The 115,631-nt window shown below is 37.5% G+C and overlaps 6 protein-coding genes, 3 long non-coding RNA genes and 3 pseudogenes across 22 annotated transcripts in view; 9 read left to right on the forward strand and 3 right to left on the reverse strand.

The window, feature by feature from the left end:
- Positions 1–290: 290 nt before the first annotated feature.
- Positions 291–18,397, forward strand: LOC148842106 (auxin response factor 19-like). 3 transcript variants are annotated; one of them, XR_016103824.1, is made up of 15 exons: positions 291–1,862; positions 2,769–2,881; positions 2,970–3,065; positions 3,448–3,504; positions 3,619–3,774; positions 3,881–3,965; positions 4,821–4,911; positions 4,996–5,160; positions 5,261–5,456; positions 5,734–5,872; positions 6,320–7,995; positions 17,099–17,289; positions 17,390–17,697; positions 17,880–17,994; positions 18,099–18,397. XR_016103824.1 is itself a non-coding variant. In XM_088959930.1 (14 exons), exons 2-14 carry the CDS (start codon positions 1,820–1,822, stop codon positions 17,523–17,525), a joined length of 3,144 nt encoding a protein of 1,047 aa, XP_088816056.1. In that variant the 5' UTR covers positions 593–723; positions 882–1,819; the 3' UTR covers positions 17,526–18,086. The 3 variants fall into 3 exon arrangements, 2 of the variants coding, with proteins under 2 accessions (XP_088816054.1, XP_088816056.1); XM_088959930.1 differs by lacking the exon at positions 18,099–18,397 and having other exon boundaries at positions 593–723; positions 882–1,862; positions 17,390–18,086; XM_088959928.1 differs by lacking the exon at positions 18,099–18,397 and having other exon boundaries at positions 17,390–18,086.
- A 1,199-nt stretch (positions 18,398–19,596) lies between these two features.
- Positions 19,597–25,584, reverse strand: LOC148842107 (20 kDa chaperonin, chloroplastic-like). Of its 3 annotated transcripts, none has more exons than XM_088958173.1 (7): positions 25,449–25,584; positions 22,345–22,759; positions 21,994–22,176; positions 20,624–20,803; positions 20,383–20,538; positions 20,131–20,208; positions 19,597–19,930 (listed from the first exon to the last, which is right to left on the reverse strand). In XM_088958173.1, the coding sequence occupies exons 3-7, from the start codon at positions 22,168–22,170 to the stop codon at positions 19,757–19,759; spliced, it is 765 nt and encodes a 254-aa protein (XP_088814299.1). In that variant the 5' UTR covers positions 22,171–22,176; positions 22,345–22,759; positions 25,449–25,584; the 3' UTR covers positions 19,597–19,756. The 3 variants fall into 3 exon arrangements, with proteins under 3 accessions (XP_088814299.1, XP_088814300.1, XP_088814302.1); XM_088958174.1 differs by lacking the exon at positions 25,449–25,584 and adding an exon at positions 23,647–23,785; XM_088958176.1 differs by lacking the exon at positions 25,449–25,584 and having other exon boundaries at positions 21,994–22,234; positions 22,345–22,485.
- Positions 23,888–31,585, forward strand: LOC148842108 (uncharacterized). Of its 2 annotated transcripts, none has more exons than XR_016103347.1 (5): positions 23,888–24,025; positions 27,767–27,841; positions 27,952–28,850; positions 30,646–30,726; positions 30,818–31,585. It is a non-coding gene; the product is annotated as an uncharacterized LOC148842108 (long non-coding RNA). The 2 variants fall into 2 exon arrangements; XR_016103346.1 differs by lacking the exon at positions 23,888–24,025 and adding an exon at positions 26,674–27,390.
- Positions 26,146–42,751, reverse strand: LOC148842109 (protein WHAT'S THIS FACTOR 1, chloroplastic-like; annotated as a pseudogene). The gene is made up of 6 exons (XR_016103345.1): positions 42,074–42,751; positions 34,072–34,208; positions 33,347–33,403; positions 30,031–30,364; positions 28,873–29,942; positions 26,146–28,784 (listed from the first exon to the last, which is right to left on the reverse strand). The product of XR_016103345.1 is annotated as a protein WHAT'S THIS FACTOR 1, chloroplastic-like (transcript).
- Positions 42,752–43,797: 1,046 nt separating this feature from the next.
- On the forward strand, positions 43,798–45,095 carry LOC148842110 (protein EIN4 pseudogene; annotated as a pseudogene).
- A 12,276-nt stretch (positions 45,096–57,371) lies between these two features.
- LOC148842111 (ethylene-responsive transcription factor ERF017 pseudogene) lies at positions 57,372–58,421 on the forward strand (annotated as a pseudogene). The gene has a single exon (XR_016102803.1). The product of XR_016102803.1 is annotated as an ethylene-responsive transcription factor ERF017 pseudogene (transcript).
- A 3,866-nt stretch (positions 58,422–62,287) lies between these two features.
- On the forward strand, positions 62,288–74,557 carry LOC148842112 (U-box domain-containing protein 35-like). 3 transcript variants are annotated; one of them, XM_088956722.1, is made up of 10 exons: positions 62,288–62,921; positions 63,739–63,860; positions 66,189–66,310; positions 66,397–66,581; positions 66,701–66,740; positions 68,780–69,356; positions 72,089–72,190; positions 72,310–72,693; positions 73,092–73,832; positions 73,904–74,557. In XM_088956722.1, the coding sequence occupies exons 1-9, from the start codon at positions 62,738–62,740 to the stop codon at positions 73,827–73,829; spliced, it is 2,454 nt and encodes an 817-aa protein (XP_088812848.1). In that variant the 5' UTR covers positions 62,288–62,737; the 3' UTR covers positions 73,830–73,832; positions 73,904–74,557. The 3 variants fall into 3 exon arrangements, with proteins under 3 accessions (XP_088812848.1, XP_088812849.1, XP_088812850.1); XM_088956723.1 differs by having other exon boundaries at positions 73,911–74,557; XM_088956724.1 differs by having other exon boundaries at positions 73,919–74,557.
- Positions 74,558–76,501: 1,944 nt separating this feature from the next.
- Positions 76,502–77,606, forward strand: LOC148842113 (uncharacterized). Its single transcript, XR_016102874.1, has 2 exons — positions 76,502–76,894; positions 77,011–77,606. It is a non-coding gene; the product is annotated as an uncharacterized LOC148842113 (long non-coding RNA).
- Positions 77,607–78,656: 1,050 nt separating this feature from the next.
- Positions 78,657–82,212, forward strand: LOC148842114 (uncharacterized). The gene is made up of 3 exons (XR_016102873.1): positions 78,657–78,821; positions 81,058–81,212; positions 81,530–82,212. It is a non-coding gene; the product is annotated as an uncharacterized LOC148842114 (long non-coding RNA).
- A 3,194-nt stretch (positions 82,213–85,406) lies between these two features.
- On the forward strand, positions 85,407–92,934 carry LOC148842115 (protein FLUORESCENT IN BLUE LIGHT, chloroplastic-like). Of its 2 annotated transcripts, none has more exons than XM_088957405.1 (5): positions 85,407–85,717; positions 87,173–87,486; positions 87,969–88,128; positions 89,382–89,702; positions 92,484–92,934. In XM_088957405.1, exons 1-5 carry the CDS (start codon positions 85,606–85,608, stop codon positions 92,684–92,686), a joined length of 1,110 nt encoding a protein of 369 aa, XP_088813531.1. In that variant the 5' UTR covers positions 85,407–85,605; the 3' UTR covers positions 92,687–92,934. The 2 variants fall into 2 exon arrangements, with proteins under 2 accessions (XP_088813531.1, XP_088813532.1); XM_088957406.1 differs by having other exon boundaries at positions 85,517–85,717; positions 87,173–87,494.
- Positions 92,935–103,308: 10,374 nt separating this feature from the next.
- LOC148842116 (FCS-Like Zinc finger 13-like) lies at positions 103,309–105,530 on the forward strand. The gene is made up of 2 exons (XM_088957407.1): positions 103,309–104,844; positions 105,012–105,530. The coding sequence occupies exons 1-2, from the start codon at positions 104,204–104,206 to the stop codon at positions 105,175–105,177; spliced, it is 807 nt and encodes a 268-aa protein (XP_088813533.1). The 5' UTR covers positions 103,309–104,203; the 3' UTR covers positions 105,178–105,530.
- Positions 105,531–107,981: 2,451 nt separating this feature from the next.
- UBP1B (oligouridylate binding protein 1B) overlaps positions 107,982–115,631 on the reverse strand; it is a 9,202-nt gene continuing 1,552 nt past the window's right edge. The window contains exons 2-12 of one of the 4 annotated variants that reach the window (XM_088957412.1): positions 115,313–115,374; positions 114,955–115,057; positions 114,628–114,704; positions 114,490–114,551; positions 114,304–114,391; positions 114,063–114,138; positions 113,907–113,937; positions 111,465–111,584; positions 110,961–111,043; positions 108,591–108,764; positions 107,982–108,450 (exon numbers count right to left, since the gene is read on the reverse strand). In XM_088957412.1, the coding sequence (XP_088813538.1) occupies positions 108,160–108,450; positions 108,591–108,764; positions 110,961–111,043; positions 111,465–111,584; positions 113,907–113,937; positions 114,063–114,138; positions 114,304–114,391; positions 114,490–114,551; positions 114,628–114,704; positions 114,955–115,057; positions 115,313–115,374 (1,167 nt within the window). In that variant the 3' untranslated portion in view covers positions 107,982–108,159. Of the gene's footprint in view, positions 108,451–108,590; positions 108,765–110,960; positions 111,047–111,464; positions 111,585–113,906; positions 113,938–114,062; positions 114,139–114,303; positions 114,392–114,471; positions 114,552–114,627; positions 114,705–114,954; positions 115,058–115,312; positions 115,375–115,631 lie in introns of all 4 variants that reach the window. The other 3 variants (XM_088957411.1, XM_088957410.1, XM_088957408.1) reach the window with 3 other exon arrangements.

Here is a 115,631-nt window from a genome sequence, read left to right on the forward strand (position 1 = left end):
GGTTTAAGGCATGTGGAAACTGGAAGTCTCCGGTTTTTCTGGCAGAATAATGGCAGTCTTCCTGTGATTTTTAATAATTATCACCGGAGGCGGAAGGATTAAGGAAGAGTGCAATAAAATAAAAAGAAATTAAAGAAAACAATTAAAAGAAAGGAAATATTAAATGTGAATTTGGGAAGAATTTTAAGGGAAATTTTTTTATCGATACTTACTGTTAGAATTTGTAGGTTAAAAGTACATGTTAGAGAATTGATGTCAATTTAAGGGCGGGTATGAGTGTATTAGATTGTGATTTTTGGACGTTTTGAATGTTTATGGCGGTGCAGTGTGAATAAAAAATCGACAGAAGCACGGCTTCTTTTTTTTTTTAAACCTGCTCTGGTCTCTTTCATGTTGATTTCTAACATAAAGACCTGGCTTGCTTAGCGTCAGATTTCCCGGCCGGGGTCATCAGCTTCCGGCTTGCTCCCGTGGCTTTGCCGTTACACACTTGCATGCTTTTATACGATTTTTTTTTATAATTTCCTAGTACGTAGTACGAACACATAATTCCAGCAAGCGTCGACTGTAATAACCGCGGGAACTGGCCGAGAAGCTGTCACTGTCAACCAGATGCTGGATCTCAGTAGCTCTGGTAATATATCCCGGGGAAGGATTTCAGTGTTTTTTCTTCAAAGAACGAGAAGCGTCAGAAGTTGAATGTGTTTTTACTCGTCTGAAATGGTACATGATTTTTATCGCAACCGACTTTCACTACTATCGCTTTTTTATTTTTTTTTAAATCTATTTTCTCGGGTTTTTCGTCTTCATTTTTTCAGATTGCAACAATCGTCTTTCGTTTTTGTCTATTCTCTCGGTTTCTAAAGCCTTCGTATGCGTAGTTTTATCGGCGAATTTCCAGCTGGGTGGAATCTATTGTTTCCCCGTGTTTGGAGAGAGTTTCAGACATCCCATTCGTCTTGAGAGCTTGCTTGTCTCGAGAATTTTCTTTTGCAGAACTCGTGGATCCCATTTATACTTGTTGAAGTTTCATTGAGTGGGGATATTCGGCGAGAATTGATTATTTTCGGCAGTGACGACCACCGTAATTCTGAATGCTGGTGCTCAGTAGTTGATACCTTGACGCTATGTTTTTCTATTTCCTAAGAAATTTGGTCGTGGAATTGGACAAGGAAAGTTCTCTGATTCGGATAAGCTGCAATTGCCGCTTGAGCAGTCTAAATTCTCTAGGTGTTCAAAATTCTAGGTGTAATTCTTGGAAAAACTCCAGAAGAGAAGAGATTGGAGATAGAAGTGGTTCATATTATAATTTCGTTAGTTAAGCTTTGTTTATCCGAATGGAATGGCTCCTAAGTTTCTAAGTTAAAAAATTAGGGCTTCATAAAAGAACTGCAATTCGTTGCATTTGGCGGAAACAGATATCGAGAACTTTGGGATTCAGTATCTGGATCCAATAAGGATGTGCACGTTACTTGCAGAACAGAGATTGTCTCCGCTATTCCATCTTGTTTTTGTTTGGCCCGGTGTAGCTCCAAGAAAATCAGGGTTTCGTTTATCAAGAAAGTGTCCCGGGAGTTGATGTGGGGGAATGCATCAGGACTTTTTCTGGTAATAGAAGATTCAAGTAGTTGTTATAATGCGTAAACTAATGGTAATGGGTTTGGAGCTTTTCTTCTGGTTAAGGACTTAAGCAGTTTGTAGACAGTAGTGGTTTCTGAAGCGGAAAGTAATCCAGTTTTACTCAGATTCCTCATACTGGCAAAAGGAAGGAAAAGTGCTGGTAGTTGATTTTAATTGTGGTTTTAAGCAGCACTACGCCATGAAGGCGCCATCTAATGAGTTTGCCGCAACTTCTGGAGAAGGTATATTTATCTTTGTTCTTTCCTGTTATCCTTCATTCGTCTTATTAATTTTTTTTTGTTGTTTTATTCTTTTAGGCCATCCTTTTAATTGAGTATTTCCCCCTCTATTTCAGTTAAAGACAGACGGGATTTAATGGGTAATTCATATATTTAGAAAAGATGTATACAGTTTTTCATCTTTGCCATGCCCTTTTTTGCCGATCTGTTTAAATTTGTATGGTTTCTTACCAGTTCTACTTGCCATCTTACATGAGAAGTACGTTTTACTTTTAAATGTTTCTGAATTTGGAGTTTTCTAAGTTCTTGCTACTCTAAACCTTATGCACTTATTTTTCATATTTTATTATGAATTCATGGTGGAACATTTAAATCAATCCCATCAGGAGCATAGCGGCCACTATTGTTAGTTCCTTAGTTAATTTAAATGCTTAGTGTCAAGAAATAGAACTTTACACTCTAGTTGTTTTATTTTGAGTGCACAGCGTTTATTGCACTAAGAAAATACTGTGTAATTATAATCTTCTAGAATAACATATAGCTATTTAATTGTTGTTAGAAGTTAGGCTCTGTTGGATGATGACCTTTATGGTGTTCTGACCCATTTTAGAAACTAATGTGACTTTTAATCGAATTATCAACATGGAATTTAGCTACTTCACTTGCTTTGGAAGCATGTATGGAGAAAAAAAAGAATTCAACGTCATTCCACCTTCTATGTTAATGTTTAAATCTAATTGAAGTTGTACCTATAATACAGATTCTAAAGGCATGGAAATGCTCCTTTCCCTTGTCAGAAGGGAGAGACCGAAGATTCTAAACCTATAATGTTTTGTACATTCAAAGATTTTATTATGTATTCTTTTGTCTTTGGATTATCTTGACATCTTCTATTTGGTATTGAAATAGGTGAAAGAAAGAGTATAAATTCGGAGTTGTGGCATGCTTGTGCAGGACCACTGGTGTCTTTGCCTCCAGTTGGTAGTCTTGTGGTTTACTTCCCACAAGGCCACAGCGAGCAGGTACACTATTTTGTTCAGTAAAATCAACTATTGCAGAAATACATGTTTTGTACACGATTAAACAATTCTCTTGTCATTACAATCTCAGGTTGCAGCTTCGATGCAAAAAGAGACTGACAGCATTCCAAGCTATCCCAACCTTCCCTCAAAGTTGATTTGTGTGCTACACAATGTCACCTTACATGTATGAGAGCTTTAATGAAGCATATTTAGAAATTTCATTTCATGAGCATTTTGTGTTTGAAGGAAAATGACTGCACTCAAGATTTTAACATAGCCCATCCATGGAGAAACCTGAATTGGCAACACACCTCTTTGATCGACTATAGTCCAGAAATTTATGCTCACTGAACAATTCTAAGATTCCCATGCTTCATTTTATTTATGTCTTCAATCTGTTTCAAAGTTAGACAAGGTTGGTGATAAGTATGACTTTTGGGCTACAGCTCACCATGAGTGGGAAGTGCAGCATTCTAGGTTGATGCATAGTGGCCACACATGCAGCATAACATTAGAAATAAGTATACCAATTTCTAGAGTACTAAAATTGTAATTTTTTGAATCAGGCTGATCCTGAAACTGATGAGGTTTATGCGCAGATGGCTCTTCAACCTGTAAATAAAGTAGGTCAGAAGCACCAAGTGATATGCCTCCAATGTTCTCTGTTATGTATGTTAGTCCTGATTTTATTTTCTATATTTTATTATTTTAAAGAGACTTACTCATCATGTCTATAGTATGACAAGGAAGCATTATTGGCATCGGACATGGGGCTCAAGCAAAGCAAGCAACCCACTGAGTTCTTTTGCAAAACACTTACAGCTAGTGATACGAGCACTCATGGTGGATTTTCTGTACCTCGCCGGGCAGCAGAGAAGATCTTCCCACCTCTAGTGTGTACAGTTCTTGAAATCTATTTTAATAATCTTAAAGTTTAAGCATGACAATATACATTTAATACCTATAGATTCAAGTGCTTACCTAGAATATGTTTGCTAGGATTTTTCAATGCAACCCCCAGCCCAGGAACTAGTAGCGAGAGATTTGCATGATGTTGCATGGACATTCAGACATATCTATCGTGGTATATGCCTTTCTTGAGTTTCATAGAAAATAAATCATTTTCCCTTCATTTTGTTGATTCTTCCTAGATGTCCTATGGTACCAGACTGGAGTACTTTGTTTCTCCATGATGGCAATGTTTTTCTTGGCTGAGGCATCTTTGATGAAATCAGTTTTTTTTCCTAATCTTAGTTTATACTGCTTGCTCTAGTCATTAGCTGAACTGCTGACTTTTCTTTTATGAAGACAATAATTCCTAGACTCTTTGTTTCTTTCCTGATTTCTTTTATCAAAACCTAAAGAGGGTGACTGCTTAAGTAGATGTGATGGCATTTTTAATTATTTTATCTGTCCAGTTGGTTGAAGAATTCAGAATGCGGACTATTGTATAAGAGACTGGATTGAGATGTGTGGAGGATTTGCTGTCTGGCAGGCATGGAAAAACTGAAATGTGAAAAATAATGAATAGAAAGTTTTAAGTCATCAATTTGATTGACATGATTGACGATTTGATATTTTTTTTTCCATTTTCTGATTTTCCTTGGCCTCCAGTTCCTTTATTGAAAAAAATAAATAAATACTGATAATTGTCATATCCACTGTCTATAAATATTGCTAATTTATGTGTATCCAGTATACCCCTCCCAAGAGCCCAGATTGCTGGGTCCAACATTGGATAATGACCTTTAATGTTTATAATTAAAGCAACAAAGTTTCTGCTTATCTACTGTAGCAAAATCATGCTGTAGGGGCACAACAGCAATCATCATTCCATTAGGAACTGCATGTTCCAGGAAAACCATTATCTTACCGGCGATGTTATTTGAGTTGGGAATAGCTGAGGGAAAATAGTAATAACTACTTTTCTCTGTCGTAGGTCAACCAAAAAGACACTTGCTGACTACAGGTTGGAGTGTGTTTGTTAGCACAAAAAGACTCTTTGCTGGTGATTCTATTCTTTTTATAAGGTAAATAAAAGAGAACTGAAGGGTATGATCCTTAGACATTTATTTTTGTTGTTATCCAACTCTTTTAAGAAAATTTTCTTGTAGAGATGAAAAGTTACAGCTTCTCCTGGGTACAAGGCATGCAAGCAGACAGCAACCAGCCCTTTCGTCATCAGTCATATCTAGTGATAGCATGCATATTGGAATTCTTGCTGCTGCCGCCCATGCTGCTGCAAATAACAGTCCATTTACAATATTTTATAACCCAAGGTACCAATGGATGATTATTTACTGTTGTATTGTTATGTAATAAAGTTGGGCTATAGAAATCCAGTTCACATGGTTTAATGCATTCCATTTGCTTCAATAGGGCCAGTCCTTCAGAGTTTGTAATTCCGTTATCAAAATATAATAAAGCAATGTACACCCAAGTTTCTCTTGGGATGAGATTTAGGATGATGTTTGAGACTGAGGAATCAGGGGTACGCAGATACATGGGGACAATAACAGGTACCAGTGATTTGGATCCTGTGAGATGGAAAAATTCACAATGGCGCAACCTTCAGGTTTGGTCTTATCTTAGACTGATATTTATGAAATATGTAAATCCAGACTTTCAATTCCTTTCTTTGTCAGTTATATTCTGGATGTAATTTATTGTACTCCATTTGTTGAAGTTGAGGACTTCTAGATTCTATCCACTCTTGACCATGTTATTCTGGATCTGTGTTGATGGCTAATTGTCATGCTTAAATAGTTTTATTTAAACCTGTGCAAGTTCCCCAATTATACTAGTTCTCATTTTATCTCATCCAGTTATTATCATTTTCTTGTATTCAACAGGTTGGATGGGATGAATCAACAGTTGGTGAACGTCCAAGCCGAGTTTCAATTTGGGATATTGAGCCTGTTGCAACTCCATTCTACATTTGCCCACCTCCATTTTTCAGGCCAAAATTCCCTAGACAATCAGGGATGCCAGGTACTCCATGTTAGTAACATGCAGAGAATTATGTTAGTCTATCAATTAGATGTGTCTATATAGCTGAAAACTACCTTTCATGCATAGGTTCAGGTTAACAACTAATATGCATGTTCTGCTGATAAAAAAAAAAAAAACAAAGCAAACTGGCAAGTACGGAAAGACAAGCTGGAAATTCAAGGCCCACTAACCATCTGACTTTTTCTACCCCTTTGCTAGAGCACTGTCTTCTTATATATGTCCATGTCCCCCCCTCCCCCCTTTTTTCTTTTCTTCACATAATCTCAAGAATAGGCCCATCCAATGGCTATTAATTGAAAAATTATAGCAAAAGAAGCTAATGACTTTTTTGTGGGGCAACGGAAGTGCTACATTTTAAATTCAAATTTTCCTGGCTCTGTGGTACCTTAAAAGTGGTCCATGTAAGGATATATGTGTTTTTTGCAGATAGTGAATCTGACGTAGAGAATGTTTTCAAGAGGGCAATGCCTTGGCTTGCAGATGATTTTGGCATGAAGGATACTCAGAGCCCAATCTTTCCTGGCTTGAGTCTGATCCAGTGGATGAATATGCAGCAGAATCCTCAGTTTTCAGTTGCTCAGTCAGGATTCTTCCCATCCATGGTTTCCTCTTCTGCACTCCATAATAATCTTAGCACCGATAACCCCTCTAAAATGCTAAACTTTCAAGCCCACAGCTTGTCTGCACCAAATTTCCAGTTCAATATTCCAAAACTAAATCAATATAACTCACAAGTTCATCAGTTACAGCCACAACCCCTGTCATGGCCTCAACAGCAGCAGCAGACTCTTATTGGTCCACAGCAGCAGCAACACCCTCAGCCACAGCAGCCAAACAACCAACAACAGCAACAACTGCAGCAGCAGAAGCAACAACATGATCAACAACAGCAACAACAGCTTCTTCGAGCAGCTATTACTAGTCCCAGTATAGTTGCCCCAAACCAGATTCCACATCAAACCCTGCAGCCACCAATTCTTTCCTCTCAAGTTCAACAACGTGCATCACCCACACCCAACAACCAATCACAACCGAACATCCAAGCCACTAACCAGGGTTCCCTTCAACCAGCATCTTTACCGCAAGAGTTGCAGATCCAACAGCAAGTTGAACAGCAACAGAACCTCTTGCAGAGGCAGACGCAGCAGCAACCACAGCTGCAACAATCATCATTATCTCAGCGGCAGCTTCAGCTACAATTGCTGCAAAAATTACAACAGCAGCAACAGTTACTTTCCCATGTTAGCCCACTATTACAGCCTCAGCTGCAACAGCAACATCAAGCCCATCAACAAAACCAGCAATTCCAACAACAGCAGTCATTGCCATTGCAACAGCAGCAACTAAGTAACACCACTGACTTGTGTCGACATCCCCCAGATCAACCAAAACAGTTCCCATCAAATCTAGGCCAGCATAAACAACCTATCACAATCAGAGGTCATTCTGGTCTTACTGATGGGGATGCACTCTCTTGTTTGGCATCACCATCTACTAATAACTGTCATGTTTCTTCATCAAGCTTCTTGAACAGAACACATCAAGTCACAGATGTTATGGGAGAGGGCATGATGGTTCATTCTACAGCTAATCCTCTTCAGGAGCTTCAGAGCAAGTCTGATATCCAAGTCAAACATGAACTGGCAAATCTGAAAGAACCAGAGCAGCTTGCACATAAAGGTATCACTACAGATCAGTTGGATGCATCCTCATCTGCAACTTCATATTGTTTGGATGGCAGCAGTAGCCTCCTGCAAAATTTCTTGCTACCCAACTTCTGTTTGGAAGGGGAGTCTCAAGCAGACCCTCCAAACAATCTTCTCTTTGGAGTTAACATTGATGGTTTGACACCAGACACTTTGCTATCAAGGGGGTTTGGCTCTGGGAAGGATCTTCAAAACTTGATATCTAGCTATGGTGGCACTCAAAGAGATATTGACACGGAGTTATCTACTGCTGCAATTAGTTCTCAGTCATTTGGGGTGCCAGACATGTCATTCAAGCCTAGCTGTTCCAATGATGCTGCTGTCAATGAGACTGGAGCTTTTAATAGGGGATTGTGGACTAGCCAGACATCTCAGCGATTGCGAACATTCGCAAAGGTTTTTTGTTTCATTTTCGCTCTTTACTCTCTTTTTGCCCATTAGACTCTGTTTGTTTACAGTGCAAATATATTTGCACTAGTACAAATGCATAGGAATACAAACAGCAAGAATGCAAATTTTATTTCATTTTTACCTTGGTTTTACTTTACATTACTTCAGGATATATATATTGTTTTTTCATTTTCAATGCAAAACCTGAAACAAAGGTAAATCAGAAAGTGCTCTCAACTCATTTGCACCCACATACTTTTGTGCCACTGTAAATAAAATTGCAATATAAACAAACTAAGCCTTAGTGTCAAACTTAGATACCACATGCCAGGGACACTGACCTGGAAAAACTAAATCCATAAATGATTAATTTACCAGTATTAGAATCTAAACTATACTAATCTTAGGTCTGGATGAAGACCTGGCTTCCATCCTCCCTGAACTGCATGGTTTACATTTCTGAACATTTGAGTTCTGCAATTCTTCTAAAAGTGGAAGCAATAAACTGATTCCTGATTCATCATCAGCCATGCCTTATCCCAATTGTAAGGGGCAGACTACATGAATCTTGTTTCGCTAACCCATTCTATTTAAAGTCATATCCACTGTTAAATTATTAGTGCTTACATAATTTCTTACTTCTTTTACCCATGTCCTTTTTTGGTCTACCCCTAGTTCTTCTAGCCCCTTCCACTTGTAACAATCACTTCTTCTAATTGTTGTTGTTGGTGGTCTTCTATTCACGTGACCAAACCATCTTAGTCTACTCTCTCTCATTTTATCACCTATTGGAGCAATTCCTAGGTTTCTACAGATGATTTCATTATTGATCCTATCCTTTCTAGTTTTTCCACTCATCCGTCTTAGATTTCGTATTTCTACCACACTCATTTTTTGAACATGTTGTTTCTTGACTGCCCAACACTCTGCACAATAGAACATGGTGTAGAGAACATTGATGTGGGCTCCACAGCTGTGGTCCCACTCTGTCCGTAGGGTAGAATGTATCTAGTCACAGCTGTGGTCAATTTGTTATTCTGTTATTCCTAGTTGTTATTTAATTTTTCAGTTTTATGTTGTTGTGTGTTAGCAGTTATGATGTAAACACCAAGGGCAGATATGTCCTTTCATGTAACTAGCATAACATATAAATATTAAATTAAAGTGGCAGCGGCAGATTATTGAGATTCTGTTATTCTCCTCAAAACCTGTGTTCTACTGCTCTTTCACCACTTTTTCTTCTACTTCATTTTCTCTTCTCGTCGAACCTAAAGTTTCTTAGTGATCAAGACTGATAGCAGTCTTGAACACCTACATGGTATCAGAGCCAAGTTAGGGTTTCTCATGTGAGCCTAATACCAGCCGACCACATGAGAATCTCCTAGGACTGGAAGCTGAAAAGGAGTTCGCAGACTGATTCTTGGAGATCGCCAGAAGTGCTAGCAGCTATTGGAGACTTGCTAGGGTTGTAGAGTGTTGGTGGTCAGGAAGGATCAAGAAGCTAGGGTTCGGGTAAACCCTAAAAGGCAGTGAACCATTTTTCCTTGTAAGTTTACTTTCTAAGAGAAGTTCTATCAGAGAAGATAGGTTTGACCTATCTGGAGGGGAAGGCCGAACCATTCTAGGGTTTTCTCTCTTCGATTCACTAGGGCTTTACAGCAAACCCTAGGCCGAACTGTCTCAACTGTGTTTCTCTCTACTCTAGGGTTTGAAAGTAGTCTTGCAGCAAGCCCTAGGGTTTGACTGAATCTTGTGATCTACCTAGAGTTGCCCTTAAGTTTACGGGTAGGTTTGATAATATTCTAGGGTTTCTTATTAACCCTACTATACAATACTGTTTGGATTGTGCAACTGAATTGTTCACTTTAAGGACTGATTAAAACCCTAACTTTTCCAAGCATATCAGTTTTTTTTTTTAAGTTGTTTTCAGAGTCCTAAGGGGTTAGAGCTCTACGGATAGCTACTGTTGTGTTGGCTAGTTGGTTTCAGATCGAATTATCCCAGTTTTGTGCACATACACTGTGAATACAGATCAGACCCATACTGTTTTTGATTGTGATTGGTAGTTCAAGTGCTGTTTTTGAGACTTGGCAGAAATGGAGTTTAAAAATCAAGCAGAAGGCAGCCTTGGGAACATCAATTATGGTAGTGTTTTTGAGATGGGTGGTCAGATTACGATCGTAAAGTTTAATAGATCAAACTATTTGGAATGGGCCCAATCAGCCATAATGGCTATTGGTGGAAGAGGGAAATTAGGGTACCTCTTGGGAGATATGAAAGAACCTCCCAAGGGAGACCCGACATATACCAAGTGGATTCAAGAAAACTACTTGGTTATGACATGGCAGTGTAATTCTATGCAGCCTCATATTAGCCGGAATTATTTGTGGGCAAAGACAACTAAGGAGATATGGGATGTTATGGAAGAAATTTATTCCCAACCCTTTAATGTTGCTAGAGCATATGAATTGAAATGTGAAGTGAAAAATCTTAAACAAGGAGAGACCGGTTTCATTATATTTCTCTACCGTGCAATCCCTGTGGCGTGAGATTGATCACTTAGAGACTCTTGAGTGGGAGAGTCCCAGAGATGCATAGATATATAGAAAGCAGTTTGAGACAAACCGGGTATTTGAGTTTCTGGCAGGCCTAAATTCAGAGTATGATATTGTCCGGCAACAGATTTTGACTGGAGACAGTGTGACTCTCTCTCAGGCATACTCATTTGTACACAGTGAAGAGACAAGAAGGAAGGTTATGATGCAACCTCAGCCCCCCACACCAGCCTTTGTAGCGGTCACACCCAAATCAGGGGGTGATTCAGAGAAGGACAGGAGGAAGGAAGACGAGAAGGATGTGGTATGTGAACATTGTAAGAAGCCCAAACATACAAAAGAAACATGTTGGAAACTGCACCCTCACTTGGTTCCTGCGAAGTTGAGAAACAAGAAGGGCACTGCTCATGTAGCCGTGAACACTGATTCAGCATCCTCATCTGGCACAAAAGGAACATTTTGAGACCTTAGCTGCAGTTCGGGCTGCCCTAATACAACTAGAAAAGGAAGTTGGAAATTCAGCTCAACCACCACAGTCTTCATCAGCCCCTGCTACATCGGCCTTTGCACATTTAGGTACTCGAGCTTCAGCCTATCATGCCTCAGCTCAAGGTACTACTTAACCTTGTTGGGTAATCGACTCAGGTGCATCTGATCACATGACTAGCTTGTCTCCATTGTTTACTACTTACCATTTGTCTTCTGGTAGGAATAAAGTATCTATTGCTGATGGCTCCCTGGTTCCTATTTCTGGGAAGGGTGACATCAAGTTATCAGATACTATCTCCCTGTCATCTGTCTTGCATGTTCCTAAGCTTGATACTAACATTCTTTCAGTCAGTAGTATTACCAAGCATATGAACTGTTTAGTAACCTTCTTCCCTGACCGATGTGTTTTTCAGGACTTGGAGATGAAGAAAGTGATTGGGACTGGCCGTGAGACGAATGGGATCTATCTGTTCGGGGAGCGGTTCCGTCAGGGAGAGTCAGTTGAGAAGATGTATTTTGTTTCTCAGAGTGTGAGTCCGGTTATGCCAAAGCATAACCGATTAGGTCATTTGTCTTTTCGGTCTTTACAGAGTCTGTTTCCTGCTTTATTTGAGTCTATTGAGTTGTCTTAGTTACAGTGTGAAAGTTGTGAGTTTGCTAAGCATTGTAGAAAGCCTTATTCATTGAGTAATAAAAGGAGTGATAATTCTTTTGATATTGTGCATACTGACATTTGGGGGCCTTATCATATCCCTTCCATGGGTGGGTACAGGTATTTCTTGTTATTTGTTGATGACCATACCCGTTTCTCTTGGGTTTATCTCATGCGTTCACGAGATGAGGTACCTTTCCTGACCCAAAATTTTCACAAATGATCCTAACCCAGTTTGATGCCAAGATCAAAGTTCTCAGATCTGATAACGCAAATGAATACTTTGCTAAATCATTGGCATCTTATCTTCTTCATCATGGGGTTATCCATTAGAGCTCTTGCCCTTATACACCTCAACAGAATGGAGTTTCCGAAAGGAAGAATAGGCACATTTTGGAAGTGGCTAGAAGTCTCATGTTTATTTCCAATGTTCCTATTCGCTTATGGGGTGATGCTATCCTCATGGCTGTATACCTTATTAATCGGGTTCCTTCCAGGGTCCTTGATATGCGATCTCCTTTTTCCCTTCTACACCCATGTGAGGACTTGTTTTCCATTCCCCTTAAGACATTCGGTTCTACTTGCTTTGTTCAACTTCTTGGTCCCCATCACTCCCAAGTTCGAACCCAAAGCCTCCAAATGCATCTTCCTTGGTTATGCACACACTTAAAAGGGTTATTGCTGCTATGATCCTATCTCAGGGAGGAAGTTTGTCTCCATGGATGCCACTTTCTTTGAGGGGACCCCCTATTATCCTCGGGTTTCCCCTCAGGGAGAGAGCAGTGAGAGTGGGGGTTTGAGTCCTTGTCTTCAGGGGGAGAGTAGTGAGAGTGGGGCAGTTCCTTTACCTATTCCATTGGGTGATGAGAGCTGCAATCAGGAGTTGAGGTAGAGCTGCAATGGTGAGGGTGGTCAGAGGGATTAGGAGTTGAGGGTCTATCGCAGGCGGTGCAGGCAGGTTGATCCTGATCATCAGCAGTCCATGCCAGCTCCAATCTCATCTACAGCTCCAGGTCCAAGTACTACAGTCCCAGGGCCCACGGAGACTTCCCCTATCGTTGCCATTTCACCTCCTACAGATGATCTTGACCTTTCGATTGCAGTCCGTAAAGGGAAACGACATTGTACCACGTCTACAACCCACTGTATTTCCCATTTTTTATCCTATGATCGCCTATCTCCTACCTATAGGTCCTACCTTAGTTCCATTTCCAATGTCCCTATTCCAAGCACAGTGCAAGAAGCCCTACCTGTTCCGGAATGGAAAGATGCAATGCAGGTTGAGATGGATGCCCTGTTGAAAAACAACACCTGGGAGGTAGTTGATCTGCCCAAAGGAAAGAAACCAGTTGGATGAAGATGGGTATTTACGGTGAAGCATAATGCAAATGGATCTATTGAGAGGTATAAGGCTCGGTTAGTTGCAAGAGGGTTTACACAGACTTATGGCATAGATTACTTGGAGACCTTTGCACCGGTAGCCAAGATGACCACTATTCGAGTCCTATTGTCCCTTGCAGCGAGTCACACTTGGCCTTTATACCAAATGGACGTGAAAAATGCCTTTCTGAATGGAGATTTGCAGGAAGAAGTTTACATGCATTTGCCTCCTGGATTCTATGATGCAGAAATAGGTAAGAAGGTCTGCCGGCTCAACAAGGCTTTGTATGGTTTGAAACAGTCACCTAGGGCTTGGTTCGATAGATTCAGACTAGCCCTTGTGAAGTTTGGTTATGTACAGGCCCAGTCAGATCATACCCTATTCATCAAGAGGGTGGAGTCCTCCTTGACACTACTGGCAGTATATGTTGATGACATTGTGGTCACAGGGAATGATAGCCATGAGATTGAGTCCCTTAAATAACTTATTCATCAAGAATTTGAGGTGAAGGACCTTGGTGTACTTTGGTATTTTTTGGGTATTGAGGTTGCTAGGTCCAAACAGGGGATCTTTATCTCTCAGAGGAAATATGTCCTAGACCTGTTGGCAGAAACTGGAAAGTTCGGTGTCAAGTTTGCGGATACACCAATTGAACAGAACCACATGATTAGTGCCGAGAGTGGGGAGCTTCTTGAAGACAAAGTTATGTTCCAGCAATTGGTAGGAAAGCTCCTATATCTCTGCCTCACTCGGCCGGATATTACTTATGTTGTTAGTGTTGTCAGTCAGTACATGCATTCCCCTAGAACCACACATCTTCTTGCGGCAGAAAGAATCTTAGCCTACTTGAAGAGATGCCCAGGTAGGGGTATACTATTTAAGAACAACAATCACATGAAGGTGGAGGTCTATACGAATGCTGATTGGGCTGGGAGTGTTGATGACAGGTCTACCTCAGGATACTGTGCCCTTGTGGGAGGAAACCTTGTCTCCTGGAGAAGTAAGAAACAAAGTGTTGTCTCCCGGTCAAGTGCTGAAGCAGAATACAGGTCCATGGCCAATGGAGTGGCTGAAATCCTATGGCTAAGATCTCTACTTGAGGAGTTGGGTATTGAGTATGAGAAGCCCCTGATGCTGTATTGTGATAATCAAGTTGCCATTAATATAGCACATAATCCAGTACAGCATGACAGAACCAAACACATTGAAGTTGACCGCCACTTTGTACGAGAGAGGGCCTCATCTCAAGAAGTATGCCTCCCTTACATCACATCCAGTTTGCAACTAGCAGACATCCTCACTAAAGCTGTATTAAGAAAGAAGCTAGAAGCAGATCTATCCAAGTTGGGAATGATGAACATATACTCCCAACTTGAGGGGGAGTGTAGAGAACATTGATGTGGGCCCCATAGCTGTGGTCCCACTCTGTCCGTAGGGTAGAATGTATCTAGTCACAGCTGTGGTCAATTTGTTATTCTGTTATTCCTAGTTGTTATTTAATTTTTCAGTTTTATGTTATGTGTTAGCAGTTATGATGTAAACACCAAGGGCAGATATGTCCTTTCGTGTAACTAGCATAACATATAAATATTAAATTAAAGTGGCGGCGGCAGATTATTGAGATTTTGTTCTTTTCCTCAAAACCTGTGTTCTACTGCTCTCTCACCACTTTTTCTTCTACTTCTTCACTTTCTCTTCTCATCGAACCTAAAGTTTCTTAGTGATCAAGACTGATAGCAGTCTTGAACACCTACACATGGCTCGCCTTACAATTGTTTTATAATATTTTCCTTTTAATCTACTATCACATATAAGTATAGAAGCACCCCTCCATTTTTATAGTTGGCCTTACGATCTTTTTATAGTATTTTCCTTTTCTTCTAAGTGGTATTCTCCTATCACACAACAGTCTAGATGCACCCCTCCGTTTTGCCCAACATGCTCTAATTCGTTGGGTGGCATCCTCCTCCTCAATCTCTCCCTTGTTATGAATTATTGAACCAAGGTACCGGAAATGGTCATATCAAGTTATTTCTTGGTCTCCAATCCTAAGTGTATCTTGATTTACACTCCTATTATTACTAAATTTACATGTCGTATACTTTGTTTTAGTCCTTTAAAAAAAACTCTTGTTTCTAGGGCATTTGCCCATAGGCTTAATTTTGCATTTAACCATTCAGTAGTTTCATCAATTAAACTAATGTCATCTGCAAACAACATGCACCAAGGAACCTCTTCTTTAATATGTTTAGTCAATTCATCTATGATCAGTGCAAATAGATAAGGGCTAAGTGTTGAACCTTAGTGAGGACCCAACGTAATTGTAAAATTTGAAGTCTCTCCCACTAGTGTTCTAACATTGGGTGTTGTCCCCTCAGACATATCCTTAATTAGGTTTTTGTACCTATTTTAAGCCCTTTTTTTTTCAAGACCCAACATATTACCTCTCTAGGAACTCTATCATAAACACCATATTAAGTCTTTCTTTTTTTCTAAGAACTTTTCTATTAATCGTCTTAAAAGAAATATAGCTTCCATGGTTGATCTCCCCGACATAAAGCCAAGTTGGTTCTTTGATACACTTGTTTCAAGTCGTAATCTTTGTTCAATTATTCTCTCCCAAAGTTTCATAGTGTGGCTTATGAGTTTAATCCCTCAATAACTATTACAACTTTGCATATCATCTTTGTTCTTAAATATAGGCACCATTACTACAATTTCTCTAATCATCAGACATCTTCTTTTCTTTTATTATCTTATTTAATAGCTTATTTAGCCATTATAAGCCTACCTCTCCCATACCTTTCCACACTTCTATTGGAATCCCATCAAGTCCTAATGCCTTTCCCTTCTTCATTTTATTTAGTGTCTCTCTTACTTCTAGGTCTAACTCTACAAAGGTACATATTATTTTTAACACTTTTAGTATTGCTAGCTTCTCCTCCATTAGCACTCTCTCCCTTTTGTTCATTTAATAATTTTTCATAATAGTTTTCTCATCTTTGTTTGATTTCGTCATCTTTTACCAAGACTCTTTGATCTTCATATTTAATGCACTTAACATGGTTTAAATCTCTGCATTTCTTTCTTTTAGTTTTGCTAGTTTATATATATTCTTTTTTCCCCCTCATTAGTGCTTAATTTATGGTAAACCTTGTCATAAGCCCTGCATTTAGCTTCATTCACTTTCTTTTAAACTTCCTTTCTTATGGTTTTATATTGTTTCAAATTTTCTGCATTTTTAGCATCTTGCCATGGTTTAAAGCTCCGCCTTTCCTTTCTCCTGATTAGATGATTAAAATCATCAAATCAGTGTTATATTTGGCTCATGGAAATCTCATAGGCAATCAAGTAGAGTACTAGAGTATAGATGACTCTAAATGCTCAGATTTAGGATTAGAGCATTTGGCCAAAGACTTGGACATAAGCCCTACTGGACCCAGTGGGAAGATAGGATCCCATAGACCAAACATAAATTATGATGAAAGGAAGAGGCAAAAAAAGAACATGGTGACAACAGTGATCAATGAACATGGTGACAACCAAAACGGAACTGGTGACTTGACTGCTTCTCGGCTCGATTTGGTCCGATTTTTAAAATAGTGACTAAAATACTCATTTTTGAATTTAGTCCGTAAATTGAACTACTACTTTTCGCCTCATTCCCTCTATTTAAATCTAACATGTTTTTTTGATAAATGAACAAAAGAAAAGGATACAACAAAATGATAAAACACTACAAAAAGAAAAGTTTAGCGAAGTAGGTAGGCATGTCAATGATACTTGAAACTTCACAATTCAATCCGATTATCACATATTTGGATGAGGTGTTTATGTAGTTAGATTTGAATTTTGCAATCTGCATCTGATTAATAATAAAAACAAAAAATAAAAATACATAAAGTTTATAAAAAAATTTGGATATATTATTACTATAATTATCATCATCTAGATTAGCATAAATTTAGGTATCTTTCCCTTGATTTGCTTGTTTCTAGTATTGACTACCTACTTATTTTTTGAATACTGAAGGTCCAAAAGCGTGGCTCTGTGGGAAGATCCATTGATGTTACACGATACAGTGGGTATAATGAGCTCAGGCGTGACCTGGCACACATGTTTGGGATTGAAGGGCAGTTGGAAGATCCACACAGAACTGAGTGGAAATTGGTCTATGTGGATCATGAAAATGACATTCTTCTTGTTGGAGATGATCCGTGGGAGTAAGTCAGAGACCATAATAACTAAATACCCTAATAATTACATCACTTCCCATCTGTAGCTGTGTACTTCATTTTCACCCCTTAATTTTTCAAATTGCAGGGAATTTGTAAGTTGTGTTCAGAGCATAAAGATACTGTCATCTACTGAGGTCCAGCAGATCAGTCTGGATGGTGATCTGGGCAACATGCGAGATCAGGCTTGTAGCGGGTCTGATAGCGGGAATGCATGGAAGTGACAATTTGATGACAATTCTTCTACGTCTTTTGATCAGTAAGGATGGTCAGGGTGTAAAAAGGAATGGCGGACCTTCTGGCCTTGTCAATTTACATTGGTGAGGATAGTCGCATTCAAAACTGGAAGGCTGAATTGCATTGCTTATACGCTTGGTTGGAAACCGTCTATAAAAGGTTGGATTAGCTATAATATTAGTACAAGGAATCGTTCTGACGCCACATACAGGGATGTGGATAGCATACTATATATTGTTTTTTTTGTCTCCTCTTTCTGTGCATCTTCATGTGAGAGAGAGAGAGAACCTTGCTTTCTTCAATTCTAACATCTGTTTGTCACATACATTTAAATACAACAGGGAACTATGGAGATAGAACGTGGTTCCTGGCTTTCAAATGTATTCAGATATACATGGCAATTTCTTCTTTTCTGTAAAAAATTGGATAATGCATGTTACCCAGAAAGTTTTAACTGTAAGTACAATTTTTTTTTGGGCTGGGATAACGTACGTGTTATCTTGAAATAAGAAAGCCAGAAAATTAGCATACCTTCTCTCATTCTTGAAGGATATGTGCAGATTATTAATTGTTGGTATTTCTCAAGATACATCTCCCCGGGTGGCTCAACAATGACTCCGGTCCAGGTGATGGGACAGCTCATGTTGTTAATGTTACAGACTTAGTTAAGCTTGTTCAATCTCTGTACCTTCTCCCCGATTTTATTGTCTGTACTGTTCGATGATTTGAAGGCTTGAAGCAACGAAATTGCTTGAGGCTGAGGCCTGAGGGCTTTATAGAAAAAGAAAATGAAAGTATTATCGATATGCAAAAAAATGACGTTTTAATGAAGATGCTAGTATTTCAATTTTTTTTTTAATATTTATGCATTTCCGCATTCCTGTCATCACTCATCAGCTTAATATAGCATTACTCTGTACGTGTTCCGGCGAAGCTTGTCAATTGTCATCTAGGCAAGTATTGACAATATACATCTAAGAGACCCGCAACACTGCTATTACATTCGATACACTTGATATTTAGGGATGGTGACCCTTTAAAATTCCAAACGAAGTAATTTATTGGAAGTTTAAATATTTATTACATTTTTAATTTTAAATATCTATGTTAATATTGGGAGTTGACTTTTTGGTCTTTAATTAGTTGTGTCATTTTAGGATATCTTACCACATGGGAAAGATACCATTTTAACTGTTTTATTAAAATCTTCATCTAGATTTATGATTATACCCTTGGTCTCTTTTATCCAACTTAGTTGAGAACCCACGGGCCACACCACAATACCTAGAAAACACTTATTTAGGATTAATAAATTAAGCTTGTCTATTAGCCAAAACAAATGAAGCTAGAATCTAGATAATAAGCTCTGGAACTGAAAATTATCCAAAAGGGAGAAACTAGGTTCAACGCCAGCCAGTATTATTGCTCTATCCCTTGACCATCACCCCTTAAAATTTAACAAATACAGTAGATATTCCCAATTATTGGCCAACGTGAACTAGACCATGAGTAGAATCTCAGCTCAAGGCCACTGTGCTAGCTTCCTCATCGCTTATTGCTGAAGTTGCTCTTTGAGTGAAAACAGCTACTTCTTTAAACTTGGAGGCCGTTATTTTTGAATCAGACTGTAAATTCTGATTGATGGGTTCCCAATCCCAGACCAGCAAAGAATGTTTTTAGATAGGTTCCCGAACAATTCTCTTCGCAGAATTTGTTGGTTGACTCAATGCCGAGATGGTTACAGACGCTGTTTGTTTTGATTACTGTTGGTTTCCTTGTTTCATTTTTTCCCCTTTTTTGTAGTTCTCTTTTTGTCTTCATTTCTTTGTTCTGAATGAATTGCCTTTTCAGTTTTCACCCAAAAGATATCATCTGACGGTTACTGAATAGAATAATGTTTATTTCTTTAAACTGGAATAAATCTAGGCCTCGTCTTGATTCAATTAGGTAAACCGTTAATTACGACAAATGAATTAAAATGAAAGCTGCATATCGGCATATAACTCAACTGCACAACCACTTGTACCCAAAACACACACACACACTACACATTACACGTGGGACTGCAATTGGAATTAAACATTTAAACTACAACCAAAAAGCCGAGATGAATATTGTTTGATAAAGCAAGTGTGGTCGATTGCACTTGAACACTACTGCCTCAGAACAAGTCACCAGAAAATATAGGCTAAAAATAACGAGTACAAATACATTAGTACTACGAGAGTACAGCCATGATATCAGATGCTCTTAGAGCAATATAGTCAGATCCATCGCTGCCCTTGAAGTCGTTCCCTGCATACTTTGAGTACAAAACTGTATTTCCGGGGGTAACAGTCAACGGCTTCCTGTTACCCTGTTCGTCCAGAGGCCCTGGTCCAACGGCAATTACCTGTTTCAAGGCAACATAAATTAGGACCAGTCATCGGTACGAGGGTGCCACCTCGCAAACTGAATTACTTAAAGAATTATATAGATAGAAATATCATTTCGCAGCTTTGAAAATTTTCGCTAGCAACCTACATGCTTAACATCATTAACACAAGGGGTGATCAAATTGTTTATTTAAGATTTTATGAAAAACCCACTCACCGTGCCAATGGAAGGTTTCTCCTTGGCTGCCTCTGTTAGCAGCAAGCCACCGGCAGTCTTTCCCTCGGCTTCAGCAACCTGGTACGAAAAGTACACGAACAATGAACAATATTCACTTGCAGTTGTAAAGCCAACAGATACACTATGATATTGATGCTGGCTTATTCTTTGTTCACCGGGTGCCATTCAAGCTTTTTCATTACTTAACCTGACCATATGATGGATGGAAGTGGTTGTAAAGAGGGAGCAAACCTTGATTAATACCCGATCATTTAGAGGCTTGAGATCCTTGATGTCATCAGACTCGAGGATACCTACAATATCATCCTCCTTCAATAAAAGATGGTTTGATCCATTGAACTCAAGCTCTGTCCCCGCATACTTGGAGTACACGATCTGAGTACCAGTCTAGAAAAACACAGTATAAAAAGCGTCAGTTGAACTAAATCAACAACAGAGACAATGACATGGTATATCGAAACTGGCCAATCACCTTGACACTAATTTCCACTTTGTTCTGGCCAATTGTCCTGCCCTCCCCAACTTCTACTACTTCACCTCCTTGTGGTTTTGTCTGGGCTGTTGAAGGGAGCAGAATACCACCTACAGTCTTCTCCTCTGCAGTTTTTATCTTCGCCAGCACTCTATCGCCCAAGGGTTTGATGGAAGTGTACTGACAAGTTATAAAAGCTAATTGGTGACGTTGTAGAAATGGAGGTAGTAAACAGAAAGAACCATGCACGTATGACAACGTATTGGTTTAGAAATAACAAACAGGGAGGACTACAATTTAAACCACATTTGGGTAAAATTGTTAATCAAATCATCCTTGTTGACGCAAATGGAAATCATATAGTTATTTCACTTTTCTGTATGCATAAAAGAAACAATAACAATCTATTTGCTCACAGATGACAGAACAGGCCAAGGCATAAAAAAAAATCAACCATTAAGACTGATGGTCATAACAGCCACACCGTAAAAGTTGATATTAACCCAACTTTCTCGATTTGACAGTAAGAATACTCTTGCCCTGTATGAATACACAAACAATAAGCATCATTTAAAGAACACTACACCATGCATTTTGATATGTTGCGGACAAGTGAGTGGGGATTAGACCCAAGAAGAAAGGAAAAGAACACTTGTACACCAGGCAGAGCATTTAGAAGCTGGAACAGAGATTCAGTTTCTAAATAGATCTCTATTTCCAATTGTATGAATCTATTAAGAACGCTTCACTACATGTAAAGTACCAAAACGGACATACAACATCCGGAAGCAATACCAACTTCCTATCCTAGCTTGGTACAATACTTCTGCTTGTATAGACTGGCCGTAGAAACAATGACTAGTTAAAATGGAACCCACCATAAACAAGACCATTTCAATCCACTTCCAATTTATATTCTTTACCAATTGAAGTAGTTAAAGTTGTTCAAAACTGAAAGCCAAATGCATCATCACAAAAAAAAAAAAAAATTCATTCTTACAAAGCAATCTACACTCTTATGATATAAAATTACTAATCTACTTCCCACACTTCCAGAGTAGAATCTTAAAACAAATTTGCTTCACGGTTGCACTAGACCAAAAATAATAATTGCTGCTTTACCAAAAAATATAATAATAATTGCTTCACCAGTGCATATCGATAACATAATTGAATCTACGCTGAGTTATTGATTGCAAGTAAAAATACAGATTTAATATGCAAAAGAAAAAATTAACAGGCTTCATTTTTTTCAAACTTGTTAATGCCACAGAACCAAGCAACAAATATAGTTACCACAACATTGTTTCGTAATTCTTTATCGAGGGGAAATTGGTGTCCGGGGAGGGGTTGAAGAAGAGAGACAATACCTTTGGCGCAACGACGGTGGCAGCTCTTACCACGAGCCCCCGGAAGGACCTCTGATTAAGTCCAATACTGGAAATCCCGGCTAAAGAAACACCACTAGTCCTGGATGGACTGAGTCCTTGAAAAGAAGGAAATCTACGGGTTGAAATAGAAGAACCAGTAAACTGAATTGACGCCATGAATTCCTAAGGAAGAAAATAACCTCGAACGTATAAGAAAAAAATCATCTCAGACAAGTAATATCTGCATTTTATCAAAGCAAACGCCGAATTTCCATACAATCCTTAGAATACGTCCAGATGAATAAGCAAAGGTGAGATACACAAAAAAGGGGGGAGGGGAAGAGACCAAACCTGAAACAAGAGTGAAAAATGAGCGTGAAGATTTGTTTCCACTGAAATTTTCTATCTTTCCACTGCAAAGAGGAAGAGGAGAAGAAGATAAACCCTAGAAGCTCTCAGGGATATATGGGGAAGTTTTATTGAAGATAAGAGACTTCTAGAAACTAGAAATTTGTATGGAACCACGGGGAGGAAAGTTCCGGAACTATTGGCGTCGTTAAGGTGTCAAAGTGGATGAATTGGTTTAATCCTTTTGACGCCTTTGATTCTGGATATGAATTTGATGGACGGCATATGCTGTGTGAGCCTGTACGATGATATCACCTACTGTATACTTTGATCACCGTGGCCCACGGCCCATGTATGAGGATGTCGAGGCTGAGGCATATTTCGAATGGCCCATTTCAAAACGCAAGAGTCCCGTTATCTGATCCATCGTGTGTATAGATAATCAAACAAATTGGCCCATTTCGAAACCCTAGAAGAAAGCAAGCATACAAATTGTGTTTCTTGTATTCCTTAACAAATGCACCAGATATCACTCATATGGAATATGATTTGTGGGGCCATCTCTGTGACAGTTGGAGATCCGTTAGAAATGCCATAATGTACTGATTGCGGGTTCATGGTGAATTTGTGAAGTATAAAATAAAACAAAGGTTAAAATACAAAAACCTCCCTTGAGATTTTTGACAATTATAAAAATCTCCCCTTAAGTTTTATTTTAACAAGTCTCCCCTGAATTTTTAAAAAACTCAACACATATCTCCCTTCCGTTACTAAGCCATACGAAAAACGTTTGATTGATACGTCATTTTTTAAAATACCTATTTTACCTTTTTATATAATTTCATAAATAATTTTACTAAAGACAGGATAGCTTCGGGTTCTATCTCGACCTCGACGACATGAAACCAATAGAAACTAACGGCTTTGGTGGCCGAAAAGAGAGTATTCATTCTCTTGTTCAAGGTTCCGGACGAAGACACTCAGTGCCACTAAGACACTCATCTCATGGTTAATACGGATGAGATGACGTGTTCGCATCTCATTCGAGGGTGCACTCATCCAATGCACCCATGGTGCACAGAACGCGACCACCCACGCTTCATTGTTTCTAAAATTTTTCTGTGCATCTCAATGTGGCAGCCTCGGGAAGGGTGAGGTCCAAGACATCTGCTTAGAAAACCAAAATGGTTGTTTGTTTCGAGTTCCGCCTAGAGGTGACTACCTCCGCCCCAACTCTACATCTATGCTCAGATTAGACTGGAAATGCCACAATCTATTCAACAGACTTAAATTGGTCATTCCTACCTCAGACATGAGAAACCTGATTCTGATTCGTCGTTCTCTGTTTATTCTTTTTCTTTTCTTCCTTGTTTTCCTCCTCCTTATGCCTCGGATGTCCTTACGTCTCCAGACAAATGGTTCACCTATGGATTTTACCCTATCGGCACAAATGCCTTCAGTTTCTCAATTTGGTTCACCAATGTAACGGACAAAATTGTTGTCTGGATGGCCAATCGAGACCAACCTATCAACGGCCGATGCTCCAGATTTTTTTTTTGATCAAGGATACGACACCATGGTTCTCATGGCTCTATTGTCTAGTCCACCAACAACACTGGAAACGGATTCAAAGCCGAGCTCCTCAACTCGGGGAATCTTGTTCTTGTCTTGAGAGACCGTCACGGTAACGTATCCTCGCGAAGCTTTGATTCTCCTTGATACTCTTCTCCCCTTACATTCCCTTTACGGGAAGAGGAGACATGTCTCTGCAAAGGCCAAAGGTCAATATTCGTCAGGCTATTACATTCTTTACAATGGCCAGACGTTCATTAGGAAGTTTTGGCTGCTCAGTGATTCCAACATGTCTCGGCCTCTTTGATTTGACTCATCCACCGATCGATACCGCCGGTCTACGACATCTTTAATGTCGGTTGCTTCACGGTGGTAAGGAGCATCGATGGGGACAGTTTTGGTGGCGTCGGGTTTCTTCATCCGAAACCTTGACCAGGAGAGCCAGTTCTTTCATCTCCAGCCACCAGAGCTGTTGTTACTTTTTGCTGGTTTCATGTTGTCGGGGTCGAGGACTCGACCTTAGAACCCAAAGCGACACAAGTTCTTGTGTCTTGTCTAACCAGTAATGAGTTTTTAGTAAAATTATATATAAAATCATATACAGGAGAGTAAAATAGGTATTTTGGAAAAATAACGTATTAATCAAAGGCTTTTTTGTATAGCTTAGTAACGAAAGGGAGGTTTGTGTTGAATTTTCCAAAAATTTAGGGGAGATCTGTGCATGCTTCTTCAAATGGACAAGGAGATCAGCTTATGGTTTAGTTGACACGTTGGCTAAACAAGGGGCTGTGAGGGAGAAAATGTTCTGGGCAGTTTTGTATGAACGATTACTGAGGTTCAACACCTGTTTAGGGGTTGACAGCTGTACTTAACTTTGGAAAGTTACAGGAGCAAGCCAGTCACGGCATAACCATCAGATTGTCTTGCTCCTATTTAGAAAACTTTGGGTCTTTTGATTTAGGCTTGATTTCCTTTCCGGTGATAATTCCAGCTTACCTCTTCCTCCAATGGTGAGCTTAGCAGATTGGGACCATTCTAGGAAGTTGGTTCCATCAAGTTTCAGAGTGGTTATCATGCCATTGGAGGTATCCATGTTTCCTGGAAGCACTTAGGGAACCAAATGAACATCCTTATAAGCTTGCATTCCTCAATTGGGAATAATTTTAAGAGTCACAAAGAGTTTTAATGCACCATCGGCACACAATAAGGCAAAGGGAAGAGCGAATATGACTAAGAAGCAAAAACAGCCCCAAGAATAGTTTGGGCGACAAATATTGAAAGAAAAAAACCCTGAAAATTTTCTAGGGTTCAGAAAATTACGGGATCACTTCTTGTCTTCCTAGAAATATAAAACGAGCCAAATAAAATTGGCTTGAAGGAGAAACACTCCATTAAAGGTGTTAAAACAGCTTCAAAAGCAAATCTGAATTTTCTGTGGATTTCCTTTTGGAAAAATCATAACAAACACAGAAGTTTCACATAGAGGTGAAACCTATATAAAAACATCCCTAAATTCAGGGCGATTTGAATCGTACCAGTTTTGAAAGATGGTTGCCACCACTTGTATGGACTGCTGATGTTAGCAAGCTGCCTCTAGGGTAACAAACACCAGCAAAGCCTACCCTGAATCCAGATGTGCTTTGATACCAAGTTGTTTAAGATGAAGCCATAATATAAGAAGGAAAGAAGAAGAGAGTTATGAAGATGTGTCTCGTGTTATTGTTTACACTGGAGACACAAGATTGCCCTTACTTGGGCGCCCAAATACAAAGAGGAAATAAAAACCCAAAAAAAAAGAACACTTTCATCATATTGCATATTCTCTACAAATTTAAATGGAAATAGAAGCATGATCAGGAAATGACCGAAAATGTAAAATGTGACTCTTGCTCAATCAGCATGAAATGTAATATTTATTAATGCTAGTAAATGAGGTGATTTGAAAATGCAAACATCCAAAATGAAACAAAAACTCTAATATATCAACATAAGGATGACTAAGCTGTCTATGCCATGTATGTCAAACATTATTACTATTAACAATTTCTAAATTAGGGGTAATAGTAATCAAACAAAATATACTTGGTTAAAGAACTGGCAGCATGCTCAGTTTTTTTAGTTCTTTAGAATCTCTTCCATTTTAATTTATATCCTGAAATTTTGTCTTTATAATAATACAAACATCAGATATGATGTTTTTGGATATGTTAATAGTTTGTATGCTTAGTAATGTTTTTCTTTTGGTTGGTAAGAATCAAAACTTTATTGAAAACATGGACAATATGTATAGGTACAAAGAAGATGTATAGCCTGTATTTGCACTTCTTATTTCCCTCAATGGATTCCCTAGGAATCTCCTCCCAATACATTTGAGATCTTCTAACCCCTTGCTTAGCTAAAGCATCAGCCATGATGTTTGCACTTCTAGGCACCCATTGAAATGTAATCATCATTACTGCTGCCGGCTTACTTATTTCCCTCAACATATACCTGTATGTCAGTGTTCCTTGTGTATTATTTCTTATCCAGTCCACCACTGGAATCTCCCTCTACTATTATGTTCTTGTTTTGGAGTCTTTTCCTCAATTTTAACTCATGTAAGACTGCCATCAGCTCTGCTCTTGTTGAGTCCCTAAACCCAATTCACCCCGAATACAAAGCCATCACAGACCCATCTGCTTGTCTGAAAACACCCCCAATACCTGAATTCCCAGGGTTATTAAGTATGCAACCATCAGAATTCATCTTGATTCAAGGAGACTCAGGTGGTTGCCAAGGAATCCTTTATCTATCTATTGCGGAGGATGAACCATCTACCACCTGCTAGTTCCTGCATCCTGCTATATCATCATATGAAACATCAGTGAAGTATCACTATGTTCTTATCCAATGGGCCTCCCTTACTGTAACAGTCCGTTTTTGACTTCCATACTCCATACAGAGTTCTTTATCCTCAAAAATATTCTTGCTCCTTTCTTCCCAAGTTGTCCACAAAATAGCTGCTCTTGTACATCTCCATGGAACCTTGCCTTTTTTCTTTGGTAGACAGAAGAATGAATTGCTGAACAAGCTTTTCAAATCAGCCGAGAGGAACCACCTACAGGCAAACAAAGAGAAGAAAAAATATCCCAAATAGCAGAGACAAAAGGAGAGGAGATTAGTAAGTGTGAAGGGGTCTCCCAGTGTGCTCTACACAGAAAGCACATATTAGGAGAGATTCACCAGTTTAGTCCTTTCTTTTGCTAGTTGCCGCGTGATGATCTTTTCCAGAATCACTTCCTAGCAGAAAGCCTTAATTTTGAAGGGTATAGGGCCACACGAAACAGTTTAACAGGGAAACCATGACTTAAAGCAGGATTGACAACAAAGCACTGAAAAAAGATGCACACAAGAAAACCCTAAAAGAACAAAGCAGTCCAAACTCTGTGGTCTCTTCTTGACCTATCCAAAAGAAGACCATCCAAGGGTTGAATAAAGGTACTAATAATTAAATATGTAGAGGCTCTCATCTTTATGGGAGAGCTGAGCTCTGTTGTGTATTACTTTCATTTTTTCTTTTTTCTGTTAATATATTTCTATCCTTTACCTTTTCCAAAAAATAAATGTAGAGGTTGCATGTGTCTTAGCTCTTGTGAGAACCACCTGTTTCTGCTCCCCTTTGCTACTCCCACTACCATCTCTGTGAACTAATGAGTTAAATGATATGTTGTTTGTTTTATCCAATCCTGACTTGGGGTACTCGTTTTATCATGCATCATAGAATACTTTATTTTTTCCTGAGTCTGAAATGTGGTTTACTGCGTTTTTTGGTTAATCAAGCATCAGATTGCTTACTTAACTATCTTTTTCACAGTCTGTTGCCCCGAATGTTAACGTAGACCACCATCCAGGTGGTGGCCATTGGTTTTCTGCTGGTCTTTCCCCTTAGGTGAATTTGCTTTTCCTCTGTGGTCTTCAATATTATCTTTGTTTCAGCTGTAGCATTTAATCATTATATTATCCTTTTGTGCAATAATTTTAGATTGATTTGGTTTACAGGTTACAAGTACGAACATAGGTCCTCTACAGAGCAGCCAACATTTTCAGGTGACCTCATACTCTCATGTCAGTAGTTATGGCAGCTTAGGAAGCCATGGTAGCTATAATGACAATGTTGGGTTGGAAGCAGCTATGGAAGCTATGGTGATAATTGTAGTATGTATGCATATTATTCACCTGTTGGTCCATCCGGTATGAGCATCTATGCACAAGGTGATAATTGTAGTATGTATGCATATTATTCACCTGTTGGTCCATCTGGTATGAGCATCTGTGCCCTAGGTGGCCTAGTCCTTGGAGCTAATCCTGATACTAGGCGAAGAACTTCTCAAATCTCTCATGGGAATGGTCTTGGTGTCAGTTCATCTGCAAGAAATTTTGCGCCAATGTCCCTAGGTGCTAGTCCTTCACACTTCACTCCTCCAAGCTCCCACATTCAGGTTTCTGCTGGTTCTCCAAAGTATGGTCCAAGTTCCCCAGCGAGAAGCAGTGGTTTTCATGGTTCACCATTGAGCAAAATGATGGCAGTGTCAAGGTTTAATAGAAGAGGAAGTTGGGGATATCCTGGAAGTTCACAGTCTCAGGAGAGTGCATCATCTCCACACTCTCAAGGGTATCACACTGGTGGTGCTAGCTGCAGTCACACTGACTGGAACTCTAGAGGACATGGTAATTTTCCTCAGAGTGTGCAGTCAAGTTTTAATCCACCAAATTGGAGACAACAAAGGGGATGCAATGGAGTCAAGTCAACTCAGGAAATTCCTCAACCATTCAGAATGTTCAAGGATCTCTTCTGCAAAGCTCTAATATGCCGTTCCAACCAGCCAAAGAAGCTGCTTTTGACAAGTCAGAAACAATTTGTCACTTCCTGCTCTTGGTGATTGGGATCCCAATTATAGGTAAATATTAAAAGGCTTTTACCTTGTAACTTTAAGTTGGTATCTTCCATCTCCAGCTCAGCTTATAAATGATACTGTGGTTTCGATAATCTGTGTTAAAAAGTGAAACAGAAAAGGAGATCATTGTATACTTAATTGACCATACTTCATTGGTTTAGACATGCACAATTTTATCAATTCTGGGAAGAACCTATTTTAAATGGTTTCTAGAAGGATACAATGTAAAGTATGAGGCTTGTTTACAGTATAAAATTGCAATGGTTTCTAGAGGGAGAACCAGTTTTAGGTGGTGTTTGATAAATCTGAAAATTCAGATATGAAAAGTTAAAAAGATATTAAAAGTGTCTGAAATCTGAAAAGATGCATAGATGCTTTTCTATTTTTTAGAGGATCTGAATAGATAATGCTGTTTGTGTTGGATCAATTGTGCAACATCTGAAATTGCTTTGTTATACTATTTTACCCCTGGAATAGGCTATTTTGTAATTTTGAATGCAATTAGCACTATTTCATATAAAATAACTTATCAGATTCAGAATAATATTGAAATTATACAAAAAAATAAAATTTAATAAAAATTAAAATAAATAAAAATTAATAAATAATTAAATAACTGAAATAACATGAATAAAAATAATAAAATAATTAATAATTACTAAAATAGTTAATAATTATAAATAACACAATAAAAAATAATAAAAATAATTAATCACTAATAAAAAATATTAATATGATTAAAATTTAATAAGCCATCCTATTAATGTCAAGAAATTGGTCCATCCTAGGATCAATCTCATTAGAGAACTTCTTTTGCCTCTTGGAGGGTCTTTCACTTGGACCTATAGACTCTTCAAATGTATGCTGTGTTTTAGTCTGGGGCCTTGTGGGAGGTGTGGTAGGAGTGTTAGCATTGTCAATAGGTCCACCCTCTTGTGTATCATCATCTACACTGGTAGAGGCAACTGGTCTTGTTCTATTTGCCAACGGAGTTCAGCCAACTTCATCAGTTGAATAGACCCCATCGAACAACGCTTTGCACTCGTCGGCAAATTGCAGTCCTGCATACCTAAATACTTTCACATTTGGGTTGGCCTGTTATCAAACAAACAAACAAACCATCCTATTAGATCATACACACAAATACATTACCTCCCAACAACAAATTTTTAGTGTAGTTTACCTTCAAGAATTCTTCCCACTGCTCATTTGACCAGTCAACTGTACCAGTAGATGGATTATACCCATTTCCAGTCCTATTGGTAAGTGTCAGCCATAGTTGATATTTTCTCTTCAGGTAATCAAACCCATTCTTTAGTTGTTTTTGTAAGAAATTCTTTTGGGTCTTTTCCATTATCTTCTTCTGAACCCGTGTCAACGATTCTTTCTTTAGTGATCCACCTTGTCTCCCATGGGTGTACACCTCATCAAGGCATAAGTCCAACAATAGTTTTTGCAAGGCTGGGTCCTTCCAAGTGGCTTTATCAAAATTATCTCCGGTGGCCATTCCTAACCCCCTATTAATGATAAGGTATGACCTATGTCAGAAGTAGAAAACCCAAACTGAAAGCATATAGTTATCATACAAAATAAAATTCTCAAAGCAATAAAAAATAAAGTGAGGTGAAGCTCCTTAAAGTGAGGTGTAATAACAGATCAAAGCAACTTAAAATAAATGAAAAAAGCATATGGTTCCAAGAGGACACCTATCAAAGTAGCAATTTTCCATTTCTTCCTAGAGAGGAAAGCACTAAAATCTGTCTCAGACCTGGCCGACTGGAGTTCCTTAAACTTTCAGGTGGAAACCGATTTTGGACTCTCCAAGTTTATGGCTGACAATGAAAAGGATCATGTCAGCACTCAAGTCAAGGGGACAATGGTAAGTGAGTACTCAGCTATGCATCTACTCAAACAATCTCTGGTATTGCTTGAAATGTTAAATAAAGATGCCTTGTTTTGTATTGATGCAGGGTTACATGGATCCCGAATATTATATCTCTCAGATGTTGACAGAAAAGAGTGATGTATAATTGTATATAGTTCTGGGGTGCTAATGCTAGAGCTGATAACTGGCGGGAGAGCAATAGATAAAGGGAGATCGAGAGCATTCTGAGGTGCGTGGAAGAATTAGGATCTGACCGCCCAATGATGAGTGAAGTGGTGAAAGAGATCGAGAGCATTCTGCAGTTGGCTGGTCTGAATCCAAATGTTGATTCTGCATCCACTTCAGAAAGTTATGTAGGTTCTAGTCGTAGTCACACCCAACATCCTAACAGAGACAGTAATGAGTTCTTTGATAATAGTGGGGGTTACCCACCTTGCAAGGTGGAAGCACAATGAGTTGAAGTATTGATTAGGCTCTGTTTGGTATAAATGTATAGAAGTACATGCAAATGGGCCGAGTGTCAATCCTGGTTTTCTATTGCTTCAAATTAACTTAAGCTTGTTTTTTTTTATTTTATTTTTATTTGTAAGAAGTAAAATAGGAAGTAAAAGGATGTAATCACACAGCACTGGCTATTGCTTACTTCAGCAAAGCACTACAGGGTTGCAATCTGAATCTCTTCAGGTGGAAACCGACGCTTGTGGTACAGGGGTAGGGGCAGTGTTGTCTGTCTATTGCTTACTTCAGCAAAGCACTAAAGGGTTGCAATTTGAATCTCTCCACCTATGAAAAAGAATTACTGGCAGTAGTGATGGCAGTCCAGGTGAATAGTCAAAAATCGAAGTTCAGAAACACTCTAGTTTCAGTTTGTATTGTTTGTTTGTTTTATTAGAAATTTTATCAGCTTATGTAGGGTCACCTCATCATGTTCAATTTACCAGCCTCACCCACAGACACCCACGACGTGGTAAAAGGAAACCCCTTTTAGACCTTTTCATTGAACTAAAATTGGCACTTAAAACTCTGATCAATTTCATAGTGGAAAAGTTCAACAACGGAATGATATAGAGCCTTGGTTTTTTTTTGGATAAGTACTATGGGAGCTGAATCAGTTTGGCCAATCCAAAAAGGCAAAAACTGCTTAAAATTGAATGGGTGGTTTGTATGTATTAGACATGAAACCAGTTGAGAGAACTGAGGTACCAGATTTGTCAGATAATTAACCTTTGGATCTCTCTCTCTCTCTCTCTCTCTCTCTCTCTATTTATCTATCTTTCTATCTCTCTCTAGATGAGTCAACTTGACTCTAGCTCTGACTAAGAAGGAGCTGATCTGTGATTGGTCAACATGTCTTATATAATGTGGGTTATGGTTATTGGTCAGCATTTGTTGAACAAAGGAATGCAAGATTTGTGGCTGGGGATCCATTATTCAGTCGACTCATACGATATTTTCTGATAAAAAAATAAGAAAAGAAAATGCCAAATCTTATAACCTCTCCAGCTGCTTGGTTTTGCATCCTTCCTTGATGGAGTCATGCCATTTACTTCTAACAAATTAAGAGAATAAATAATTAAAGCAAAGACCACCACAGTGGTTTAAATATAGATGTATTAACCAAGGTATAGAAAAAAGAAATATAAGTCAAAATTGTAGGAAATCTTGACCGTTATTGACCACTTCAATCTTCTGTAACTACTTTGTTTCCCTGTAGTAAAAAAGGTTTCATAAGTATTTTTAAATCAAATGATGGATAATATTTCATTACTGGCAGTAGTGATGGCAGTCCAAAAATGGAGAACATATTTGTTGGGCAGTCACTTTTTAATTCAAACCTTCCACAAAAGTTTGGGGTTCCTTCTTCAACATCAATTGCACATTCCATTTCAGCAGAGGTTGATTAGTAAATTAATGGGGGGAAAAGAGAATTTGGTGGGTGATGCTCTATCTAGGCGTGAAGAAGCAGAATTATGGGCCCTCTAATTGGATAGAAGAACTGAAATTAGAAGTAGCCCAAGACCCAAGGATGCAAGAAATTATACAGGATCTGCAGTCAGAAAACCATGGGGGGTCTAAAATGGAATACAGAGGTAGGCTGACATGGTACCAGGGCCGAATCATTCTAGGTCCAGCATCTCGATGGACTTCATTGAAGGCCTACCAGTCTCACATCGGAAATCAGTCATTCTAGTAGTGGTAGATAGCCTCACTACATCCTCAAGCCATCACCATTTTAAGCCTCCAAACAGAGAACACCAATGACAGTGCTACTGAAAAAAAAAAAAGGAAGCTGAGATTGTTCTTTTATGTACATAGAACACTAATGACTATGCTACTGAAAAAAAAGAACTTGTGCAAGCGAGGACATGACTGGATAAGCAAAGCAAAGAGGAAAAAAAACCCCTCAATAATCCTTCGTTCAACAAAGTAATCTTCCGAAAACCATCAAAGCAAGCAAACAACAGTTCATCTTCCAAAAAAAACATACATAAATAAATCAAACAAAAACAAATCAAACAAAAACAATCAAACGAATCAGATTATTATCACCAAAGCAAAAATATTTAAACACATAAACAACAAAATAAAGAAGAAGAAGAAGAAGAATGACTACCTAGAGCTTGGACAGCGGTGTTCTTCCTGGAGCTTGATTCACCAGCGGAGCTTCCTCCTTGAGAAAACACGAAAAATGTTTAGGTTTTCTGGGTTTGGGGTTATTAGGGGTAGCACATGTGATTTCCAAAATATTGTAAGGGATTTTGGACTATGCACCGGCTCTGAAACGTGTCTGAGCGCGTTAAGAGCTAGCCCAAGCTCTATTATTTCCAGATTAAGTTTAAGAGATAAAATCAAACAAGTGTGAGGTCTGAAAAACAACATTTTCAGATTCAGACCTCTGAAAAGTGCAATCAAACGACCCCTTAGTTCATGATATTTGTCAAAACATATTAGAACAATAACTAAGGTTATGCTTGGTACCATTTCCACTTCTACTTGCAATGTTTTGTGTTGGTTAATACAATTTTTTTGAGAAATTGTCTTGTCACATCATATCAGATAACCACTTCCGCGAAAAAAAAAATATAGGCATTGGACATCCCCTTGTGGGGTGTTATGTCCTTTATAGCTCCTATAGTTCCTCGTGGAGACAGACATATACATTGACACTAAGGGGAGGATTACTATGGCTCTTGTCTTAAACATGCATAATGAACTTCTACAAGCCATGTTAGGCATCTTGGATGTGTCTAAGCCAAGTAGTTGCCTCTTTGCCCAACTAAAAACCCCCATTGTGTGCTCTAGAGAAACCTACAGTGTGTCTTTGGTGCAGTTACTCACATGCAAAATGTTCCACTATAAGCCAATTTCTCCTTCGGCAATGCCCTGGGGTTGCCTATATTGGCTCAATGTGATTCATTTCCCTCAAGTGCTGTTTTGGAGATCCACAACAAGAATGCTGGATGGTCAATCTTCTGCTGCACAACAAAAACGACCATGAAATTTATACTTTACTCCATTCTTTCAAATACCTTATGTCCAAATTAGTTCCAATTGCACACTGGCTTCTAAACTATTGGCATTACTACAAGGGTTAAATCTAGCCAAACAATTAGGATGCAAATATGTTGAAGTCTAAGGGGGCTCAAAAGTAGTATTTTCATGGGCAGCAAACAATAACCATACCCCATGGATGTTTAAACATGTGATTAGGGAAATGGAGAAGATTGCAAAGGAGGTTGAGGCTGAATTTAAATGGGTCCGAAGAAGTGCAAATGGTCTAGCTGATGGATTAGCAAAACATGGGGCATTGAGACAACAATTATTTTGGGCTACACTGTAATGAGGGATAGAATAGAATGATTAAAGGGGATCAACAATCCCATCACCAAGTTGTATAAACTACTTACAATCTGAATTTTAATAAAATACATATTTATTGATAAAAATATATGCCAGGAATAAACCAGATCAAATGGTTCCATCATTGATGGTCCAGTGAATGCTTTTTGGTTCTATTTATATATGGATACACCACACATAGAGGAAGTGCATCTCAAATGAGAAACACTTTATGCCTAGGGTGCATGGGTGCAATGGTTATTTGAGACCTAATATGTACTTAGGATGATGGTTGTGACCAAAAACCAATTCTTATGATTGATTTCTTCAAGTCTTGGACAGCAGAAGCTAATGCAATTTAGGAAAAGATCCATACTGTGGGAGAGCATGAACCAAGAAACTTTATGGCCATGATCTGTTGCCTAATGGAGGCTGATTGATACTAATTTGGCTATGACCCACCTGGAGCAATTCCTATGCTGATCAAATCTTCCTTTATTATGATTTGATGATTTAAGTAATTCAATCAAAGCGAATCCATTACATTATTGGATCAAATTGGATGATATTTCAAATTTGATCCACAAACACATTATTGGGTTTATGCTAAAATATTTCAATTTAGGAGTTTAAGATTTCAATCAAGGAAAGGATGTCATCTGCATGAATAGCTCCTTCGATTTCTTTCAGCAGATATATCTCTCTCATTGATAAGATTTTCTTGAATCCATCAATATCTTTTATAAACAATCGTTTGAAGATCTCCTTGTCTTAATCAAGTTGATCTTGAATCCATTGGTCTTTCCTTTAGTAATAACATGTGGAGCTCATTGGTACTTGGTGGACATGGTTGATTGCCACTAACAATCCGGCTAAAGAAGGATGGAACCCCATGACGGATGAACTTGCTCATCTCTTATGCTAAATTCAAAATGGTGATGTCTCTGTTGGATTCGTAACCACTGGATATGTTTTTCTTTTGGAAAGGAAGCTTGCTCCAGGCTATGGGATTTGCAACTACATGGGGTACTTAACCTTTCAACTCCTCTATCTTCTGCTTTTATTTTCCTCTCTGATACTCTCTCTCTCTCAGTCTAGTTTTGTATCTCTTTCTTCTACTTGTCTTTTTTTTTGAGAAAAAGAGTAACATTATATTATAAAGATAAATGAGAGTACATGAGATTATGTACAAAGAAGGCTAGCCACACACAGGTTACAAAGGCATAAGTCCATCACTATATAAGCTTGCCCTATGTTAGTGTGCTCCAGAATTGGCAAAACTATCTGCTATAGTGTTTAAAACCCTGTGAATCAAGGTTAGTTTTACATTTAAGGAATACAACAAATCTCTAGCCTCGTCCAAGCAGTGACTAGTGAGCTAATCTCCAAGGCCCACCTTCCTTCTCCCCAAGCCATTTTATCATGTTGCTAGAACCACCTTTGACTACTAGGCTGGTTAAGCCTAGACTTCTTGTGATATGGAGGCCATTTTTCACAACTAAAACTTTAGCCATTGTAGAGTCTACAGACCCAATTGGCCCACCAAAAAACCACAAAGGACTACCATCCCTCCTCTTAAACACACCACCAATTCTAGCTAATCCCAAGTTTCCAAGTGCATTTCCATCAAAGTATAGAGTCAACTCCTCTTCTCTTGACTGGTCGAGGCTTGTAACTCTTAAAGATCTAGGTGAAGAGAACAATAGTTCCATTGCATTCTACTGAAGCATGTTTAGAGTGATTCCTTTGTACATCTCTGAATTCAGCTCCCACAGATTGCAGATGTGAAAAATATGAGAAATTAGGTCTTTCGTAGATCTTGCTTTGTTACTCAAAATGCGTTTGTTTCATTCTTCCCAAGCAACCACATTACTACTTGTCTGTTAGAGTTAGGAATCTTGATATATTGGTCTTCTGGGTCATTTTTAATGGTTATTGTTTGCTTCAGAGAATACAACAAATTCAGAACTCGAATTTATTTGTCATACTAAAACTTAATATCAATATCATAAAGAGCCTTTTTTTTTGGTATTATACATAGTAAAGGGGTATTAGGGGTGGGACAGAGCAGGGTGCATGTAAGGCCCTTTGGCCATACCATGGAGAGCCCGTGTTCTGTGAGCTTGATCTTGTGCCTCCTGTTCTGAAGGGATGCTGACTGACTATCTCAACTACTAGGTCATAAAGAGCCAATTTGGTGTTTCTAATAGTTGATCTGAACGATTTATTCCTAAATTAGATTGTAGGATTGCAATAAAATTTTGAATTCCCTCTAGTTTATCTGAACTATCAGTCTAGTTCTATATATCTTAAAATTGCCTTTTTGATACTTTTTGCAATTCTGATACTTTAAAACATTGGTTATGTTCCTGGTGCAACCTTTATCCCTTTTCAATTCCAAATTAGTTATACAAATAAGCTATGTAGTCATTTGGCTAAGTTTTACTTTTGTTATGAGTTATGACCTTATGAGCATCCCATAAACTTCAGGGAAATCATTCAACATTGTTAATCAGGTAAGCCTCCTCTTTAGATACTCATGGTGATGGAAGATTCAGCTAATTATGGTACGTTATAGATTTTCTTATAAAAAATGGTACATTATAGATGCAATTCACTCATTGGTGTTTTTCCTTACAAGTTTAATTCATATAAACCTTATCATAACAAATGTTTCTTGTAGCATTCTACCTTGTTCCCCCACCGGTCACGGCCTCTAGTCCTATTTGATTCTTTGCAAGGACTTGTTTGCTAATGAGGTCATTTCCATCAAAACCTATGGACATTAAAAGTAACTTTACAATTATTTGGGCAATTGAGGGTTTATATTTGATTAGTAATTTATTTTATGGTTCACAAAGAACAAAGAAAATGGTTCTCTCAGGATATTTATCTTGGGAACATTACTTGTTAAAATACATCAATTGCAAATTCTATACTGGTTTTACCAGTCAAAATATGTTTTATACTAATTTTTAGTTCAAGTAATATAACTCTTGTTTATTATGGGTTTGACTATGATGCTGGGCAGACATGATACTGGAAAAACTAACAACCAATCAATCAACATCATAAGAGTGCTAACCAATCAGGTGGATTTTCATCAAATTTCACGGGGGGGGGGGGGGGGGATTTGATTGGCCAAAGCCTTTCCAATATGTCTTTTTGGCATCATAGATTTTCCCATTTATTATTTGTTTGTGTTATTGATTCTACAATTTTAACTTTATCTTTGCAGTTTATCAAATTTTTATTCTTCAAAATCATCCAACCAATGTTAGTTTTTCACTGTATATATGGTTATTTCATTTTCCTAGAGTGCGTTGAACACAAGGGAGACTTCACATTTGACTAGTAAGTTCTCCCTAGCAATGATTAAATGGTGTTTGGAAGATTTTGTGGCTGCAATAAGCGATCCTCTCTAATGCTTCAACAAGAATATTGGTCAAATTGCTCAAATAAGGAACATTCATTCAATTGTCTTAGACCAAATTCATTCTGGATTTGCTCAAGGACATCGAGAATAATGAAATATCTACGTTTTACATATCTAAGCACAACATTTTCTTCTGATCTGGTGTATCTTCAACTATTTTTTGATATTCTCAACAATGCTATTATGAAAAGTTGTTTTTGGAAGATAATAGGAGTAAATAGTTGGTGTTCGTTTATTCGTTTTGTTGTATGGGGGCCTACTAATCCATGACAAAGAGACCCATGTAGGAGGGACAGACATGGATATTACTATTTTCACCTTTAATTTGTTTTGAAAATAAATCACTGTATAACATAATGATTTGACACAACATGAATCGTCCCACTTGAAAAAACAGTTAAACAGAAAAGCCATATCCATAGACGGCGGTCGGACGATTGATTCAAGAAAGATGATTGAACAAAAAGGTTTTGTTTCCAGGTCACCGTTTTCAATTGTTCAATCATCGCTTGATCCATTTGATCCAGATGGTCAAACCATTGACTTGAAAACCAATGTTAAAGTGGTTTTGTTTTTGTCCCAACATTAACAACCTCACAAGATATGTGCGGTTATTCTTTGAATGAGGGAATGTTCATTATAACCGCTGATAACATAGCCATGTCTTACTCTTGTGCAAAAGTGAACTCTTGAATTGGAAGGTGTCAGCCTAGCAAGTTGGTAAATTCTCGAGTACAGATCAGCTGCCAACACATGGTGCCAATAATGTCCTAATCGTCAATCGGCCATTGTAGCCAAGGGAGCACTTCTCATGAATGGCAAGGGAGACGCCCCCAATGCTACAGTTGCCTGTAGGGGGTAGCCACTAGCTGAGCTTCCCATGGGCTCTTTAAGCTTGGCTTGGCTTGGATTAAATTGAGCTTCAAGTTGAACTTGGGCTCGATATATAGGCTCATTTGCTAGTCGAGCCAAATATAATAAACAAATAATTTTTATTATACATACATAAATATACATTTAAATATTTATATATAATAAATTATTGTTATTATCTATTATAATATTATATATAATAGTAAATAATTTTTTTATAATTCTATATAGAAAAAAGTCTCTTACTCGAATCGAGCTCGAGCCTAACACTATTTCTACAAGCCGAGCTTGAATAACCAAGTATTCGGCTCGGCTCTAATCCACCCCTAGTTTCCTGGGACATGGTTGGTAGCAGATTCCTACCCTAAATTCTATAGCTGGTCATAGCAGAGATATGGGATAATTCTTTCCTTCACCCAAGTTGAAGGGGTTTAGGGGAGGGTTACCCCTGTTGTGTAACCCAATACACTGAAGAAAAAAAAAGTAAATAAAAAAGAACTACTAAGAAGCCTCGAGATCAAGCCTAAACTATCCTACACGGAAACCTCTCAAGCTGCAAATAAACCATGACTAGATCGTCCTCATGAAACTTTCATCCAGCGATGCCTATCCTTAGCTTATTTATACCTTTGGTTGCTTTCTTTCAACTTTTGTCGCACATTCTCTTGAAGCTACCGAATGTGTTTACATAAGGCCTCGACATCATTACTCACTCACCAAAACCCTATTATAGGAGCTAGATCAACAACACCTTTAGGTGACCGACCATACACAACCTCAAAAGGAGCCTTCCCTATAGATCTCTTAACTAAATCATTGAAGGAAAACTCAACTTGTGGTAGGATAAGATCCCATTGCTTTAAGTAATCTCCAACTAAGCTCCTTAGCAAGTTGCTTAAGTTTTGGTTAACCACTTCAATTTGTCTATCTGTTTGTGGGTGAAATGTACTACTATATTGTAGGGTAGTATCCACACGCTTCTATAAAGTTCTCCTAGGGTGGCCATGATCCGAGCTGTTCATGAGTTGTTCAAACTCGATCATCTCATGAAAAGCTCGACTAAGCTCGGCCTAAATTGAGCTTCAAGCCTAATATAAAGGTTCGTTTGCTAATTGAGCTGAGATCAAGTTTAATAAAGATCATCTTGTGAGGCTCGTGAGCCTAATCAGGTCTATATGTACAAAGGGTGTCACCTCTGCTCGACACCTTGGCTACTGAGGTAGACCTTGGCTCAACAACTCAGCAATTGAGGAAGAACTCAGCTCGACACCTCGACAACTGAGAGAGGTCTCGACTCGGCACCTCGACTTCTAGGGAGACCTCGGCTCAACACCTAGCTAGATATTTGGCTCGGCTTGGCTTGAATTTACACCTAAGTTCTCTAGAAGTGGCTAAGAAATTTTGTATCACGACCTGATGTGATAGATCATGGCAATCCATGCAACTGAATAACTTCTTAAAAAAATAAGTTAGTTACATGAGAAGCATCAAAAGTATTTTGGCAACCAATAAAGAGGGCTGTTTTAGAGAAACAATCAACCACAACAAAACTAGAGTCATTACCCCTAGCTATTCTTGGCAACCCCAACACAAAATCCATAGTAAGTAAAACACATCCTTCGAGAACCCCTTATTTGCTAATATTGTTCATTCATTTGTTGCAATAAAATATCTTCTTAAAAGACAATGAAAGTTATAAAATCATTATTTTTTATGTGAGAAATAAGAATTTCAGACCCTAATATTGACTTGTTTAGGCTTGTCTCGAGGGGCATGGAACAAAGGCGACTCATATATAGAGTCAAGAATATAATATGTTTTACATCACATTAGCTATTTGAAGCAATTGAATTAATGAGAAGAAGAGATTGTGGGTTTTACATGCTTGAAAATGCTTTATATGTTTGTTTTTATTTTTAAATTTTCATTTGAATACACTTTACATGTTATGCTTATGTATTTTAATTTTAGATAATAGGTTTTTAAAATATTTATTTTAAAATTTAAGTTTATATTTTTTATTAACACTATTTTAATATTTTTGATTTTTTTTTGCATTTTTTTTAAAAATTGGCATTTTTTTAATTTTTTTTTACTTTTTTTTGTAATTTAAGCAAGGTGCTTGCCTCGCCTTATGCCTTGCGCCTCAGACACGCTTTTAAAACACTAGGGATGTTGTTTTGTAGTGACAAGGGCTGGCACCATGTAGAATCAACCACCCTCAAATAGGATGTTAAGGTTTTAAAGGCTTGCCAATAGAAACATCACCTTAAGCAAAGAATTATATTGTAAGAAAATGCTACTCAACATCCAATGCTTTGTGTGAATAATAAACCTCTGAATGGGACCATTAGAAGGGGCATGAAACCCCAAAAAATACTTTGTTAAAAGCTGAACAGCTATTTAAGAGGCATGATCCAGCATCAATTTTCTAGTCTAAACGTTGTTGGTCAAAACCAAGGTGAGGATGGTATTAAATATGATCTATGTTCCAAGGCAATAAATGATATTTATGAAGAAAATTATTGCAACGAAAATTAACAGGGTAAAGTATTAACAGTAGAATAGCAACCACACCTCACTACTACATATTTTATATTTACAAACACACATATAATACAAGGAAGGAAACAAAAACTACAAAGAATATTCTCTCTCTTAAGGTTGAAACCTACACAGTGATGTTCTCCATCACAAGTTGCATCTAGTTATAGAAATTTCCAGTTCCCACATTCAAAATAATATTTAATCAGAACTGGCATCCAATTTATCAAAAAAAAAAAAACAATCAGAAATTGCATCCAAAATTTTATATTGCTAAAAAACCCCTATATAGATACCCAAATTTATCATAACTTCTAAATTTTCCATGGGGTTCACATTGAAATCTCTCTCTTTTTCAGGCAATCCACTGCCAAAATCATGTATACTTTGTTTTCATAAAACAAAGATCACATATAATTCCTATCATTGCAGAAAGCTAAATAAATATATCCACGTCTGCGTTATAATAATAGAGATTCCAAAGGAAGACTCTGGTGCAAGATCTAGCTGAGGGGAAATCCCTAGGTGAATAAGGCTTCTTCTAAAACTTGGTTCGAGTTTATAGAAAAGTTTGATACATAATTGTGTTTTCAACAAACAACTAATTGAAGCACAAAATTAGGCTTAGAGAACAAGCATTATGTATACCCTCATGATCTTCTCAGTATCCTCTGTATGCGGCAGTGACCTCACCAACTTCCATCTCAGCATTATCAGCATGAGATTATGAGAAACATCATCCAGAACCTCTACATCTTCCTTATCCTCTAACTCCTCAAACCCATTCTTGCCTTTGGAATCATTGCCAAAAAGATCATAATCTCCTTCATTTTCTGACAAGTCATCAAAAGTCTCAATTCTCCGTTTCCTTCCCCTGTAACCAGTAAGGCTTTGTATTTTTTCCTTCCAAAGCACCAAGGGACATTTCTCAATCAGCTCAGACCCTTCATAGGCTTCTGTTCAAAACACATTGAATCTCTTTCCCCTCTCAGAAACATAAAAAATGTCAAAATGCTTTAGAAGAAGACGCATCAATTTCTGAGGCATTACAAGTTCCTTTCGAAAAGGAGTGAGGTGGTCAGTGACAAGTCTCTTCTCAATGGTAAAGCTAAGCAGTTCATGCATCACAGCAACTTCCCTTTTATCAAATTCTTGTGACCCAGCTTGGAGGTTTCGTGCATCAATATATGGAGAAAGGTAAGACCATTTCTGAAAGTTATCAATTTTCGCCTCATAAGAAAAATGCATTAATCACCAAGGCAGAAAAAAACAGTACAAAGATAGTTCAAAGAAATAGAAAGACCAGAAAAAACAAAAGTGCTAGTAAAAATTACTCTGTTATCATGCAATGAACAAGAAATGTGTTAGCCTACTGCCCAACACGGGCAAAACTGAGGTGCCTAACCTCTTGTTATAGAGAAGGAAGAGGGGGAAGAACGAAAAGGAAAATGACTTAGGATTCAATGATCCCAAAATGCAAAGAGGATGCCTTTTATAGGTTTACAACTGAACATGACTAACTCTCAAGTTGCCACTGGTGGTCCCTGTTTTGGCATGGCAATCCTTTCCACCGTCTTCTGGAGTAAACTCTGATGTACCTCGGGTCAGCTGGTTTGGCAATGGAGCCCATGGGCCTAACAAAGTGCATCCTTCTTTCTCATTGCTTTTGACTCCTCTCAAGTGTTTACAGCCTTAGTTTGTGAAAAAACATAAGATACAAATCCGAATGTTAGAGGAAGCTGCAGGGTTCTCATTATTGTATTTGTATCACTTGCGCCCAGGCTCGAAGAGCATGTGCAACATAACACTCGTTGCACAATCCAATTGACAAAAAAAAAAAAGAAAAAAAAGTAAAGAGAGAGCTCACTGTCTAAACAAAAATTTGCTTTCGTTATATGGCCAACTTCAACCACGTTACAGAAACAAATGCTAGAAAACATGCCAAAAAGAAAGCTTAATCCAAGCAATTACAAAGGACAATCTCCTTAAAATCTACACGTGTGATGATATTAGGAAAGAAACAAAATTGGTTGTGCAAAGATTCTCTAGGCTTTTATATGAAATGATTCTCAAAGATGCTCTGACACAAAAATCGGAGTGGTCGGTAGGTACGTACTAGTGGTTCTTTCTTTGCATTTTTTCCTGTCTGTCGTTGTTTACTTTTGATGCCGTGAGTTGTAGAGATATAGTTCTCTTCAATTGGAAAATTTTGAATTTTGATGTAAAGGATCTGGGTATCTAGCTGTCAAGAACTGGCAAATGGGTTTCTTTTAACTTTGAAGTTTATCGGGTTTTGTTAGATTTTTTTTTTTTTAACAGGGTTAGATCTTGGAGCTTTGATTCTAGGGTTTTAGCAGCATTTCTTAGAAAAAATGCTGAAAGAATCAGCTTCTTTGCTGTTGATTTTTTTTATCTCCTTTTCTCTGTTTCTGCCATGGAGAATGGATTCCCACGCTGTAACTGCGATGACGAAGGCTTCTGCAGCGTGGACAACATTCTAGAATGCCAGAGTGTGAGCGATTTCCTTATCGCAGTAGCGTACTTTTCAATCCCTATTGAGCTCCTTTACTTCGTTAGTTGCTCCAACGTCCCATTCAAATGGGTCCTCTTTCAGTTCACTTCCTTCATAATCCTCTTCGGGATGACTCATTTACTGAACGGGTGGACTTATGCCCCGCATACATTCCAGCTGATGCTGGTGCTCACCATCTTCAATTTTCTTACTGCCTTGGTCTCCAGTGCAACTGTTATCACTCTGATAACTCTCATTCCTCTGCTTCTCAAAGTAAAGGTGAGAGAGCTCTTCTTGAAGAAGAAGGCCAGGGAGCTTAATAGACAGGTAGGGAAGATGAAGAAACTGAAGGAAGCATGTTCCAGAGCTGACTCAAGAGATTCGGAAATCACTGGATAGGCATACCATCTTATACAGCACTCTGCTCAAGCTGTTCAGTACTTTGGACCTGCAGAACTGTGCGTTTTGGATGCCCAACGAGATTAAAATAGAGATGAACTTGACCCATGAGTTGAAAGAGAGGAGTTCATTGATTCACTCTTGCCCTGCTATCCCAATAAATGATCCAGATGCAAAGAAAATTAAGGAGAGCAAGGGAGTGAAGATCCTGAGGCCAGACTCAGTTCTTGGTATTGCAAGCAGCGGTGGATTTGGTGAGCCTGGTGCTGTGGCGGCAATTCGGATGCCCATGTTGCGGGTAGCAAACTTCAAAGGAGGGACACTAGAATTAGTCCCACAATGTTATGCAATGCTGGTTTTGGTTCTTCCAAACACTGGTGGTAGAGTTTGGACTTGCCATGAATTGGAGATAGTGGAGGTGGTTGCTGATCAGGTGGCTGTTGCTCTATCCCATGTTGCAGTTCTGGAAGAGTCTCAGCTCATGAGAGACAAACTAGTAGAGCAGAACGGAGAAAATATTTATGGCAAAGCCAAGCCAGAAATTCATTTCAGAATGTGATGAGCCACGGTCTGAGGAGGCCAATTCCCTCTATCTTGGCACTGTTCTCTGTGATACTGAGCAGTGAGCAGCAGATCATAGTTGAATCAATGCTGTGCTTTGAGAGAATTGAGGAAGATCTTAGCTTCAGCATGTGCAAAATACTTGTGCACGTAAAATCTGAATATTTTGTCTTTATCATGAGTTACTTTTATCTCTGATTAAAAGGATTGTCTTAGATAATCTGCAAATATGCAGAGGAAGTCGTAGCATTACCCCGGATAAAAGAAATTAATATTAAACTATCCTTAAAACATGTAGAAAACATAGAACTGATTTTCTTCTCTCACAATGATGATTCATCTCTATATTGGGATTCCGGATTGTTCATATTTGGAGGCTTCCTTGCAATTAAACATTTTATTTTCAAAATTATTAAGAAGACAACTATATATTCTAACAAATTTGCTTTATTTCCTTAAATTGTTCTACAGTGAAGTTATCGTCCTCCCTCTCTATTTAGAGATTAAATCCAATGGGGTTTGATTGATCAATTACATGAAAAACACACATGCACACGTCTTGAAAAATAGTTTTTTCTCTTACTAAAACAAGTTTTTAACTTGTCCCACATTGGAAAATTATAAGACTTGTTTTGGGTTTTTAAATAGGAGCTTATTTACACTCTTTAGATATAAAGAGGAGAGTATGGAGGTTTGCTACCGCACAAGGTGCGCGCATGTGTGTGTGTGGCGCAATGAGGCACTTTAGAGGCACACTTTGCTCGCACTCGCATGGCTTGAGAAGGGCGACACTCTTCAGTTTCAGTGATCCCAATTCTGCCTTAGAGCTTTGGAATTTTTGAAAAACCAAAGGACCGGTTCTGTTTTCGATTAACCTACAAAAAAATTGACGGTTAACCGAACCAACCGGTATATATTTATATGTGTATTATATATATTTTTTTAATATATGTCACATATTTTCTATGCATTATATATAAATATATATTCATTATATGTATAAATATATACTTATATTATATTTATAATGACATATTTATAAATATATTATATATTTTTAAAATATTTATAATACATTATATATCATTTGTTATTTATAATATAATATTATACATAAAACCAATATTACCAGATATTGAAAATAGGGGGTACAGAAATTCTGGTCCACACCTGGGCCTAGGGGTGTAAATGGATCGAATTCGAATCGGATCAAACATATCCGAATTCAAATATGATTAGAAAATTCGATATCCGAATTTGATTCGATATTCGACAGATATTGAAAATTAATATCTGAATTTGAATCCGATTAAATATTCAAATTTTTGATTTGATTCGATTAATTAATTATTTAGATAATTAATAAATATATAAATAAATATTTTATTGATATAAAGTATATAAATATATAAATTATTTATATAACTTAATTATTATATATAAATTATATAAAATATTTTATATATTATATATAAGAATTAAATAATTGGTCAAATTCGAATATTTATCGAATCGAATCAGGTCATATCCGAATTTGAATCCGATTAACTATTCGGTATGAATAGGATATCCAAATTCGATTGATTAAATATTCGAATTATCCGAATTCGATTCGATTATGTCGAATATCAAATTTGAAATCGAATTTTCAAATACCTTTTACACCCCTACCCGGGCCTCCCTACTTCAAGCCCAGCCAAGCTCGATCCCTTCACATATTAATTTTTGTCGTCTTTAATAATTATATACTACGTGTACAAGATAAAAACATAAAAATATAAAAATAAAATAAAAAATATAATTATGATGTAATACAAATTAAGTGATTTAACTTTTATACACTTCATATAAATGCAATTAATTTTATGTAGTATTTTTATACATAAAATAACATAGGCCCACAAAAACATGCCTAAGATTGAGCTTACGTTTTAGGCCTGGAATTTATTATGGGCTAGCCCAGGCTATAAACATGGCAGCAAGTGCTAGCGACAGGATCCACCAGTGAATTATGGATACTGCCCCGTTGAAATGACAATCAATTGATGTTATGTATTGAATTAAAGGGTAATTTGAGTTCAGTCCACCTCAGAATTTATAATGGGATCATATAGCTTGGGTTAGTGAAAGGGAAGAAAGATTCCTAATTGACGAGAAATGTTGTTTATAAGGGGTGGGAATAAATACATTTGAGAAATTAATTAATGAATTCTAAGGTGAAGTGGATTATAAAAAGACTTTGAATTAATTGCAAAGAGTGGTGTGGTCATTTGCTGAATTATTTTGCCACATATAATGCAAGCTCCAAACTTGGCGTAGCCCTTGATATCAGTATAAATAAGGAAATGAGAAAATGAGAGAGTGGAGAAAATGGAGGGGAAAAAGAAAAATAAGTAATAAGAGAGAGAGAGAGAGAGAGAGAGAGAGAGAGAGAGAGAGAGAGAGAGAGAGAGAGAGATCGAGAGGTAGGAATGGCAATGGGGACAGGATCATATTCCTTGTCCCCAACCCCAATCTCCATTGGGGTAAAAGTTGTCATCCATCCTTGATCCCCGATTGAGACAGGTTTTCCATAGGGGCCAGGATCCTAGAAATTTTTTTAGTAAACTGTATTTTTGAAAAATAAATTTATTTAATATAAATAATATTTTAAATATATACTAATATATAATCAGGTCAGGAACCACATTCCCATCCTTGACCCCAATCCCGATTTGGGATCCTTATTAATCCCTATCTTTGTCCCTGCCCCGCCAAAGCAATTACATCCCCGACCTGTGGGGTCAAGGAAATCGGATACCCATTGGTGATAAAATTGCCATCCCTAAAGAGATCCAGTAGGTTGATGTGGTTTATCTATCTTTCTATCTATACTACTTATAAAAGAGCAAATGCCCCCTTTTTCTGGAATTTTTATTGTACTTTTTTTATTCCCTTTATCTAAACATAAAATGGACATAAAGAGGACATGTATGTACTTTACTCACATTTTAAATACTATCCACTTGTAATTGTCCAAAAATTACCCACTTATGACTGTTGAATGAATTATAAATAGTTTTGTCTTAGAGATATTGCCATGTCCATATTTACTATTCTTTTGTTCTATTGGGTTTGAGAACAAAATCCCTCACACAGATGTTAAATAAATAAGGTTGATTTGGACATTCACTTTCAATGCCAACGCCACTTTTGGGGGTATTTATGACTTTTTGATAGGTTTTTGGACTTTAGCTTAACGTTAAAGAAAATAAAAGAGAAATAAAAAGATGGTCTAGGACGTTTTTCCTTTTGTCTGTATCTTCCGTTAATGCAGCCGTTGTGTGACATGACATTTTTAACGTTTTTACTTTTTAGTATAAGAAAGGTTGTGATTGTGATTCTCTCTCTATTTTATGCAAAAGGAACCGATTATGAAAGATAAAAGATCTAGAGATCCTAGCCTGTTTAGTCATTTTATATGTGCTGGCCTTACCGCAGATCTATGAACATATATAAGTTTAATATTTACAAAAAGAGATAGGAGATAATGTATATGATTAAAAAGAAGTTGAGCATCCGAGCTGATGTTTCTGTTGATTTCCTTCACATTCAAAAAAATAAATTTGTTGCAGCAAAAAAGCAGACGAGAAGCCAGAACTAAGGAGCTTTCTTAGACCTCTAATACTCTGCTGTTGGAGAGTTTGCTGGACAAGATTGTTCCTCTGCAAATGAAGTGTCACAGTGATAAGATTACGATAATAGACCAGTAGAAGCAATATGAGTTAATGGGTATAAATGTGTAATGAATGCCTCGTTCCGTTTGTCTTCTGTTTTTGCTCATTCGTCCTTATTTCAGAACATCTGCCTAGGACCATTTGGTTGCATTGCTTACCATTAGTAAACGTTGTGGGTTCATCAAATCAAATTTGTGAGAGAAAGGTTTTAGCTATTTCAAACAGTTAGAGTTGATTAATATACATAAATTGTTATTTCTACTCATTTTAATTATAAAGGTCTCTGATCATTCTCACATTTTTTTTGTTTAATTTGAAGTGATTCATGTATTTCACCAATTTGTATTTATCAACCTAAAATATTTTAGGTAGAAACAACAACAATATTGATGATGTGTGATTTGGTCAATCTCTGTTGGAGGATAGTTCGGACATCGGGCTACTGATGTCACTTCGGAGTTAGTTTCACACTTAATGATGGACTCCGTGTAAGTTGATAAGGATTATCCAGGTCCGTCCGAATTGGGCATGAGGAAGATAAGATCCGTTAATGTCCGTTGTGATCTCGAGGATATTAGAGACTGTTGGTTTACTTCTAGAAGGAGGTTACATGGCATATGGGCAGGTAAGTGCATATAATCAAGAGCTACTCAAGCCTCGATCTTACTGAGTGACCTGAGGTATCTGAGGTTGCTAAGGTGTCATCACGTCATTCCATCACTCTATGTATTATCACATCATTAACCGGACCAAATTATCCCTCGTCAAATATCAAATACAACCATATTGATTAAGAGGGTGTTCACCATTGTCCTATCTTCCAAAACAAAATCATACACATTGATGAACACCCCCTAAAAAAATCTTCCATTTTTAAAATTGCCAAAAAAAGTAATCTCTAGTAACAGAAAATGTTTAATGAATCAAAGGTTGTTTCCAATTAAACAGAGTTTGGTTATGCATTCTGAGTCCCACTTATGATATAATCAAAACTAGTTATACTGCTCCAACCCAACTAAGACCACCCGAACTAATTATGCGCATGGGTATTAGCATGTGAAAAAGATACCTCATACCTCGTGGGCTCCTAATGCCTTTAGAAGAAGGAGCAAGAGAATTATTGGCTATAGGCTTTTGGATCTTGTGGAGTTTAGATCAAATAAACTTGATTAATATAGGTCTGAGTTGAAAATGGGTCCAGATATATATTATTTTTTATTGATTTGTGACTATCTCTAGTCTAACCCAGACGCGTTGACAATCCAAGCTTAATTAAATAGCCCCAAGTCCACCGGCTCTAAGGAAAGCCTAATTGACCTCTGGAGTGTGGACCGGTCACCTTTTATGTCTCCTCCACTGAAATTCAAAGTTTTATTAGGCTCAGTTTGGAAAGAATATATACAGTATTGATATACACAAAATAATATTTATATTTATATTTATATTCCTTTCAAACTGAGTCTTACGTCATTATTTCAATTTTTGTTTCAAAGAAGACATTATTTGACCATGGTCAAGGGAGGGGTTTTAAATTGACATTTGTCACGCGGAGAGAGCAGGTTAGGGGAACGCGCAAACTCGATAACGATGGTCTGGCCGCTGGCGGACTACCAACCTACCCACTCGGCCACTAAGCAAGTATGGTCGCAGGACAAACCTGGGCCCCTCCAATGAATTTTGAACACGTCGATGTTGGATATAACTGCAGAGATGACGAAAATTTAATCACGCAAATGTTGAGGATTAGTAGATGTGTAGGCGTTGCGTGTATGACTCACTGAGCATTTTTGAAAAGCTACGTGGTCAAATAATATCGAGGGTCTGATCTCATCTATACCTCTGGCTTTCGTGGATAGTCCCACCAGATGGTCTGCAGAGTGATGTGAGCTCACTACACTACAGATTTCCCAAGTAATACTGACGACTGATGACGCCCTCAAAGGTTAGTAGTAGCTTATATCTGGCGCAAGCTTAAGGCCTTAAGCTTATCAAAGTATGTATGCTGAGGCCTGAGAGTCAAGCCCCGTCACGCACTCATTGTTTTCGTACTATTGGAATTCTTTGATCTTGGCTATGAAGTATCACCCAACACGGTGTTTGGGTCAATTTTGTCAATTTGATCTCACATTCTCACTCCAATCCGATGTAAAGTCATCTGTCAACATATATTATTAGCAGCAAACAAACAGCCCCTGAGTTAATATCATCTTCTAAGTGCTCATTTGGGAACTTAGAAGTGGAGTTCACATCTGCGCCCCACCCCCACATGCACATCTCAGTGCACCGGGAACCTGAGTTGCATTGGTTTTTTGATCCTTCCAAAAGCGGACCCCACATAAACAACGTATGAATTATGTTTCTGAAAAAAACCAAAAGAGCCCAAATCTATTATTAATCAGTCATTTGAAGAGTTATCACCACTTCAGCGTATGAATTTGTATAGCTTATTTATAGGGTATTTGGTTCCGTTGTAGCCGTTTATTTGTACATTTTTCACTTTGAACGTTTATTTAGATTTTTCTTTTGCATTTTAAATATTTCTTATTTTTGTTGTTTGGTTGATCTTTATTTTAAACATTTTTTGTTTTTCATCTCAGATTAATACCCATTAAAATGTGACATATTAGCATTTGGTTTTAAGAAACATTGGAGCATTGAGGAAAACAAGAATTTGGCATTTCCCCAAATGCCCTATGTGCAAAAATCAAAGCGTTTCAGTTTTTTATAAATGGTAAAACCAAACAGTTGTTTCATATTTAATAAATGCCAATACCTATATGATGTTGATGTGGTGGCATTTTTTCAATAAATACCAGCTAAAATGTCCTTGATTTGCCAATCACTCTGTCGCTTGATTACCTTCTCTTATAAATGTATGTGTATGTGATTTGAAAATCTTATCTACGTTTGAATCTCCTTCAATAATTAATTGACTGTTTTCAATGGATGCGGCTAGCTTATTCACTTCGAGACTCGCTCTCATTTCTACTATTGTTATTGATGTAATGCCATGCCAATAATCCCTGCCTTAGCTTTACTATTCTTTCATTTAAGTCCCTCGCAAATTGCAATGCACCCATTAACTTCTCCTTGTTTCTCTAGCTTGAATGGTCTATCCGCACTTCAAAGCAGCTGAAGCTTCAGCTAAACCCTCCCAATGGCCCTTAAATAATCATTTAATAATTTAAATAGGTTATTAAGACGATTGTGAGCTCTCTGGTGATTAGGCTGAATTTAGAATAATAACAATATTTTGTTTTATTTAATTATTTTATAAGTCATGCGTTTAATTCAGTCATTTCAGCGTTACATGTATTGAAAATAAGTTTGACCAAATGAACACTTCCATGGAACGAAACGGGCACTCTCCAGACTGTTTGACTACTTGATCTTGGACCCGACATCCCAGTCTGAGTTTGAGTGTTGACACACTGGTTTGAAGATGGTCAACAAAACAACAATCTCCATTTATGATTTATACAACGTTTCCAATACTTTCTATCATGTACCAACTAAAGCGCGTGTAAAGTATTACTGTGTTTCCTTATTATGTTCTATTAAAAAAAAAGAGGGTGTTGAAATTTTTCTGTAATTGGAAATTTCTCCTCTCCTTCCCCATTATGCTTATCAAATCACACATGTATTGTTATGATTTTGCTTTGAATTAGGGTTTTAATTTTTTGTGAAGTTATTTAGTTATATTTTTATTTTTAAGGTAAATAAGATAATAACCGTTTAACTATAAAAAAAAAATAATTATTAAAGGGGACAATTTTGTTTGATCAAAGCTTGAATAACTCAGTTGGTATTGATGATTTGTTCTAATGAAGATGCGGCTTCGAGTCTCACTATCATAGCTATGAAAGAAAAGAATTATATGTAAATACCAAAGTGGTTAATGATGTGATGTTGTATTTATTGTTTATAAAAAAAGGTAATAACCGCCCCTTGGGGGTATTCAGGCATTGATTAATATAAAAAAAATCCAAAAAATGAACAACCATAGATGAAGTTATGTCTTAGTGGGAAGTGGAAACACTATAATACGCCCAAATCATTTTGATTCTCGGATTTTAGTCCTACGCTACAAACTATTATAGTAAAAGTGAGCTCTACGCCTAATTGCCTATGGATAAACAACCCACGCTTCAGGTTTTTTTATATCAATTATCGATATAAAAATTACATCAATAAAATCAATATAGTATTATATTTATAATTACCTTTTTTTTTTATTTTTTTGATGCTCACTTTTTTAATGATTTAAAAATTTTCAAATAGTTCGGTGTGATACTCCATCAATGGAATTTTACATACATTGATGATGTTTACACCACAACAAACACAGCCTAAAAAAATGATTCGAAAATTTGAATTACCACCTGAAATCCCCTTTATTCCGATTGATCCTCTACGGTCTACCCTCGTCCCCAATTGCCTTTTTTATAAAAAAAAAAAAAAAGTTACTGGAGTTTGTTTCTCTAACATCTTATCGATCGAGTGTACACAGTACAGACACAGATATGGAAGTATGGAACATAGCGTCACTTTTTTTCAAGAAAGCACATTGCGTCATTTGTTTTAGCTCCTTTGTTTGCATCCGTTAACTACATTTGGGCCCCCACCCCAAAATGTACTTTACCTCCCATTTGAAAGTGCCATGTCCCTCATGCGCTCATGGAACTGTATTGGATTCCAATTTCGGGACCATATTAATTTGAGGGCAGGGATATGCTACCAACCAAGCGCTCCCAACTGTCACAGCTAACCACTGCAACCTCACACATTCAGAACATACACTCCGATTGGCTGCCTCCCCACGTTACAACGTGGTTGCGAACTTGGGGTGTATTGTGGGGCGCATTCCGTAGATAGTCAATGCCAATTATAGGAATATCTCTTTTTCAGTTTTTATCATTAATGGAGAAATTTTCCTACATCTAAACCGTGTCTGAGCTAGGGGTTCAATACAATTCCGCTGAACAAGTTTGAATAAACAACATAGTGAATTAGTGAGGCAACGTTGGAAGTTCAATAAAACAATATTAGAACAGTACAAACGGCCAACATGTGTGCTTATCTGTGTCAAGTGGGGCCAGCCTATATATTCAATTAGTTTTAAAAACCATGGGTCTATTTAAGAGATGTGTCTAAATTTTATATAAATTTTTATTTTTTATTTTTTATTTTATTAAAAAAATATTATTTAATTATGACATCATGAACTGTTTCAATTGACCTGTACAGTTGAATTGATTATCCACCACCTAGATGGAAGAACATAGGTTTTAAAGTGTTGAAGTATTGAATATAAATCTAAATAATAGAGTTTATTGGTGAAAAAAACAACTTAATTATATGATTTATTGACATAAAATTATTGCCTTAAATATAAGACTTAATGATAAGGAATTGATTGGGGTAAAAAGCAGTTATTCAAATTACATATTTTTGCATCACAATTAGAGAGAAACCAGTATGAGTGTACAATCCTTCATTGGAGATAGATGGAATGTTCAAGGGGGCATTGGGTACATTGGCTCGTGTTATATTGTATTTTGGATTGATAAATACAAATTTGTGTTAACTTTTATCCAATTCAGTGTTTACATGTAATCCAAATAAATAATAATATATAATTATTCAATTAAAATTTTAAAATAATAATATTCAAAATTAGTACTTTGAAATGTTAATAAGGCCATGTTTGGGAGTGCTTCAAAATAAGTGCTTTTTTGGGTGGGGACTACACTATTAAGCACTTATTAGTGTTTGGGAAATAAGCCTGAAATAAGTGCTTATTTTTAAAATTAGGGCTTGTTTTTTAAGCCTAAATTTTCAGCTTTTTTTAAGTGCTCATATAATAAACACTTATTCAAAATTTTCCCCATAATTGTCCCTAGTGAATTTTTAGAATACCAATTATAACCCTTTTACAAAGGCACTTTTATAAAAGTAATTTTATGAAAATTACTTTTATTAAAGTAAAGTATTTTTACGAAATTACTTTTATGAAAGCACTTTTATAAAAGTACTTTTACGAAAGAACTTTTGTAAAAGTACTTTTATGTGAGCACTTTTATAAAAATATTTTTATGAAAGTACCTTTACAAAAGTACTTTTATAAAAGTACTTTATGAAAGCACTTTTAGAAAAGTACTTTTATGGAAGTACTTTTATAAAAGCATTTTTACAAAAAATACATTTACAAAATTATCTTACCGAAGTACTTTTATGAAAGCACTTTTGTAAAAGTACTAAAACCACTTTGATAAAAGCACTTCTATCAAATTACTTTTATTCATTCACTTTGGATTGGATATTTTGAAAATTTGAAAGAAAATGAAGGACAAAAGAGTCACAATTGCTTATTTAAGTGCTTATTTAGAAAAAGACCACCAAACACCCAATATTAAATAAGTGCTCACACTTGAAAATGTTGGGTGCCAAATGCAAATGAGTGCTTATTCGAATAAGCACTTGTTTTTAAGCACTTATTTTTAACATAAGCACTCCCAGACATGGCCTAAAATGAACAATCTATTAAATCCACATTTATATCAAAAATGACTTTTAATCTCTAAAACTTACAAAAATAAAAATAGTAATAAGAATACTTATTTTAGTGATTAAAATTTGTGAATTTTCGTGTGATATGTATTTTAGAAATCTTAATAGATTTGATAAATTTTTAAGATAAGATGATATGTTGTTATATATGATTAGTTAATATCTTAATTTCTATTAAATAACAACATATTTCTAATTTACAAAAAAAAAACAAAAATTTTGTTTACAAAATATTTAAGAATTTAATATACTTATCAATAAAATTGTATGATATATACGAATGTATTTGCTCATATGTACAATGAAAATATATATATGCATTCCTTATGTATTGATATACTATTAATTTCTGTTATTTAAACTTTAAATTTGATATTATTAATATATCCATATTTGTATCCACTCTTATTGATATGATATTGAACACAACCAATGTTTTAAAAACCGATCCGGAGGCCGGGCCATTTTTTCCTTTGGGTCATGGGTCACCAGTTCGAATGATCGGATTGAATGATTCAGACCGTGCCACATCATCATATATATATATATATATATATGTATTAAGTATATATATTTATATACGTTTATATAGACCATTAATAAAAATGGGAATGGTAATTGTCTCATTCGTCAAAACACTTTGATTTTAATTTTCAAAATTACCCCTCACTGTTATTTCTTTTATTGTTGTTTATAAGTCCATTAGTTTTTGTCTTGGAAACTCCAAATTTTATTTCCAAAATTATTCTTACTATTTATTATACCATTTATATGCTTTACTCCAATGCTTATTAATTTATTTTCTTAAAAACCAACAATAAAGGGTGATTGTAAAGGTATAAATCGAGTTGTGCCATCTGCGACCTAGCACGGTTTAGCATAATTTTGAGTTGGCCTCAAGGACTTTCTTTCCAAACTGGCCCCAAGGACTTTCTTTCAAATAAAAGAGGAAAAAATAAAAGAAAAACAAACACTTTATCTAAACATTTATATTTTTTGATAAATTTCAGCAGAAATTTCTTATTACCTTCGGAGCTGGGATATTTCAGGGAGACTTCGAACAGAATAAATTAAAACTCCACGTTTTAAAGACATTGCACAAAAAGGTATTTAATTTATCCAAGTCCAGTTTGGTGTAGCGAGCAGATCCTCATCTGCTTCAATTTCAACACCAAAGAAAAGACAAAACACATTAATTGTTTTTAGTTGCTTTCTTTTGGTAAGTGCATGATGGTGCTTTTTTTTTTTGGGTATCACCATCGTCATTATTAATTTATTATATGCCACTCTATATGTCTCTAGCATTTAACAACGTGCCAATTTGTCTCGGTAAAAACGATCACAAGAAGGGATATAATTGGAAAAGGAAGTGGAGTGACGGAAGAAATACAAAAAGGTGCAGTTGAGGATTGCTACTATGTTAGTGTTATTATCCACGAGCTAAAATCACAAGACGACAAATACTCTCATATCATATAGAGAATTAAGGGTTTCGTGTCGGGCAGCCAGCCAGCTTTGGCGTGGCCTGAGTCCGGATCCGCTACCCATATACCATATAGAATTAAAGCCGCATATCGGGGAATACCTCGAATGAATAAGACGTTCAAGTAGCGAAGATATTCCCGATGCACGGCTGTTATGTGGCTGTATCATGTGGGTAGCGTAGCGTGTTGTGTAGGTAGCACTTAGCAGAAGCTTGGCGTAAGGCGAGGAAGGCTCTTGGAGGTTACCACATACCACATACCACTTTTACGGTTTTACCCAGTGGAGAGTGGAGATTATTAGAAGAATTGGAGAAAGAGCAAGACCCCAGTACCCCACCACAGGGCACAGGTGCCCCTCAGCCATGAGATGGGAGTATGGGACCATTGTTGTCTGGAGGATTCAATGAATCATTGAATGAGTATATGAAGAGTCACTCTCCCAGTCCTAGTACGCTGTACACTGTACACCACGAGGAAAACGAACTCACAAATCCCCATCAATCCAGAAAGAAGCGTGCTAAATTTAAGAGAGTGTCACCCTTCTTTCTTTTTGTCTAATAATGTCTTACCGCGTTCTCCACGTCATACTTTCTTCGCCACGACTCAGACCGTATGGACACGCTTCGGCCCTTACCCTACGGCTACCAACGGCCTTACTGACCACTGAGCAGCCAAAACCTCAGTATATATACAGACAGAAGAGCCGTCATTCCTTCATTCTCCATAACCAGAGACGACTCGACACTCGAGGGTTGAGAAATTCCTCTTTCCAGCGGAAACAAACCTTACCGGTACTCAAATTTTATTAGTGGCATTAGATTCCGGTCAGCGGCAGATGGTGAAACCTACCGCCGAAGGAAAATCTTCCGATAGAACTGGTTCTCAGTATAAGGGTGTAAGAAAGAGAAAATGGGGAAAATGGGTTTCAGAAATTCGGCTACCCAACAGCCGGGAGAGGATTTGGTTGGGATCCTATGACACCGCCGAGAAGGCCGCTCGGGCCTTCGACGCTGCCCTCTTTTGCTTACGCGGTCGCAATGCCAAGTTCAATTTCCCAGAAAACCCACCGGAGATTCCTCGTGGTAGATCTCTCACACCGCCGGAAATTCAAGCTGCTGCGGCTCGGTTTGCGAATGAGGACCCACAGAATAAGGAGCCTTCCGATCATTTACCGACGGAGACCACGCTGGAATACCCCTCGCCTTCATCGGTCTCTGATGGACCAGTCCCCGCGGATAGCGATGTTTCCATCGACTGGTCCTTCTTCGACATGTTCCCAGTGGGATCCGAAGATAGCGTGTCGGATTTCGGAGTTTTTACTGGGTTTGACGATTATTCGGCCGACTATTTTCCCTCGACACTGGATTCCTTGGATTATGGGGAAGAGATCAGTAATGGGGATTATAATCAACAGTCCTTCCTTTGGAATTTTTAGAAGTTGCAACCACTCACCAATGGAAGGGAGTTGAGTTGCTGGTTAGTGTCAGAATTCTGGAGTTTTTAGTTGCCGGAGTTGCTGACGTTAGACTTATGCTCGACTCGAGAAAGTTGATTCGAGCATCGGATGACCCAGTTCCTTTTTTTCCTCACGAAGTCATCCTCCTATTTGTTTCGGTATGGCACATATATGCTCGTGCCATACTTAATTGCTCTCTGTAGTTTTTAAGTGTTAAATCCTCAAACCGTCAAACCTATTGTATATTATGTAACAATTCATTCTTAGCCAATTTAATTCATTCAATTAATTTTGCCTATACTGGACAGATCTCTCTTCAACTTAGCCACCAGCCTCACTCGAGTGAAAACTGAAAAGTGAAAACAGAACAGAAGGAAGAAACAATACAAGCATACAACTAACTATTTACTGTTACAAAACAATAAAGAAATATCGGTAATAATTATAATACGCACTCAAGCTTCGAGCTTATTAGCAGAGAACTGAGGGGCAGAATTTCTCAAACCTTGGCTAGATCATATCTGAAAGTGTATTCTCTTCGGTTTAATCAGATATAGAGGCATGTTGTCCACCAGCCACCAGGTCACGGCCGGTTTTACTCCGTAGGAAGTTTACAAGCTTTCAATTTTGGGTCTATCTGATGCTATCAAAGATAGAAGGCCGAGGGTTCCATCTTAATGAAATGCAATTGCGTAAAAGAGGTACATGAGGCCTTGAGTCCCCCTTTTATAGACGTGGTGGTCACCCTCACCCTGGTGTGAGCGTGGACACTTTATAACGGCTCTGCACAGTAGGCGTTATTAACTGGAAGACAATTAAGGCACAAACCACATCGCCAAGTGCTACCTTACTATAAATTTACCGGGGAGGCTCGGTTGAGGTTGTAATACTTGTCATAGATGTGTAAATCGGACCGTGCTGCCCGTGGCCCGGTACGAATTTGGATCAGCCCAACATGACGGTTCATGGACCGTGTCAGGCCTGACACGATTGTGCAGGCTGTGCTAGGCTTCGGGTTTTAGATTTATGGGCCGGGCCGGCACGATACGACCGAGTGGGATGTGCTGGTCTGACCTGCGGCATAGCCCATATATATTTATATTATATTATATATAACATTATATAAAGTATAATTATATAATAATATAGAACATATTAATAAAGTAAATATAATTTTTTTAATTTTATTATATTAATTATTGTATATATAAGCAATTATATACATCAAAATTCATATAAAATTGAAATTTTAAGGTTTTTTGTCATTTTTTTTAAATAAATAGTTTTGGTCCAATGCATGATCCAATCTGGCCCAAGGCTCTACTCACGGGCCATGCCCAACCCCCATGTTATCCCAGGGGAGGGCAGCACACCTCTAGCCTGTCATTAAGGCTTTACATTAATGTGAACAAAAATGACCATAATACCCCTTAAGGTTTTGTAAGATGACGAGAATGCTCTAAGAGACGTGCCACGTGTTGTCTATCGATGGCGTGATGAATATTGACTATATCATCATCTGTCTAGGCTTAATTAGATTTTTTTACCTATAGAAATACTAATAATAATAATAATAAAAGAAATTCATATATACTATCTCCCAATCATAAAATAAAAGGAATAAAAAATAAATTAATCTAAGGCAGCTGGGAATAAGATAAAATCCGCTTAGGTTACTCAGCTGCTCAAAACATTTGAATAGCTTTAGACATAAATAGGAAAAGTCATCCAAGGAATAAGGAATAAAAAAATATAAAACAGTTCTTATAAGCGCTTTTGTCATTTCTTATTAGTTTAGCCCTGCAAAGTAGAGATTTCTGGCTCAACAATTATGAGTTTTGGCAATTTTTACTAGCCGAGTAATCCATCTTTTTACTTGGACAAGGTGAAACATAATTCAATTGCATCAAATTTCTAATTAGCTCTATTGGCATTTTTTACCTTATTTGATATTACATAATGTACATTACAGGGGACTCAGGGGTGGGACAGATGAAGGGTGTACATAGGTCCACTATCCTTACCACAAAGAGCCTCTGATTATGCAGGTTGGTCTCGTCCCCTTACCCCTTATTTTGTACAAATGAGAATCGACCATCTCATCTCATCTCAGCTACTTAAGGGGTGTTTGGTAGTGTGGTACTAAAAGATGTGGTGTTTGAATTTATTAGGCTCCAATGTAGTGTGGATGTATTATTAGTAATATTTTAAATAAAATATTTCAATCATTTGTTATGTTACATGTGGTGATCATATCCAATTTACTGTGGGGTGTGGTACCTTTTTAATGTATGCCTATTGACAAATTTTAAGGAACAAATGATTTTATGTATAATGGTTATTTAATTATAGGCTTTTTATAAACAAATTAATAAAATTTATTGATTGTCAAAATCATATATGTTTTGAAAAAATTGGCAAAAACATTGAATACAACAAAAAATTAAATTTGTTTGGCCAAAAGAAGGATATGGTTTTAACCGTTGAAGTATTAAGACATGATTTAACATGGCACTAAATAGTAAGAAATGGCAAAATAGGATTCATGTAACCCACTCCATAAAGCTGGAATAAGGCTAAGATGATGATGATGATAATTTTAATCCTCAATTCTATCACAACAATTATCAAACCAAGTTGGGTTAATTTGTTACCAATCTCCCTAAATTTCTGAATCAGTATCCACTCCAAATCCTGTAGCTGATTGGATTTTGAGAATCCAAATCCTCCCCATATATGAAAATGCAAAATTTTTCTTGACTCTCCACACATTTTAAGGGTAGGGCAAGTTGGGTTTGGAAAATGCACCTAATTTCCTATTATTTCTTGTTATATATAAGCAATAAATAGGTAAAATAACATGAACAAACAACACAAATTCCAACTATTTGATTAAAACATGTAAAAAATACATAAATTTTCAATCATCCTTCACATAAAATTCAACACCTAATACATTTAAGTCCATATACTTTCCAACAATATACAAGTTGTGAAGGGTTGAGTTTAGCCTAATACTTTACCCTATCCATACCTGTATGGGTTGTAGAATACTAAAACAGTAAAACAGATTCCCACCCCAAATTCTATTATTCAAGCAAAAATACCTTTGGGACATGTTCACCCGTAGTTGGATTGTTTCAGGCTATAGTAAAGGGATTCCATATGTGCCCTACTTAATTATGGACCCACTCAAATTCAATAAGCTATTTACCATACTACCCCTTCTTGCAAGGATGAAATGTATTATATTATCCATTTGAGATTTGGGGGTTCATCTCCTCACCTTAGGACCTTTGAGTTGGAGGGCAAACAAGAATTTTTATTGCTTTTTTAACTTATTTTTAAATGACTTATTCATAGAAAGATAAATTTTAGATGACAAAAATTCTCTGAAGCGGGGGGGTTTTAGAAGCTTTGAAAAGTAGGGGTAACATTAAGGCTCAGTTTGGAAGGAGTATAAATATAAATATGTACAGTATAAATATATACAAAATATAAAGTTTTGCACTCTACATATTTGTATTTATATTCTTTCTAAATTGAGTCTACAAATACAAATATATAGAGTGCAAAATTTTACATTTTGTATGTATTTGTACTGTACATAACTGAGCCTAAACGATTTTTTTTTGTTGGGTAGTAAGAAATGGATACACGTGAATGAGAGTTTTGGATAAATAACCTCTAATATTTTTCTATTTGGATTATTTTTAGCCTAATTTATTAGTTCAATTCAAATATGCGATTGCACCTGGAATTCGAATAATCCCACAGATAAGATTCAATTGTGTATTGTTTAAACAACACAGCCTAAATGACTCAAATTTGGTTGTACATGTACCTTAAGCCTGTGTTTGGCTTGAAGGAAAAAATAAGAAATAGGAGGGAAAAGTAGAAAAACCTATATAAGGGTCTGTTTAGTTCGTAGTTAGAATTTCATTCCCAAAATAGGGGCAGGGAATGGGCCATTCCCTTAAATGGAAAATGCTATGAGATTTCGATTCCGTCCAACCAAACGGAGCCTAAACTTTGTATAGATCTCCCCACCTCTCCCTTTTTACTCTACCTTTTTCTTCTAATCAAACACAGCATAAAAGTCCGAGTCCATGGGATCCGTTGTCGTTCGGTTAAAGATGGAAACTATTTCCCGGAATGTGGGTTAACCTCACCCATTGTCCCCGCGTAAAGAAGAAACAGAACAATTCCTAATTCAGCGGAAGCCCGGAAGCCAGCGAAAGCCTCGACGTCCATTGCTCATTTGGAATGGCTGCCCCAACCATCCCTCCTTTGACAACTCTAATTCTTATTCCTCTTCCCTCTTACCTGTCAAATCCTAACCTCCTTATATCAACATCAGATCCTCTCGGGTTTGGGGAAGAGGAAGAGAGCTCTGAAGAAAAAAGAATCAGAGGAGGAGGGGAGGAGGAGGGACCAGAAAGAGAACCAAATTCTACAATTCCTTGGAATGGTAGAATTTGGTTTATCTTTCACCTGAAAAGGATCCCAACGCATTCTGCTTCAACTTTGCGCCCATAGAAACGGTTCTAAAGTTGTAGAACGTGCCGTGAAGTTACGCAGAGATAATTGTATCGTGAAATCCAAGTTCTATCCATGAATAAGAGCAGCGGGCAACGATACCTAGATAATGAAGACACAGGGCTTGTGGCTGTTGCAATCGATACGGACAAGGGCAGTCAGCACGCGCTGAGATGGACTGCAGATCATCTTGCGTCCAAAGCACAGCCCTTCATCCTCCTCCACGTCCGCAAGAAACCTCTTACCATTCCAACCCCAAGTTAGTCGAATTCCAAATCTCATTACTTAAGTTTTATTGTTTCCTGATTTTCACATCGCTTACTTATTGCTGTAATTGTAGTTCATGTGCTCGCTAAATCTTCATTTTCTCCATGACCGGAGCATCTAAGTCTTTCTTTTCGTGTTATTACTATCTTAAATTAAACTATACTTTTCTCTTCTTTTGGAAATCTTCTTCCCAGTCCCAGTTCGAGATTAGTAGTTATTTTTTTAATGTTATTTTACACGCATTTGTTCATTCTTTTGCGCATATCTTACTTGAAGGTAATAGAATAAATTGTCGAATGTGTGGAAGAAATTGATGTAAAGGTGAAACTTCATTTTATCCTCGTGAATGAATATAAGATCCCATCGAAGAACTTTGGAGAAGAATCAGAAGACATGTATCTTGAACCTCATCTGATGCCCTGTTTGAAACCTATTAATGTATGGTATATTTTTACCTACCAGTCCATATATCAGGGCTGTTCAATTGGTGAATCAATTTTTCACTGCGGCATTTGAAAGATACAGATTGGATTACTAGGTGGTGAGTTCATGTATCATAGAAATGTCCAGTTTCAGTAGATGGATCTAAATTCCATAGTGTAATTATGGAAGTTTCTTGGGGTTATTAAGATTTCAGTTTTTTGTTTCACCCACGTGGTTCTACAAATTTAGTGAGCAATTGTGTATATTGTTTTTCCTGTGGTAGTTTCTTATATTTAAATAGGCTTTACCGATGGTTCAATTCTGTTGTGATTTTTTATATTCTAATTAAAACAAATTGTTCTGGTACGGTTATCTTCTTTTCACAGGTGGAAGGCAAGTTCCAATTTCAGAAGTGAATGAAGAGGTTGCATATGCTTTCCTTGAACAGGCTGACCTGCAAACAAAAGAAATACTCCTTCCTTACCAGTGTTACTGCAATAGACGAGGTGTATGTATTCAACCCTGATTATCCTCATGCTTATGTATGACAGAAAAATCCTTAAAAAGTAGGGTTGGTGGGCAAATTGCATTTTGCTAGATGGATTGAGCATCCCTGATTGGAATGAGATAGTTTGATCCCTCCTATTTACATTTATGTCAGTGAGAAACATTTCTATAGATCCATACTCTTGCAATTCACAGCAGGAGCAGCATGCTGCTTCAAATCTATATGCATGATATTTATTCATTTTTCATTCTTCTTTTTTTCTGTTGTTTCTTTTTCTTTTTCTTTTTTTGGGTAGATTCTGTTGTTTCTTTCAGTGTCAGATTTCTTGTAGACATTAATGGGATAACCTTGGTGGTCATTTAGGTCCCCCTAGAAAGGTACAAATTAGTCAGGCTGTTATCGTAATTTGCATTCATATTGCATACATCCACTGCATGGGAGCTACCATTTGATTGTCTCTAGTAGCATAGTAGTAGGTTTATTCGTTTAGATGCAATGGTAAAATCCTGGGAAGACAAGTGCGAGAGAAGGGGTTCAAATTTTAGAGCAGTCACTGTGTACAACAAAACAGGCAAAGGCTGTGCCCATGACGCAAGATAGTGGAAACCATCAATGGGTAATGTCCCCCTCTCTCTGTGGCTGAAGTCGCCATATTCTTTATTCTTTTGGAAAATGTTGTGGTGCATTGGTTGGTCAATGGTCATGACCACCAGTTAAGATTGATCACAATAGTTTTTTTTAATATCAGTAATTGATCACTATAGTTTAATCCTAATTGTTCAGCGTTGCTACATGCATTTTTTTGCCACTTAGGGCAAAGTTTTTACCAAAGAATGAATTGTCTAGCATTTTGTTCTTGCTACCTTGATCCATGTCCATTTTCTGTGTTGTTCCTTTATAGCCTTCAACTTGAACAAATTTACTCCTCACTCTTGGTGTCTTTGGTCTTTGTTTCATGTGGTCAGACCATCTTAGTTGAATGCTATATCTCTTTGCCAATTAGGGCTACGACTATTACTTATCAAAAAAAGTTGGACACCCATTTCTAATTTCATTCATTCTGATCTATATATAACATGCTCTAAATTGTGCTGGAGAGTCAAGACTCAAGAGCATAAGGGGTTGATCAGACTATCAGGGGGAAGTGTTACCTTGATAATTCATTATTAGTCATGTGCAAAAGTTTTTAGGGCACTTTAGAGGTCTATCAAAAATTTCTGTAAAGTAAAAGGGGAGGGGGGGTCTTGATATAAGTATGTATTATTCTTATTTGTTATTTCTCAGTTTATGTGTTATATTTCTTTTTTTTTTCTATTTTTTATCTTTTATAAGGGCATTATATTGAAATTGTAGATAAGTTTGCCTTCAATACAAATTTATCCTTTGGTTTGGGGTCAACTCATTGAAACATCCCATTACTTGCATGCTTTTCTGTTATTATTTTTTTGTCACCTTCATGGGAAGCCTAGGTTGATTTGCCCTAGGTTATCAAGAAAACAAAGAGAATGCATAAACATGAGAAATGATATATAGAACCAATATCTATTTATATTAAAGGTTCCCCTCCTGCTTATGGCTAGCATTAGCAATGAAAGCTGTTGGAAATACCTGGGTAATAACTGAGATAATCTTTATGGGTTAACATGCAATCCTCCATAAAGGCATGGAATTATATGAACTATTAAAGTCTTAGCAAACTTAGTTCATACAGTCTCTTGCACTTTCTGAAACAAGGGAAACATGCTATAGTAGCTGACTTAACATTTAATGGTTTGTTTAATAAATGAGAATTAGACGCAAAGTACCTTTTACTTCTTAACTATATTGTAATCTTAATTTACATGTGGTTCTTCTGAGAACATAAATGAGACATAGGTTGAATAACTGGGAGAATAATGGATGATTATTTATTGAATAAGAAAAATCATCATGTACATTTTTTACCTTTATTTAAAGCTCCTCCTGGACTTGAATTGGCTACCAAAACTGTGCCCGCATTTAATATGTTGCCTTGAGAATATTTTTACTTACAATTTTGATTTATGGTTTGTCCAAGACTATCCTGGTATACAATGTTCATCCTTATATAAACCAGATAAAATGTTAAACTCTTAATTTAAGGCATTGACAAAAGAATCAAATTTACTATTGATAAAGTTGAAGAAAAAAACTTATAATTGACTAGGCTTCCATTGATAAAATTAGCCATGAAACAATTTCAAGTTTACCTTATATGAATATTTAGAATGGATGATCCCCCATGATCAGAAAAGGGACTACTTCTCACCTCCTCTCTAACCTGGATATTATTTTGTCTTGTCTATCCAGCTACAATACAAGGAGGTCATTATAGATGACACAGATGTACCTAGAGCTATTGTCAATTACGTTCTCCAGGAAAACATTGATAAACTTGTTCTTGGGGCATCTTCAAGAAATGCCATTATGAGGTGCTGTCTTTTTACCTGTTTATTGTTCCATTTATCAAGTATACTATTACTTTTCTATTCACTTCATATGCAAATTTATTTGGCAGAACCTTTAAGGGTGCAGATGTACCTACCTCAGTTTCAAAAGCTGCTCCAGAATTCTGTTCTGTGTATGTTATATCGAAGGGAAGGATTTCTTCAGTTCGACCTGCTACTAACCCTAACAGGCATCCTGGAAAGGGACAATCAAATAATGTGCTTGAGTCTTCTGCAAAGTTTCAGTCAACTAAAAGTTTGCTGCTCTTCCTATTTTCTTTTTCCTCCTTTCAAGTTTGATAATAAAATTGGATCACCATTTAGTATTTAGTTGTTGCTTTCCAATATCTATTATTGAAACAGTTTTATTTACAGGTGAGCCAAGTGTGCCTCCCCAAGTAGATATAGCTCCCCAGTAAGTGACTTTGGCATATTATCTATATGTGTGGTTTTGAATGTGCAATAATTTTATAGGAAAACCTGTTGTATGGGCGCAAAGGTTGTGCATGTGATGGTATACTGACACACAGCCTGCTTCGTGATTGGTGTAGTTTGTTCAGTTGGTGGTAGGGGTGCAACTCGGGTTGGCTCAAGTTAGCATTTTACACTGGGCTTGGGCTTTTGGGCCAGGCCCATTCAAATTTTGACAAAAACCCAACCTTATCCCACCCAATTTGCACCTCTAGTTGGTAGACAGCCTTCATTTATTTATTTATTTGTTTTTTTTTGGGGGGGGGGGGGCAGGGGAGGGGGGAGGGAGCAATATGGGTGGGCTGGGATGGCCCATCCCAATGATAACCAAGCCCCACTTGCATTAGGCCAGGAGTTAGGTGTCTATGGAAGCCCATGGGCTGACCTTCAACATAAGAATGATGCCCAATATATGTAAATGGCTGTGCTAGGGAAAAGAGTCGACTCATATTTTTTGTTTTATTGGTTTATGGGGGCTGGCCCAAACTTGTTCTTAGATTGTTATGCCCTTGTCTATATAGAGGCATGGCCATCAGGCTGAACTCCAAGTCTACACCTTTTTTTTTGTTAATAATATTATATTCATCTTGGCCTTGGCCATATTTATTGGTTCCTTGGGAATTGTCCAAGCTTGGGCTTATAGCTTATTATGTCCTGGTTTAAGTATGCTTTTGTTTTAGACAGATCCATACCTGGACTATGGGCTGAACTGCAGCTGGCTAACACACATGCACAGTGTGGATCTGGTTGTTGATTGGTACCCTGGTAAAATTTGGGTTGGTAGTTATGAGAATGTGGTTCATGCATGAAATAAGCAACCTTGTGCTAAAATGCAAATGGTTAGGTCTGCCCTTTCCAAGACCTAGGATAGCTGTATCAGCATTAGGGGTCTTTGTATATGCAACTTGGGTGGCCCAACCCAAGCTTGAACCAATTCAACCCGCAATTTTACATGGACCAGGCTTGGATTTTTGATTCTCAGACTGGGCCTAGGCCCAAAAGTTTGGGCTTTCAGGATTGGCCCAGGCCTAGCCCTTAGGTAGCCCAAGCTCAGCCCAACCTTATCCAACCTGAGCCTGGCCCAACTATACAGAAATATATTTGCATGCATACATGCATAAGTAAGATACATTTATGTCAAATTTTAGTGTAGGCTGACTGACCAACCTGAGCCTGGTATGGTCCCAAGCCCAACCTGGGTGCATCAAATTTTAGTTAGGGCCTGCCTGACTTGCACACCTATCTTTGTATTAGTGTGGATCTGGGTTTGATCCTGTTATAAATAGATATTTTTATCAAACTTAATTGGATTGATAGGTCAAATTTGGATTAGTTTATTGTGTAATCCACTTTTTGATGTTGCTGGTGATCTTAAAAGTCAAAACAATTTATACATTCATAAACATCCAATGTTTTAGGCTTTCATTAGAATGTTCAGACAACTTTGCTTTGGTCATCCACTTTTTCTTCTTTCTTTTCCTTTTTTTTCTTTGATTTTCTTATGAATGAATAAATATGTAAGGACTAAATAACTTGAAGTACTGTTATCAAGATGAGAGGATGAGAAGCACTCGGCCCCCCTCTCTAGGATCAGGGAAACCCCTCCCATTAGTGGTCAATCCTTAGTTACTATACCAAAAATGAACCTGTTAAGTTGAACTCTACCATTGGCATATTAGTATTGCCTTCAAAATGATAATGAACTATATAGGGTAGTTATGTTCATTAACAAATTGAGTTTTGGCCTTAGATGATCTCCTTGGTTGGTACCAACCCCTATAGGTTTGTACCATATTGGAGGCATTTTACCCTTCTATTCTTACTACAACATTTTTATTTCTGTCATTTTCTTCTCTCTTCTCTCTCTCTCTCTCTCTCTCTCTCTCTCACACACACACACACACAAAGCAAACTTTCTTTCCATTTTTCCCTTTTACTTGGTTTTTGTACTAATCAGTTAACTAAATCATCATCTGAAATCAGTTGTCTATTGGCAAGAAGCAAAAAGCTTGGACATGGTCATGAAGGTGGACTTTCTATGAGAGGCTATGATTGCAAGATGGCTGAAAAAATTAACCTAGCTATCCAAGGTGGAGGACAACTTGACTCCCCATATCAAAATTCTGCTTCATGTCCAAGCAGCATCGATCGGCAGGTTAATTATTATCAACGAGATAATGCTGATTTTGGGTCTCAGCGGCCACGCCTGCCAAATCTGTACAAAGATTACCCAGATGAGCTAAAGAAAAGCTTTGAATCAAATAGAAGTGACCTAACAAGAAGCTTTGAATCAAATAGAAGTGACCTAACAAGAAGCTTTGAATCAAATAGAAGTGAGCTAACGATGAGCTGTGAATCGAGTAGAAACAGCTTTGAATCAAGTAGAAATAGCACTGATTCAAACAGATCTGGCGGGCAAATGCACATCATTGAATCACATAGAATTGGTGGATATTTGAGAAGCTTTGAGTCAAATACATCCAGCTTGCCTAACTGGTCAAGAGCATCAAGTTCATATGAACATTCACCATCTGCCTTTCAGGAGGATTTAGAATCTTTGGTATGCTTGCATCCTACTCCATGTTCTTTTAGCCTTAGGGCCTGTTTGGTTACTAGTTGCTGAAAATTATTTGAAGTTTTTTATACATGTATACTATGGACACAAACCATCATATACTTTTAGCCTTAGAAATGTGCCAGGCCATCAAAAATTGGCCAAAACTCCAATACAAGGTTTATGTTTATATATCATAGTGTTACCTGGACACAAACACACGAGTCAGAGTCCAATGCATGTCCTAGAGTCTGACTTGGTAAGGTGAGAAAACAAGGACTCAAAGACATCTATTGGGTGGCTTATACTATTATATATATATGTATATATTGAATTATAACATTATATACCTGCAAAAAAGGTGTCTAAGATGTTTCCTTTGTAACATTTGATGTAAAAACTGATGTTCATCTTGTACTTTATCTGTTCATTTATGCCAAATAGACTAGGAGATGAAAAGGAAATTCTATGTAGAAGTGTCCTAATCCATGGAATGTTGGACTCCAACACGTGTTCAACATGGAGACATCATCCATTAAGGATGAAACACTAATACAATAATACATCACCATCATCTCAGCCTTGTCTCAACTATACGAGGTTGACTACATGAATCCTGTTCCGCCATTCCATTCTGTTCAGTGCCATATCCATTGTTAAATTAGGAGTCCCTGAATCATATAATTGGGCTGACAAGCATGAGAATGCAGATATGAGTCTGAGAGTGGTCATTTTGTGCAGAAGTTATGTCTGTATCCAGTCCATCCCTTTCAAGACCCCAAATAACTAGGACTAACATTGGCTAATGGTCTTCATATACAATTTTGGTCTGTGATTCCTAATTGAAAAAGAATAAAGGAAAATGAAATAGACATTTTACTTGCTATATGGTGGATGGGGTTGTATTGAAGCCTTGGATAGCTTGAACTTGGACTAACCCAACTTGAGCCTGATCCTTACCAAAGTTTCCTCAACCTTCCATAATATATACATCCCATGTATATATGTAGATTGTGTATTTATGTTATGTAAACAAGTAGGAAGGCACATGCTTTGCATGTAGTACTAATAGTGGACAGAAAAACATTAGAGGTCCTTTTGTATATTTTGTCTGTGTGACATGTCAAAGTGATATCTGCTTTGTTTGTGTGTGTGTGCACGTGTGCAAAAACAAGTATAAACACAAATACATTTATTCATGCTATGTTATAGATGTATCTTTTTTCTGATTATATAAAATGTATTTAATTATTATGCAATGATTTTTGCATGTTTTTGTCATTTATTTTATTTCTAAATTAGAATATAAAGCCCAAATAAAAGATACAAGTGCACAATCTATATCTATATATTAAAACAAGGCAATCCACCCTGGCAGTGCTCTTTTCTGTGTTTTTTTTTTTTATTTTCCTTTGTTTTTCTCTGAAAAATGACATACCAGCTTCATTGGAGATGGTCCACTTTCAAAGATGAATTAATATGAAAAAAAAAGTTGCCCGCCCTTACCAATTTGAGATAGTCTACCTCCATTTAAAGTGGTGTGAAGAGAAAATAAATAAAGTGGCATGAAGAGAAAGCTATCTTCTCTCCCCACATACCTTCACTCTCCCCTCTCCCCATACTTCACGTCTCCCCAAAACAACTTCAATTCACCCAAACTTTCTCTCTCTTTTCTCTCAAAGCTCAACCAATGTGATTTACCTACCCACTCTCTCTCTCTCTCTCTCTCTCTCTCTCTCTCTCTCCTCTCTCCACACCCATCTAAGACAAACTTCCTCCTCTACCATAGTTGGTTCCTATTTCCTGTGTCGCTGTCTGCTCAGCCCCACCATCAAATTCAAGCCAACACCATTCCCATACAAGTTGCAGTCCCACTGACCAATGAAATCAGATCTGTCCTGTGTCCTGGGTGAAGCCAATACAGAAGCAGGATCCAATGACCCATTATGTACCCTCTCCTTAGGTAGGGGTGCAAATGAGCTGAGCCAACACACAGCTACTTGGGTTCACTTCTCTAAATACTCGAAGTTGGCTTGAAGATCATCAAGTCGAGTCGAGCCGAGCTGAGTTCGAGATTCGTAATACTCGGCTTGAGTAGCTCACAAGCCTAACCGAGCTTCTAATAAAATATTATTTTCCAATACATTCTTAATATAAGTAAATAATAATCTTTCTGTTGCATAAAGAACATCTTTGCAGTGATCCAGGCAGTTTTCAATGAGGGGAGTTGAACTCACAACCTCCTCTTTACAAAGAATTGCATATTACTTTTTATTAGCGTTTTCCACAAGTTGGTTTTTTAGAGTTTCAATGTGCTAATATTAAACCTTCTCAAAATGAAAGGCTTATTCTGGCGATGTGGCAAGAGTTTCGGGGCTCAAGTTTGCTCCACTAATAAAGGATATGAAGATGAACATGTGGGACTTTGGGCCAAAAACCAATCTTCCGCATAGAAGATTCCTTGGTTGTTTGGTCTTCTTTGCTAAATAACTTGGCTATATTTATATATGGAACAGAATTTTTCTTGAAAAAAGTGGGGTGTCAAAATTTTGCATCAGAACCTTTTTTTTTTTTCTTTGCTAGATAATATGCAAAACTCAAAAGCACCCACTGGTATCGGGGGAGAGAAACTTCCAAATTATGCATTTCTTGTCTTTATATGTGATTTATGAGTTTTGGAAGTAAAACTTATTATTTATTACCAACCAAATGTTTTGTTTTGTTTTTGGAAATTGCAGGAAGATGGGGATGCTGAACTGAGAAGACTAAAACTTGAACTTCAGCAAACAATGGACGTGTATAATAAAGCCTGCAAAGATGCCTTGAGTGCACACCAGATGGTCAAATTGAGATTACCTGCCTTTGTTAACTTCTCTTTGACATCATTCCTTTCCCTATCTAAGACATAAAAGACTCTTGTTCTTCCTGTCTGATCACATTCTTTTATTGTTGTATACAGGTCAATGATCTCAACTCAAGGAGGGTTGAGGAGGCTGCCATTCAAATGGCAGAAAATGAAAGGGAGAGATATAGAACTTATCCTGAAGCATCTCAAATTGCCCAGGTGGCTGAGATTGAGACAAACAAGAGGATCAATGCGGAGAACAAATTGTTGCAAGAGATGGAGAATAAGAAAGTTTTTGATTCGTTGTCAGTAGATGTCCGGTATAGGAGATATACCGCACAGGAAATTCAAAAGGCAACAGATTGTTTCTCCGAGGATCTCAAGATTGGTGAAGGTGGATATGGGCCCGTTTTCAAAGGTACCCTGGATCACACACTTGTTGCCATCAAGATTCTGCAGTCAAATGCTTCTCAAGGAATGAGACAATTTCAACAGGAGGTATGGTGAAGCTTCTCATCTTCCAATATGAGCAATTTGCTGCAATATTACATTTTTATTCCTATTGATTGATATGCATCCTCTGCTATGCTGCATTAACACGAAAATAACTAAGAAAAATTATTTCCCTAATGTGCAATCAACTTTACTTACCAGATTAGCTGTAAAAGATATTCCAAAATGATGTGAATATTGTTAGAACGTTTTTACAAATGCCAAGTTCTGATTGTTGGCGATTATGCAGAGCCATTTCTCTTTGTTATCTGGACCGAGTTAAATACAATATTTTAATGTTGAACTTCATAGTTAAAATCTTGTTTCTTCGAATATTACAATGTACTTTATGTTTCCAACTTTACTTTGGTTGGCATAGTGATCTTGTCATTCAATTTCTATAGGTAGAAGTTCTGAGCTGTATTCGCCATCCGAATATGGTCCTCCTCATGGGTGCTTGCCCTGAATATGGATCCCTTGTATATGAATTCATGGCTAATGGCAGTCTGGAAGATCGACTGTTCTGCCGGGACAACACTCCTCCCCTCTCCTGGCAGCTCCGGTTTAAGATTGGTGCTGAGGTTGCCACTGGACTACTCTTCCTCCACCAGACAAAACCTGAACCCCTTGTTCATCGTGACCTGAAGCCAGCAAATATCCTTCTTGATAGTAATTTCACAAGCAAAATTGCCGATGTTGGTTTGGCACGCCTTTTACCTCCCTCTGTTGCCAAAGATGTAACACAGTACCACATGACTGCCGCTGCTGGGACCTTTTGCTATATTGACCCAGAGTACCAAAAGAGTGGAATGCTGTGTATCAAGTCTGACATATATGCCCTTGGTATCATCTTCTTGCAGCTCATCACAGCACGGCCACCAATGGGGCTTGCTCACAACATGGAAGAGGCAATGGAAGGTGGTGAACTGGAGGAGATGCTGGACCCTAAGGTGCCTGACTGGCCAATGGAAGAGACAATTCAGTTTGCAAAACTTGCTTTGAAGTGTTGTGAACTCCGGCGAAAAGACCGACCTGATTTGGGTACTGTGGTGTTGCCAGTGCTGAACCGATTGAGAGATCTTGCATACCAGTCACTATCAAATCTAATGGTATCTGCACTGCAACATAGAGGATTACCATGATAGGTAGGTTTTGAATTTTCATTCCGAAACAACTAGATCTATATATCTGACCACCACCTCTGTGCTAACTCCAGCTTTCAGTTGTATAGTGGTGAACTGGTAGCCTATCGTCTCATTGCATTGGTGATTGGACTGCTTACATGAAGTGTGGTGATTGAGTTCGAGTAACGTTACCTGGTCGCTTTGAGTTGAGCCATTACCTACTCCAGTGTGGGAATGCATCCCAATAAAATCGGTTTTCTAGTTCTAGGCGCTAGCCTCCCTGCACTTGGTGCGTTTAGAGAGTGTTCGAGGAGATGATTTGAACGAAGTTGGTAGCTGTCTCATCACTAATATTAGACCAGGCCTCTTGTAACTACAAAGGATATTGATGGAATCTGGATCACTTGTTTTTGGCTGGTTTCCAAACCCCTCCTCCACAGGTGAATGTCTAACTAAATAAGGGTCCGTTTGGTTCAAGTTGGAACTGGAATCAGAATTGGAATCAGATCGTCTGTTTGGTTCTGACATGAATTGGAATCAGCTGGAATGGGAGGGAGAGGGAATGACCATCCTTTCAAACGGGAGAATGCCATTCAACTATGAATGAGAATGGGATTTCCATTCCGCCTAATCAAATCAAATAGCCCATTCCAATTCCAATTCCAGACTCTTATTCTCGCAAATCAAATGAGTCATACTTGTAATTTTTTTTTTTGGATGAATAAAAATACAATAGTTTTGAATCACTGTGGATTTTCTCACATCACATCATCATTTAAGCCTTGTCCCTAATCCGCTACATGAATCCTATGGACCATTTTTAATACATTTGATTAAACTTACCATTTTACTTTAACACCTATAGCCATCTATTGTGTGTTGACATTTATTCTATGATTCTATTTAGGCCTCCTTCATTTTGCGTTTAAGTTGGAGTGGGAAAGTTGACCAACTTTCCTATCTTCTTTTACAAAGACGTATGGAGCGCATGAAAAATAAAGTTTCCCCCGAGTAAATTAAAGGTTACTTATCTGAGGAAAAACTTACCCACCTCGGAGGTGGATAAGTTTACTTTTCCAATTTGAAAACACCCACCTCAGTCAAAAATACCCTTGTGTTGTTAACTCGAGTTTCTCTAGTCCTGTTCTAGTCGTTTTCCTTTATGGGTTTCACGGTTCATGCTATTTGTTGTGGGTTTCCAAGTTTTCTTGTCTTTTCTCTTTATTTTTCTATTAGCCCCACTCACAAAGTTTTCAAGGGTCTCTTTTTGGCTTTGATTTCCTTCTCGAGGAGCTGGGTATTGGTGGTGTTGTAGCAATACCCAAAAAGGGTAATGTTGGCAATAGTGATTGGGTTCCTTTTGATATGGCATGGACCTATTACACAGGTTTATAAAACAAAGTCTCAACCAAAAAAAAATACATTCATTTAGGCCAAAAGGGTAATTTTGGCAATAGTGTAACATATTGGCCTCTTACCCAAGAAAGTTGGTGAGACAAAAGAGATGGGTAAATTGGAGTGTAAAATTTACCTAGGTAAGTATCAATTAAAAGAACATGGGTAAATAAACTTTCCTGCGTAAATTTTACCTAAAAAACACTTACTTGGGTAAGTGAATTTACCTAGATAAATAAGATAGCGGTAAAGGAACGAGACCTTATTAAGTAGTACAAGCCATGGGCTGTAAGCATGCAAAGATGGAGAATATCATCACTGCTAATTCATCGTCATCATCCAAGCCTTATCCCAATTATATAGAGTTGATAGTGTCATGCATTTGAGGGGATGGATTACCTACTTCTATAGCTTCATGATCCAAAATAAAGATCAATTTTTTACTACTATTCATGTCAGTGTATTTGAAACATCTCTGCATGAACAACAGCACAAGTGATGGGAGATGTTCCCAATACACAGTAGGATGGGGCTGTGACTTGTGAGCTAGGTTTTAAAAGGCTAAAGGTGGAGGTGGGGTGGTTGGTTCTTAGAGAGGCGAAGCTTACGCCTCAAGGCAGGTTGAGGCGTAAGATTTAAAGTAAAAAAGATAAAAAATATAGATATAGTCAATAAACAATAAAGGTGTTACAAAACATGAAATTGGAGTTTTGCATATTTTGTTTGGTTCATCTAATCTATTAATGGTCTAATTGGAATGGACCTAACGGACCCTAAACTATTAACCAATTTATGATTCCTCAAAAAAAACCATTGTAAAAACTAAAAGGAAAAAGAATTAAGGTCCATAATTAGAATACATGTTGTGGACAAAGTTTCATTAGAGTACTAAAAAAAATAAGTTGTTTGTTTCGATTTTAAATTTTAAAGAATATGTTTTTTTTTATCAAAGGAAGTTAATTTATTTTATTTACCAAAAAATTTAAAGAATATGATGGTCATTAACAATTGTATATACCCTTTGGAATACCCATTAGACCATTAGATTTTGAAGTGTTATTATTTGTATTAATTAATTCATACTTGCTTACTACAAAGTACAAACCACATGAACCATCTGTCACCCAGCTAAAAGCATCGAAATACATCCACGCAAAAAAAGAAGAAAAAGAAAAACCATAAAACTACATTTGATTTGAAAATTTCCAAACTTAAAAGACAAGTTTAAAAGCTTAACATAATAGTTTAACTTAAAAATGTCTTGATAATGATTGTTCAGTCCATCTCAAATTCATAGCCCACCGTACAAGTGGGGTGATTCATCACATGCCAATTATGTGGGCTATAATTTCAGAATTCTGCGGTACTTTCTGAAAAACCTTCGTAAAAGTACAACCGAAAATCAAAACCTAAAAAGTACAGCTTCCATTTATCATGGATTGAAAACGGTGGATGGATTTCCGAATTCGAATACAGAGTATGGATTTCCAAATTCGAAGAAGAAGAAGAAGAAGTTGGTATGACCGATGGGTTTCCAAATAAGTGGAGCAATTTTCAATCTTTTCGGGTACAAAGGTTCGGTCTCATGTTTTCACTTTTTTAGTCAATTCTATGGGTGAATCTCCAACAGACAGAGCATGAAGAAGAAGACCAGAGATATCTTCACCGGCCATTCATGAAGAACAAATGTTTGTCCTCTTTTATAAAAAAATATGTTTTTATTTTTAGGAATCATGATTTCTGTCTTGGACTGTAGCTCCACAAAAAACGCATTTCTGAATTCCAATGATTTTCCATTTTGCAGGGGTAACTGGTTGAGGCACAAGGCGGAAGGCGTACGCCTCACGCCTCTTTAGCCTTTTAAAACTATGCTTGTAAGGTCTGTGCGAGGTGTGCTGTGTGAGGAGTATATTCGGACTCTGTGCAATAAAATGCTCAAAGGCCTTTGTCATAAAAATAAATAAATAAAATGATCAAAGGCAAAAGTGCCAAAGCATATTGGAGAATAATAAGGGATGTGTATTGGCAAGGTGCCAATCAGCTGGTTGGTAAGGTCTCCTGATGATCGTTGCGGAGATTTGGAATGGAATCCCACTTGCACTTGGGTTGGGGGATGGGCTACCCATTGTGTAGCCCTTCAAAAGAAATGATCCCACACAAAATTATGATGTCCTTTCGGTGTGAACTTTTTTTTTTTTAATATCAAACACCCTCCGAATATGACAACCAAATCCATCGAATCAGCTTATTGGGGCTGACAAGAACTCAGACAACAATTCAGATTTGGATCAATCTTCTCTATTAGTCGAAGTCTCTTAGTTTCTATTTTATTTTATTTCCTCTTTCTCTATTCTTTTATTTATTTGTAAAGTCAGACTTTATTTATAAAGTTTCTATTTTGCAAGCTTAGTATCCTAGCTTCTCTAGGAAACCGTTGTCTTGTAATTGTATATAACTCAGTCTTGAAGATCAATTCAAAACATAACTTCAAGAGTTTCAGCACCTTTGTCTTTATGGTATCAGAGCAAAATCACTACTTGTGATTGTTGTGACTTTCCTGTGTTCAGTTTTACTGCGCCAATGGCTGTTTCAATCAGTTTGAGCTTGAGCACCCTTGCTCACTTAGCCTCCATGGTCACTGCGAAGCTAACATCCAAGAACTATCTGTTGTAGAAAGAACAAATCCTTCCTTTGATGGAGAGTGCTGAATTAAAGGATCATATCATTCTAGACTCAAAATCAGGCAAAGAGAAAGAAAAGTCTTCCTCCTGGTCACTACAAGATCGTTTGCTCAAGAGTTTAATCTGTGGTACCATAACAGAGGAGATTCTTAGTCTGGTTGTTGGACGAATTACTGCACAAGAAGTTTGAGAGTGCTTAGAGGGAACCTTTGCTGAAGCTTCAAAGGATGGAGAGTTGATTCTCACACATCAACTTCATACTATTCGCAAAGGTAAGCTCTCGGTAGCAGAATATCTTAAAATTTTCAAGATCATATGTGATGAACTCGCTGCAATTCAAAAACCTGTGTCTGAACCAGACAAGGTTTACTGGGCAGCTCATCATGGTCTTGGACCTAGCTACATGGTGTTCACCACCACCACCACCACCATTTTAGCTCGCCCTCCTCTTCCTTCTTAGAATCAATTTGTCTCAGCATTAAATAGCCATGATCTTCGGTTGCAAGAAGCAGCAGCAACTGACACTCATGATGATGCTTTTGCCTTAATGGGACAACGGTACAATAGGAACAAAAAATAACAACAATACCCACAACTGGAGCAACAAGAAACAACAGTCAAACAAGAACAACAATCAAGGTCAGAATGCGCAAAACTTCTCTTCACAAGGAAGAGGCTTTCAGCAAGCAAATCAATGGCGGCCTCAATTTCAAAATCAACAGAACTTCATTGTAAGTTGTGTGCCAACTGCCAAATTTGTCGCCTCAAAGGGCATGAAGCAATAGAATGCAAGAATCGCTTCAGTCATGCCTATCAGCGTTCCAATTAATATTCCTCGTCGAGCCCTGGCTGCATTGACTCTCGGTGATCCTAATGACTCAGATTGGAATCCTGATACAGGTGCCACATCACACATGATCGACCAGCAATCCAGGTAGCTTGCAAAACCTTTCTCCCTATACTGGTAGTGATTCTATTATGATAGGTGACGGAAAAGCATTCAAATAGTCAAGTAGTTAAGAACTTACATTGAAAAGGTCTTATTCATGTTACCAGTTGGAACAATTGAGTTTTCGGTTTGTGAAAGTTGTCAGTAGATTACCTTCTCTTTTATCAATGATAGTGTGCATTCTACTATTCCTTTTTCTAAAATCCATTGTGACTTATGGGGACCAGCCCCTGTTTGTTCTGCTCAAGGATACAAATATTATGTAAGCTTCATATAGATGATTAATCGCTCACGTTTAACCTGGATTTATCCCATGCGTGCCAAATCTGACTTCTTTCCCATATTCAAAAAAAAAAATTACAAGATGATTCTTAATCAATATAATGGAAATATTAAAACTTTTCAATGTGATGGTGGGAAAGAATTTGAGCTTTGTGAATTTGAAGACATGTTAAATGAGAATGGAATCATAAAGCAAATCTCTTGTCCTGGAGTACATGAACAAAATGGAACAGCAGAAAGAAAGCATAGAAACTTAGTTGAGCTTGGGCTTTCAATGATGTTTCACAGTGAAGTCCCCACCAAACTTTGGTTTGAAGACTTCGCTTCAGCAGTTTTTCTTATAAATAAATTGCCTTCAGCTACTTTAAAAATGAGAAGTCCTTATGCTGTGATTACAGGAAATCAAAAGAACCAGATTACTCCTCCCTTCGAGTGTTTGGGTGCAGGTGTTACCCTTATCTCAGAGATTATGCAAAAAACAATTTCTCACCTAGCTCTTTGCCTTGTGGATACAGTAATTCCTACAAAAGGTTATCGTTGTCTCTTCCCCACTACTAGTCGTGTCTACTGATGCTGTCTGATCTGAGGTGTTTCGAATCGAGAGCACAATCAGATAATTCTGCCAATTGGAAGAGGCCAAGTGGAAAGACGAAGCCACACGCTAAGATCTGCAATCAGGAGAAAGGTCAGAAGCCCGAGGAGTTATTCCCCGAGTAGGTATTTCAACGCTCAAGTCAGTTCGGTAGAGAAAGAGGTGAGCGAGCCGAACAGGTTGAAATAATGTTGGTCCAAGCCGAAGAGGTTTTCAAAGAATGTTCTTCCAAAAGGTCCCTTACCTCGAGCGGGGAATACCTATTTATAGTTGGGTATCTGTGTCCTAGATGGATAAGGCTTCTGGGGTTGTCGGGATGAGATCGTCCATCGGGGTCTTCGGGAGGTTTCCTCTTCCTTAGCGGCGGAGTCTGCTTCCATGTCCGTGTAGGACACTCATTCTTAGTCGTGCTCTTCCGTCACACATGATGCCAACGTTGTTAGAGAGAGAATGGCAGTGGAGATTGGCACATGGCATCCTTGACCAGCTCAACCATCACCTGAATGTCCACATCACATCATGTTGTATTTGATGAAACTTGCTATCCATATGTTAAACTCAAAGACGCCTCCAAATCGTGAAAATCTTGAACTGTCAATTTTTCAGGACTCATGGTGAAAATCTGTTGCTCCCCCCACCCCCCTGTCAAAGAAGTATCTCAAATGGAGAATATTAGTATTCACACTCAAGGAGGGGACAACGTGGCAAGTGACATTACAACAGGGGATCCTGCAACAAATCATGAAGATAACACTCAAAGGGGGAATATTGGTATTCACACGTGTTCTCCCACTCAAATCACTGCCACATCTGAGTCTCTCCTCAATCATCCAGGTTGGTCTCATGAAATTCTACTTTTGGGTCCTTGTTCGAGTGTTGTTGGATGCAAATGGGTCTTTAAGACCAAACTCAATGTAGATGGAACTCTTGAGTGGTTGAAAGCCAGATTAGTGGTATAAGGGTTCAACCAAATTCAAAGCTTTGACTTTGAAAAAACTTTCAGTCCTGTAGTCAAGCCTCAAACTATACCCTTGGAAAATCAAACAATTAGATGTTAAGAATGTCATGGGTTTTTAAAAGAACCTGTTTATATGGAGCAGCCACTGGGGTTCCATGGTCCTCTTCATCCTAATTATGTATGCAAATTTACAACGAACCTTATACGGATTGAAACAGGCACCAAGAGCATGGCTCAATCACTTTAGCACGTACTTGTTAAAGTTGGGATTCTTTTGTAGCATGCATGATTCCTATCTTTTTATTCTTCATCACCATAGAGGGACCATCATGCTCTTGTTATATGTTGATGATATCATATTTACTAGAAGTGATTCATTATTCTTACAGGAGTTTACAGCTGTTATAAGTACTGAATTTGCCATGAACGATTTGGGTTCACTTCACTATTTCCTTGGAATTGAAGTCACAAGAACCAAGGATGGACTATTTCTATCGCAAGGAAAGCATGCTAAAAGCATTCTTGATCGAGCACACGACTGATTGTAAGGCTATTTCAACACCCTTGGCTCTCAAGTACAATGATGGTTCAGTAGATTCAACACCTCTCTTAGATGCTCTTGAGTTCAGAAAAATCTTAGGTTCATTACAATATTTAACTGACTCGCCCATATTTGTCTTATGCTATGAATTTGCTTTCACAATACATGCATTCTCCTACAGTTCATCATTCCAAGCTATTGAAAAGAGTCTTACGTTATGTCAAAGGCACCTTTGATTATGGGCTTCATCTCAACTCTATTGGTACGGTAGACTTGTATGGTTTTTCTAGTGCTAACTGGGCTGGGTGTCCTCTTACCAGGCAGTCTACAACAGGGTATTGTGTATTCTTCGGCTCCAATTTAATCTCATGGGCTGCAAAGAAACAATCTGCAGTGGCACAATCAAGCACTGAAGCTGAGTATAGAGCCATGGCCTCAACCATGGCTGAAATAACATGGATAACCTTTCTTCTTCTAAGATCTTGGAGCATCCTTTCCTCATCCAGCTACTCTCTTTTGTGACAACATTAGTGCCTTACACATGCCTATAAATCTGGTGTTTCACGCCTGAACAAAGCACATTGAACATGATTACCATTTTGTTCGTGAGAAGGTGGGGCTGGGTCATCTCGTTACATGTTATATTTCTTCTCAAGATCAGCTAGGTGACGTATTTACAAAGCCTCTTTCCAAGGATGCTTTTCACTCTCTCCACACCAAGGTGGGAGTTCACTCTATTTCTCTCCTCAGCTTGGAGGGGAGTGTAGAAGAAGCCGGATCGAATCAGCTTATTAAGGCCCACAAGAACTCACACAACAATTCAGATTTAGATCAATTTCCTCTTTCTTTATTCTTTTATTTATTTGTAAAGTCAGACTTTATTTATAAATTCTATCTTGCAAGTTTAGTTTCCTAGTTTCTCTAGGAAACCGTTGTCTCGTAATTGTATATAACTCGGTCTTGAGATCAATTCAAAACATAACTTCCAAGAGTTTCAGCACCAGTGACCAAAAATTTGCCTATTAAGTGTGTTCAAAGGTGATAACCAAATTCAATGAATGGCTGCTATCTTGATTGCTGTGTTAGGACAGTTTAGAACAATAATACCACCACCCCACATCAGCTATGCATGCGGGGCCATTGTTCAAAGTAGTTCTTTTAACTGATAAAATAGGTCATATTATAATTCATAACCTCTAACAATCCCAAGTTTATATTACACCAAGCTAGAGAACTTACAAAGTGAGTCAGCATCGGTTGGTTAGAATTAGGGTGGATTCGAGCTGAGCCAAGCCAAATACTTAGTTATTCGTGTTGGATTTGCCAAAACAATGTTAGGCTAGAGATTGATTCGAGCTAGAGACTTGAGTTCGAATTCAGCTTGGCTCAAAAGCTTGCAAGTTCGAATTCCAATTGTGAGCCAAGGTTCTTATAAAAAATAAAAACCAAACATATAAAAATTATTTTTTATTTTGCATATAACAAACTAAAAATTATTTATTTATTATATACGTATGTATGCATATAATAAAAATTATTTATTATATATATTAGACTTGCTTAGACTTGTGATCCTCACGTGTTTACTAATCCAACATTGAAGAGTTGGATCCCATTCGAGCAGCCTTTTTGCCTTGCATTGAGAATATCTCTGTACCTGTGTGCTTTATTTTACGAGGAGATATTTCCAATACAAAGTTGTAAAAGGCTGTTAGAACAGTACAGACGCAGATTTGCCCTGATAGAAGCCGATCTCATTACAAACAAAGTAACTAGCAAATGCCGAGCATTAAACAAGAAGAGTCGGTGCAGCTGATCTTAACTCATGGAAAACCATTAAAAAAAAAAAAAAACTCATGGAAATGTCAATGGGCAGGTTTGCCTCCACCCTAATCCCTAATCCAACTCTCCAATGTTTTCCACCCGAACATGTTGTAACCCAGTAATGTGTAGTTCCCCAACCTGTAATCTTACAATTGTATTTTTACAACACTAGTAAATGAGAACGTGCATTGCACGTGGAAAATTTTCTTTTCTTCATTTGTTCTATTGATTGGTGCAAGCATTGCCAAGAGTAGAAAATAAAATACAACAATAAAAAAAGAAAAAAACATTTGTTTAAATTTTTTTATTGATGGATCAACATTCTTTATACCATCTCTCTCTCTCTCTCTCTCTCTCTCTCTCTCTCTCTCTCTCTCTCTGGCCTACTTATTCTTGTTCATGTGGGACTGAGGGAACCCTGATTTCTTATGACATTAGCTCCAAGTTATATTAATCAAATGGGTGAGGTAGAGGAAGTGAAATTATAAGAGGACACAATGAGTTTTGGAAGAGATCTAAAGGTGAGAAGGTGAAGTGGTGAACCGAAAGGATGTTTGTTCCTTTAGCTCAGTTTGGAAGGAGTACAAATACAAATATGTAGAGTGCAAAATTTGTGTTTTATATTATTTTGCATGCATTTTCACTGTACATATTTGTATTAGTTTTTGGCTTAGGTTGGAAGAAGTACAAATGCAAATATGTGGAGTGCAAAACCTTGTATTTTGTATGTATTTATACTGTACATATTTCTATTTATACTCTTTCTAAACTAAGCCTTTTTTACAAGTTTTGCCAAAAATGACTCATCATTAACCATTAAAGCTTTATTAATATAGCCTGTGACTGGGATGTGGCTACCTTCAACATTGTATTGTGTTGTTCTTGCACCTTCAACTTTCTTAGTAGACTCCATAGCTTATATCTCATCGCCATGTGCGTCGTTTACTTGCCAAAAATCAAACAAAATGATATACTTTAGGGATGGCAATTTCCCATCCCTGATGGGTATCCAACTTTTCCGACCCTATCATGTCAGTGATGAGGATTGCTTTGGTAGGGTGGGAATGGGGACATGGATTAATAGGGATCCCCGACCAAGGTCAAGGTCGAGGATGGGGAATGAGGTCCCCGCCCCATCCTAACCCTAATTATACATATATAATGATATTATTTAGGGGTAATAGCATATAAGGGCAACTTTTGGGGTTTAATATCAATAAAAGTAATATTTAAAAAAAATTAAAAATAGGTTAACTTTTTAAAAATAATATCAATAAAGGGCAAAAACATTGTTCATCATCTTCTTCTTGCCATTTGTTCACCAGCACCGCTGCCCGCCGTCGCCCGCCTCTACCTCTAGCCACCTCCTTCAACGTTGCCCTTAAAAAGTTAACCTATTTTTGATTTTTTTTTAAATATTACTTTTATTGATATTAAACCCCAAAAGTTGCCCTTATATGCTATTATCCCTATTATTTATATATTAAAATATATTTAAAATAATATTGATATTTTATTTATTTATTTATTTAAGTAATTTTATTTTTCAAAAACCCATCCACTCACTATCAAATAAGTTTAGATGGTTTATTAGGGTCAAAACCAATCCATAGTTATTCCAACATTCAATTGACCAAAAGAGAGAGAAGGGAAGTATTAGTCCATTAAACATAATCCCAGCATTGCTTTTATAACATGTAATGTTATATTTGTCTTTTAAAATTTTTTATTAGATATAATGCTAAAGCATTTGATAGGGGAGGTATTATTGCATTTTGAAAAGAGAATGTAAGGATTAATATTTAACACAAGAATCAGGTGAGGTTTAAGTCTTTTACCTTTGATTTAATTAGTGGAATTTAATGATATAAAAATACCTTAAATATAGGATTTAATGAGAGAAAGTGGGAGTTAATGTCTTAAATATGGGACTTAATTAGGGAATAGGGGTATTTTTTTCAAAAAAAAAAAATCAGAAGCCATAGGAGCTATTCACACTTTTATAATAGCATAGAGAGGTTTAAGTCTTTTAACCTTGATTTAATTAGTGCTATTTAATGATATAAAATACCTTAAATATAGGATTTAATGAGAGAAAGTGGGAATTAATGTCTTAAATATGGGACTTAATTAAGAAAGAGGGGTATTTTAGTCAAAAAAATCTAGAAATTATAGGAGCTATTCACACTTTTATAATAGTAGATATAGATATAGATATAGATATCTTGACCCGGCACGGTACTGTGGGATGTGCCGTGGGACGTGGTGGGCGCCCCTTGTGGGGCGGGGCTCAGAAATGGAGAGAATGCTGGCTTCACGTGCTTTTGCGCCACGGAGCATTCGAATCACATAATTCACACATTGACCAAAATCGCTGTTTGAGACAATGGTTTTAACTTCTAAGAGCCCCGGGATGCAGAAGGTCCGTGGTGCTGACACTGCTAGAGGTTTTCGTAATATATTGAACATTCAAGGGCAAGGTTAGGTCTGTTCTATCATCATCACTCATTAGAGCGTTCCCAGTAACAAGTCGTTGAATGAAACGGCAAATCATTATCCAAATTCCAAAGCAATGGCGGGGATCGCCAATTTCTACTGCATTTCTTGGCGCCCAAAGCCGACCAACACTCTCCGGTTATCTGGACCGTCTTCCTTCAAGTTCTCCGGTCGAGTTCTTCCATGTGGTGAGTATTCCCGGTCGCTCGATGAATTTGGCGTTGGTTTTTGCCACTTTTCTTTTAGGTTTCTGCACGTTTCGATGCGAGTACACTTAACAATTTTGTGTTCGAGAAGACCTTTCCAGCGTCTGCTCCGTCCTTTTCTTAAATTTCTTCCTTCTTGTTTACTACTAAAGCGTAAAGTGGAATCTCAGATAAAGGATTATTACGATCACTTGCATAGCTGAGGGATTCGTATAGGGTAGGCAATTTGTTACTGCCACTTTGTAAATCCAAAATTAGGTGGACTAATGATCTAAACTGCATATGATGAAGTTTTCTGCCGTTTGGATTTAATAAACTTGATTTTTCTGCACCCTGCCCTGCTCAAGATACACGCATTTGTGCTTAAAAGGTGCTTCAATTTCCGTAACGGGACTATAACTTGCATATCGTGTCAACTGAAATTATAGATTGATTCTACGCAACGGACTTATGTTTGAATTATTGCAGCAGGGGTAAGTCCCCAAAGGTGTATTTCTGTACACTTTTGTTGGAATTTGCAAAACTAGCAGCCCCAAAGGCTTTTTGATGGAGGTGAATGATGAGGGAGAGGAATCATTACCACCATACCCAACATTCAGAATTATTGCTATTGAGAATGTTGACATTTCTTCACTTCCAAATTGACTATTATATGGCTATATGCAAGAGGCAATACTAAGTCTTCTTTCTTTACCCAAATTCCATTCATTTTGACAAAAAAAAATGAAATATTCAATATTCAATACATCACCTATAGAATGCCAAAAATGCTCAAAACTCGATTCCAAAAACTCCTACTGAAAGGAGCTGTCCAAATAGACCTGCATATGCTTGAATTTATGCTTTAAACTTGTTTTGAGTTTCTTGCTAATTTTTCATTGATTTCTGTTGTGGTTCTGCAAATAGAGCACTAATGTTGTTTGTTAAAGAACATGGTAAGAGGATGAATTATGAAAATAAAAAGAAAAAAAGATAAGAATATGCAATTTGCAATATAAATTGCTTAACTTCTATCAGATCTAGATAATGTTTCAAGCCCCAATCTGATTTCTATGGTTGGGCTGATATTAGCCTGAAATGCTTTTTGCACACTTGATACCTACCTTATTGTCTCTGCTTAAGATTTTAACCATCTCATTCAAAATCTACATCTTCAATTTATACTTTCTAAGTAAAATATAGTTTAATAAAACTCTTCTAGCGAGTGAGTTTGACATGATTATAGATTCTGGTTTGTAGGGTGATGCTTGTTTGGTTTTGAACTTTGAAAATACCTCTTGGGCATCTGCATTCATTCCAATTTTTAAGCATTTGATTTGGATATCTCATACTTGCTTGCTTGGCTGTGGTTTTCCTATTATCGGAAGATGTATGAAGTAGATAATGAACATCTTCATCTCAATGCATTATCTTTCTCATTCAATTTTCTACTTGCAGCAAAAACAGGTGTTAAGGATATAATGCATGCCACTATCCTGAAGTTTTTTACTCATGTTTCTGAAGTAAAAGTATTGACTACAGAGATGGTTGATTTCCTATCAACTAGAGGGGAAAAGATTCTGTTGTGTTTTGCAGATCTTTCCAGTAAAACTCCAATGCCAATTGATATAAGTCACATACTGCCAAGCAGCCAGTATGTGTGTTCAGGGCTTGCTGATATCCAGATGAACAAGTTGGATAAAACATGTGATAACGATCAAGGGCTACCTAATCACAACCATGCCATTATGGAACTTCTATATGCTCATCAGGTATGATGGTGAGTCTCACTGTATTTTGGCTTTTGTATTTTTCTTTTATTTACAATGTTTATCATATGTTTTCCCCTTAAATGGTGTATTTAAATTCTTTATGAACATGGGGAATTCAATTACCTAAGGCTGTGTTTGGATTATAGTGGAAACAGAAAGTTGGATGCAAAAAGATTCCCAAATCCACCACTTCCTTTGTTCTATTGTTTTGCTCTGTAAAATGGGTCACGGGAATGCAGAAAGTAGCAATTTTTATGCTGCCTTTTATGTTAGTTCAGTGAAAAATAGAATGACCTGGGGAATAGAAATTCCATCATCCACCAAATCAATGCATCTGCACCACTTTTCTACTTCCACCTAGCAATGTTAGCACAGCCTAAGGTTGTATATGTACTTATTCAATTCACTCGGTGCTCAAACATACGCATATAAAGAAAAGTAAGTTTAGTTGCACAGTCCTTATTCAACTATGGCTTTTGCAGAAAATGGTACCCACCAGTTCCCTAGCAGCAGCATTTGTTGCAAATATTCTGATGTTGGCCATGCCTTTTGAAGCTTTAGCAGAAACATGTGAGGCTGATAACTCTGTCTTCAACATGCCTCTACTGCTTTTTGTAGCCCTTGTAGGGGCCACTGTTGGAGGTAAGATAAATCCAAAATCGATGACATAGTTCCATGGTTCCATTTATGGACTAATACTAGTGTTTAAGTGGGAGTTTTGAAGTTGTGGTTGGAGTTGGTTAATGGTTATGAATTATTAGTTAATGGTACTACTAATGCCTACAACTTTGTTTATTTAGTCTGTGTCTGTGCATGTGCAAGCTCATGCATGCATGTGTTTTAAAGCATAATCCTCAGGGAGTGCTATCTCTTGCATTTGTTCATCATCCATGGACATTTACTTTTATACATAATCATGAGGTTTAAACTTCAAGTAAATATTAGGTGCCACTACGGTGATGTTACCTCAAATCAGTGGTCATGCCCCAATAGCATCCTTATTGCTACCTGAAAGATTGATTTGAGAAATTCTAATCACACAATGATATTGTCAGATAGCAAAAATTGTTTAGTACTTTGATAAATTGATTCAAGATGCATAACATTACTTGTGCACTATGCTAAGAAACAGCTGAATCACACAACCACCTGTTTGTTCACTGCTGTGTAGCACCCAAAATCTGGGTAGTGGCACTACTGATCTTTGGGATTTATTTCTGCTTCCTGAATCACTTGAGTCCCTTCTGCCAGGATGGCACATTGGAAATCTAAGCAAACAAGGTCGCATAATATGGAGACTATTGCTTCTTGCTAAAATATGGTTGATCTGGAAAGGAAGAAATTCTTGTATTTTTGAGACTAATATCCGCAGCACTGATAACCTTAAGAGGAATCTATTAGGATCCATTAATTCATGGTTAAGCATTCACAACACTTTCAGCGATGTGCCTTATAACTTTTATCTCTCTTATGACAATCTTTTTTCACAGTCATTAACTATATACTTCATGTAATTCCCATTGTACAGCCCCTCAGCATACATGGGCTTCTGTATTTTTTGAATCATTAATATAATTGTACTTTACCTTTCCCCAAAACAATATCATGGATCTTGTAGATCTCCCACTAACCCATTTCTTTTGATTTTAATTCAATCAGATAATTATTCATGAAATATACCACAAGCAATATTTTAAGCAGCTTCTTTTTTTTTTTTGAAAAATAAGTAATGTTTATTGGATCTAGTAGTCATATTGTTATTTGTTAAATTAAATATGCCCGAGACATAGAAGTTAAGGTGACACTATAGAGATCTGAAGCGATTAAATGACCTAGACATAAAAATAAGTAATGTTTATTGCACCTTTGTAATGTAACCACACTGTTTGTCACAGGATTGCTTGCTAGGCAGAGGAGAGGAGAACTGAAGCGATTAAATGACCAATTGCGACAGATAAATTCAGCACTAAGGAGGCAAGCAAAGATTGAGTCCTATGCCCCTACCTTGAGTTATGCTCCAGTCGGTAATAGAATACCGGAGAATGAAATAATTGTTGATTCAAGGAAGCAGGAATTGATTGCACGCTTAAAAATTGGAAAGAATTTTCTAAGGCATCAGGATCCAGAGAGGGCATTTGTGGAGTTTAAGACGGCTCTTGAGCTTGCTCAGACTCTAAAAGATCCCATTGAGGAGAAGAAGGCTGCTCGAGGCTTAGGTCCGGCTTCCTACCTATTATTTGCTTTTTATGGATGTTCTTTTTGTCAATTTCTTTGTTTCTTTCCTTCCCTCCTTTATAAATTTAAGCAACAAAAATGGAATTTTTTATTTTCCGATATAGGTACTAATTTAACAATTGGAGAGCAAGAAATATGCTAAATCAATTGAAATACTATTATGCTTCTGTGGTGGTCAAAAAGGCAAAATATGAAGTACCAACAAACTGTCTGAACTTTTTTATTTCATGTCTTTCATTTTTCTCTTTCTAATGACAAGTGATATGTTTTCTAGGATTAGAAATCTGTATTTGCAAGCTGACATATTTTACATTGGGATGATATTTATTAGGGGAGTGTAGCAGTGAGCTGGCACTCAACTGCATGTTTGGGGAGGATTGAATTGCTCTTTTCATTTGGCACTTTATTCATATTTGATTCTTAACCAATAAAGTTTTCCTGATAAGAGACTGATCAATTGTTTTTTTCATCATCTCACATGAAGCTGGTAATGGCCCCAGATACCAGATAGCTGGGACCAACATAGGGAAGTGGCATTTCTTATATAACTACCTTCAACCATTCCCTCAAATGTACACAAAAAGAGTTTTGTGATCAAAATTTTCTTGGTGAGGAACATTTCTATAGGACTTATGGACCGAGCCAAGATTGAAGGGTAACTAGTACTTTCTTAATAATCTTCTCCTTGGATGATGCCTTATTCTCACGGATTCTTAAGGTTCTCTTCTACCAAACAGTCCATGTAACCAGAAAACGTATGACACTCCAATGTGTCCTTCCTCTTTTATTTAGCCCCTCAATCTCTACTCAGATTATAATTCCATTACTGTCTTTGTACTCCACCATTTGAAATTAATCACTACAAAACAATATGTACATAAGCTAGAGCTGAAAGGACGGTTTAAGGATAGTCTAGCGTTTCTCAATCTTCATTACAGAAGACAAAAGTTGTTCTTTTGAAGGAATACACAGGCCTCTTGTGATCAAATTATCTATGCTTTGGTACTACTGAATGCAGCTGTGATTCCTAATCATAAAAGCCTTTAAGGGAATTGGAGGGGTCCAAATCTCCTTATGAGGGAATCTCTCCATCACCTTGACTTTGGGGTCGTTAAAAAAAGATTTGACTGAAACTATCTTTGGTTCATACTGTTTGTCAATCCAATCCCATTTGCAAAATATGGTCTTCTTGTCTCTTCTCTAGGTAAAAACTGTTATATTTGAGGAATCCAGAGAGGATAATGACTTGGAACAGTATAAAAGGGATCAGGAGCATGCCGGCATCAAGCAGAATAAGGTTGGGATGCACATTATATTGGATTGTTGATGTTTTTGCTTGGAGAGCTTGGAACAAAGTATATTTATTTAGACTCCATAAAGATTGGGGATATTTACTGGAAACCAAGGTTGTGTTTAGACCATATCAAATGACCATGTGCACAATACTGTAGCAATTTCTGTGACCAGAAGCTAGACTATATCAAATGAAAAACCATAACAAGAAAATGAAACAAGAAGCCATAACTAGAACAGGAAACAAAAAGCAAGAAATCAAATTTGCATGGTTTGGACTTTGGCATGGAAGCTACATCCTTGGGAAACCATACCCTTCTTCATTTGTTTCACTGTCGGCATCTCTCCTCTCTCACCCTAATCAGAGATAAATAATAGCTTAATTTGAACAAACAATTAACTTGCTGGACAAACCACATACAAATAATTGAAATTACAAAAACCCTCAATATGACACAAAAAGTTCCAAAAAACACTCCAGTACGAAATTACAAATATACCTGAATACCCTCCTTCAAATACAACTATATTCTTTATACCCTCCTTCAAATAAGCCAGCTTAAGTTTACATTTTGCAAGCATGAATGTTAAGGTAGAAATCTAATGCAATATGCTAGAAGCCTAGAGGAAGCAGAACCATAAGAGGCCACCGGAAAGCCAAGTGAAGCACCAACCAAACATATTGTTGAAATGATTCATGATTTGAATCATGAATTCCAACAGTTTTGATTTGAATCTTAGGTCTCAATCATTTTCTGCAAAAAAAAAAAAAATCTTGCGATTTTTAATTGAATCCTACGATTTGATTCATAAATCTTATAATTTATATGCTTTGTGCAATTCAAATAAAGAGGTAAATTCTATTGTTTTGGGTGCATATATGGTAGGTATGGATTAGAAATAGAGAAAATCACATCCCAGTGTATATTTAGCCATTCAGTATTGAAAAGATCTTACGATTCCCAATACAATTCGATTCAACTTTCTTTATGATTATGATTTTCAGAACATTCTCCGACACAGAACCTATAGTTAAACCACATTAATTAGATGCTCTAATGAATCAGCAAAAAAGCACCAAGTAGATGCTCTAGTGCATTGGATTAGATGCTTTGTGCCATGTCAAACAACCAATGCATATATGTTATATTAAGCATATTGGCTAAAAGAGCCTCAATTTCAGAACTTGAGAAAGCACAAGAAAGAGAGGAAATTAGTTTTAGAAAAGGATCAACAAACAACTTTGTTATCAGATGATATTGAAGTTGCAGGTTTTACTACTATTGGATTACAGTTCATGTTTCTATGTCTCATTTTCTTGTTAGCAGTAAAATTCTCCCTTTATCAGGCATTTAGGCTTCTTGATTGTGATTTTCTGCAGCATGTCTTTTTACTTATTTTTAAGTTGATCAAATATGCATGTTTTATGAATTTGTATCTGTTTCTTATTTTGGAAATGCTTCTTTCAGGGGCATCTCTGCAAAGGCAGAGAAAATACCGTGATGCTATAAAATACCACTCTATGGTTCTAGCAATATCTGACCGAGTAGGGGAAGATTCTGGCAACACTGAAGCTTATGGAGCAATTGCTGACTGCTATACCGAACTTGGAGATCTTGAGCAAGCAGGAAAATTTTATGATAGATACATCTCAAGATTAGAAACAGACTGATCTCTTCCCTGTTTTTTGTGTTCTTTTTTTTTTTTTTGTCCTTTCTGATGTTTCATACTAGTAGAGCTTTTAATCTTGGATTTGTAGATGGTATTTGGGCCTTGCACTCATGCAGAATAGTCCTTTCCTGCGGTATCTGGATCATCTATTGGAATCAAGTCGAGCAAATCTGTTTCAATAAATATTCTTGTGAATTATTGTAGGAATCAAGTAAATAACATTATTTTTCAATGTTAGTTTGTTGTCAATTTTTGGTCCTAAGAGTGTTATAGAGTTGCTGTTATGTATTAGCCTAGTAGGTGATGCGAACAGAGGGAGAATTATTAATGGATTACTCTCTCGTGTAGTTGTGAAGTTTCTCAATTGATGATATTTGTGCATCATCATCATCATCATCATTTGTTAATCGGATCAAGGAGATTTCTCAAACAACCTACTATGTTTCTACTATGTGGGTGTGCCGAATCCAAGTTATCTATTAGGTAGGGAGTCCTTTGGTTTGGTCACTTGTTCAATCCTCCAATGCCCAACCCACATCAGCCCTATGTCACACTTTTTATTAACATTGGCCTTTGAAGGTTTAAATTGTTATTACCCAATGTTGGTTCCAGCTATCCAGTATCCTGGTAGGGGTGGACTGGACTAGATAGGGATATGGATGGGAAATTCATCCAAAAGGCTCATTCTGACTATGGAACAAAGACTTTGGGCCTCAAGTTTACCCTATGAGGATCGTATCAATTTGCCATGTCGAAGATTCTTTTATTCTTTGATAGTGCAGAGTGCAGAGGTTGTTGTTATTGTTAAACAAACCACCACCTCATCCAAGACAGACTTGGGCAGACCACCTGATGACCAGCTTGATTCAGATCCCAGGACAAACCTTAGGTGTGAAATGTGAAGCTTGGGCTTGGCTTATCAAAATTTTGATGGTCTAACCTATGATCAGCTCAACTTGACTACTTCTAAATCCGCACACTGAATATATATATTTTTTTATGTAAGTTTTCTCCCTCTATTGCCCATCCATAAGTTATGGCCTCCCTTATAAAAAATTCCTTTCCCCATGCAAGTTATAAAATTTATGTGGGACATGGACAATGCTTAGTTCCCAATTCACAATAGGCGTCTGAATACCGGCACGCATGTATAGTATAACTGAATTAGTTTGACCCGGTGAACCACACTCAGAGTAAAGCTCGATAACAACCTAAGTTGGGTTAATGGACATCCCTGTAAGCTGGATTTGGTTGGACGGGGACAGGTCTGAACTCAGGAATATCTGAATACCGAATATTTCAATCAAATGATTAACTCAGTTGTGTATAGATTCAGTTACTTTGTCCAAATGGGAAGCGTTTTTAGGTGCAAAACCAAATTACTTGAACCGCCAGTTGTTTTCCCAAATTCATCATAGCGCATGATTACAACGTATGTTTATTTTTTTAAGCAATGACCAAATGCTCTAAGTGTTTTGACAGAAGAATCCTCCCTTTTCCGAGCTAGGAAATCATCATAATGATGGACAAGTTAAATACCGACAGAGGCTTTTTTTCTTTCCTTTTTAAACCCAAAATAGTTTTATGGCAATAAACTCTGTAAAATGTAAATCAATGAAAAGTAAAACATCTTTAATGCGATTGATTTAGTTTTAGATTTAACATGCAACTAATATCAATAAATACACTGTAGTTGAACTTTTCATGGCAAATCAATTATAGATTTCTTGTGGGAGCCCTATCAAACCTCCTGCAATGGACTCATGATCCCTAATAGTAATTTCCGTTGAAACGACCCTTTTTTAGCTACCACCTATTAAAATTAAAGACTCCTTTTACATATTCGAAGATAAATCCAAAAGATGAACTTATCAGCTGTGCCCAAATATATATATACTTTTTTAAATCTTTGGCCAGGCAGTAGATGTAGCTCATTCTCAGAAACCCTAATGCCGACATCCTTCCAAAATCAAATCTAGTAGAAATTTAAACAGTGTAAAAGTAGATTATGATAAGTAGGGCACTAAATTAGAAATATAATAAGCAAGTTCACATTTGGACAGCACTTATAATTATAATGCATGGTTCCACAACACCCAAGACCATTGAAATAATGAAATTTAAATCAGCTTGTCATCACAGAGTGCCCCCCTGTAATCAGAAATTCAGAATAGTGCACGCGGTTTAACAGTGTATTTATTAATTTGTACAGCCTGAATTATTTGGGAAATTATAACTAGTCGTGTGCAATCCAAGGAAAAATCTTTTTTTTTTTTTTTTTGTGGTTCAATGACAAGGAAAACTGCCTGACTCCCGTCAAACGTCCTAAAGAAATAAGAAAACCCTGTAAGCTGTAACGTGTTTGGCTTGGAGTAGGAGTTTTCTCACTACAGGTCACCAACTAGATATACTAGAATTGGCCTCCGAGAATAAAACCCAAAGTTTGTGCCAATAAACTTGCTAGACATTGGTCGCTAAGCTACCACCACGCCTTCCAAACAAAATGAAAATTCTGTTATTCCGTGTGGATTTGATCAAAATTTTCGTCACTTAGTCCCTCTCTAATCCTTCTATTCTATTCTTCACTTATCTTTATTATAATCAAATAGCTTTTCTGTAGACCACACAAATGGACAAAAGAGAAGATGTCACCTACATCACTGAAAGCAACACTGGAGTATCTCTCTCTCTTTCTCGTCAAGTCCCTTTATGTAGCTCTAAAGAAAATTGTTTCCAATTTCATCATATGGGTTCGTTGAATCATTTATTATTCAAAATATCAAGCATTAAATTCCTTATAAAATAACAATTCAGTAAGTGAAGATAATATATATATATATATATATATATATATATATATATATTATATATATATCAGTTAACCATTAAATAAGGAGGGTCTTTATCCTATGATAAGATCAAGGACTAAAGGCGACCAATTATATTGTTATTCCATCTCACATTCAACGGTTCCATCAATAATTTCTATTTTTTTATAAGATTAAAGCTTTGGGTTTGGGTATTAATTATTAAAGAAGCAGCAGCTTGCTTTCTCTTTCTGGGCCATGCACAAAAGGAAATTAAATTGACAAGATACCACCTGCCACTCTCCAAAGCAGTGTAGAACACATCCTACATCAATCAATTTACAGTTCCACACGAATCACCTCACACGTTGCTTGTTTCTTTTTTCTTCCTTTTTTTTTTTTTGCCATTTGTTAATACCCTTTTATTTTCACATAATTATTAAGAACCCTATAGTTTGCATATTGTTAAGACACCCCCTTACTTTGTATCTGCATTATTTATTACAGGTTTAATTTGTTAGATGCAAGTGTAATAATTAGAAGAAAAAAAAATAACTGAAATGTCAAATTGAAATAAAAGAAAAGAAAAATAAAATAAGAAATAATATAACAATAAGAAAAAACAATGAATTAGAATAGAAAATAAAGAATGACAATGGAAAATAAAAAATAGACAATAAATAATATTTTTCCATTATTGTCTATTTTACTTTTATTTTTATTTCTGTCACCTTCCATTGTTTTTTCTTTAACTTTTGATTTTTCTATTATTTTTTGTTTTATTTTTGGAATAAAATAATGTGTGAGAGGGTCTTATTTCGATAAGGGTGATATGCGACTTTTTAATTTTTATAGGTATTTTTTAAATAAAAAGAAGGGTCATTTATTGAAACACCCCCTATACTTTCATTGGTTTACTTAAAACCTACATTCTAGTTTGCATTTTACTAAAGCACCTCCTATAGTTTGCAATTGAATTACTTAATTGACCTTTCATTAGATGACGGTGAAAAATGACAGTTTTGATCCAAAGTGCAATTTTATTTGCACTGGTACAAATGCATGGGAGTGCAAATATAAAAAAATGTAAATTCTCATTTAATTTTGTTTTGGATATTACTTTATTCTGCTTCATGTATTAATTTACTTCATTTGTATTGAAACCAAACAAAATAAGCTAAAATTTGAAACACAAATAGGTCAGATTTTACACTCAAATCATTTGCACTGCCATAGTTTTGCATCAGTTCTAATTCATTTGCATTGCAACCAAGCACACCTAATGTCCATTTGAATAAATTTAATCAAAAGTAAATAAAAGTAAAATACCATTTTTTGCCCCTAATAAGACATAAGCAACCACTCTATTTGGTCAATTTTATTTTTTATACGAAGAAGTCTCAGGGTTACTTTTGGAATAAACAATTACAGGCCCATGCCCTTGAACATTTTCCACTCAATATAGGTGATCATGTTACTACTAATAGATGGCAAAACAAAAACTTCTTAGTAAAAGTCCCATTAAGTAAATAGTTTACAAACTATAATGGATGTTTTTATAAATTAAAAACTATACGTTAGGTTTAAATAAATTCATTAAACTATAGGAGGTGTTATAGTAAATGACCTTAAAAAGAATTTCCCAAATGGATATAATAATGTTTTCTAATGGAATAGGAGGGCAAGTTGGGTGGGTTGAGCATGGTATAAGCTCAACCCAGGCCTAACTCTAAGATTTGGGCCTAAGACCCGAATACGGACCAAACCTGAATTCAAGCCTGATATGTTCCACCCAAACCTAGGTCACACTAAAATTTATCAAAAATGTATATATTGACTTACGTATGTAAATATGTTCATATATGCATATATGTATGTATATAAATTGGATTAGACTCGGGCTACTTAAGGGCCAGGTTTGGGCCGGGTCCAACCTGAAAATTAAAAGTGACCAAGCTTTTGGACCCAGGCTTAACTCAAGGACCAAAAATCTAATTCCAGTAATGAAAGGCGCATGAAATAAAATGATTGGAAAGTTAGTAACATACAAACTACAGGGGCAGGTTGTTGAATGGACAAGGACACCCTCTAATATTAGTTTATTTAGTAACTTCCCATGGGCCTTATCCTACATTTGTTCAATGGACATTTGGGTAAGGGCTTATCTTCTTTAGGTTTCTTTTCCCTTTATAAAAAAATGGTAGAGGGTGAGTTATAATAATTAGGTGAAAATATATATAAGGGGTGTCTTAGAGATGATCTTTCTTTTTTTCAATATATATGACATATTTACATTGAATAGTTTGGTTGAGTCTTCATGTCCTTTTCATTTCAGGATGGGTGGTTTACTTGTTGACTTGTTCTTTCTCTCGCCTTCGGGGCTACAGGTGTCCATAAAAAACCGAAAAACCGTACTGAATTGAGAAATATATTTTATATATTTTATATATAAAAAACCAACGGTTAACTGAATCGAATGGTATATATATTTTATATATATTTTTAATATATATCACATATTTTCTATGTATTATATATAAATTTACATTCATTCTATATATATATATATATAATTTATAATGGTCTATTTATAAATATATTATATATTTTTCAAATATTTATAATATTTTATATATCATTTATTATTTATTATATAATATTATACATATATTTGTATATTTGTATAATATATATTATAAATATAAAAAGCCAAAAAATCAAAGAATCGAATCGGTCAAAAATCGAAACCGGCAGACCGGTTAACTGGTGGTACCGGTTCGGTTTTGGTTTGGAGAATTGGAAAAACCGATACCACCAGTTCGATTTACAAAAAAGTGCCAAGATTCAGTTAACCGAATCGTGGACACCCCTAGTCTTCACCACCTCCAAAATCCCATTCCAAAGCCTGGATCGTTTTGTTTTTCTCATTTACCTTTATCAGTTTATGTTTATTAGGGAGGGGAAGAATTAAAAAATAAATAAATAAAAGATAAAATGATCTGGTCCCCGCACAAGTGCCCAACACTGCTCAATAGAGGAATCTAGTAGGATCTACAGCTGCAAACTGTTTCAATTCAAATTCGAATCTGATCTGTTTTATAATTGAGAAAATCTATGATACTATGTGATGAGGGCAGATTTGGCCCTCCAGTAAAATTGTGACACGTGGCACCTCGTGACAACTAGGAAAACACCCAGCCAACAAACTTACGAAGTTGGTGACCCACCCGGGCACCTGTCTGGCCGGCCTGGCGCGACCTGCGCACGGTGCGCGCGCGGCCTACGCGAACTGTGCGCGGCCTGCGTGAACTGCGTGCGGCCTAGTGCGCGGCCTGCGCGAACTGCGCATGGCCTGCGCGAATTGTGCACGGCCTGTGCGACCTGGCCAACCTGGACCAACCTAGCGCATGATCCGGCCAAGGCGCCAGCTTGACGACCTGATCTAGACACTGACCCGCTGACTGACACAGGCGCCAGCTTGACGACCTGATCTAGGCACTGTCCCGCCGACTGACACAGGCGCCGACCTGATGACCTGGCCTAAACACTGACCCGCCGACTGATGCAGGCACCCCTCTGACAACCCGGCCCAGGCGCCAACCTGGCCGCCTGACACAAGCGCCAGCCTGACGACCTTGAGGAGTTCACCACCATACCCCGGTTCTGACCAGATGCGACGAGTCTTACCGTTTGGAGGCTTTTCACCCACCTAACCCGCGAAGACTCCGGTATATAAAGACCTCACCCCCCAAAGGGGAAGGGGATGAAAAAGAAAGGGAAGTAACCCTGCTCTCTAGCTCTCTCATATTATCTTCAAAGCTCTCTACAATAAGAGTGCTAACTTAAGCATCGGAGAGCCCCCACCGGAAAAGTACCGCGGGACCTCTGATTCAGTTCTCGCAGGTCCTTCAGCTCCCGCTGCCTACGAAAAGGAGGAAAAGATGCAGTTCTCAGAAGTCCCTCAGCTCCCCCCACCTACAAGGAGGAGGAAAAGATGGAGTTCTCGGAGGTCCCTTAGCTCCCGCCACCTACAAAGAGGAGGAAAAGATAGAGTTCTCGCAGGTCCCTTAGCTCCCGCCACCTACAAAGAGGAGGAAAAGATGAAGTTCTCGCAGGTCCCTCATCTCCCGCAGCCTACAAAGGAAAGAAGACCACCTCATGCTGAGGGCAGTCGGATTGCGCCGCACCAGAGAGCTCCAACATTCTCCAAGGCATCGGCCACCTAGTAGGGAGTTCGCCCCCAGGGAGTTCGCCACAAGGCAGTTCGCCCACAGGCAGTTCGCCACCAGGGAGTTCGCCACCAGGCAGTTCGCCCCCAGGGAGTTCGCCACCAAGGCAGTTCGCCCCCAGGCAGTTCGCCACCAGGCAGTCGCCACCAGGGAGTTCGCCACAAGGCAGTTCGCCCCCAGGCAGTTCGCCACCAAGGCAATTCGCCCCCAGGCAGTTCGCCACCAAGGCAGTTCGCCACCAGGCAGTTCGCCACCAGGCAGTTTGCCACCAGGGAGTTCGCCCCCAGGCAGTTCGCCACCAAGGCAGTTCGCCACCAGGCAGTTCGCCACCAAAGCAGTTCGTCACCAGGGAGTTCGCCCCCAAGCAGTTCGCCCCCAAGTAGTTCACCACCAAGGCAGTTCGCCCCCAGGCAGTTCACCACTAGGGAGTTCGCCACCAGGCAGTTCACCCGCAGGGAGTTCACCACCAAGGCAGTTCACCCCCAGGCAGTTCACCACCAGACAGTTCGCCACCAGGGAGTTCGCCACAAGGCATTTCGCCCCCAGGCAGTTCGCCACCAAGGCAGTTCGCCACCAAGGCAGTTCGCCCCTAGGCAGTTTGCCACCAGGCAGTTCGCCACCAAAGCAGTTCGCCACCAGGGAGTTCGCCCCCAGGCAGTTTGCCACCAAGGCAGTTCGCCACCAAGTAGCTCGTCACTAAGGTACGCCACCACCGGGTCGAATAACGAGGTACTTTGCCAAAAAATTTTACATCACAAAACATTGGTACGTGACCGAACACGGTTACATCACTTTGAAAAGGCTTTTGACCAATCAAAACTCACCCATGAATTTAAATAAATAATACCTTAGCTGCTACAACATTTATGATTCCAAACTATTGATAAATTTATTTTTGGATACCATATCTTTTTCATATCATAATCGAAAATTGGTTCGAATATTGTATTTTTACTTGAAACTTGAAAAGTTATTTTTCATACCAAGTTATTGTTAGGCCCCATTTGTTTGGGGGTGGGGAACTGGTCAATAGAAAAGTTTGATATGTCATTTTATGTGGTCCTCGGAAAATAAAAATTTTCTTTATGTAAGTTTTTAGCTACTTACTTGAGGAAGTTTTACTCACTTAGAGATAATAAATTGCTTTCCCATGGAAGGGGAAATTCATCTAATTGTATAGGAATAAAAATATCCTTGTCAAAACAAAAAAGAACATAGATGGATCTAATTAATTAATACTTTTTCAGATAACAATTGATCGGATAAATGCATTTATCAGGGAAGCAACTTACTGCCAAATAGACGAGGCCTTGATTCTTTTTTATTAATAATATATAATATTTTGATAAGTTTAATTTGATTTATTAATTTACTTATAATTACATTAATAATAATCCAACTATTAAGGAAAAAAAATTATATCCAGGTATAATCCCATTTGATGTAGTTGGTTTGCATCCCTAGCGGGACCCGTCAACCTCGTCAGCTCGTCCAACTCATCGACCCATATGCGCACATTAACGTAACCAATCGGATTGAATCAAATCGCAGCGAGAGATTGATCGAGTGATGATTCTATCTCTATGGGCTTGCTCTCCTTGACGCACCCTACGTCCCTTGATGATTGATCACATCAGAGGGCATCCGACAGCTTATTTTCTTGTGGATCACCACTAATATTAGAATATTAATCTTAGGCCCTGTATGTTTTTCGGTAAGTTATTTATTCGAGTAAATATATTTATTCCGGTAAGTGCATTTATCTATGTTCTTTTATTTCCTATGTAAATAACATAATGACCATTTTAACCATAAAAAATTATTATTAAAAGTGATATTTTTGTCCCATTCAAGTGTTGGTAATTTATCCACTTAGGACATGGGTACCAAGAAAATAAACTTTCCCTCGTCCCCACATAAATTTGAAAAAAGAATATTAGATTCTTAGTCAATAGAAATAAAAAACCCACCGACTTTCCTCCCTCTCAAAATGCAGAAAAGGAACCTCTTTAAAAGAAAATTTCTAGGTAGTACCTAGTACTTTGGGCCTAGTGTCATTTTGATTCTTTACAATAATTTATCCAAATTTTTAAAATGTATCAATCCATCACTTATCGTTAACTAGCTGTTAATCAGCCGTTAAGTGGCATTTGAAAAAGATACAAATGCCTTTTGAGTATTATCTAATTTTCTTTATAAACCATCTAAAGGGTAATAAAAAATTAACAGTCCCAAATCTTTACCTCTTTATTCAAGAAAGTTGGGATCATGTTTCTTATAACCCAACTTTCTTAAATAAAATAAACAGATTTGGGACTTTTAAATTTTTGTCAATGTTTAAATAATTTATAAAAAAAAATTAAATAACACTCAAAAAGTATTCATATATTTTTTTTATCAGTTAATTAATTAATAGTAGATACTAGACTAACATAATTTTAAAGATTAGGTAGTAAATTGTCACATTTTAAAGTTTTGGAGACCAAAATCACACTAATCCCAAAGTAAAGCATACTGATCAATTATTATATATGGGTACATTCAGCATTGTGGTCTCGGCGAAAATGAAAGCAAGGAATCTGCGGGTACAAGTGTAGAAGTAGATAAAAATGGTGGGACCCTGGAGACGTGAACACAATACACAATGATAATTTATTTAATTTTTCACTTAAAATATGTGAATCATTGGCCGGTGCAGGTACCCTCCAAACAAGATGGTTTCTCTTCCCCGGAGAAAAAGACAAAAACATCCCCTTCATAAGACGAAAGAGATAGGGCCAAATAATTAATAAAATATTTAATATTATTAAAAAATAAATAAATAAATAAGAGAGAGAAAAGAGAAAGAGAAAGAAAATTAAAAGGTAGCGACGTCATCTGCCTAAGTCTTGAGGTTGACGACGAGAGTATTGTCCGAGACCCTACTTGTTCCCAATCCCACGTGGCTCGATTAAGCCCCTCAGCCACTTATGCCTACACGCCTCTGCTTGTACACGTGAGGTAGGGGACCACCCTGACCCTGCTCTCCCTACACTCCACTCCACCAACCAACGTCAAAATCAATCACAAGATGTGGAACCGTTGAAAATAGAGGGCCCAGGCCCACCCTCTCTCTCATCGTGTTTCACCTGATATGACGAAAATATCCCCCGATCATTACGAAAGAGTGCCCATCTTGGCCTTGGCCCGGCCCAGTAACTTGGCGCACGCCCACATCCACTGATCCACATGACATGACACACAGTTATTCCTTCCAATGTGTCTTTTTCTAACTAGTGAGAGAAAAGTTCTTTTTTTTTTACTGACAATCTTCCTTTCCTTAAAATTGAACAATTGGCCATATCTTCTGGATCCTTGACACGTGGCAAGATATTGACATTGAGTTCATCATCTAGCCATCTATCCAGCTTCCTACAGACCGAGAACGGAGAACGGAGGAAGGAGACGCGATTCATTTTCTTTTCTCATCTGACAGACGTCGACTGGATTCACTTTCTTGTTTATGTATTTCTTGTCCAAAACTAACTCAGCAGCTTCTCTATCTATTAATAACTCGCAAGGCCCAGGGTAGCCCAGCCCGTCTGGGAGGGCTGAAGCGCAGCGGCTTCTGGCTTTCCGAGGTGGGCCTTATGCGCACAGCTTTAAGCTATATATGCTGAAAAACTCAGAGGGCCCAAGTCGGCTGTCAGTGAGTCAGTCATTATTTTTTAGGCTGTTCGATTCGGCCTTTTTAGATTGTCAATCCACGACACGACGCTTCAACTCAAAGCAACCAGTTTAACTGAGAATGTTCAGGTCAGGACTCCCAAACGGGCTCTCATCATCAGGCTCCATTAGTAAATTAATTCTACGACGGGTATTATAGTCTTTTAGTTAGATTTGGGTATTATCGTCCTCTCGGTTTCAGTGAAGTACAACATACATTGAATCCAGACCTCATCGCAACATAATTTTCCGTTTACAAAGTTTTCAGCGTCAACCAATCAATGGAGGATACGTGTGTAGGGCCGGCGGACCCCACCAATGAAATCCATCCAATAGTCTTCCAAACTTTTGTTGATGCGTTGGTTCACTAAACTAACCGGAATCTAATGTGCGTCAGTTGCCGGCAATTGTGGGTCAGGTCTCTGTCAATTAGGTCACAATCACTCTGATTGGCCATGACAGTGGTGACGTTTTTAGTAGAATTGTTTTCAAGTCCGTTCATCTTTTCTCTGCCACTTTGTTTATTTTCTTGGTGCGTCACCGTCTGATTCGTCTCCATATTTTATTCATATTAAATTAAGTTTTTTATTTTGTGATTATTATTATCGTGTAGTTCCAAACCAACCTCAATCAATCAAACCGTGGGCCAACTAATCAATCAGCCACCCAATATCCTCATAAATTCGAAGCAACCATGAAGAGAATTGGAGAGAAACCAACACTCAATCTCCCATTTTTCCTCTCTTCGCCGGTTTCTTCGATCAACAGCGCACAATCATGTTGGGCAGGAGATCCCGGCCGATGATCGGGAAGCTCCCAGACCCGTTGGTCTCTGGTCACGAGAGAATTATACCTTCGGAAGTAATTACAAGCCCAAAAAGCCCGTTAGACCTGAAGATCCGATCCCCTAGAGGTTTGAAGAATTGTGATCTCGGAGCCGTGGGGTTAGGCATCGTCGCCGCTCTGGATAAATCAAGTAGAAGTGGTTGTGAGAGCGAATTCCCCGCAAAATTCGTCGTGGGGAGCTTGAATTTGAACCGGTCTGATCCGATACCGGTGGATTCCACTAAAAGCTCAGCTGCTAAATCTAGAGGAGGATTGGATAGACCTACTGACATGGACGACTGGGAAAGCTATACCAGTGTAACCCGGCATGGCCACAACAAAGCCTCCTTCGCAAGACTGTACTGTGATGGGGCTGTCGAAAATGGAACTAGTCTAGGCTATAGTAGAGATAGAAGAGGTTTTGACAGGAGATGTAACAACAAGAACAATCACCACAACCACACCATGGGTGTTTTCTGCGAGTCACCACCTAGATGGGGGGAAGAGATTCCGGCGTTTCCTACGTCAGATTTCCTCAGTGCGTGTTATCTGTGTAGGAAAAAGCTTCATGGCAGAGATATTTACATGTACAGGTAGACACCATATCTACTGCTTTTCTATCTTAAGATTGTCGTCCTAGCCATTCCAAAGAAAGAAAGAAAGAAAGAAACTTTGTTGCCAATTAAGTTCTGTTGTCGATCCTGAAACTATTATATATGGTGCTGAACGTTTGTGTTTTTGTTGATGATTGATTCTGCAGAGGAGAGAAGGCATTTTGTAGCGCCGAGTGTCGGTACAGACAGATTGTAATTGATGAGTGCAAGGAGAAATGCGGATCTGGAGTTTCAAGATCTGCAGACCTCTCGTGCTCACCCTACTCTTCTGCTAATGGCCAGCTCTTCTCTACCGGGATCATTGCAGCCTAATCAAAATAATCAAAGCGATGGCAATAGTAACCTTCATAAATACATAGATAAATACACAGGCGGCAATACCAGTAAATACATGAGAGAGAGAGAGAGAGAGAGGGCGAGCACTGACTAATCAGTTCAGTACGTTGGACCCAGAAAAATTCTTCTTCCCAGCTTGTACCTGTAAACTTGAAACAGTCTGTAATGAACAATTTTTATATCCATGGATCAAAGGGGTTTCGCTACAACCGGACAACCTTCTTTTTCTTTCTATATTAATTGTAGTTTCCTTTTTTGTTGATAGTTGCTCAGAGTATGAAAAAGATTCGATTACAGATTATTATCAATTCGATTTTGAAGGACAGAAACTGTTGTTGTTTTATCAATCCGACAAAGCGGACTTTGTTCACCTTATTCACCTCTCTCTCTCTCTCTCGTTTTCTTTCGAAACTTCGCTTTTTCTGTTCATCAGCTTCTAATTATTGATGTTTTAGCCGCTTGAGCACGGAAGTGCTGTGATTGGACAGTATCTCTTGGGCATTTGAGTAAATGCATCTACAGATTGTAATCACCAAAATGCCTTGAGTGTTACATATCTGGTTTTACAGTTGAAGTTAGAGCAGGTAGATGCATGATCGTCTGTGACTGTGAGTGGAAGGTTTCTTCCCAAGGAAAAGTTTAGAAGTGGGACGTTCGGCTTCCGTCAGGGCAACGCCCGTTCGAACAGCCTTTACAGCCTTGCATTGGGAATATCTCCCTACTCATATGCTTTATTTCCCGATCTCCCATGGAATAGCTATCTTGCAATGCGATAATTGAATCGATGCTTGGCTGAAAGGAAGTACGAAAAAAACAAAAGTGGAGGAGAAAAAATGGAGGAGATCCGGAGTCGAATAGAATCGATATGATTCAGATTGAGTGAAAATTTAAAAGGTTAGAATGAAAGTTTCAGAATATACCCATTATAATGAGTGAAAAAATAGTAAGAATGTTCTTGCACAGAAGACAGAACCCGACTGATGCGAAAAAAAAAAATGATGGACCACGAAGAAATCTTGGGCTCGTAAAAATTTTGGCTGTGGGGGATTCCCGCACACGACACGTTATTCCATTCAGACCCTTTTTTGTGTAAAGTTTTCCACAAGGTGAATTGAGAGAGATGCGGTTAAATTTCTAGCTTCAACATTTCCCCGGTCGAGGTTTTCCTACTGTCTGTCCATCATGCCTGTTGGTGGAGTTCCCACCCTCCAGATTGTAACCCTTCTGGAGAGTGGAGAGACTCCTTTTGGTTTTGGACGCCTCTCGGCGCGCAGTGTATCTTGATTTTAGTAGAGGAAGAATAGTAGCTTTGGCCTTTTACAAATATATACTTTGACAGTGTTTCGTCCCAAAGTATATATCTCCTTTTTTATCTGAATCTGTTCGAGTGTGGGTTTCTATGAGCGTGTAAAAGGGGTCCATTGCTTGGTGAAATGCTGCAATTGAGAATGTGGGTTCTAAGGGAGACCTAACTGTTGTTGTGAGAAAGGGAAAATACATCCGAACATACTTTATTGCTTCTTTTTTATTTGTTTTTTTTTTTCAATAATCCATATTGTCCAAGTCTAACAAGTAACACCAGGCAATGAGAATTGAGAACGACCACCCAACCTGAACATCCATAATTCACCTGGTGTTGATCTAAACCAGAAACAATTCTCCCACTGCAAGGAAAGGTAGCTTGTTTGATCGTGACCCTGCAGGCTCAAAGTTTACATCCACCACTTGGCGACAAAGCGTCCCTATCTTTTCCATATTATGTAACGTGGCAAAATTTTGGTTCTTCCGAAACACAATTAACCTTTTTCCCAAATAAACCTGATGTTGTTCTGAGATGAGCTGGATGAGATGATAAGCTGATAAGATTCATCAATTTGTGAGTGCAAATAGTGAGAAGCCCCAAGGTGGTTTAAAGGAACTGTTCATCCAGGGACTAAGAGAATGACGTGTCCCATGAACGACGAGATACATGGTGGCGCTCTAAACGTTTATATAAAGGCTCACTAAGACTCTCTATACACTCTACAACCTAAGCACTCTACTTCTTTTGCTCGTATTAAGATGGCAATGGAGCAAGTTCAGGGTTGGGATCATACTCATCCCATCCCTGATCTTTCATAAAGACGATTTCCTCATTAAATAGTTGATTGTCCAAAATTTTTAATTAATTTTCTTAAAAATTAGTTTTACTTAATAATATTTTAAATATCTTTTGATATACAATATTAATAATATCATATTTAATTTAAATAATATAAGTGGGGCAGAGACTTCACTCCCCATCCCTGTCCCCGTTCCTGCCCTCGCCAAGGCAATCTGGGGAAAATTATTGTCCCTAAAGCTCATACAACTAGCTCAGCCTCAGCTCTCCAGTTCATCTCCTCAACTTTTCCAGCTCAGCTCAGGACAGCATCAAAGACGGAGAGAGAGAAGCAAAAATAACAAATCCAACATTACTCGATTTTATTGCGAGGTTACTCCAATTTTCTTCCCTCCAAACACGTTACAATCCAAACCCAAGCAAAAAAAACAAACACAAGTTGGATGCCTTCTTTTTCCTCGGAGCCAAATAAATAAATAAATAATCAGCTGGCTCTTGTAAACTTACAGTCATGACTCATGAGGTAAAACAATTAGGCTGTGTTTGGAAACAATTAGGTTTCCCCACCTTTTCCTACTTTCCTTCAAACCAAAGAAAGTCTTAGCGAAAACGAGAGAAAAGAAAAATGGGTGAGAAAAAAAATTTGAAACGACTATACCGTCGTCATAAAATGGTCAAGTTCCCCCAATAATCACTCATCTCTATATAAACTAGAAACTAGGAAGTAAAAAGTACACATATATCCATAACAAACGGGGAACAAAGTTGAAAGAAAACAGAAAACAAAAAGCAAAACAAGAGTTGACGTATGATTGGAACAAGGAAGATTGGGATATAAACGGTAAAAAAAAAAGTGTCTACTGGTAGTACATGAGTTGCTGGGCCGCAGCAACATTCTGAAAGCCTCCATCATAAATCGCCTGACTTGCTCCAGCTGCACCCATTCCCATAGCTGCCTGCTTGAGTGCATGCTGACCCTGGGGGTGCATCAGTGCCTGGGCACCAGCCATCTTGCTCATTGCCAACTGTCTCTCGTAGGCCAAAAGCTCAGCTTGTGAAAGGCCTGACATAGGCAAAGGACCACCAGTAGGTGGGGGCAGCGGAGTTGAGATTGTCCCGGGTGGAGTGGGTTTACTACCCCACGAGCACTGCAGCATTAGAGAAGAACAACCATGTCGCAATCAATTGACAGTTTTCACCATCAACAAATGAGAGAGAGAGAGAGTGTGTGTGTGTGTGTTGTGTTGAATTATATCGTTAATTAATGCAAAGAAAGCTAGGAACCTGCCTTAATTGGCTTGCCATAGATGATGCGGCCATTGCCGATTTGAATGGCCAGAGCTGCTTCAGCATGGGTACTATATCTGACAAAACCAAAGCCCTTGTCTCTTTGAACCCTGACTTCTTCTATCACTCCAGCACCAAGGGCATGAAAATGCCTGTGGAGATCAAGTTGGGTAACCTGCATATTGTGTAATTGAGAACAGAAGATAAGTAATAATAAAATGATAGAATGAAATATAGAAATTTTAACTCAAGATTGTCCCCAAGGAATTCACCAAATCAAGGCATTCCCTTGATCCATGCATTCTTGATATAAATAATAGTTCAAATTCAGGGTCCAGAGGCAGGAAAAAAAAGAAAACAGATCACAGCATAACTATCAAGTTGGCTTCAAATTTCCAAGTTTGAGCATTTAATGTTACAAAGAGTGGATCAGAAACCATCACTCCATGGATCCCCATGAGATCTTTGAGACCAAAAATTAGCAATTCAGCATGATAAGATACATCTTCCAGAGAAGTTGGGCACAAAACAACCAAGTACATTGACCATGGTCCAGATTCATGGTTTGTGCAAGATTCTGGTTCAAGTTTCTTGGGGATTTTTTCCCAAGAAATAGAATAAAGCATATTAGTAGAAAATAATTAAAAGGTGCGACTCTTGTGTCTGTAGATTTGTTAGGCAGGAACCACTAAGACATGGTTTTTCTATCAATAAATCACTGAGACATGGGTTTCATGATCTTGTACATAAAGGGACACTATCCAATGATGGCCCCTGCTATCCAGTGTGTTGACTGTTGAGAAGTGTAGACTGGACAATGACCCAACCTTCGGTATTTTTTTGCACGTAGGTGGGTGCTCCCAGGCTCAAATCCCTGGTCAGCCCATGATTTTGCCATCATACAAAGCCAAGCCTCCTCACCATGTCAACTTATATGTGCAATGCCTTCTATTTTCTTTTTGATTGGTCTGTATACGTACAGTGCATTAAAGGACCAACCTAGTATTCAGACACTAGATTTTCCCTGCCAGATACTACATCCCATGATGGACCAAATACTAAGAACGTATCTCTGATATTCAAGATATAGTTAATCAGCATAGCACTATTGTTTCCCCAAACTACAGCTATCCATTTGTCCATTTTTTTTATCAATTATCCTTTTATGTCAATTGGCCAGCAATCATAATCTGTGTAACCCTAGAGAAAACTAGTCCTAGGTTGCCCTGATATATAGAGGCCGGAGGTTGGTCAATGGCCAAACTGCAGTCTGCATGGCAATGGCATTGTGCCATATCTGTGGCACCAATTGAGAGAAGCTAGGACATTGGAAGCCAATCTGAGTTGCACATTCAAGTGGATACCAAGGTCTGTAAAAGCTTGCTGTAGTGTGGATGAGAGTGAATAGAAGGGAATTGGAAAGGTACTCCAGGTACAAGTGCATCAATTGCTAAGGTGTTGGCTCTGACTTCAGTTTTTGTCAGTTAGCTTCTGCTTGTTAACCACCTCCAATTTATTAGGTGATGGTTTTTTTTTTTTTTATCAGTATTAGGAATGATGAGTATTGCATATTATTTTATTATCATCAAGTAATAATATTAGTTAGAATGGATGAAAAATGGTATTGTTATGAAAATTGCAGAAGAGGAAGATTTGAACTGTCATTGCTGAACCAGGACAGACTGACCCTCAATGGATTCTTAAGATACATCAACGTAAGATATACTTTTCTATCTTTTAACATGCTAATGTACAAGATCAATGCCATTTTTCATATCAAATGTTTCTTGGTAACAAAGGCAGCATTTTTCAGGTAACACGCATTAGAATTCAAAAAAAAAAGAACTAATTTAATAGTATAAATTTTTCCATATACATGTCTATAAATCCAAGTTTTCTCGTCTTGCCAAATCAGACTTTTGGACAAGCACTGGATACCAACTCCCATGTCCATGTCCATAGAACAATTAAGGCTCTTTTTTTCTTTGCAACACGAAACTGAATCAAATAAAAATTTTGCACCCAGTTCAGTTTTGCATCTGTTTGTTTGCAACTATGATTTTAACCCCTACCTGATACAAAATTTGTACTTTTGTCTCATTTGCACTCACTAGCAGAGCAAATCTTGCATTCCAAAAACTGAAGCAACATTCGCACCACTTTCCTCATACCTCAACTCTCTCATATTAAATGGGAACCACATTGTGCTTCCCACCACTCTCCTAAACATACAACCATCCTATCTCTATTCACTTTCATATAAAGCAGGGAAAAATATACATTTAAAATAGAATTTACACTCAGCCTGTATGCAATCTTAAATATTTACACCAGTCCAAATGAAGGTAACACACAAGGAGGATGGTATTACCTCAGGAGAGAGGTTGCCTACGTAAACAGTGGTGTATTGAGGATTATTCTCAGGGCCATCATCAGTTGTTGTCTCTTGACCATCTTCTGCACAAGAGGAAAATGAACATCAGTAACCACCACAAACAGCTAAAATACTGGAGGCAGGACTACTCAGAAATCCATGCATTTAAAACATGAAACTCATAAAAAGAATTAAGAAATGCACCACAGCAGGATCAACAATATGTAGGCTAATAGAGTAAAGACCTCTTCAACAATTTCCTCATAGCAAAAAAAATTGACATTGAAATTACACATTTCTGGCCACCTTGTGGGTGGGGGATAAGGTGATGACCTATTCCAAACCCAAAATAAGGTAAAATTTTGAAGCTTTAGGCAAATATAAATAATATATAAAATAATTTAAATTCAATGTATTATATCAGAAACTTCATCTTGTTAGGGAGAAAAGATAAATAAACTTTGAGTCCTTTAAAAGTTCCTTAACATGACATAAACCAACCTGATGTTCCATTTGTCAACTCCACCACACTTTTGGCATCTGAGTTCTGCTTGTCATCATTAGCACCAGCACCTTTTGTTGCCCAGTTACAACGTATCTGTCTACTTCCAAGCCATTTTCCTGCCCAATTAAATTACTCAATCAATATAGCCAAAGCAATAAATATCAAACAATCATGGCTGTATGAAGCGTCAGAGAAAATCATGGCTCATGCTGTTTTACAATTACCTATAATTACCTAATAATTTGTTTTCTATCTAAAATTCAATGTAAGATATTCCAACCTCAAATGGGATCAAATGATGGTTGAGAAAATATTTATATATTTCTTCCGATTATTAGGTAATTATAAAACAGCATGCAGCCATAGAGATCTATACAAAAATATTCCTTGATGAGTTTAAAGAATGAACATTGTTAGATTCTACAATTTCCAGACAACCAAGATGGAGAAAAGCCAAAACTTTAAAGAACGAATATTGTTACCTTACATGGAACTAACTTAAATAAATACTACAACCAGTTCTTTTATCCTTTTTTTTTCTATTTTTGCAAATAAATTTTGCATCAGTATAGCAATTCTTTTTGTCCTTTGAAGCTTTGACTACATTGGCACCATAATTTTCAGTGAAGCAAGAGGCTTTGCTCCTGTTAATTGATCAATGTAATTTGGCAAGAGATGTAGCTTGAACATTCCATAATTTAAGGGATGGTACATTCGTAAATATAGGTGCTTTGGAGTTTTTGCCTGGGCAAACCGCAATGAGAATAATGTGAAGGGTCACCACAGCTTTGTCTAAAGAGTAAAGACAAGAAAATGCCAAAAAAAAATGTTCCAAAGCTTTTTTTATTTTAACAAGGAGAGAACATTGTTTTACGGTGACCAGTAGTAGACCAAAGGGATGAGACAACAAAAATGCCAGAGATTTGTTGAATTTGTTACTATAAAAACCACAAGATCCAATACGAATGCCATTGCAGTATACTAAATTGTCATAGGTTCCCCATCATTAGGCCTATCTAACCTATCAAAAAAGAAATCATCATCCCTATCTTAACAAGTACTGCAAGTCATTTCCTAGAAATCCCACTTAGAAGGGTTTATCAGCAAAATATTGACTGATGCTCTTTATTAACACAAGCACATCATTTAAGGTAAGTAGCAGATCAGTGCTTCTAGCATAATTCAGGATAAGCCAAACAGGTCGACTAGATGAAGGCATGATAATAAATACAGTCGAAGATTTAGACATTCTCCATGTATCAGCTATGAAGACACTTGAATTAAAGGGGGGCCCTTAGTTCTCATCAAACAGATGACAAAGGCAATTTACATCAGCCCTCAAAGAGGGGGCAAGATTATGTAAGAGTGAACCCTTGTTCCATTAGGTTACACAAATTTTCAGCTCAATGAATTCCAATATCAATGACTCCAATAAACAGCTTTGCTGTAATAAATCTTGAAGAGTCAACATCACTGGGGCATCACATAGATAAATTGATTAAGTACAATCCGTTTGGTACAGCAGTTCCATGCTTGTACACGACTCAGCAGTTCCATGCTTGTACTCAACAGTTACCATTATACTGTAATACTATGTTTTTTTGCTAATAAAGGACAAATAAAAGTTTAGAAAGTTGTTAGCTGATTTATAGAAATAGAGAAAATAATTATAGATCCCAAAACTGCTGCTATTAAGCTATTAAGGTCACTTTATCATTAATTATTAAAAAATAGATCAAATTATGACAGAGAGAAAAATGCATCAATTATACAACACAAGCAATAGTAAAACCTTATCATTGAGAAACAATTCCATAATAACTCCCATAGCTTAGATATGAATACCAGATTTCACCCACAATCAAACAATGGTTGGCATGCATTAAGATAGGTGAAAGGATAAGATAGCAATGCCTCCTTCCATTTCTAGAAAGGACTAAGATAGCAATTTCAAGTTTGTTTTATAGGGAATGTAAATTTATCTGTTAATTCCTGACTAATTCAAGTTGAATAAAGGTGGTTTTGTGAATTGTCTTGTTTTGCCAAAACCATTAGCATAAAAACATAGCTTTCCATTAAAGCAGCAGTTTATTTCTTCTTTTTCTGCTGATGAATTTTGTTTCATACTAAATGAAAACCTTCAAAAGGATTACTTGTGGGTTGCTGCAAGAAAAAAATAACCACCCAATTCCATCTCCCATAGATTCCTAGGACTCGACTTCATGAAGACTTGCTAATCCTGACAAGTTACTTGATTTTAAGTTCCTGGACACCCCTACATCAAACAGTATACATATGTCCCTAGCAACCAGTTCACAAATATAAAGGTAAAGTCAAATAATAACATTGCAAAAATTGGCCTCCAATGCATGATGGCGTGTTAATATTCAGGATAAAATTTAAAAAGGAAAAAATTGACATGTCAGATCTTTCCTTACCAGTTAAATCATTAATCGCACTTTGTGCATCCTGGACAATTAACAGAAAGATGGGTAACATGATGAGAAATCATAATAGCGCAAAGGATAAGTAAAAATGATTTGAGCTCACAAAAGATCATTAAAATTAAAATTAAGAGAAATGAAACCATCAACCTGTTGGTTCCGGAAAGAGACAAATCCAAACCCTCGGGAACGCCCAGTCTTTTGATCCCACATAACCCTTGCATCTCTGAAACCACCACAATTTTTAGTTCATCTCAGCAATTATAAACTGAAAAATGTGAATTACTAATTCATCTCCAGTATTCTTTGTAAGTCCGGATCTGGTGCAGTCCTAGACAATCAAAAATAACTAACTGAAGCAACAGAAAAGCATAGGCTAAATGGAACTTACGAGCAACTTGGGTAAACAGAGAAGCATGCAAACAAGGTAGCATCAGTAACCTCGGGGCTAAGATCACCAACAAATATATTGTAATGACCTGCAGAACATGGGTAACGAAGTCAAGCGGTGCCCCGTGGGAGTAGAAGGAAGGTCAATGAATGAGTTTGGAGCACATGCATGATAAAGATTGATAACCTGAAGTGTCCTCTCTCTGACTACTAGCATATGCCCAATTAACTTTAATGGGTTGCCCAAACCTGTCAATTACAGAGTTAGATACCAGATGCATGAACAAAGCAAAGGTAAAAGGAAATCCAATAGGGTGCAACTTACAGATGCCTTCCATTAAGAGTCAAAATGGCAAGTGCAGCTGATCTGCGATCAAAGTAGTCAATGAAACCATAGGATGACTGCAAACAGAGAGCACAAGCCACAAGGCATCAATATGATGACATCCCAATCAGAACCGAAAAATCATTTAACTAGCAAACTGGGAGACGCAAGCAGTACATTATCCGCATTAGAGTTTATCAATAAATACCAAGTTCATTGCTTTTCCAATGTGAAGGCAATCAAATGGTAATAGATGCTTCCTAGGCATTTTAAGGGGAAGACGATTCAATAGATGGTGAGGTATGCAGCAAAAAATGAAAAGCTGACCTTCTCTTTCCTAATAAGTTTGCATCCTTCAAGTGGGCCAGCACTTGAGAATACCTCCTGAAGAAGTGGTTCTGTAACTTGCGTATGAATATTACCCACATACCTGCATTTTCTCGAAAGAAGGGAAGGAAAAACTTTAAGCTAAAGTATACTGAGTTAAAAATCTAATAATTTAAATCAAAGGCTCTGACAGACAACTAAAAACATTGTGTTCCTAATTTGTGAAGTACAATGGCTGGTGCATAAGCATTACAAAAATGAAAGAACAGTTGTAAAATAAAATGAAAGAAAAAGAATTTGAAACTTGGAAAGAAAACAAAAATAAATAAATAAAGAAAATGCTTCCAATGATACTCACACACTGCGGCATGTACTTGAATCAAACCCAGGAGGCAAATTTCCACTTGGAATTGGCTCTATCTGCAAAATAGAAATATTATAAAACAAGAAAAGTAAAGAGGACCATTAACAAAGAAAATCTAATTAATCATAAAGATCTCAGAACAAATAATATACATGACCTAATTTTGAAAAGCATCCACAAATAGAAACAAAAGAAATCTTAACAAGACACCTAGGATATCCAAAAAGGAAATGTGACTCTTCACTTCCCAGCTTTATTCAAGAAAGCTTCCAATAATAGTTAAATAGTAACTGACTCTTCCAGAACATATTTG

The sequence above is a fragment of the Nelumbo lutea genome, chromosome 8, assembly GCF_056320005.1.
Source record: "Nelumbo lutea isolate HS-2025 chromosome 8, American lotus-T2T, whole genome shotgun sequence".
NCBI classification, from domain to species: Eukaryota; Viridiplantae; Streptophyta; class Magnoliopsida; order Proteales; family Nelumbonaceae; genus Nelumbo; species Nelumbo lutea.

What these genes read in the sequence shown, in the direction of transcription:
- LOC148842106 (XM_088959928.1), top strand. Translation starts at nt 1,820, where the DNA reads ATGAAGGCGCCATCTAATGAGTTTGCCGCAACTTCTGGAGAAG. An exon ending in TACACAATGTCACCTTACAT is followed by an intron (nt 3,066 to 3,447) that starts GTATGAGAGCTT and finishes TTTTTGAATCAG; the next exon opens with GCTGATCCTGAAACTGATGA. An exon ending in AGAAGATCTTCCCACCTCTA is followed by an intron (nt 3,775 to 3,880) that starts GTGTGTACAGTT and finishes TATGTTTGCTAG; the next exon opens with GATTTTTCAATGCAACCCCC.
- LOC148842107 (XM_088958173.1), bottom strand. Translation starts at nt 22,170, where the DNA reads ATGGCGTCAATTCAGTTTACTGGTTCTTCTATTTCAACCCGTAGATTT. An exon ending in CCACCGTCGTTGCGCCAAAG is followed by an intron (nt 20,804 to 21,993) that starts GTATTGTCTCTC and finishes ATAACTTGTCAG; the next exon opens with TACACTTCCATCAAACCCTT. An exon ending in AGAAACCTTCCATTGGCACG is followed by an intron (nt 19,931 to 20,130) that starts GTGAGTGGGTTT and finishes GCCTTGAAACAG; the next exon opens with GTAATTGCCGTTGGACCAGG.
- LOC148842112 (XM_088956722.1), top strand. Translation starts at nt 62,738, where the DNA reads ATGAATAAGAGCAGCGGGCAACGATACCTAGATAATGAAGACACAGGG. An exon ending in AGGAGGATTTAGAATCTTTG is followed by an intron (nt 69,357 to 72,088) that starts GTATGCTTGCAT and finishes TGGAAATTGCAG; the next exon opens with GAAGATGGGGATGCTGAACT. An exon ending in CCTTGAGTGCACACCAGATG is followed by an intron (nt 72,191 to 72,309) that starts GTCAAATTGAGA and finishes TGTTGTATACAG; the next exon opens with GTCAATGATCTCAACTCAAG.
- LOC148842115 (XM_088957405.1), top strand. Translation starts at nt 85,606, where the DNA reads ATGGCGGGGATCGCCAATTTCTACTGCATTTCTTGGCGCCCAAAGCCG. An exon ending in TGTAGGGGCCACTGTTGGAG is followed by an intron (nt 88,129 to 89,381) that starts GTAAGATAAATC and finishes TGTTTGTCACAG; the next exon opens with GATTGCTTGCTAGGCAGAGG. An exon ending in GAAGGCTGCTCGAGGCTTAG is followed by an intron (nt 89,703 to 92,483) that starts GTCCGGCTTCCT and finishes TGCTTCTTTCAG; the next exon opens with GGGCATCTCTGCAAAGGCAG.
- LOC148842116 (XM_088957407.1), top strand. Translation starts at nt 104,204, where the DNA reads ATGTTGGGCAGGAGATCCCGGCCGATGATCGGGAAGCTCCCAGACCCG. An exon ending in AGAGATATTTACATGTACAG is followed by an intron (nt 104,845 to 105,011) that starts GTAGACACCATA and finishes TTGATTCTGCAG; the next exon opens with AGGAGAGAAGGCATTTTGTA.